General features: G+C 46.1%; 4 protein-coding genes and 2 pseudogenes across 7 annotated transcripts in view; 3 read left to right on the top strand and 3 right to left on the bottom strand.

The window, feature by feature from the left end:
* Positions 1-26291: 26291 nt before the first annotated feature.
* On the top strand, positions 26292-115433 carry RASSF8 (Ras association domain family member 8). 4 transcript variants are annotated; one of them, XM_066634019.1, is made up of 5 exons: positions 26292-26471; positions 89741-89931; positions 105092-105978; positions 107347-107491; positions 109533-115433. In XM_066634019.1, exons 2-5 carry the CDS (start codon positions 89829-89831, stop codon positions 109652-109654), a joined length of 1257 nt encoding a protein of 418 aa, XP_066490116.1. In that variant the 5' UTR covers positions 26292-26471; positions 89741-89828; the 3' UTR covers positions 109655-115433. The 4 variants fall into 4 exon arrangements, with proteins under 4 accessions (XP_066490116.1, XP_066490118.1, XP_066490117.1 ...); XM_066634021.1 differs by lacking the exon at positions 26292-26471 and adding an exon at positions 26498-26516; XM_066634020.1 differs by lacking the exon at positions 26292-26471 and adding an exon at positions 26811-26873.
* Positions 83560-84015, top strand: LOC136657193 (late histone H2A.2.2-like). The gene has a single exon (XM_066633891.1). The coding sequence runs from the start codon at positions 83560-83562 to the stop codon at positions 84013-84015; it is 456 nt and encodes a 151-aa protein (XP_066489988.1).
* Positions 115434-116546: 1113 nt separating the features above from the next.
* On the bottom strand, positions 116547-116666 carry LOC136658248 (5S ribosomal RNA; annotated as a pseudogene).
* An 11981-nt stretch (positions 116667-128647) lies between these two features.
* LOC136658170 (5S ribosomal RNA) lies at positions 128648-128769 on the bottom strand (annotated as a pseudogene).
* A 3408-nt stretch (positions 128770-132177) lies between these two features.
* On the bottom strand, positions 132178-138704 carry BHLHE41 (basic helix-loop-helix family member e41). Its single transcript, XM_066633569.1, has 5 exons — positions 138425-138704; positions 138037-138100; positions 137640-137747; positions 137001-137112; positions 132178-136208 (listed from the first exon to the last, which is right to left on the bottom strand). Exons 1-5 carry the CDS (start codon positions 138484-138486, stop codon positions 135106-135108), a joined length of 1449 nt encoding a protein of 482 aa, XP_066489666.1. The 5' UTR covers positions 138487-138704; the 3' UTR covers positions 132178-135105.
* A 781-nt stretch (positions 138705-139485) lies between these two features.
* SSPN (sarcospan) overlaps positions 139486-143148 on the top strand; it is a 25163-nt gene continuing 21500 nt past the window's right edge. Inside the window, exon 1 of the mRNA XM_066634027.1 lies at positions 139486-139504. The gene's annotated coding sequence lies outside the window, so the exon portion shown is untranslated. The remainder of the gene's footprint in view (positions 139505-143148) is intronic.

The following is a 143148-nucleotide window of genomic DNA, read 5'->3' as shown; positions in this document are numbered from 1 at the left end:
CCCAGGGTGACAGTCTCAGGGGGGTAACACCACTACTAGCCAAAGTTGTTAAATTCTTGGTATTTTTGAACGATAACGTGCTGGAATCCCTAGCATGTATTCACTGCTGAAACAGAGACGCCTGCGTTGGCTTGGTCATGTCGTGAGAATGGATGATGGCCGGATCCCAAAGGATCTCCTCTATGGAGAACTTGTGCAAGGAAAGCGCCCTACAGGTAGACCACAGCTGCGATACGAGGACATCTGCAAGAGGGATCTGAAGGCCTTAGCGATGGACCTCAACAAGTGGGAAACCCTGGCCTCTGAGCGGCCCGCTTGGAGGCAGGCTGTGCAGCATGGCCTTTCCCAGTTTGAAGAGACACTTTGCCAACAGTCTGAGGCTAAGAGGCAAAGAAGGAAGGCCCATAGCCAGGGAGACAGACCAGGGACAGACTGCACTTGCTCCCGGTGTGGAAGGGATTGTCACTCCCGGATTGGCCTTTTCAGCCACACTAGACGCTGTGCCAGAACCACCTTTCAGAGCGCGATACCATAGTCTTTCGAGACTGAAGGTTGCCAATACAAAAAAATTTTGAATGGTTTTTTTTGTTGGTGACTCATTTGTTGGGTGACCTGTACTGTTATATATTAAAATAAATAAATAAAATTAATGGAGGTAGCACCAAACCTAGTGATGCCACTGCATTTCGGCTGTGCAAATGGTATTGTAATTTATTCTGTATTGTCTAGTATGGGAGGAGGTTCGTCATGGGGGCGATGCAATGGGCGATGCGAACTCTAACGAGGCCTCCGCAGAAGCCACCTCCCTAGGGTGCAATTCCATGCCAGCCCATAAGTGGGTGGAATATTCCAACCAAGTGGGCAGGGCTTGTCTCATGGATTTTCCCATCCACTCAGTATCCTACCACAAGAAAGAGTAGAAAGACCCATATGATCAGTCCAAACCACTTGGCTGAAATATTCACACACAGTTTCCAAGGGTTTAGGGTTGAGTGCATGACAGAGGTCCAAACCAATTCTCTAACATAAGAACAGCCCCACTGGATCAGGCCACAGGCCCATCTAGTCCAGCTTCCTGCATCTCACAGCGGCCCACCAAATGCCCCAGGGAGCACACCAGATAACAAGAGACCTCATCCTGGTGCCCTCCCTTGCATCTGACATAGCCCATTTCTAAAATCAGGAGGTTGCACGTACACATCATGGCTTGTACCCCGTCATGGATTTTTCCTCCAGAAACTTGTCCAATCCCCTTTTAAAGGCGTCCAGGCCAGACGCCATCACCACATCCTGTGGCAAGGAGTTCCACAGGCCAACAACACTAGCTTCTCCATGAAGTTTGGAAGGGAAAAAAAAGCCTGCTTCTTACTTCCTCTGAGCCCTCAAGATCTCACTCTTCAGCTCCTCAAGTTTTTTCATGGCAAGGTCCAGCTGGAGAGAGGAAAACGTTTTCTGGCTTCTCAGCTCTCTCAGGTCAGCCTCCTTCTGGGCAACGAAAGCTTTGCACGTCCTTAAGTTCGCGGTTGTCTTCAAGAGTATGGCACTGAGCTTCTCTAATCTAAAGATGAAAAACATGGACAACATCAAAGACATTTCATTCAGTTACCTGGGTAGAATCCAGAATACTCTGAAAAATGTCGCAGGAAATTACCCCGCCACAGCTTCTCCCCTTCCTATTATTGCCATTCGTCTGGATCTAAAGCACTGAAAACAGCCCCCCCCCCCCGAAAAGCCCTCTCAGGCATCACAGATTCTCCAGAGCAGCACCCTATGAGGAGTGAGAGGTTGCTCCTGGAAGGGAAACTGGCCCACACAGGGTCTCTGACTCCTGGCCATTAATTTGTAAAGCATCACCAATGTACATGGTACTTTACAGTGGTGCCTCGCATTACGAATGCCCCGCGCACCAAAAAACTCGCATAACGAAAGAGTTTTTCGATTGAGTTTGGTAACTCGCATAATGAAAGTTTCTGGCCGTGCTTCGCATAACGAAAACTTTTTAGGTCCGTGCTTCGCATAACGAATTTTTTAAAAAATTAAAAATTTCGTGTATGCTTCAAATTTTAGAAATCCTCTGTACAGTATGTATGCCTTTAAAGAGCACTTAATAAACACTTTGTAAACCAAATTTGACTTCGTTTTGACCTTTTTTGCCCATAGGAACGCATTAATTAAATTTCAATGCATTCCTATGGGAAAACGCGCTTCGCAAAACGAAAAATTCGCATAACGAAAGGATTCGCGGAACGGATTAATTTCGTTACGCGAGGCACCACTGTATATGGTAAGACATGGGTTCCCAAAGTGCACATCACAGCACACTCACAGGGGCACTGCAGGATGTCCCCAGTGACCCCTCCTGCCCGTACCTCTAGGCACTGTCATCTTTGATTTCGCAAAATCTTGCAAGATTTGGGCATCATTATCTTTGATCTTGCGAGATCCAAGATGGCAGTGCCTGGCTAAACTGTGAAGAAGAGGCTGCGGGGGGGGGGGGGGGGGAATCAGGTAGGTTTGAGAACCAATGCACTAAGAGAAGCCAAATACAGGTCCAAACCTGCCCCATGAAGCTTACAATCGAAGGCCAGGTGAAAAGAAGGGGGACAAGGTAAGAAGGAATAGGCAAATCCTAACAAAAAAGAGCGGGAGAAGTGGAATGGGAAAGGAAGGAGTGCCAAGGAATCGAAGTGAACGAATGCAGCGTCATGCCCTTAAGCTTTGTTTTCAGCGCACATGAGGGCTGAAATATCAAAGGTAAGTTTTGAGCTGGGGACAGAGTACATTAGTTGATGGAGCGCATCGACACTCAAGAGAGGAGATCTGAGCGCAAGGAGTGGTTAGGGAGAATCATCAGAGTCTTCTAAGAAACCAGGAGCGCGTCAGCTGGCTTAGGGTGCTAGAGTCAGACAAGTGAAGGTCCTAAACAGGGAGATAATGTAATAGTGCAAGGAAAAGAAGGTGAGGGAAAGGCCACAGACAGCCTTCCTTCCTGTCACCATTATCCAGCCTCTTCCCTTGGTTGTTGTAAGAAAAAAATGGCCACCATGAGTTCTGTGTTGCATGTAAACAGAAGTTACACAAACTCTCTTTCAACCCACTTGTTTCCCAGCCAGGGTTCCATTCCATATCTCTGTATAGTGGGCCCCCCTTATATGTGGGCTCAACATCCATGGATTTGAACGTCCATGGATGCTGAGCATGTACCACAGAAGGCCTCAGATGCCTTCCGGTTGTCACCAGAAACACTTCTTGTTCATGCCGGTGACTTCCAGTGGGAGGTTCGTGCGGTCTCCAGGTGAGTAATTGTGGAACACCTCAGAACACCTCTCTGCCGCAACCAGAAGTCGTTGGAGAAAGTGTCTTCCCGTCACTTCTGGGAGGCTTTCTGAGAAGCTGGGAGGCCAGTGCAACCTCTGAAGGGCCGGGCTTGGTCTCCAGGTGAGTAATTGCTATGCTGCGCTGGTCTCCCCCCCCCCCCCCCCAGATTTCAGTATCTGCCAATTTTGGTATCTATGAGGGTTCCTGGAACAGATCCCCCACATATACCAAGGGCTCACTGTATTTATTTGCACATACAATGCTGTCATCCTATGTAGTGATTTAAAGACTAGAATAAGCAAAATTTGCAACCCTGGGGAGCTTACAATCCCCTATGAGGAGAGACAGCAGGAAGAGGGCAAACTGGGAGGAACTGAGGCTACACATTAGGCTTTGCTGCCCTTTCCCTGTTCCCTCACTGCAACCTTACACCAGTCTTAATGCATGTTCACTCTGCGCCTTTACAGTTAACAAACCTCCTTTGGTATCTCGCCTCCATTTCCGATTATGTGCGGTCACCGTCTTCAATTCCCCTGTCACTAGTTGTGATGAACTGTTGCTGCTCAAGAACTGTGTGCCTGTCTCTCCTTTTCGCAGCGTCAGGCAGCAGGTCTACGCCTCTGGGTGATGCTTTCTCAGGTGCAGAGTTAGCCTGCTGGAAGATATCGATCCAGGCACATAAGATTTATCCATTAATTGCTAGTTGGTCCAATGAAATATCGGTTACTAACACAAATATTGGCAGCAGGTTTCACAAGTGGTGCAGGAGATAATGTCTTTGGGATGCCAGCACTTCACATGAAGGCCTCATTGTGCAGAGGCCTGATTGACACTACATCTGGCCCTCAGTATCCACAGGGGATCTGGTCCTGGCCCCCTTCCCCACAGGTGCAGAAATGCGTGGATAATCAAATCCACAGCAGCCATCGGAGGACCTCGAGACACAAACAGAAGTGCCTTCCAGTCATGTCTGGAGATGTTTTGAGGCATGGGGAAAATACGCACAGGCTCCCCACACCTCAGAAGGCCTGCTGGAGCCTTCTAAGGTGCACTTCCTCCCTCTTAACACAACCATAAGACAGTTGCACCTGGGAGACACAGCAGGACCCTCCTGACCCGCACTGGGTCAGATCCCAAATCATCAGTCCTCTCTGCACAATCCCAGCAAAGCCCCTGTTTATTTCTTCACTAGAAACATCATGCGGTGGTTTTTCTTTCTGGCCAGCTGCCTAAATTCAGTCGGGGGCATAAGTTAACTGTGAAATAGTAGCAGTAGTTGCAGCATCATTGATTTTGCTGTTACTCTCTGCAGAGATGAACTGGAGTGGACAGCGGTAAGATTAGTTCTTCCTTTAGCAAGTCCAGCTGTGCCCAGATCCTCTCTATGATTTACACAAAGCACAGAACTCACAAAAATTGTACTGATGATTATGGTCTACTGGGCTTGTTCCTTTTGAATGGTTGGCTTTAATCTCCTGTTTTGTGCAATGCGTTACCCCTTTCATAAGGTCAGTGGTTCCCAAACTTACCTGGGTCACGACGCCCCTGCAGCCTCTTCTTCCTGACTTAGCCAGGCAGTGGTGCCCAAATCTGATAGATTTCATGAGATCCAAGATGGCAGCACCTGGGAAAAGAGGTAGGAGGGGACTTTTGCTAGGAAACAACACATTGTGCAAGGGTTTCCTCACAGGGGAAGGGATGTGGTGGTGAGATGACATGGTCCAATGGTGGGCAACCTTCACTCTCGAAAGACTATGGTATAAGCCTACAGCACCCAGTAGTCCCAGGCAGTCTCCCATCCAAGTACTAACTAGGCCTGACCCTGCTTAGCTTCCGAGATCAGACGAGATCGGGCATGTGCAGGGTAACAGTTGTCCAATCTAAGCTCAAATGACTTAATTCCCGATCCAAGCTTCACTTAGAGAACTTATGCCCACTCTAATTAGTTTCCCTTTGTCCCCCAACAATGGCCCCAGTTCTCCACTCCAGTGCTGCTGGACACCCCACCATGACAGTTCGCCTGTTCAACATGCAGAGGTCCTCCTTCCTCCCCTCTCCTGCCAGCAGCTTCTCCAGCCACTACAGCAACACCTTGGTCCTCAGCAGGTCCTGGGCATGGCAGACACAACAGTCTCTAGCAGTCTCTGTTCCAGGAGTCCATTCATCCATCTGTCCGTTAGTCAGCTAGTCCATTGGTCCATCAACAGGTCCAGTAGTCCATCAGCTAGTCTATTAGCTCCACAGTCCATTAATCCATCTGTTTTGCTTGCTTCTTTCTCCACACTTTCCTCCTCCTACTACCCACATCCCTTTTCCTGCCTGCAGGCGCTGCTTTTAACCCAGAGGGCCTCTTTGCCTCCAAGTGGCTGCAGCTGTGCAGCACACGCACTGTAATCTGAGGCCCTGGTGTTAACCCCATGCTTGCTTGCCAGAGCAAAGGGCCACTGTTGACACTGCACCCTATCTCCTTGAGGGATCATGCGCATTTCCATTACAACCTCTCAGCTGCTGAGCTGCAAAGCGATGCCTCAGCAGAAGTGGCACTGCTGAAAGGGTGACCTGCATGTTAATTGGGCTCTCCCAGTGCTCCCCTTTCAGCAGTGCCACTTCTGCTGAGGCATCATTTTGAAGCTCAGCAGCCGAGAGCAGCTGAAAATGATGCTGGGCGAGACAGTGATCACAAGGGCTGGATAAAGAGCTTCTGGGGGCCATAATCATCCCACAAGCCTTATGTTTGACACCTTATGGTTCAAAGTATAAGCATCATTTCCCTCAAATCACAGAGTACAACGTCCTCCTGCTCTCATTGGGAGAGCCTTGGAGCACCAGGCTTGAGGATGGAAGGCTCTGCGACTTTAATACAAAGGTATTTTAAACGCATTCACTCAATGCTGGCTGTATCGACACTATAACAACTTTGATTTTTCTGCTTCCTTTTCATTATATATTTCCCTGCAGGCATTTACACTGTCAAGTACTCGAACTTGTGCTCTGCCGCAGCGTATGTGCTCCGCCAGCTATTGTTAACAGCTGCCATGATCACAGCAGTTTGCCATTTTTAAGTCTAAGGCCAATTCAGACTATTTCAGAAAGTGCTGCGTCGTGATTATTGGCCAGGGCCAAGTGCTTGTTTAAAAATAATGGTCATGGTATGAAGGCGAGCCGTGGAAGTAAACCACTCAAACGGAAGAAAGGACACGTGTCTTGGCTCCTTTCTCATCTGGTCCTCCCACCCGCAGTGTCCCTAAGGCTGTGTCTGCTTGGTTTCAACCTCCAGAAATAAGGAATGGAGCAGGAACTATCAGGGTGATGATTAAAGGGATGGAGATACCCATTTCAGCAAAAAGATATTTTTGCCAAGCGGTTTGCGTAGCAAAAGCCATAATGCAAGGATTCGCTAGTCTGAAGTCTTGCATCAAAATGAGAGGCAGTGTGGTGCAGTGGTTATAGTGTTAGACTTTTAATTGCTGATTTCCCCCCTCTCTCCCCTTCCCCCGCACTATTCTGCTATGTTAAAAAAATGAAAAGGAAAAAAGAGAGAAAATCGGTCATTAAATGCACCTCCTGCCCTGTGCCAACTCAGGAACAAAAATTGACATTGGGACAATTCAGACAGATAGACTGTGGGATAACAGAGTGTGAAACTAACGTGCTGCATGAAATTCTGCTTCCACCTCACTGCAGGAAAGGAAAGCCTTGGGTGCAATAATGGCCTCTGCTTTAGAATCAACCTCAGTCTGCCAGGGTGGAGCTACATATTCCTAATCGAAGCCATGCACAGCTTCCTTCTCAGCACTCTCATTGAGTCTTGAAAGGAAGAGGAAGGGGGTGGCAGCCAGACTACAAAGATACTGCCCCCTCCTCTTCCAGGAGAACTCAGAAGTGACCTCATGACATCACGTGAAATCCCAACTTCACCGCCCCAGGTTCTGGGGCCCCTAGCAACACTGCTGCATTTTAGTGTCTCTCTGGATCACAGCCTATAATTTGATACCTCTTGTTTCATCTTCTAAACTGATTCAGTTCAATTCCCTTCCCAGGAATTTCCATCCAAATCCAATACAAGACCCTATACAGCAGTTCCCTTTGAGGAGATATGCCACAATCTGAAGTTCTTCCATGGAAAATTTAAAATCTTGAATTAGTGAAGAAGAAGACCAATTTCCAGAATATCCGCAGCAAGATCAATTCTAATTTAATACCAAGAGACCAATAATAAGGACCTACAGATGGAACTCTGCAAAACAGTATCAGAAGTTTGGGCACATCTTGTCAATGCTGGCCATAAATGGGACTAGACAGAAGAACTCTTCACATCCATGCCTACAAAGCAGGAAAATAACCAGCCTTGTGACAGTGCCATTATCTTACATTTACACAGATGATTGATGGCTTGGTTAATACTCATGTGTTTATGAGTTACTGTGATACTAAAATATGCCTGTCTCCCATTTAAATAACATCTGCTGAATCCCTTTCATACAAATTGCTTTTCCAAAATCTTGGCCATGGCGTTCATCAGCAAGGTTGAGAACGAGACAGACTAGAAATATAAGGGATGCATTTTCCATGTGGTTATTTTGTTCTACTGGTGCAAACCATTGTCCCAAACTTTCCTTCCTTACATCCAATTCTATCGGATTAAGGGCCAAACTAGACATGCACACCAAAGGCATGCATTTGACTCTTGAATTGTCTTTGTCTTTTTACAAATAGCATGTGCAAAACAGCCTGAAATCACAGTGGGAGAAGTGTCTACCACAATCCCTAAGCTGCACATGCACCCCCCCCCCCAAACACACTTTATAGTGTTTAATAAAGTGCTTTCATTGAAGCACTATATCAACACATCTTTCTTATGTTCTTAGGGGTAAGTCTCCACAAACCTCTACTCCAGTGGTTCTCGCACATTTAGCACTGGGACCCACCTTTTAGAATGAGAATCTCTTGGGACCCACTGGAAATGATGTCATGACCGGAAGTGACATCATCAAGCAGGAAACATTTTAACAATCCTAGGCTGCAATCCTACCCACACATACCCAGGAGTAAGTCCCACTTGACTACCATTGTTAAAAGCATATACACAGTAGCCTGTTGAAAGTACAGCTCTGTAACATTTCCCCAAATGCAGTCTAATATATTACAAATAAAATATTGAAATGAATGAGAATCCACCTGAAATTGGCTTGCGACCCACCTAGTGGGTCCCGGCCCACAGTTTGAGAAACGCTGCTCTACTCAGACCTGCACAAGCTAAATAACTGGCGCAGGTCCACATGGATCCACACCACAGGATGGGGCAAAAAATATCTGGTGGGCCGATGTGAGATATAGGAAGCTGGACTAGATGGGCCCTGGGCCTGATCCTGCAGAGCTCTTCTTAACATTTAAAAAAAAAACAAAAAAAACCAACACCAAGGGCCAAAGAATGCACTGGCATGCATGTCTACTTTAACCCTTGCTTTTCTTTGCAGGAAAAAAAAAATCAGATGTTGGATGGACAGACACTTGTGTAAATTAGCAGAGAGGAAGATAAACAAATGCTGAATGCAAATCTGCATGTGAATGTCTGTCAAGGCTACATCACCCTAAATTAAATGGAATGAGGGCTCTGATGAGCACAGAATGTGCAATCCCCATCCCCAATTAGTGCCACTAATCACATGCAACTACTTGCTTCTAAAACTGGATTGGGCAAAGTCTAACATGCAGCATAAAGAAGGAAAACATTTTTTTTTTTTGAGCCTACAGCCAGTGGCATAGCTAGAGGGGGTGCAAAGTAATAAGTTTTGCAGGGAGTCTCACCACATTGTGCAAGTGGCCCCTCCCCCTTCCCTATGAAGCCATTCCAGGTCATGAGAGCAAAACAGAGGCATTGCCAAAAGGGAGGGAGGAGATGCTAGCAAGCTGGGGTGAGGCTTCCTGCAAAACCTAGTGCTTTGCACCCCTTAGAGCTATGCCACTGGCTGCAACCAAAGTCCCTAGTTCGAATCATGCTTCAATCATGAATTCAGGCAGCAAGTTCAGGCTGTGTTTCTCAGTTTCAGCAAAATGCTGATGAAAATAATAATTACAGTGCTGTCAAGGCTACTGAGGGAATGCATGCAATGTAATAAGGTCATGAATATAATGGAAATTTTTGAATACCAAGTTTAAACTGCAACATATATGCTAAGTAATTTTATAATTCCTCATGATGACCTTCAAGTAAGATAGAGGTGTTAGTTTCTGGTGAGTAAGATAGGATTACAGACTAAGTTTTGCTGAACACAATGGGTTTACTTCAGAGTAAACAATCATTTTCAAAAACCTCTAGGAATAAACTATCAATTTGCTGCCTCCTACAAACATGTTCAGAAAAAGGGGGAATCAAGCTTAAGAGAGGGCAGGATTGACAGCAGCAGTGTACACCATATCCTATCCCCCTCCCAGGCCATATCCACTGATCTATCTGGACTTGTTCCAGCAATTTAGCAGGCACAGGTCTGAGTAGACCCACTGATGCAGCTGAGGCTTTCCCTGGGGCAAGGGGACAAATGTCTCCTTGAGGAGAACTCCAGACTGCAAAATTCCCCTGTGGGATATAGCACAAGCTGCACTGCCCCACAACTTCAGTGTGGGAGATTGCAATAGGATTGGGCCATAACAGTGCAATTCTATACATGTCCACACACAAGTTCAATGGTAATTAGCCCATAGAGTTCAATGGTAATTATTCCCAGGTAAGTGCATGGAGGATTGCAGCCTTACAGAGCAACCCTATACATATCAGATTCCATGCATTTCAATCATACTACCAGGTAAGTGTGTATAGGATTGCAGCCTTAGTCATGACTAACTTCCTCATGGAAATCATCATGGCTAACTATACTGAGAATGCAATTCATAATATTGCATTTTTAATAAAACCAATTGGAAAGAACTAATTCAAGCCCTTTGATGATCTACCCCTTTGTGGCTGCCGTCTAGCCCAGCAAATGCAGGGCAAGGTGAAGGCTTTTTCTGTCAAGACAGAAATGAAGAAAGTTACAAATTTGAGACGGTCTAGTAGTACTCCAGGCCTCCAGCAATGCTGAATTGTTAATCAGAGGTGTCAAAACCGAGCAGGCAATTGAATCATCTTGTGAGGAAATAGGAAGGCTTTGAAGAGAAAGGCTATTAATCTTTCACATGTCCTGAAGAGGTTTTGCATACGGCATCAGGAAGATTTGGGAGAGCGCACAATGGCTCTCTGCAGGTGTTCTCTGCAGGTGTTCTCTGCAGATGGGTGTCATGCTAAGGCACTCCAGCCCTGGGAATTAATTAATTTGCTTTTTTTGTTTAATCTTTGATGTACCTTTAGAGCTGGGTGAATATTTTACCAAAAGAAACTCCGAAATTAAAGCTCTCAGCAGTTACATGGGCTGTAATCGGTGATAGAAATTATCCAGGCACTGGTGGAAAGAAACAGGGAACCTCACAATCCATTTGAGGCTTATCTTCCAAAGAGTACTCTACATTTGATCAACCCGCGCATGGGTCATGCAAACAGTTGGGATCACCCCCCATGCAGTGGCTGCACCAGCGCTTGCCACGCTGTGGAATCTGCTAAATTGAGTCCAGCCCCTTCCCTTACCCCCAAAGTGGTGAGCACCGTCTTGCAAATTGTTGAAGGGGGAAAAAAATGTGTAGCATGGTTTCTTTTCATCCCTATTCGCAAAAACCATTCTGCCCATAAATTTAATATTGGCTCTAGATGTAAATGTCAAGCAAAACCAGAACTGGCCTTTGACATTACTCTTCGGAGGGGGAAATGCCAAGGTTCACTCAAAAGAGCAAAGGGAGAATGGGAAGAATAGCAAGTGGGTCAGATCATACCCTTGGAGGAAGTCTTGTAGGAAGCTGCTTTGTCACCACAAAAGCACCCCACAGTGTGTAGACGTAAAGGTTCTCAGATTCAGCCAGCAGTCATGTCTGTCTCGTAACGATTGCTCAAACCTACATTCTCAAGCAATATTCAACAGAGGCCCAGCAGAAGTCCAGAGAGAAATCAGGGAGAAGTGTTGCAGTTTCCCAGGTGGCAAATATTGCACTTTCAGAAAATGCATTTATTCCCCCTCCCAAACAAAAACCAGAAGTGCAACCTTGAGGGAAAATATGCAGATTGAATGCAACAAATGGGAAGCAAAAGTATGTTTATTATAGGAAAAAAGAACCTGACTGTGCAGAAAGGTTTTAACAGCCCAGTCCTATCCCTGATGGCTCTGCCGGGTGCAGCAGCGACAAAATGGTGCTGCATCCAGCGGCACCACCAGGACTGCCAGAAGTCTCCTCACGGGAAGTTCCAGGTCCCACAATGGGGCTTCTCAAGTCTGCGTGGCTATTTTGCCGGCGCAAACTTGAAAGCCTCTGTATTGGGCTTTGCAGCCTGACACAGGGGATAGGTGCAGCAGCACCAAAATGGCTACCGCTGCATCCAGCAGCATTCATTACACTGATGAAAATGGACAGGTGACAGATTAGCAAACACTCCACCTTCTCAGCCAATCAGCAGCTGTTGAAAGTTTGGCACAGATGCTCCATCCACCTTCCACCTGTGGGGAAACCACCTTCCATTTCTTGGAAACAGGCATCTCTTATTTTAAACATCAAAATGGTTGGCAACCTTCAGTTTCAAAAGACTATGGTACAAGCCTACAGCACCCAGTATTCCCAGGCAGTCTCCCATCCAAGTACTAACCTGGCCTGACCCTGCTTAGCTTCCGAGATCATGGTCTAAGCCTACAGCGCCCAGTATTCCCAGGCGGTCTCCCATCCAAGTACTAACCAAGCCTGAGCCTGCTTAGCTTCCGAGATCATGGTCTAAGCCTACAGCGCCCGGTATTCCCAGGCGGTCTCCCATCCAAGTACTAACCAGGCCTGACCCTGCTTAGCTTCCGAGATCATGGTCTAAGCCTACAGCGCCCGGTATTCCCAGGCGGTCTCCCATCCAAGTACTAACCAAGCCTGAGCCTGCTTAGCTTCCGAGATCAGACAAGATCAGGCATGTGCAGGGTAACAGTTGCTCAAGCCTACTCAGAATTCTCTCCATCAAACCACCCCAGACACAGTTTACTGATGACTTTTTTTTTAAATAGGAAACTGACACAATAGAATAGATATTTTTTTAAAAAATTAAGACAGCTGCCAAATTTTTGATTGTGCCTTTTTGCTCAGCTTGAACAGCAGTGCTGAAAGACAACAACCAGTTTCCAAGTTTTATTTTCTAGAAAAATTAACTTTTGTCATAAAACTTACTCACAACTATGGTGAACCTGTCTCAGAGGAGAATACATTTAATCTTCTGTTCACTGCATTGAATGCTGGCTCAGGGAAGCTCCTTCCTGTTCTACATCAGCTGGTCAAAATGAAGCAGGCAAGAAACTGACGTTAAATCCAGAATTCATTGCTAGTCTCTTCTAGTTAGCTGGCAAACTCACTTAAAAACAACACTCACTAGCTTTTTGCAAATTGCTGCATGTTCTAATCCTGCACATGCCAGGAATTCTGAGCAGAGTATCAATGAACAGCAACCATGTCTTACATTATGTTTGATCCCTGTGACTAGTTCGGGCAGAGTTGTTGTCCATTGCCATGGGCAACGACTTTTGATTTATTGTCATCACAGTCTTTCCATCCAAGGGGTGCGGCCAGGCCTGGTCTGCTTCCAAGACAGGTGGCTCTGTAAGTCCGAAAAACCAAAAACAGCCCTCTGAGGATTGGGAAACGGTGGTCAGACAATTGTGAAAGCAACAAGCTCTGCAAGCATCTCTCGTTCCTAAAGATAGGATCATGGTTGTGCATGCACCATCACAATACAAAAATAAATGAGATCCAGTGTATAGCAATTCAGATTACCCAGCAAAACATACTGACTTGGCATGATCAAATCCCTTTTTCTCTGTTATACTAAAATCTGTGCGTGTGCGTGTGCGTGTGCGTGTGCGTGTGCGTGTGCGCGCACGCGCGTTTTCTATTGCCCTCTTCCCAATTTACAGTCCAATCCTAACCTGTTCTGGGGCAGCTAGACCAAGCAGTCTGTGCTGTATCCAGTGCAGGTTAGAAGCAGACTGGAGGTCTATATAAGGGGATATTTTCCCCCTTACCCAGTGAAAAGCAATAGAAAGAATCAAACTAGGCTCTCCTTTAAATATTTATCCATGAAGGAAAGCTCTGTGGCACACAAGGGAGTTCTCTGAAGCTTGTTTATCAGTTTTTGAAAATATGACGGTATCAGCTCTTCTCTGCACTGGATGATATGAGTGGATTTCATTCTTCAGCACAAGTGGTTTTTCTCTGGAGTTTTGCTGTGGCAACACTTTGCTGTAACATGGCGTTGTGCATTTTTTCCCCCCGAAAGAGCTGCGTAGTTTTAGAGTGTGTTTCTGTGTGGTTTGCTGGGATGTCCTCGTATTATTTTATCAGTAAGAATACTTTTTGGGGAAGACTGATCTGCCAATGAGCTTTTTTCGGAAGAACATCTGTGGTTGGATTTTCAAAGTCTCTAGACCTGGGATTCTGGAGAAAGCACTTACCAAAAGGCTGAAGTTCCAGAAGAGAGAGGAGACACATGAAAAGCACCCCAAATTACCCATTTCTTTAATTAATTTCTAAAATGTGCTCATAATTTTAAAATTGCGCACATATAAAGAAGCATATAAAAATATAGAAACACAATATTGCCCAAACTATATGAAACATGACTGCAAGCTGCATAACCTATGACCCACCAAGCTGCATTCCACACACCAGTCATATATGCTCGCCAGTCCAATAAGTGCTGGAAACATACACACTTCCACTGAGGCTGCAGTCCTCACTGGGCCCTTGGTATCTGCAGGGGTTCTGTTCCAGGACCCTCCACAAATACCAAATTCCATGGGTAATTAAATCCACAGCTGGAGGACCTCCTGGACGTAACTGGAAGTGTCTTCTGGTTGTGTCTGGGAGGTGTTTTCAGACCCTCCAGCCACAGAATCCACAGATACCGAAATCCGTGACTGCTGCCCATGCATAAGGACGGCCCACTGTATGGAGTACTGTGGAGAGAGTTCCTCCAGCCACAGGCTTGGCTTCTGCAGATACCAAAATCCATGGATGCTGCGCCCACAGATAAGGACAGCCATGGGTGGCTTAGTGCTGGGCTTTTCCCCAGGACCCTGGTGTCAGCGCTGGCTGTTTGGTTTGGTAGGTTGACTTGTAGTATTCTTGTCACTTAGCAACACAGTTTGAAAACTATTTAAGGTTCCTTTGCGGGCACATTCCAAGCCATTGTGTGCATTTGTCCTCCTTTTCATTCCCAACTGTTTTCCTCAGTCATCTCAGACTCCCACTTCTAAAAGCCAGCATGGTTGGTGATTCCTTTCCAACAATGAATTTCAGTTATAATTCTTCAAATTCACCTGATTGTGCCATAAAACTGCATCTAAGGAGTGCAGTAAATTGATTTCCTGAGAGATTCCTCATATTGTTCCGTCTCCTCATATCTGTTTAACAGCTGTCACCTTTCTCCCCTCTGGTTTTTCTTTATGACTCTGCTGCAAAGATTATTTCTCTCGCAACCTTATTAACCATTGATTGCCGTCGTGTATCATTTGTTACGAGAGAACCCGCACTTCGTAAAGCCTGGGCTATTAACTTCCACAGCGGTACAGCAAGTCCTCACTGAAAGTTGTCAAGAGATTCTTGGAAACATTAACTTTAAAGCAAAATGACTGAGAATGAAACTAATTTTACCACAGGCTAATTAATATACCTAAAAATGAGTAATGTCGGTATAGCATATTTCCAGTCACAAAAACATCACCAAACTTCTAAATGAAGACACAAAACACTTCTAATGTTAAACACTGAAATAAATGTGAGCCTTTGGGGGCAGAGAAAACCTGCACAGGCATGGGGAGAACATGCAAACTCTACACAGATGCAGGAATTGATTTTTTTTTCACAACTGCGTTATAACACTGGACCTCCCATGGATATGGAAACCTGCGGATAAGTGAATCCACAGATCAGGTCCAATAGGACCTCCAGTCATGACAGGAGATGTTCTTAAGTCATGTCTGGAGGTGCCCTGAGGCTCAGAGAGGCTCCACATGGCTTCTGTGGTCCTCAGAAAGTCCTCCAGAGGTGCCAGAAAGTAACATCTGTTGTTTTTTTTTAAATGGGAAGTACATTTCCAACACCTTCGGAGGCATTTCTGAGGCTCACAGAGGCTGCATGCAGCCTCTCCAGGCCTCAGAAAGTCTCCCAGACACAAGAGAACACCTTTGGTCATGTCTGGGTGATCAGGCAAGGCCCTCTGTCACAAGTTTGGAACCCATGGTGAGTCAAATCTGTGGGTTCTGAACCCATGGGTAAAGAGGGTGGACCTGTACTTGCTTCTGTAGAAGGTATCGACAACTTGTGGCCCACAAAACCAAATGACGCCCACCGCCAGCTATGGATGTTGGACCACCAGAGAATCACTTGACAAAATGTCCTGTTTTTGCTGCTTAGCTGGGACTACGCACTTGGTAGGCCACCTTTGACTAGGTAATTCACAACAAGTCACGCCAGACCTGTTTTAATCTACACTGTAGGTTCCAGGGGATGGAAGCATCAGCAGTCTCCCTCTCAGGATCTATGCCCCAGGATCCCAAAATGAGTCTCTTACTGGACACAAGGACCATTACTAAGGAAAGTGCAAGCCTCCTCTTGACACATATACACTACTCATGTAAATCAAACATGCACAACTTGCAGTGTCTCAAACCAAATGAAGCTCATCATCAGCCAGATATTATGGCCTGCTAGATCAGGGGTGTCAAAAATGAGACCCGCAGGCCAGATACAGCCCTCAGAAGCTCTTTATCCAGCCTCCATTCGGCAGTGCTGCTTCTGCAGAGCCACAGGAAAGCCGAGACAGAAGCAGGTGAGGAATGGTACAGCGGAAGAGGCAGACAAAGGGGTGAGAACGGGAAAAACTACCAAGGCGAGAGAGAGCCAAGTTGTCATGTGGACCACCCTTTCCGCAGCTCTGCTTCTGCTGAAGCATCACTTTGCACAGCACCTCTCAGTAGCCTAAGTGCAAAGTGACCTCTTGTCAGAAGTGGCACTGCCAACAGAGTGGCCCACATTGGGCTCTCCCATATCTTGAAAATATGAACCAGGTTTGCATATTTTCTCTTTTGTTATTTGCAGCTAAAGCGTTCCTAAGTGACAAAAAAAGTGCTTATTCCTAGTCAGCACCTGCTTAAAGATGTCAATTCCTGCTTAGGCCATTTCTGCCCAATGTTGGATATACGCAACAGGGACCAAATGTGTACACCTGTGGGCCAGGCAAAAATGGGTTAATGACTCCACTTCTGACCCACAGCAGGTGCCATGAATGCTGTTATTCAGTCCACTGTATAAAACAAGTTTGACACCCCTGTGCTAGATGGTCAGTGTTTCCTCAGGGCTGTCCTGCAGTCTCTCCAAGTCATGAAACGAAAGCCCAAACACAGTGAATTCCTTCCCTTCTTCATCCTTCATATTGCTGCAAGTAGCCTGTTGACTTGCATTGCTCCACATACCTTTCAAACCCCTTGTCAGTTTTTGGTTTATCAGCTAATACATCACTCTGCAGGGAAAAATATGCTGAATTGCATTTCCTTGCATAATTTCAAATCTGGACACATTCATCTTTCCAGAAAAATTTACCTTTGAGAACTGCTGTGGGTGACTGATGAAAGAGTCAAGGGGTTTATTAGAAGACTAACAACATCCCAAGGAGAAGGCATAAGCACACAGCAAATTGCTATGGGTCGTTTTTCTTCAAAGAACAGAGAGCAATACATAAAGGTTGGTTGTCTGCATTCTACTTGCTTGTTCTTCCACCAGCCTGTCATTTTCCAGTGAGAAAAGATGAGCCCAAACTAACCACCAGTCAGAGCAACCTTGAACTAGGCTGGTGCCACAACAGAACAATACCAGCCAAATCCCCAACATAACCCCTTGTATGGATTTGCCCTTCCCATGCCTTAAACAGGGAACAACCAACCAAACGCTTTTGTTAGTTGAGGAAATGACTGTTGCTCAGGCCATAACCTAATGATCTAGCTAGCGAATGCCTAGCAAGCCCAACCCTCAGGAACTGCAAGTAAACAAGAGCCCCTCAACTGAAACCCAACCCAAAAAGGCAACAGGAGGTTGGAATGAGTCTCTGGAAAAGCAAAAGACTACGTGCTAGTTGTGGGGGGAAGTCTTAGAAAAGAACTGGCCAGAGAACCTCAATTTGAAATTCCATCTCAAAACTTGTGGCTACAGGACACCACCATGCTATGGTACAAGTCCTCCCTTTCATTCCCGGTGAGCCCCTAGCCCCATTCCACCTCCCCCACCCCATCCTGCCTTTCCCACCATCTTACCTGTATTGGTGGGTGGCTGCTCTGGCGTGCACAGGAAGACTCCAGCATTCTTCCTAGTGCTCTGGCAAAGACCAGGTAGAATTGTTCATCATCTGCCAACTGGCCAGTCCTGGCTTCAAAAAGTCATGTGTCTGCAGTATCGAAAGCTTAGCTTCACCCTCTTAAGTCTTCAGAGTAAGAGTTAGTGTAGTGATTCTATTGGGCAGGGCCCTCTCTGTGATGGCTCCCAGAATGTGCCTAGGGAGACCCACCATATCCAATCTTGTTTTATATTTAAGAAGCTTGCCAAGACATTTCTATTCACCAAGCATTCCCTATAGTAATGATTTAGAGGTTATTTATTCTTCTGCTGCCAATTTAATTTTGTTTTGTTTTGAAACTCTGAACTGCTGAAAACCCTGAGCAGAATGGAAAGAGAGGAAAGAAGTTACAAAATAAAAAATTAATAATAGATGTACTGTAGAGGCAGGATAGATTAACCAGAGGTTCATTTTTTTGGCATGAGTGATTGAAAAGCCATAAAAATGTCCTTTATTTCCAGCCCAAGGGCTGTAATGGAGCCACTGACTCAAGAGCAGGCAAATATATCGCCTGCAATATATATTCACTCTGTTACAAGTTGCAGAAAAACCCTGATGGATTCCGTTTCTTTCTTTCATCTGTAGACAAAGTAATAAAATCTCCAGGTACAGCATTGCGTAGGGGGAAAAAGATCATGCATTTTTTAGGAGAACCTAAGAAATTAGTTTTGCAGGAGCCTGTGAAGAAGTTTAATTTTTCATCCCCCCTCATTGAAAAAGACCACAGGGAGGAACATGTGTGAGCCAGCAAAGCTTTAAATATGTTTCAGATGTGCGCATAGTGAGGTTTGGGGGACCAGAGTCAGCAGTCATTTGGTTGGAGAGCCATCTGCCTCTTGCACTGGTTTCCCATAAAAATCTCTCCCTAACATGAGCGGGTTCTTCTGAACCTGTAGGAAAGGGTTAGGCAGGGTGCATTCATCTGGTGTGCTTGGGAGGGAGCATGATTGCAGAAGACCCGGCAGACCTACTGTAATTGAAAGTGCACATTTCCTCCTAAGCAGTCGCATAACCGTTGGGGGCGGTGCAGTGAATACAGTAGTCGAAGCAATGCACTGTATAAGTGGCCCCTCCCACTCAGTATTGGAGCCATTTGGGGCAGTGACAGCAATGCACTCCGTTGAAAACATTAAAAAAAAAAGACAACTTAAAAAAAAATTGATGTGTTGTTATTACTGCTGTGTGAGAAAGCTACCCATCTGCTTCACTCCTTACTTTTCCCTCCCTCTGGGTTTTTAATGGGCTAAACCCCCTCCCTTTTTTGTCATTTGCATTTTTCAATGGCTTTTAGGAGCAGTTATGGGTGAAATGGGGGCTAGTAACTTAAAAACACTGAACATTTTTGTTTATAAAAACTTAAATGAGTGACAAGGATCATGAACTTTGCATGAAGTTGCACCTGCTCCGCTCCAAGATCAGGGGCCTCTAAACTATGGCCCGGAGGCCACAACCATCCCGCCATAAGATTTTATCCAGATGTTAGCAACTTCAAATATTTTTTGCCCAATCACTCGGTAAGACAGTTAACACTTGCAGTTATGTCTGCCACACTCCTTTCTATATGGCCAGAGTGGCATCAACCTGGCTAACCCTCATTTCCGACACCCGAGCCATGTGCTTTAAGACTGTCAAATCATAATTATTCAATATTAACCTCTCCTCTGCCAATAAAACAAATCAGGATTCCACATGTCTTTTCAACTGTACCATAAAACAATCACAGTGAGGAATTTGCATTGTTTTTGCACATGAGTAAACAAATCGTAACAAACTGGGGTTAGCAATGGACTGGACAGTGTCTTGCAATCCTGCCAACTACACCGATTTGTCCCGTCCAAATATTCCAGCTCCCTTCTAATGCCCACTTTTTGGCTAATTACCACTCTCCTTTTCTAAGAACAGCTGTGGTGTGCAAAGAACTGAACAGAACTCCTTATCAGTTGAGCAGTTAACAAGAATTTATTGCTACAAACACATACACTCCCTGCAAGTCCTCTTGGCCAGAAGCTTTCCTTCCCCAAAACTCCACTTAACTCAGTGGGTAAAGGTCTGAAGCCTCCAGTCCAAGTCCAATCCAGTCCCCAAAGCACAGTCCAGTCTTCTGCAGCAGAGTCCTCTCCTCTGTGTCCTCTCCAGCAGAGTGTCTCTTCAGCAGGGTCCTGGCAGTACTCTCTTCTGTATCCTCCAGCAGAATCCTAGCAGCCCCCTGCTCCCATAGGTCTAGGTCAGGGGTACCTCTGGTCAGGTAGCACAGGCCTGGGTCAGGGTACCTCTGTTAGTCAGGTAGCTCAGTCTGGGTCAAGTAGCTTTGCTCCTTCTGAAGCTGCCTTTTATCCTTGTATGTCCCATGAAGACCAAATTAGGTTCAGGTAGGCCATATCTTCAGTCCATGTCCATTCAAAGTCCCATCAAGGTCAAATGAAGCTCAGGTGTCCATCAGGGTCTCCATTGGCCTTGATTGATTACAGCTGTGGAGCCAGCCCTGCCCTTCCCAGAGCTGTCAAACAGCTGTCAAAACATGGAATCGCTGTCAACACCACAGCATCCACCTGATGATCTTCTGATCTTCCATTACAGAGACAGAGGAGCAGTGGCGCCAAAATGGCAACTGCTGCATCCTAAGAATGTCGGGTAGCTGCCAGCAGCTCCTTGAAGGAAGGGGACATTTGTCCCTTTCCCCTGGGTAAGTGAGCAGGCCCCACAATGGGGCTACTCAAGTCTGCACTGGCTGTTTAGCCAGTGAAGAGTTGAGAGGCCCCATGTCAGGCCAGGAGATCTGATGTGGGGTTCTGAATCGAGCGGAACAGAGCTTTGCCGGTCCTGCACCCTCCCGCTCCACTCCCTCCCCCTGCCCTGCCTTCGTCCTGCCCTCCCCCACCCTGGATGGCCTCCCTTCTTGCTGGCTCAGTGCAGATATACAGCACACTTGCGACATTCAGAACTGGCAGAGGACCGGCACTGAGCATTAAGGATCAGACCCTAAGGCAGTTGTGTTCTGTTTTTCTGGGTAATTGGCCATTACGTTGATAGAATGCAGATAATTCCACACGGTTTCATTACGTTATGCAGAACATCACCTTTCCAGTGATATATAATATGATTGTATTATTCCCAAATACAACTTTTCCAAAAGGTTTCTGAAATTTTGGCCACTACTGGTGTCAACCCCCCAGGGTGTCACCCAGTGTGATCCACGCGCGCACACCCCGCGCCCCATAGTGATGCTACTAACTACAGGTGAAGCAGGAGTAACAGGGGAAATAGTGAGATTTCCCCCCCTTTCAGAGTTGTAATCTTTTCAGGCATCAAGCATCTCAATTATCCTAAAATACCCATCCAGTTTGTTTCACTGCAGGAGAGCAGGGCAGGCTTCAGCCAAAAGGATCAGAGGATTAGCTCTTTGTTGAATATGTGAATCTTGCCGCTTTGTGTTTCCAACTGGCAAGCTACAAATGTCAGGAAGACATGAAAACACCATGGGAGAAGCATTTTAATATAGACACTAAGCAATTCACTGGGCAGTTAAGTGCAGTCCTTTGGGGGAAAAAAATTTTTTTTTTGAAGTGGCAGAGTGAGAATATCCATATGGCTCAGATCAAGCCACAGTGTCAATTATATTAATTGCTACAGGCGTGATGATTTTTAATGAAGAACAAAATCATGATTCCAAAACACTAATTACAAATTCAACATGTTTACACATACAATTGGATCTAAATGGCCTGATTAAATGTGTTGTTGGTAGTCTGCAGTAGGTATATAGCACAGTGTTTCTCAAACTGTGGATCAGGACCCACTAGGTGGGTCATGAGCCTATTTCAGGTGGGTTCCTATTCATGTCAATGTGCATTTTATTTTTAATTAATTAGACTTGTTGCGACAGTGGTATGTGGCTGCATCTGGGAAAATGTTGCAGACCTGTACTTTGAACAGGATACTACATACACACTTTTAACAATGCTAGTCAATGGGGCTTTCTGCGGGGTAAGCGTGGATAGGATTGCAGCCTTTAGGATGTTGGGGAATTCCATCAGCAACTGCTTGGGAAGGTTCTTCTTTCTTTTCAATACGCTTTTAGACTTGTACCTATTGTAAAGTTTTAATTTACTTACTTAATTGATTTGATTTAATTTTGTCATATGGGGGTTGTTAAACATTGTCCTGCTTGATGATGTCATTTCCGGCCATGACATCATTTTCAGGTTAACAACATCACTTCCAGTGGGTCCCAAAAGATTGTCCTTGTGCTAAAAATTTTGAGAAGCACTGATGTTGTGTAAAAATTGCTCATCTGAAGCCTCCAAGGACTAGAAAGATACCTTTGAATAGATACAGGCTTCTTCCTTATCCCCAGTATTGAACTGTAGCTTCATATTCCTGCCATACTTACTCTTCTATTTACTCCCGTGTTTGCAGTGCATTCATGTTATAGGCTAATGCACACGTATATGGACATCACTTGATCACGCACAGCTGACTAACCTTATTAACTGACAGCTCAATCCTATGCATGTCTACTCAGAAGTAAGTCCCATTAGAGTCAATGGGGCTTACTCTCAGGAAAGTGCGGATAGGATTGGGCTGTGACTCCATTTAAAAAGCAGCAGATTTAGGGTGACATCTGCTAATAAGACAGAACTGGTTTTGCAGACGAATCAGTGATGACTCATTTACACGTGTAAGTCATGGCTCAATGCTACTGTCACTAAGGGATGAATAAGCCTGTGTCAAGCAGCCCTGTGGCATCAGATATACAGTCTGACCTTGGCATCAGTGGGGGGTTCTATTCCTGGAACCCCCACAGATGCTGAAATCTGCAGATAATAGGATCCATGAGTGGGCCCATAAAGGACCTCCAGATGTAAACGGAGATATTCTCAGGTCACATCTGGAGGTGTTCTGAGGATCGGAGAGGTTACACACAGACTCTGCCGGCCTCAGAAACACCTCTGGAGGTGCTGGAAACATAGAACACCTCTGGTCACATCCAAGAACACAGTTCTGACCCTCAACCATGGAGCCGGATCCTGTGTTAAGTTAAACCCATGGGTCCCAAATCCATGGATAAGGAGGATGGACCTGTTCTTGTTCTGAGCTCCTTTTTCTTTAACTGACCTGAAAATTGGAGGCCTGCAAATGTTTGGATAACAGAAATGTCTTAGCCATCTTCTTTTACTTGGCTTGTAACCAGTGGCATAGCTAGAGAGGGCACAAAGCACTAAGTCTTGCTCATCGAAGCGCACAAGGAGGCCCCCCTCTCCTTTAGAGCCATTCCAGGTGATGGTAGCAAAATGGGGGCATACATCTGGCTCCAAAGGAGAGGGGCTTGCAGTAAGACTCCCTGCAAGACTTTGCTCCCCCTCTAGCTACGCCACTGCTTGTAACATTTTGTAATAAATGTTGATTTGCCCCCATTTCTGCATATCCCAGATAACAGCAACCCCAATTTTTGCATAGCAATTTTCTTTTCTGTCTCCCACGCACACACTTAAGGTACCCAAACTTTATCCAACAACGGCTGAGATTCGAATTGGGATCTTCCCAGTCTGTACACTGGTGCCCTCTGAGGCAAACCACTGGAGACTGCAGAGTTCAGGAGGACCTGGATATAAATGCCTCCTGGTGAGGTCTGAGACTTTGCCTGGACAGCAGCCAGACTTTGGTCTCATCTGTGCTGCTGGCTGGCCTCGCACCAGGTATTTTTGCTTATTAGTCTGCCTACACCTTGATTGTCTCCCTGTCTATTTCCTCCCCAACCAGTATGTCACTTTACCTGTTTTTCTGTCTGCTACCTGCCTCATCTCAGGTGTCTTGCTGTATTTTTTTTTGCCATACCTTAGACTGTTTCCTTCCTTTGGGAAGCAGTGATGGGAGTCCATGCTGGTTTGGTTGGTCTCTTATTTGACAAACACACATACCAGGTGATGATAACTAAAACTGCACTTTGCTTTTATTCCCAACAGAGAAAGTTAGAGGTAGTTTCTACACAGAGTGGAATGAAGTACTGAGTTCTTGAAGAAATGGGATTGCTTCATGCTGCAGGTTTGAGGGATTGCACCACTGATAGCTCCCCTCAGTTTAAAAACCAGTTCCCCAAAAGTAGAAAGTTAGCACATCAGGCTCTAATTGGATTTCTCCCTGCTGTGCTAGTTTTCTACTTGCAGGGAGAGTGCTTTCTTTAATCATATGAAAATATCCAAAGACATGATTCTGCCCCCCCCCCCAAATACAGTGAATTCTACTGCTTCTGGAACTGTACCATTTCATTCTTTTGCATATGTCAACTCTCTCTTATATCAACTGCACTAGATGTAACCAGGCGACATTAAAAAAAAACAAAAACCCTCTATGTAAAAAAATCAGTTATCCAAGTGGACTTGGAGGGTAAACATTTTTATTTATATTACTTCTTGGTGGTGGGTAAGGGGGGATATTCCCAGCTGTTTTTATCTGGCCATTTTATTGTGTACCCACTGTATAGGTTCACTTAAGTATTTCTAGCCTGCTATGTACAATATTTGACTATGTACCTACCACCACCTATGCTACAGGTGTTTGAAAATGGTGTAATTTACCTTACTCTGAAGTAAGCCCATTGTGTTCATTAAGACTTGGGCTGTAATCCTCTCTTACTTGCCTGAAACCAACACCTCTACCTATGGTTTGTTTTTTTTTTAAGAATTTTTATTACCATTTGCTGTGCTGGTTTTTAAATTAGGATTTAGATTTTAAACGTTTAAATCAATGTTTCTCAAACTGTGGGTTGTAGGTGGGACATGAGCCAATTTCAGGTGGGTCCCCTTCCACTTTAACATGTATTTTATTTTTAATCTATTGAACTTGATGCTCCCATGGTACATGACTGCTTTTGGGAAAGTGTTACAGAACTATACTTTGAACAGGCTACTGTATATATGCTTTTCACAATGATAGACATAAGAACAGCCCCACTGGATCAGGCCAGAGGCCCATCTAGTCCAGCTTCCTGTATCTCACAGCGGCCCACCAAATGCCCCAGGGAGCGCACCAGATAACAAGAGACCTCATCCTGGTGCCCTCCCTTGGATCTGGCATTCTGACATAACCCATTTCTAAAATCAGGAGGTTGCGCAGTGAGTCAGGAGGTAGTCAGTGAGTCTTACTCCCAGGTAGGTATGGACAGGATTGCAGACTTTGGGATGTTTGGGGATTTTTTTAAAGCAGATCAGCAACTGCTTGGGAGGGTTAGGAGGGTTTTTCTTTCTTTTAAAAACTTATTGTAAACTGTTAGTTTACTGAATTTGATTTGATTTTTGTTGTATAGGGGTTAACAATTTTCCTGCTTGATGATGTCATCCCTGGCCATGACATCACTTCCAGGTTAATGACATCACTTCTGGTGGATCCTGACAGACTAAGAAGTTTGAGAGCTGCTGGTTTAAACTATTTGAATGTTGCCTTTTCCCTAGTGCAGTGTTTCCTCAAACTGTGGGTTGGGACCCACTAGGTGGGGTCGCAAGCCTATTTCCATATTTTATTTTTAATCTGTCAGACTTGATGCTCCCATGGGATGTGACTGCATTTGGGGAAATGTTGCAGGTCTGTACTTTTAACAGGCAACTACGTATATTCTTTTAATATACATGGTGATAGTCAATGGGACTTACTCCTGGGTAAGTGTGGGTAGGATTGCAACCTGTTCCTGCTTGATGATGTCACTTCTGGTTATGACATCACTTCTGGTGGATCCTGACAGATTCTCATTCTAAAAAGTGGGTCCTGGTGCTATGTGTGAGAACCACTGCCCTATTGATCCGATCTTGGAAGCAGCTTTGAGTTTTTTGAAAGGGAGGTCTAAGGCTGCAATCCTATGCACACTTTTCTGGGAGTAAGCCCCATTGGATTCAGTGGGGCTTACTTCTGAGTAGACATGTGTAGGATTGGGTTGTGAGGCTGCAATCCTTTGCACACTTTCCTGGGAGTAAGCCCCATCTGAGTAGACATGCATAGGATTGGGCTGTGAGGCTGCAATCCTATGCACACTTTCCTAGGAGTAGGCCCCACTGAAGACAGTGGGGCTTCCTTTGGAGGAGACATGCCTAAGATTGGACTGTGAGGGTGCAATGCTATCCACACTTTCCTGGGAGAAAGCCCCCTTGAATTCAACGGGCCTTACATCTGAGTAGGTTTGGGCCCTCGGTGTGTTGGAAAAGAAAGACTAACTGCCCAAGCCTATGCGTGTCTACTCAGAAGTAAGTCCGATTAGAGTCAATGGGGCTTCCTCCCAGGAAAGTGTGGCTAGGATTGGGCTGTGCGTGGGCGTCCCCGAGCCCGGGAGGCGCTGCGCTGCGCGCTTCACACGTGTCCCCGGACCGCGCGCCGGGGCGGTGCTTGGGTGACGCGAGTCGCGTCCCTGCACGTGTGAACGGGCTGCTCCTCCCCTTTCCTCCCCGGCTGCCCAGTCCCGTTGCCCCGCCAGCAGCAGCAGCAGCAGCAGGGGGAGGAGAGCGCGGCAGCCCGGCCGGGCTCCTGTAACCGGAGAGGCGCAGGGCAGGACCGCGCGGGGAGGAGCTGCCCGGCCAGCGCGGCGTCTCCGGCCGGCCAGCCAGCAGCGGGAGGAGGAGGAGGACGCGGGACCCTCAGGAAGCTGAGCCCCTGCGCGGGAGGAGGGAGCCGCCAGCCGGTGAGTCGCGACCCGGCAGTGCCCCGCTGGCACGTCTCCTCGGGAGTAAGTGCCGGCTGCGCGGGGCTCGCTGCAGGGACAGCCTCGGAGCGTCCCGGAAGGTCTGCCGCGGGGCTCCCCCCAGGCGGTGCGGGCGGGGCGGCCTCCGGGCCAGCAGGACCGGCTCCCGAGGAGCCCTGCAGGGCTGCAGCCTCCGCGCCCCCCGGGAGCGCCCCGCGGACTCTGCTGGGACCGGGCTCCCCGCGCCCCCCGCCCGCCCCTGGCCAGCCTCCTTCCTGCGGCGCCCGCCCCTCTGCCTTCCTCCCCGCTTCTCCCCTCCGCCTCTCCAGTCCCCCCGCAGCCCGATCGCCCTCGGTCTCCTCGGGAGCAGGCTCCGCCGACCTCCAGGGCGCTCCCTCCCAGGTCTGTGGGCAGGGGTGGTCCGCAGGCTGCGTTTCCAGTGCCCTTGACTGCGATGGGGCCCTTCTCCGGGGGGGGGGGGGGATCGGTGGCGTAGCTAGAGGGGGGGCGAAGCACTAAGTTTTGCAGGCACCTCTCTGCTGCAAGCGCCCCCCTTCGGAGCCATTCTGGGAGGGGGGCTGTTCGCCTCCGTCTTGCTCCCCCCGCCCAGAATGACCCCCAAGGGGAGGGACCGCTTGCACCAGTGAGGCTCCCTGCAAAACTTAGTGCTCCACCCCCCTCTAGCTACGCCGCTGGTGGGATTGAGGTTTAATCCCGTTATTTTTGCTTTCTTGTCTGCAAACTGACTGACTCCCCCCCCTGCATGGAGGGCTTGTTGACCCCCCCATTTCTACCACTGATGGTCCATTTAATGGTTAATTCCCCCCCCCCCTTGAAAGGGGTCCAGGTTGTGATCTGGTGCACACCTCTCAGCAAAGCCCCCTTGAACTCGGTGGGACTTCCTTCCCAGTAAACAAGCCAGGGATTGGGCTGCAGGATGAAATCCATCTTGTCAGCCTGGGGGTGGGGGGATTTGGTTGGAGCAGCCCTGAGCCCTGGGCTGAGATCCATCCTGCTGGGGCTGACAATAGGAAGGGCTGAACTTTCAGGCTGCAAGTTCTGTTTGCACAGGTCTGGGGTGGCTGTTTTCAGTGACTCACTGGCAAAGCGGTGGTGGGGGTGTGTGTCTTTCTGAACTCCTGATCCTCGGCTGTTGGCCAAACTATTTTCTCCTCCATGGACTGCCCTTTGGATGTGACCAGCAGAGCCAAGTTGATCTTGCTTGTGGGCTTAAAAAATAATACAACATAGGGTTGCTCAGTTCTGAACGTACCTATAGAACTACACCTGTCACATCCAGGAGAAGATAGCACACCTGGGCAGAACTGAGAGCCGAAGAAGGCAGGATCCTTTCTGGAGAGTAATGGCACCCTAGGCAAAAACATCTGAGCTATGAGGGCTGCCTTGTGCTCTTGCCAGCTCTGCATCATGCGCAGGCAGCATCGCTCCTGGTTAAAATTAAATGTGCACTGGACTGTGAAGAGGCAGTAAGTAAATTACTGTCCATTGATTTTTATAAAGACACCCAGGTTTCCAGCTGATGGTGTTGGAATGCTTTTTTGCTCTTGTTTGGTGTTGGGCTGCAAGACTGAAGTTTCTGAGCTGGTCAAGTTATACTTTGTGCATTGGCGCTGGAGGGAGCACCAGCACATCTGTACACTTCAGTTGGACTGAAATCAGAGCTTGCTGTCTTTGGTGCATAATTTCTTGTGGCATGTTTTGGATAAACATGTTTATCCAAACATGTTCCTGCTGGCATTTTGGATAAATCTGGGCTTACTACCGAGGGGGGTGTGTATCCACAAGGCAAGTGAATATTCAGAAAGAACTTCTTGTGTGACTTGGAAAGTTTGTTTCATGCTCCTGTTTTTTCAGGGAAGTTGTGCCCAATAATACACGCATGGCTTTAGTCTGTGGCTGGGAATGCATGCATTAATTCACACCTTGCAAATGTAGGTGATTGCCTGGATGTGTTGTATTACGATCCCAGTGCGCATGTAATCTGTGATGGGTCAGGAACCACGCACACAGAAATCTGTGCAAGACAGGTGCTCTCGTGCATAGGTTGCCCTTGTTGAGTTTGGGCATTTGACTTAATTTTCCTATGTGAATTATGCACCACGCGGAGCTGTGGGCAACTGTGCCACTGTTACGGGAACTTGCTCTCACTGAGGCTTGCCTGATCCCTTTCTGGAAACAATGCAAGCAGAATGAAGAGCAGCATTAAAAATGATGTATATATATGCAAAGTAATAGAAATGGTGCAAAAAGCAACAAATGTACTTTACCAGTGAGTAATTTGTGTTAAGCTATTGTGCTCTTCAAGGAAATTGTCTTTTGGCAGCTGAGAGACAACTGTCTTTGTAACTTCCAATACACAACGCTTTATCTGAAAATAGATTGTCTTCTAAAGAACACCTTGATAACTGGAAACCTTTTAAGATCTAAAAGTCTTTGTCAATCTTTATACCATTTTGGGATATTTTCATTTTGTGCCCTGGAAGGTCTGTGAGAACAGCTTATTTGGGTCAGGTTTTAGGAAGTGTGCTCAAGGTTTTTGGATATGGATTTTTATTGTCTAATATACAGGTGACTGGGCTGGGATCCAGTGAATGCATTTATTTATTGAGTGACGGTATCCTGCCTTTCCAAAAGTTTAAGTTATCTTGCTTTAAAAAAAACAACAAAAAATCCTGATGGATAGAATATAAATACCTGGATGGTTATAAATACCTGATGGATAGAATATAAATAAATCCTGATGGATAGAATATGGATAGGATAGGATATAAAAAGACTCTAATAGAAACTTTTTACAGTGCTGGCAATAAGTAACAAACTATTAAATACGGAATTAAAATGCCTGGGTGGATAAAAATGTCCTTACCTGACATTGAAAGTACAACAGTGACAGTACCAGGCAAATGAAGCTAGGAAGGGTGTAATACAAATGACATGGTGCCCAGTCACCAGCCTGCCTTTAGCAGGTGGGGGAAACCTGAAGAAAACCCCATCAGGTAACTTAAAGCATATTGGTACCCATCATGGCTTGTAACCTGTGATGGGCTCTTCATCCAGAAATCTGTCCAATCCACTTTTAAAGGCATGTAGCCACTCAGGTGCCATCACCACATCCTGTGGCAAGGAGTTCCACAGATTAATCATACGCTGGGTAAAGAAATATTTCTTCCTGCCTGTTCTGACTCTTCTGCCACTCAGTGTTAGTGGATGTCCCCGGGTTCAAGTGAACCTCCCTCTATCCACTCTTAATGTTGTACCCTCGTCTGGTGCCTTTTTTCTAGACTGAAGAGCCCGAAATGTTGTAGCCTTTCCACGTCAGGGAGGTGCCCCAGCTCAGTAATCATTTTGGTCACTCTCTTCTGCATCTTAATTGCTTTGAGTCCTCTTTTGAAAAGAGAAATGGGATAGAAATAGTTTTGCAAATGGTTTTTGAACCTTGCTTCGGTTCTATTATAAAGGTTATTGTTATATAACACCACATAGCATGGAGGGGAGCCCATTCAAGAAAAACCAATCTAATACCAATTTCTTGGATTTGCAGTTTGTTAATGGCTCCTTAAATCTCTATTTTTAAACATTTGTACTTTTTCTGTTGCAAAATTATGCCCAAGGTGACATTGTAGTAAAAAGTATTGGTCATACAGATGTGGATTATAATTCCTGAGCACCTCTGAGGTTTAGAAAGCCAAAGATCAATGCGCGTGCATAATTGCCTGGAGGGCATTTGCTAGGCTTGCATCATAGCAAGTATTCAGGTTGATTTTGCAAGAAGGGAATAGATGTGTCAATAGCTGTTGGCTATGAAAGTCAGAGCCCAATCCTCTGCATGTCTACACAGAAGAAATCCCATTAGAGTCAGTGGGGCTTACTTCCAGGTAAGTGTGGATAGGATTGCAGCCTTAGGGCCCAATCCTATCCAATTTTCCAGTGCCGGTGCAGCTGTGCCAATGGGGCATGCACTACGTCCTATGATGCGGAGGCAGTCACAGAGGCCTCCTCAAGGTTTGGGAACATTTGTTCTCCTACCTTGGGGCTGCATTGCGGTTGCACCGGTGCTGGAACGTTGGATAGGATTGGGTCCTCAAGCATTCAACCTTCCTGCTCACAGATATTGCGATAAGCAGGGGAAGACTCTTGAATTTGTGCCCTGTCTGGGTGCAAGTGCAGCTTGTCATCTCCCATATGACAAGCTGCACCAGTTGAAATTCCCCCTTCTACCCAATAGTTAAAGGTCCAGGAGCCCTAAAGTTGAAAGACTAGCCATCCATGGCCTAGGTCAGTGTTTCTCAACCAGTGGTACTGGTGGTACTTGAGGTGGTATCTGGTGGTACTCATGGGACCCCCAGACCCCTGCCTCCTGGCAGCAAGACCTGCAGTGCAACAAGCAGCAGGAAGAGGCTTGGCGGGCAGAACTCCAATGTGCACTTTTCACACACTCAAAAATCCCCTCCAGTGTGCTCTGAGACTCTTAACTGGTGTTTGTTGTGTCTACATCATCATCAGCTGATGACATCATCAGTTACTTCCAGTGGTACGTCCGCTAGGAGGACATGCGACGTGGAGGACAGACTTTGAGAAACACCGGCCTAGGTAGAAGAACTTAGTTGGCTCTAGCAAAGCAAGCATTGAAGCCTCTTGAAGTGCTCAGGTGACTTGACACTTGCAAAACAGACTCTGAGATTAGTTGGTTAAAGTAGTGAAATGATCCTGGATGGGTTCAGGGATGTGCAAGAGGGATTCAGTTACCAAGCAAAGTTAAGAGTGCGCCCGATGGCAACTTCATTTGTTGTTCGTCTTGACAAACAAGAGTCATTCTTAGCATTTGCGTAGCTCTTCCTGAAACTGCAAAGTGCTGCTTGTCTGCTATCTTGATGTAGTCATGGCAAAATGAAACCCTCTGAAATTATGGGGGGTGGGCACCACAAATTGGCACGTGATAGTGTGATGACCCCCCCCCCCACTCCTGTTACATGTTGGCAACCTTCAGTCTCGAAAGACTCTGGTATCGCGTTCTGAAAGGTGGTTCTGGAACAGCGTCTAGTGTGGCTGAAAAGGCCAATTTGGGAGTGACAATCCCTTCCACAACGGGAGCAAGTGCCGTCTGTCCCTGGTCTGTCTCCCTGGCTATGGGCCTTCCTTCTTTGCCTCAGACTGTTGGCCAAGTGTCTCTTCAAACTGGGAAAGCTCATGCTGCACAGCCTGCCTCCAAGCGGGCCGCTCAGAGGCCAGGGTTTCCCACCTGTTGAGGTCCACTCCTAAGGCCTTCAGATCCCTCTTGCAGGTGTCCTTGTATCGCAAATTGCAGCAAAATGGTAGAGGGGAAGTGATGTGGACTTGAGAAACATATTTTGCCTCTTTTTTTACATTTAAGCCCCATATCAAAAGCAGGTCTGTGGGACCACAATAAATGTATACAGGTTGCTTTCTGAGAAGGGGTTAGATGCTTTTTGGGGCTGCAAAACTAGAGACAGATGATTCCTACAGACCAAATTGTAGTTGGAAGAACTCTTGACCCATTACTAGGCTTTACTGTTTATTCTTGAAGAAGCTGTAGGTAAAAGCCCTAAATAAAATTAAAAAAAAAAAACTTTTTAGGAGGTTAACACCAACACCTTTCATTTGCTTAAAGACACTTTTTATTAGGTAATCAGCTTTGCAGAGACATCACCAGTCCTCAGAAATATTTATTTGGTCACCTGTGTAGATGAACTCATCTGTAGTCACTTGATAATGATACTGTAGGTTAGGACCATCTCTTTCTAATACAAATGTTTCTTGGCCTGGATTGGACTCTTTCTACGGGAGTGGCTGTTCATAAATCGGAGCTTAGGGCCTTTGATACTTTGAGACCCTTAGAGCGCAATCCTAAGATTGTGCTGGGCCAGTGCAAGTCCCTTGTGCCAGTCCGGGAGGGTCATAAACGTGCTGTAAAGCATGTTTGCACCTTCTCGAGTGTCAGCCAGGCCAGCGCAAGGACATGTGCTGACTCTTGGAGGCTGCCTTTAGCCTCTGTGGGCTGGAAGTATGCACTGGCCAAGTTCAGCTGGCATGGAGGTCTGGGGGGGCATGGGGAGGGCAGGGAAAAGGTGTTTGAGGTTGTGCAGTGGACAGGCCTGTGGGTGGGTGGTGGGAGAGTGGGGGCGCAGCCAGGATCCAGCAGTTACTCTGGATCCTGTCCCTGTACCTGGACAGCCTGGGACAGCTTCATTCTGCTTGGATCTGTACCACCTTTAAAGGTGGCGCAAATCTGAGTAGATTCATTGGGACTGCTGCGGCTCTCCCTGGGGTAAGGGGAAGTTATTTCCCCTTGCCCTGGGTTGAGCTGCTTTCAGCCCCAGACTTCTGCCTGCTGGCCTCCCTGTTCCAGCAAAAGTTAGGATTGTGCTGTAAATGTGATCAGTCTGCTAGAATTCAAGACTTCAGGTTATGAGTAGGCTGAGATGTCATGTTGTTGTGTAATCTGCTACTCTTGATTGTTCTTTAACAATAACTGATTGTTCTTTAATTCATCTCCACACACATTTTTTGGTGTCTCTCTTGCGGGGGTGTGGGCAAAAAGGTTGTGGCACGTTGTATTCTCGGAAAGATGCAGAGAAGGAATATTTTGGAAGGCTAACAGAACATAGTGTCTAAGTGTATGAGCTGAGAGCCAGAAGATCTTCCTTCCCAAATCTCACTGAAGTTATGAGCTCAGGATGTAATCTTGGCACCTGAGAGATGCCAATCTCTCCCCCCCCCCCAAATTGCTTTATAAAGGTAGTCATTTATCCACCTGTATGTGGCAATTTGTAAAGATTGCTGTGCCTGTATCCGATAGGTGAAGTTCTTTGAACACTTGAAAGGTGCTAAAAATGTACATGAAAAACAAAGCCCCTTGCTGTTCAGTATTGCCAGCACTTTACTTGGTCTTGCATTTTAGCTTTGTATGACAACATGTGTTACTCAGCTGTGGTTGATTTCTCCATGGCATAGACTTCAAAAAAGGCTGTAAAATAGAGCTGGGGCAAGAGGAAAAATGATGATAGTTTCGTTGATCTGTGCCATCCAGCTGTTGAAGTGCACCTGATAGTTCAAGCATCTAGATAAGGCTAAGACGTCAAAACATCTGGGCATGAATCTTTATTCTGAGAGACCACCTCGAAAGACTTGGCTCTTAAGTCTTGTTTTCTGGTAATACTTGCTGCAAAGTTAAGAGAGTGTTAAGAGTACCTTTGGGCCGCAGTTTCCAGTTGGCTGTTCTTATGGGTGTGCATATAACTTTTTTGGACATTTCAAAACTGCGCGTTGTTAGAATAATGTGAAAATAAAGAATAGCCTGTGTGTGTGTGTGTGTGTGTGTGTGTGTGTGTGTGTGTTTCTAGCTATAGCCTCTCACTTGGGAAAATTTGTAGCCCATGTTAGAGGGGTATTAGAACTCTCAGCAGTTGACGGTGTAATTCTAGAACAGCACAAATGGCTAGTTAGAACCACAGACAGTTGCTGCAGTTCTTTGCGTGCTTTGATATAAACCTATTATGGTATATAAACCTATTGTATATAAACCTATTAAAAGTAGTTGGGGATCAATGAAATTGGTGTGAGACTGCACTTTAGATTTACAAGAGTCTTGGAGTGTTGCCCCTGACCTCGATGTGGCATATTATGGTAAGCTCAGAAAGCCCTTTGAACTTTCTCTTGGTGACTTTCCATCCTAGTCTTTTTTGGCTTGCTTTGTCATCCTTCATCCTCTGACATTTTTTTTAAAAGTATTTGATGGCTTTCTCCAGTCTGTGTTGTGTAGGTGGCCAACCCGCAGTGTAGATACCCAAAATAAGCACAGGTAGTGGGAGTTTGACCCAGAAATTTGGAGATCCGGTTGTGTCAGAAAGTCGGCCTTTATGGTGCAGTGTCTGATCCATAACTGAAGCTGTAGGTGATGGTGGTGGATTTCTGGATTTAAAACTGGATCTGCCCTATTCACACATCAGCTAGGGTGGGGTCTTGTACAGTGGACCCTCGTTATCTGTGGATGCTGAGCCCATACCTCTGGGCCTCCTGGACACAACAGGAAGTCTTCAACACGAATTGAAAGTGGCTTCTGGTTGTGACCCAGAGGCCTTTTGGGGAGATTAGCACTCATGCGTCTGCTGAGGGCCGAAAGTGACATCATTCAGCAGAAAGTGACATCCGATGACGGCCAGAAATAAGCACTTGGTTCTCACATAAGAAACGCGTTAGCTACAAATGACAGAAGAGACAATTGTGCAAATCTTATTCATATTTTCAAGATATGGGAGAGCCCGATTATAATGGGGGCCAGATAAATTGCTGGGGGGGGGCATTCTGCACATGGGCTTTACATTTGACACCCCTGGCTTATTACTTGCTGTGAGCTTTAAGTTAACCCCCCCACCCGCCACTCACCACAGCATGAAGTGAAGGACATTAGCAGCTTTGGTTCCTGGTTTAAAACTAGAATTTGTTATCACCACCAAACCTGAGAAGATTCCAGCTTGTTTTAAATGCTGCTTGTGAACAAGAAAGGATAGCAAGCCAGTTGCAGAATCTGGGGGATTTCCTCCCCTTGCACACAAAGGGGAAGGGAGGTACATGCGCACCCAAGGGTCCTAACAGTAATGTTAAACCATGGCTTAGTGTGACATCTTAACTTGGCCAGTCATGGACTCAAAGTCACCGAGAAACTGTACAGTGGAGCTGGCATGTCAACCCAGTTGCCCCTGATCCAAATCCAACCCTCGATTGGTCGTCCTCGCATTGTGGGCTTGACCTTTTGTGCCAGAAGGTTGAACCACCAGAACTGTCAGCTACTCAACTGAGATATATTTTTTGCATCACGTCCCATTTTTAATTTGCCTTGGATAATTGAGGCTGGATGCACCCTGATGTAGAAAAGTGACTTGTGATTAGAAGAGTCCTGAATTAAGACGTTGCTATTTGGAAATGAATTACCAAATAGCAACTTTTAGACTGCTGGTTGCTCAGCACCTTTTCTTGTAACTTTTATTTTTCTTCAGTAGTGCTTTAAAAAAAAAATCCTTTTCATGTAACTCATTTTGAACTCCTCAGTGATGTAAAGTTTCTGGCTTTTTGTGTCCCCCCCCCTTTGCAATAATGGAGAGATATATGCTTTCTTTTTTCCACAAGGATTTTCGTTGCCTTTGCCCCAGGGTTTATAGTGGTAGTTTGAATTAATGCAAAAATGTGGAGTTGTACTAGAAATAACCTTGTGTGTTTTGTTTTTGCTCTGGTGTATGTACGCGTGTATTGCTTATGACAGCGCAATCCAGCATTTCAGAGGCATGTTTATTATTGCCTTTTCTACAGCACTGTATAACTATGAAGGTTTTGTTTCAAGAACCAAATGAAAAGGAAATGATAGAGCCATGAGCAGACTGTCCTCTTAGGGCATTGGTTTTCAAATAGTTTTGGATAGTATTGGGTTATAGTACTTTGAAGTTCTAATATTGTGTGTGTGTGTGGGGGGGGGGGTTGTTCCTAATTCCCAAAAGGTGTTTTTTGGGTGGGAACTGTACCTTCCTAAGCAACAGATGCCATAGACAAAGGTTTCTAAAACTATGGGTCAGGACCCGCTAGGTGGGTCATGAGTCACTTTCAGATGGGTCCCCATTCATGAAATGCATTTTATTTTTAATATTAGACTTAATGCTACCATGGCACATAACTGCATTTAGGGAAATGTTACAGATCTGTACTTTGAACAGGCTACTATGTATATGATTTTAACAATGATGGTCAATGGCGCTTACTCCTGGGTAAATGTGGATAGGATTGAAGTTTTGGTGATGATTGGGGAATTTTTTTTAAACAGATCAGTAACCACTAGACAGGCTAGGGGGGTTCTATTTATTTTAAATAAATTTGTAAAGTTACACTTTTAAAATTTACTTAATTTGATTTTGTCATGTGGTGGTGTTATAAACTTCCTACTTGATGGTGTCAGTTTTGGCCGTGACGTCACTTTCAGGTTAATGACATCACTTCCTGTGTGTCCCAACAGATTGTCATTCTAAAAAGTGGGTCCCGATTCTAGAAAGTTTCAGAACCACTGCCATAGGCTAACTGATATAAGTAACAAGAGTTATGTTCCTACAGCATATTTCTGGTCACAAAAACATAATCAAACTTCTAAATAAAGACCCCAGACACGTCTGTTATTAATTGTGGAAATAAATGTGAGCTTTCCAGGCCAGAGTAAACCCATGCAGGCGTGGGGAGAAACTCCACACAGACCGTAGCCCGGACCAGCAATAGGTTTTTCTCTCAACAACTTCATAAAGAAACCACTTTGAGAACTTAATGACTTAATATTTTTGATCTTGTTTTATAAATGATCATAATAGTATCTTGTTCACCACAATTCCTTGTGTTCCCATGCCCTTCTTGCACCTTAGTCTTCACTTAAAACTCACTTTGATGTAAGCACAGGAGAATACGGTCCTTTTGGAAGCATTTTCTTTCTGTTCTCTCCTCCTTGCACCCTTGCTTGTATCTTGTGGGTAAAAAAATGAAAAAGACTGAAGGAGTCTTTTTCATTCCAGGAGCTAAATGACAGGAAAATAACATCTATTTGTTGGTGCAGAGCTTTGGAATTCAGAGTAGAATGTTTTGATATTTGGGGTACTTTTTGCCATTTGGGAGACCCTTGAGAGGCCTAAAAGCTCATGGTGCGAGTTACAGAATCAAAACCCATTCAATTATTTTGGAAGTGCAACATGCTATCTCTGGTTGGCTTTTCCCAGAGCAACAAAGCAGTGATGATCACCTCCCATCGCTGCAGTACATCTATAAAATATTTACTTTAGAAGTGCATGAGGGGATGGCGACTATGACTGGTTTTGTTTTCGTTGCCCATGTTATGAATGCTTAAATACATGTGGTCAGAAAGTTGTCTTCTTTTGGCTTTGATGTGTGTTTTTAAACTTTCTCAAGTGGATTTATCCATGGCAGACTTAAGGTGCATTTCTCTGGCTACTTCCTTTGCCATAGTCATGATGAAACGAGTGAAGAAGATTCATAGCAATAAGTAGTTTTGAGTTTTCATTATATTTGTAATGGGGAATCTTTACCAGGAAATGAGATATTGGTACTTTCTCCAAAGTTTGTGCTTCTAAAAAAAATACGTGCATTGGATAAGCAAGTCCAGAAAAGGCACTGCTGCTCATTAAACCCATTTTTGCATGACCTGCAGATGTACACAATTTGGCCCCTGTTGTTCGTATATAATGTTGGGCAGAAACAGCTTAAGGTGAGGTTTTCTACATGTGTTCATTTATGTGTGTCTTATTTTGTTATAAGCCGTTGCAGGTGCAGCATTAAGCAGTCTCTTAATCGAGGGAGTGCATCCTGAGGTCATGCACCTTAAACCACCATACACATCCTCCTGGCTGCATTAGGCATAATTCACAGTGCAATCATGTGGACATCTACTAAGAAGAGGCAAGTCCCATTGTTTACAGTGGGGCTTTTTCCCGGGAAAGTGTGATGGACAGAGGTGTTCTGAAAACCTTTTTATTTTTTGCAGATTTTCATCCACCACATGTTCTAGACCTGTGGCTGGAGGACCCACAGAGGACCTCCTGGACACAACCAGAAGTGCTTTGCAGTTGCTTGTGGGAGGCTTTCTGAGGCCCAGAGAGGCTGTGTGCCATTATCTGTGGGTTTCGGTATGCGTGGGAGATCCTCTGTGGATACCTAGGTCCAACCTATATTCTTAAATTCAATGACAGACATGTTCTTGCAGGATCTTTGCAGTCTTTGCTCTTGTGTTACTTGTCCCAATCTTGTTTTGCCGCTGGTGGTTAATGATGCTTCTCATTAATGCTTTGGTGGTTCCCATAATTTGTGGGAAAATGTTTGTTTCTGACATTCATGAAATATTGATGAACAGGATGACAGTGGAGGTCTCCAGTCGCTGATCGCATCATTGACATGGTTTTTGTAATGGGCAATAAACGGTGGAGAAAGAATTCATCGCTTTGGGCCCAGTGGGCTTGGCTTTGTTCACTTATTCATGTGTACAAACTGAATTGTACTAATTAGCGGTGGGTGTTGTTGCATCCATTAGGCTGAATTAATGAGGCTATTTGGCATTGTTGGTTTACTGTGTTCCTAGCCGTTGGGGTACATCTGTGAGCCTTTCGGCTCCGTTTAACTTGGTCTCCACCAGTTGTTCTGTGGGGAAAATGCGTCCATCGGCTTAAACCTGCATAGGATTTGATCCCACGTGTTCCGTCCAAATTGGGGTTTTCTTTGTGCCAAAAGCCGCCCAAGTCCCACCTTCGGTGTTGTCAATTGTCTTCAGCAACTTCCTTTGTCTGCACGTATCCCAGCATCACTTGCCTGCCAGAAGGGCTCAGAGTTTCCTCCTGAGGGTTGGTGCTTCTAAGGGTAGTCAAGGTCCCACTCCTGCGAGTGACGGGGGAGGAGGCCACATGCTGTTTCCCGTGCCAGCGTGCTTGGAACTTGCCCGGGTCAGAGCAGGCCGCTGGCTCCTCTATGGGACTGGGTTCCGAGGAGCAGAGTACAGGACCCAAAGCAGCTCACCCAAGCAGCCCCTTTTCAAACCCACCTGCAGAAAAGTGGCAGCGATTTCAACTCCAACTTTCCATAATTTTGTTATGTTTGCATACTTTGCTGGGAATTCAGCTCCATTGAACGCAATGGAACAACTTCTGAGCAGGCATGCGGAGTGTGATATAAATTGGAGCATTCACAGCACCCCCCCTCCCTCCAGCAGGGGTGCTGGTGAGGCGCTTTGTTGGCTGTCCTGTTGGGGGGGGGCTTCCCACTCCCTCCTTTGCATCCAGATTCCAACCAGATGCATAGAGCAAAAGATCAAGCAAAACACACTCCCTTTCTGGTGTCTCCTCCCCTCCCCCACCAGCCAGGAGGTAGAGATGGTTGCCCTTTAAAGCCAAAAACAAGGCAAGGGTATCTCTGAGGAAGGAAGGCTTCACTGAAAGTCTAGGCGGCGCCTCACCTGCTCCAAAGACTCCAAATTCACGGATATTAACCACGTGGTATTTGCAACCATACGTTCAAAACCCACTAGCACCAAGTTTTGCTCTTTCCTTGCCACCGTCACTCCAACCCCCACGAATTATTTGCCTAATACTGCTGACCTTCAAAAAACTTGCTTACAACTTTGTGACTTTTGAACTGGTCCTAAAAAAGGTCCTGTGCTACAGTTGGGCCTTTTTGTGTGGAATGGGGCAGGAATGGGGGATCCATTCCTGCCTCCACCCCCCCCCATGGATATGGGTATCTGCTGATATGCAGATCCTATCCACTCCCAGTTTGATGAGCAAACAGGAAATGCCTTTTTCCCCTGAGTCCAAAGCATCAGCGGAAAATCAAAACCGAAGATGACGGATCTGTGGATACCGGGGTCACACTATATTTCTTATTTTTTTCTAAGCTGGAGTAGAGTGGTGTGTATGTGAAAGGAAAACATTTTGCATGTGAATAAATGCCTGAATAGCTTTGGCTTTCTTGAATCTGAAGTTTCCAAGAAAGCAAGCACACACCTTGTTGAGACACAACTGAACAATTGTTGGAGGACGTTTCAAATTGTGTTGCTTTCTCACTCCAGCTGGATGAATCTACAGACATAAGAGACATAGCCCAGTTACTAGTCTTTATCTTATTCAGATGGTTTTTGAAGACTTCAGTGTTAAAGAAGAACTACTTAGAATGATTTCTTTAAAAGGGAGAACTACCGGTCAGGAAATATTCAGTTCTTCCATTCTTTTGTGACAAAGCGTAATCTTCCATTGCATAGACTTGTTTCCATCCCTACTGATGGAGCAAGAGCAATGACAGGTGAGGTTAACGGTTTCATAGCCTTCTGTAGACAGCATGACGACTTCCCAGATTTCCTTTCTTACCACTGCATCATTCACCAGCAAGTTTTGGCAAGCAAGAAACTCAATACAAAGACTGTCATGGACATCACTTTCAAAATTGTAAATTCAGTTCGTGGAAGATCAAAGACGGCTTTTCAGTCTTACTCTTGATGAAGGGGCAGCAGAAATCATTTTGCACGCAGATGTAAGGTGGCTAAGTAGGCACAAATTTCTGCAAAGGTTTCGTGATTTGCTGAATGAAATAAGAAGTTTTTTGAAGGGAAGGGGAGATGACCAAGCAGAGTTGGAAGATGAGGAGTGGTTATGTGATCTGGCATTTCTCGCTAACTTTACAGGCGAACTAAGTGATATGAACCTTGAACTACAAGGTTAAAAACAAATGCATTGGGGGGATGATGAGTACAGTTTCATCCTTCAAGAGCAAATTTGAGCTAATGATGACTAACCTTGCAAACAACACTTTTGATCATTTTCCTAATACACAGGACCATCAGGGACAATATCCAAATTTTGTTTTTCAGAATGAGAAGTATGGGACAGAAATCTGTTCTGTTGTCCAGGAATTCGAAAATAGATTCTGTGACTTCCAAAAAATTGGAACAGTTGTGGAGTACTTGTCATACCCATTCAAAGTAGATGTGGACATTAAAGAAACTGCAGCTGCTATCAGTAAAAATTACTCATTGAACAAGCCATCTCTTGAAAACGAGATATTAACCGTTAAAAATGACATTTTTCTCAAGACCCGTGCTGAGCAAGAATTGTTTTGGAAGCTAGCACCTAGAGACAAATTTCCCAACTTGAGAAGATGCAGTGAAGCTGTACACTCCTGTTTCGGTTCAACTTATTTGTGTGAATCTGCGTTTTCCCATCTGAAAATGACAAAGAGTACACAACGTCCCAACATGACAGATGAACATCTCCAGGATTCCCTGAGACTGGCCCTCACGCAATATTCACCCAACTTCAAAAAGCTGGTGGATGAAATGCAGGCTCAGACGTCTCACTAATGAGCAAGAGCGAAATAGTAAAGATTGTGCAAGATCAGCCTGGATCAATACTCGACCTAAATTTAACACAAATTACTCAATAAAAGTTAAAGGAAGTTATTAAGACAGTTAAAGAAAGTTATTACTTAATAAAATTTTAAGAAAAAATGTACTTTCCATTTCCCCTCGCAGTTCTTACTGGATCTTTGTCTGTTTTGTTTTTGCTTAATTTGCTTAACAGCTGATCACATCCAAGTAAATGACAGAAGGTTCATTAAAAATGGGGGGGGGGGAATCCTCCAACTTTATTGGGTTAAAATTTAATTTGAAACTAATTTGAAACTTAATTTTCGTGGTGGTAGATCACCGGCACTTTTGACTGGAAAAAGTAGATCACAACCTGTTCAAAGTTGGACATGCCTGTGCTAGATAATCTGTACACAGCAGATACCTGAAGAGGTGGGGGAAATGTAAACAGCTAGTTGGTATGTCTCAGTTGAAGATGGTATCTCTTGTAGATGTGGGACAGAGATTTCCTAACCCTTTTTTTTTTTTTTTTTTGGCACCAGCTATAATTTAAGACTCTTTCCTGCTGTCTGGTTCTTGTGTGGATGCTGTTGGTTGTGTAGCTGGAGACTGTTGCTGTTTATAGCAGGGCTGCTCGAACCAGGCCTGGGGACCAGATTCAGGGTTCAAATGGACCCATCTGCCCAGTGAGCATTCCTCTTCTGGGTAGATGTGGGCACCAGGATGCTCTGGGCGGTCATGTCTGCCCAGATGTCCTGTTGCGCAGCCTTCTGGGATGCTGGGCAAGAGACGTGACTGCCCTGAGCGTCCTGTTGCCCAGATCTACACAGAAGAGGTGGAACAAAAAGCTGTGGTCTGAACAGGGACCGCATTTTCGTTGGACAATGGTTGAAGCTTTGGGTGTTGCTGGTTTAAAGCAGCAAAAACAAGAGCTATGAAACTGTTGGGTTAGAGCAGCCGTCTTTTGAATAGGTCAGGATTGTACATTTCTGCGTAACTTTTCATTTAGCAGTTGGTGTGGATTACGGTTTTGTGTAGCGGTTCGTGCCAATTTTATTTCACCAGTGCACTTTTGATCAAGCTCTCGTTCAGTACGTTCCTGAATGCTTCATAGTAATGGGAAGAAATTGATTAATGCGCAGCTGTGTGTGGTGTTAAGGCTGCTGTCCTTTTGAGTCTAGAATTGTGTGGTTTGTGCGTGTAGACCCACTGTGCCATGGTGCATTGGTGTGCCACGTACAGTCCTCAGGCGGGCCATGTGAGTTTGGGGGAGGGTCATTTATTAGTAGAGCCATTGGGGGATGTGAGCTCCCCACTAGCAGCATGGTGTGCCTTGTCAATTGTCAAAAGACTGATGGTGTGCCTTGCCAATTTTAGAGTGTCATGAGATGAAAAAGGTTGAAAATGGTTGTTGTAGACAACCAGGCTACTTTGCTTCCTCCCTGGGTCTCAGTCCTTTTAAGGACTCTTCTTTGCAGTGTCTCAAATGCATGCCTGCCTTGAGCCCCTGCTGGTTGCCTTGCATTCCTGTTTGTTTCAGGTCAATCTTATTTTATTTATACATATATACCTACATACATACATACTCTGCCCTCCCCAAAGCTCAAGGTGGCTTACAAAACTTATTACATAAAACACAGCATAGAATGATAAAAAACTGTTTCCATGCTTCTTGCGTACTTGCAGGTTTGTCACCATGTTTCTTAGAGATAGGAGTGATCCAAGTGTCCTCCTCAAGTTCTGTCCCTTGTTCTCTGTTGCCACCCCACCCTCCACTTCATCCGCTTGGGTTGTTGCCTCTCAGAACTGTAACTGCTGCATCTTTCTGTGGCAGAGCTAGGAATCCTCAGACTTGCAAATAGGGCTGAGGGGAAGGATTGATGTGTTTGGTGATATCAGAATGATGTCTTGGAGAAAGGCATCCCCTCTTTCTTCCTGGAGCTATTTTGAATCTCCAAATGAAAGATCACCGCCTAGTTTTTCTCTTCCTCCTGGCTTTCTGTTAACACCTCTTCTGCCTGCACCACTGATCCGGTTCAGTGGGAGAAAGAGGACAAACTCACTTTTGGACATGTGAAAGCTTGTCACTAGAAAGAAATCCTAGGACTACTAGGCATTATTGCACCCAAAGTTCAGCGCTCAAAAAGTAGTCCTTTTTAAAGTGTTAAACAAGTGATTGACTTCCCTCCCGCTGAAATCAACAGAACTTCAAACGCTTAACCTTGGCTGGATTAAGGGCAGCAGTTGGAACTGTGGCAAAGGAAGGCTTGCGGGGTGGCCCTCTTGAATCCAAAGTAAGAGGGCAGGAGGCAATGCTGATGACATTGAAAACTGTGGGGCTGACAGCTTGGAAAGTCTTGAGTAGTTAAGTGAAGAAGGGGGTGAAAAATTCCACTATAATTCCATAGAATGGGAAAGAAATTGGCTGACTTTCTTTCTGACACTGCACAGCTATGCAGCTGCAAACAGTAGTGTCTGGGGTGCTTGCATGTCTCTTGCTCCTTGAGATGTATGATGATATAAGTAGAGTGTAGCCCTTAAAGAAGAGAAGCAGGAAATTGGGGGTGGGAGATAGCATGAAAGAAGGCAGCTTGCCCAGTTTTGGCTGCCGCCCCCACCTCCTATACATACACCCTCTTGATTTGTAAGGGTTCACAGCCCTTAATTTGCAAATTCTCTTCAGCTTGTCAGTGACTCTCTATATACATTAATTTTAGCAAAAAAAATGGTATTAATGGCACAGTGTAGTTTTTTTTTTTAAGTTGCTAATTAAAACAGCACTTGGTGGTTCAGGAGCTTTTCATGCAAGGTATGTGCCTACTGTACTAAGAGCCATATAACCAATAGTAGCTACAGGGGTAGCTAGAAGCAAGACCGTTGAATTCTGAAGTAGAGGCCAAACAAGTAGTGGCAGCTTTCAAGTCTCCAGATTTCAGATTGGCGTCTTAAAATAAGTTCTCTAGAAGCAGTTCTTGCATTGCCACAGAATTTACAAGAGCATTTTGCACGAAGCCTTGTGTAGGTTTTCACAGTTTTGTTTACCCCATTTAACCCAAAATATAATGTGTCAGTGGTATATTTGGGTTTTTTAAACATGTGGCCAGGCATAAAATCAAGACTGTTGCAGGAACTTAAAAACAGTCCTAAGCAAACAGGTCGAACTGTTTTTGGCACTCCTATTAACTCAGGCTCATCTGTGAAATAAATGGTATTGATCAGTGATTCCTGGCTAATATATGCTATTGGAAGTCATTATCCAGTGCTCTGAAACCGTTATAGTGACACTTTCCAGCAAGACGGTCAACACCTTTTTTTATTTGCACAGGACTTTTAAGTGACTGCAAAACAATGTTTGGGTAAAGCAGTAACCAAGAGAAAAATGTTTGAATAAGGATTTCCATCCTTCTGCACTGTTTGTAGAGGGGTAATTAGCAGATTGTCTATACCAGGGATCTCCAAACTTTTTGGCCAGAGGGCCGCATGAAATATCTGGCGCAGTGCTGAGGGCCGGAAAAAATTTTAAATATAAAACTTAAATAAACAAATTAGAGATGGAACTTAGATGAATGAGTGGGCTCATTCACTCAGCCTCTCCGGCCCTCAGAACACCCTCCAGATGCAATCAGAGCACAGCTCTGGTCATGTTCAGTCAAGTGGGCCAGAGGCTTTCAGGGACAAGAGGCTGACCACGGGCCGGTTAGAGGCTCACTGCGGGCCGCATCTGGCCCCCGGGTCAGGGTTTGGAGACCCCTGGTCTATACCAGTGATTTTCAACCTTTCTCAACTCGCAGCACGCTGACAAGGTGCTAAAGTTATTAAGGTACACCATCAGTTTTTTGAGAATTAGGGTTCACATCCTCCAATGGTCCTACTAAGAAATGGCTCACCCCCAAACTCCTGGGGCACACCTGCAGACCGTTTGTGACACACCAGTGTGCGGCAGCACAGTGATTGAAAATTTCTGGTCTATACTGAGGGAAAACAGTGTACTCCTATTTCAAAGCAGCTGTGTCAAGACCTTTACATGAGGAATTTTGAAACTCCAAATCCTAGCAATAAAATGCATAAAAGGCAACTTGTCCTGCAACTTCTTACATTGGGGAAATGGTGAGAGTTTTAAATTTGGGGCCATATTAGGGACTAATGTGGTGATACAGTTTCTAAGTTGGTATTTACTGACCTTATGGTTATCTAAACGTTATCTGTATGATGTTATGGTTATCTATATGACATTATCTAAAAGCTGCACAAATGGCTGTTTTGCTGTAGGCACTTATTAACAGATAACCTTTGGAAAGGGTTCTTTAAGGAACATCACAGATTGGAGTAGGGAATGATTCTGACTGTTAAACTTTGGGGGAGATTATAGCAGAACATGATGATGGAGTTGGTTGGTCAAAATGGTTTCTATTTTACATTTGTGCTTCCAAGCAAATCTGGTTTGACTATTGATACTGAAGTTGTTGCTCCTGCCAGTCTGCTACCAGGAAATTTGCATACCAGCCTAATAGCATGTTTCTCTGAAGCAGATTACATGATTAAAAAGTGCCTATTAAAACAGACGATATAATTACTGTTGCTATAAATACTGGCTGATCTTTGATTACCTCTTCTCTTCCCAACCTAAGAAATGTCCATCCTCCCCCCCCCCAAATGGTATTTGAAGCTTGTCATGTATTCCTGATAATCTGCTATATCTTTGTGTAATTTTGCATGATCTAAAACTTGTGCCTCTTTGCAGCAACAGTTAACATTAAGGCATTTGTACAGGTTGTATTATTTTTGGCAATCTTCTTAAAGTGGAACTAGATTAAGAGCCTTAAGTCTTTTCACAGCTGTTCCATTGGCGCTTTTATAGGAGGAGAAAGAGCTCCACCAAGCACATGCAACCAATTGAGCTATGTAGATTTAATTTGGGCTTCTTGGTGTGTCTTTGTTTTGGCCCCACTAGCTAGTTTCTATCCATTTCAATGTATTTATTTTTATTAAGTAATAAGTCTGGGTCACATTTCCCTCCTAGTTTCCTTGCAGTAATCAAATAATAATTGGACTACTGAAACATGTCACTTATTTGCATAAACCCCAGTGTGAAAGCCTTGTATTTTTTAATGTGGTCTTAGGGACAGTTTCATATTTTAAAACCAGCAAAACACTGTGTGTCTGCTGCAGCGGTGGGAGGGGGAGCTTTGTGATTCTTCTTAGTCTGGCTTTCTTACGTTGAACAGATGGCAAATTCATAAAGAAAGGTATTAAAGCCGTGTAACAAAATCTGATCATCTGAAGATGGGGCAATAAGACAACTGTCTGCTTCGCTGGGAAATCCTGCTGAGTTGTCTGTTTATCTAGCATTGTCACCAAGCTTAGGGTAGTAGATAGCTTACGTTTTAGTTCCGCATTCTGCATGCTTTCATGATGATGCCTGCATTAATTTTTTCCTTGATAGCATAACTTGGCATGGCAACTTTCAACTTTGGGGTGTGTCAGTGCTCAGATTTCACTGCTGCTTTGAGTGGTGCCAACACAGGACATAACACTGCCGTGTTTACATTTTCTCCAGGGGGAATTGCTTTGATCGTACTACCTAATACTAGGTCGCACTAGGACGCTGCTTAGTGTCCTGTGTTTATTTTTGTAATGGAGAGCAGTTGAGCAGTGGTTTTGGATACTTGTCCAAGGCACGGAGTGGAGCTTGAGCAATTGTCCTATAGGCCAGTGGTACCTAAACGTACCTGGGTCACAGTGTCCCCACAGCCTCTTTCTAGCTCAGCCTGGGGAGATCTCATGAGATCCAAGCTGGTGGCATTCGAATCTCACAAGAGTTGGACACCTCCATCTTGGATCTCATGAGATCTTGTAGGATCCAAGAAGACCTTTTTCTGTCTTGGATCTCATGAGATCTTGTAGGATCCAAGAGGGTGACCCCTGGGGGAGCAGGTAGGAGGGGCCACTGGGGACATCCCATGATGCCCCTTTGAGTGTGCAGTTCTGCCCTAAGGCGTCATGTTGCACAGTTTGGGCATCCCTGTTATGGGGTTAGTTTTGGCCAAAACAGAGTCAAGTAGCAGCTGTGTCTTAAGTACGGTGGTCAGTAACACATACACGAGGTGCTTGTCAGAAGCAGAACTATCTCAAATGAGGAATGTGTAAGAAGACCTTTCTGGATCTGATATGCCTATGATGAACCTTTTTGAACTTTTATCGCTGAGTTGTTGGGGAAAAATCCCTTTGTCCACAGTTCAGTCACATGGTGGTTGATTTTTCCTTTTTGCAAGCATGTTCAAACCAGGGAAGGGAAGTCCTGTCTGCCTCACAAAGCTGAAATTTGTGTGGTTTTTTTTTTTATGAAGTTCCTATTTGAAACATCTATTTTTTTACTTTGTTTTCAGCATCCCGTTTGAGAGACTTGGATGCTTGTATATGGAGATCTCATGAACCCTTAAGAGACCCGATTAGCTCTTGGGCTGCTGCCAGGAAGGAAGGACCCCTTGTAAAGCATAGGATTGCTCAAGAATTGAGAGCCAGAGCGATGGAGTAGAAAGACTTTAATAAACCAGGGAGACTTATGTTTGGTCTCTGCTCATTCATGAAGCTGCTTTATAAATCTTTTGGCCTGGATTCCAGAATGGGTCACTCCCCAGCTCTGTCTTCAGCCCTTTGGAGAGAAGCAAAGTATAAGTATGATAAAAACAATTGACTGTGCTTAATTGTTCTGTAAATGCATAAACCTGAAGAGATGAAAGTGCCTGTAGATGCATGATATTTAAGTTGCCTAAGCTTGCAGGTGAGCATGTTGTAGTGCTCATTTCTTTCCATCCGAATAACTTGCTGGTGAAATAGGGGAATGGTCTCTCCCTGTGTTCTTCAAACATGAGGTTTGCAGGCAGATTGATGCGAAAGGTAGTCAGTATTTCTGGTGGTGTCTCTGGTTCTGCAGTGTGCTGTCACTCATTATAATGAGAAAACCTTGCAGCATTTGACTGAGTCATAGAATTGCAGCACCAGAAGGTGATAGTTTTTGCACTGGAAGTGTTACATAAAGGTAAGGCAGTGGGGTGTGTGTGTGTGTCTCTTGACTGCACCAGAGAAGCTGTATTTCTGCAAGTTACAAAGTTAGATGCATTGCGATAGAAGCATCTCTCCAGACAGGGTGGCAAAAAACATATCTCTTGAATATGGAATAATAAATAATAACTCAGTATTTATATACCGCCTTTCTGGTCATCGGATTACTCCTCTGACTTTAGAAATGGGCTATGTATCAGAGTGCCAGATGCAAGGGAGGGCACTAGGATGAGGTCTCTTGTTATCAGGTGTGCTCCCTGGGGCATTTGGTGGGCCGCTGTGAGATACAGGAAGCTGGACTAGATGGGCCTATGGCCTGATCCAGTGGGGCTGTTCTTATGTTCTTAAACTACAATTCCCAGGAGGCCTTGCAGGTCTTGTTGTCTGGTGTGCTCCCTGGGCATTTGGTGGGCCGCTGTGAGATACAGGAAGCTGGACTAGATGGGCCGATGGGCTGATCCAGTGGGGCTGTTCTTATGTACTTATGGTCCAAACCGGTGCCGAGCCCATGTACAGAGGATTCCGATATCAAGCCCTTTTCTCCCCCCCTCCTTTTGTTGTTAACATGACCTTTTTATGGGAGGCACATCCACATGTCTGCATAAGATGCTTTTCTGTGCATGTGGAGAAGAAAAATGGCTGCTAGGGAGCCCTTTCAAGATTCATGTTGCGCATGTAGAAAACTAGATTGTGCCCTTGTTAGTACTACCCATGGGAAGGGATGGAAGGAGTCATTGGTAGCTTCTAGTCTTGCAAGGCACTCCTAAAAATTTAAGTAAGCATAGAAGTTCTCCACGGGTATTGGAATCTGCACTGGGGGGGCGTGGCATGGCCTCACAATGACACATCTGCATTCCTGGCGGAAGGGAGCAAACGGCAGGTGGCTGTCTCTCCATATACTTGTCTCTCCATATAACCACCACGTGGTAAATGTTTGGAGTGTCGCTCATGAGGCTAGTGACATTTCTGGGCATATAGGGCAAAGCTGGTGTGTGCACCCTACTGTTTGTGTGTCTGTTCCGTTTGTGTGTCCAGTTTTTTCTCCTTTAGTTTGTTGATTTTCCTGTCTATAGATAATAATAAATAATAATAATAACAACTGTTATTTATATACCGCCTTTCTGGTAATTGGATTGCTGCTTTGACTTTATTCAAGGCGGTTCACGCAGGCAGGCTTTCTCTAAACCCCCAAGGGGTTTTTTACAATAACCAATGAGTTCTGTCTTTCAAGAACAATCAACATTCCTGTTGGATCTTATCACAGTCTGGTTAACATTCTGGATGCATTGTTTAAATTTTGTTAACCACCTTGATTTTGATTAGAAAGGCAGGGTATAAATTTTTAACACCCTCTGCAATTCCCTCTCTCTCTCTGTGTAGTTTTCCTCCTCCTCTCCCTTTTATCACTGTTATGTTGAGAGAACATGGGGAACACACTGAAAAACAGTGACCTCTTCAGTCTTTTTAAAGTAAGCATGCGCTGGATCAAAGTAATAAGCTGCTGGAGCTTGGTGTTCTCCCTTTCTTCCCCTGCCCCACCTATTTGCAGCTTCTTTCCACATGACTCATGGAGTTTACTTCCGAAGAAACATGCCTTGGATCAAGCATTAAGCCACAGAGGCTTGGCTTTGAATGGACGCTCCTTATCCATCCCCAGATTTGAGCATCCTCAGGTGCCAGCTGGAGGGCCTCAACCAGAAGGCCCTGTTCACACAGCGACTCCCAGTTGCATCCAGGAGGCCTTCTGAAAAGGCCAGGAGGCTGTGTGTGACCTCTGGGGGACCAGGCATGGCCCCCATGTAAGTTGGTTGTGGTGCCAAGCCATCCCCCTCCCCATGGATTTAATTATCCACGGATGTTGGTATTTGTGGGGAATCCTGGAACTGATCCTCCGCTGATATAAAGGGCCCATGGTATACATGGGCTCCACTTTCTTTCTCCCCACCACCACTTATTGTCCATGCCATCTTGTGAGTAAGTCCCACCGGATTCTGTGGGACTTTCATTAGAGTAATCCTGCCCTGATCACACTGTAAGGCTGCAGCACTCACTGTCTTATTAGCTCTGCTCTCTTTTCTTTTCTCCCACCCTCCCCTCCTGCACTTCAAATAGATTACTCACCATGAAAATGTCCTCCTGCCCCTGCCCACTCATGGCAGGAAATGATTGCGTGTTAATCTCTCTAGAAGTTCCTCTATCTGAACTCCTGCATGAGTACTAGGGGTGTTGGCTTTTCCACTCCCTCGTAAGGTGATCCTTTGAGAGTTTTGGAACTTTTAATGCCTCTAAGTAAAGATCTGCATTTGGGCATCTCTGTGGGTGGTTTCATTTGAACTACAGACCTACACCTTGCAAATCTAGAGTTCAGCATTATAGGAATAGTACAAGAGGATAGTAAAGTCAATTTGGAAGATTGTGTGGGTGTTTAGCAGCCTTAACCTGATAAATAATAAAATTGTTTCTGTCTTTGTGGTGTTGTTTTTCTTCTCTGGTTCCAAGTTGAAGAGACTTTTCTCCTAGAATAGAATAATTATGTTTATTGTATACTGCTTTTTCAAAGAAAGTTCACAAAGTGGTTTACGTAGGAAAAAGGACTGAAAATGTGATATCCCAGCGTTATCATGTACTGATGTTGGCCCTGAGAGTCTGGGAATGGGGCACAGCAACACAAATCTGTTTTCCTACTGATTTAAGTCAGTTATGGGTCTGATGTTCTGCATGACATGTATCTTACCTGGTTTCAAAATCTGTTCAAAGTGTCCAAACCAGTTATCTGACTGCTTCTCAAAGCTGATGTCTCAACTAGTTGAGTTTAACTACTGATGAACCTGAGCTAAGCTTGCATTTAAGTAGTTCAACTCCTGATTTCAGGAAGCTCTCTGGCAGATAAAATTAACACGCTACTTATAATTAGTTACTACTTTTGGTTCTGTAGCCACCTTGAGTCAGTATAAATAAAATTGGTGATGGTGGTGAGCTGTCTTAGAATTGTTCAGTTGTTATTTGTCATTGTGGACAAAACACTTTTGAACTTATTCAGCACCAAGGAAGTTAAGAACATAAGAAGAGCCCTGCTGGATAAGGCCCATCTAGTCCAGTTTCCTGTGTCTCACAGTGGCCCACCAGATGCCCCAGGGAGCACACAAGACAAGAGGAGACCTGAATCCTGGTGTCCTCCCCTGCATCTGGCAGGGCAGAAGGCAGCTTGCATTTCTTTTATTGTCTTTACCCTTTCCTGAGATAGATCAGAGTGGTGATGGGATGTTGGTACAGGGTTCAGTTCATCCTGTAAGGGATGCTCTATTACACAGCTGTGATGCTGTATTACAGGGTGGGCAAACCATGGCTTGCGAGCCACGCATGGCTCTTTGACATATAATGTGTGGCCCGCCAAGGTATGTTGGCCGAGCTCCTTTTTGCATCACAATTGGTATGAAAGGTAAATAAGAAATTTTCAAGCTTTGTAAATTACCGGGTATAAACTGAGAGTCCACTGGACTGAAAAATAAGTTTAATGTTCATGGTGAGTGAATATATTTAAGAATTTAATATTCTTAAATGTTGTGGCTCTCAAACATCTGAAGTGTATCATATGTGGCTCTCGTAGAAAGATGGTGAAATTTCATCACTTAAAAAAATGACGTTTCATCTTACAGTGTGTATGTATCAGTCTTCTAAAATAACATCTTATCAACATTACAGTCCCACTTACTAGTTCCAGTCACGTGAATGTTTAGGACTGAGGTTTTTAACTGTGAACCAGAATTTATTGGCAGAAACTGCTTTTCTAGTAAATAACAGTGCCAGGAGGTGACAGCGAAGAATCTTGTGAAGGGAAGCAGCCCGGGGGAGTGGTCATGTAGGTCACAGTGGCCAGGAGAGGTGGGTCAACAACATGTTCCTGAGTATGCCCGGAGAATGTTGTTCTGACCTTAATGTTAATGATAAAACTTGCTGTGCACAGGAGGAATTAGTTGTTGAAACTCTGCAGGCTCTGTTCTGTGCATGAAAGAATCTGTGCTCCTTTTGTTAGGTAGCCATTATAATCTCTCTTAAAGGCTTAGGGTGGTCATATGACATGTTGCAACAGGTCAGCAGGGGAGAAGAGAAGGGATTTGTTCCGATTTTTGCCCCCTTTCCTTTTCATAGTGGTTAGTTGGATGCAAAATTCTCAGGCATGCCTTCTCTGAGCTCTGCTTTCGCTTTGAGATGAATCGCCAAACTTTCAGACTTGCTGTGCTTCTCCTGCCTGTATTCTTGCCTAGACATGGTTGGTGTTAACCATATAGGTAAAAAAGACTTAGTATTATGCTCCATGCAAAATTTTGGATTACGGATTTTGGATGACTTTAAAAGTGGGAGATTTGACTGGTGAGGACTGGTCTGCTCAGAAGTTCCTCCTGAACAAACTTTATTGAAATGAATAAGAGAGATTGCTAAAATCTGTAGGCACAAAATACTCTTTGGATTGATTTTTGTCCTGGGTATGAAGGTGGTGATTTGGGTAGGATAAATGAAGTTAGTACTGGTAGAAGCTTCTGATATTGACAGTCAGTTGCTGGAAAAACATTCTAAATAAGTAAATTCCATTGATTCTATATCTGTGTTTTAGGACTGTAGTGACGGAGGGGTGGGCTTTTCACCTCTGCCCCAGCCTAGGACTAATAAGGAAGTCTGTTGCTATTGCCCCAAAGACCAAAAAAAAAAAAAAAGACAGACAGACAGAAAAGCTCCAAGTCTTTCTCCTCCTTTTTTGGAAAATTCCCTCAAAGTACAGTAGCATGTAACTAGTTCAGGAGGATCAGGGCAAAGCTGTGATTTTAGTTTGTTTATATATGGGAGTAGCGCAAGGGGGGGGAGATAGAAAACAAGCAGGCTTTCAAAAGATCTTAAGTATTGGATGTGTCCAGGTATGGTTCTTGGCAAAAGTATAGCAGAAAATTAGACAGACCTTTTAAAACAAACCCTTAGAGGTTGGTGAACTAGATGTGTCAATGTGTGTCTTTTTGGACTATCCACCTCCAGAAGGTTAGTGACCGTAACCATGCACAGATTCTCTCCAACGGTCAGAGCAGATGTGAGCACTTGTCCCTTCCAACTCTAGTATTCTGTGATTCTAGAGGATTGGTTGCTTTATGACCACTGGGCGCTAACCAGGTGGATGCCCACTTGGCTGGCTCATGCTTGCCCGAGTAAGTGGACTGACTAGGATGGGTTCTAGTGGACTGACTAGGATGGGTGTCAAACTTATTTCACAGAATGGGCCTAATAGCATCCTTGGCACCTGCTGAGGGCCGGAAGTGACATCATTAAGAAGATGATGGCCAGAAATGTAGAAACTCAGCTACAAATGACAGAAGAGGAAAATTTGCAAACCATTTTTCATATTTTCAAGATATGAGAGAGCCCAATTATAACGGGGAGCGGATAAATTGCTTCCAGGGGGCCCATCCTGCCCACAGATCTTGACACCCCTGGGCTAGGAACTACTACTTAGTTGCTGACCAAAGAAGGTGAGCACACATACATGAAAGACCCTATTGCAGTGGTTCCCTAGAGCAGGGGTCTCCAAACTTTTTGACCAGAGGGCTGCATCAAATGTCAGGCATGGTTTTGAGGGCCGGAAGAAAAATTTAAATATAAAATTTGTATAAATAAATTAGAGATGGAACTTAGATGTGTGAATAAATGAATGAATGGGCTCATTCGTTCAACCTCTCTGGCCCTTAGAACACCCTCCAGATGCAACCAGAGCATAGTTCCAGTCGTATTCAGCAAAGAGGGCCAGGCCAGGAGCTTTCAGGGGATAAGAGGCTGGCCGCGGGCCGCATCTGGCCCCTGGGCCGGGTTTTGGAGACCCCTGCCCTAGAGGCTTCTGCTTGATTTATAAATGCCAAGGGATGTGGCTTTAATGGTCATCACCAGTCTTTTCCGGAAGCTGCATTTGCAACATGGGGTTGGGGGGGGGGAGAGGATGTCGCAGGTCCCAGAAGATTGGAAAGTGCTATGTAATGCATAGTTTGAGATGGAACTTGAGTTTCTAGGCTAACTTGGTTTAAGATATTTCAGATAGCAGAACTAAAACACTTCTGTAATAAAAGACGTCAGTAACATTTCTCCACCTACTCCTTTTACGTCTTGGAAGAGATGCCTCATGATGATCTGCTGTTATCTGGGTTTTAAAACTTTTACAAGAACTCTGCAGAGTGTTGCCTGGTAGCATGACAATTTCTGATGTGTGGCAAATTTTGTCTATACTCATAATTTTGAAGTTGGCTTCTGGTCATAAATGTTTCTTATTCCAAACCGCTTGCTTTAAAAAAAATAGCAGTTTAGTGGCTGCACATGTTTTTCCCAGGAGGCTGACTGCTGGCTTTGATGTATTGTTGCTGTAGAAAGTCTTTTCCTGTGAGGAAACCTGTAAGTAACTCATGTAACTTGTAAAACTGAAATGCTGATGGACTGTTCTTGAAGGAGAGCATTGCAGGTTTTTTCCCCCAGAACTGCTTGCAGTTTATGCCTCCGTGTCTGACTGCGCAGTCCTGTCGGCTGTGACTTCTGTAGGGCTGAAATGTGATGGGTTTTGTTCTTTTACTATCTTTTGTTTGCCAGCATCTTCCTTTAAAATTGACATGTGTGTTATGGACTGTTTACTAGTTAAAAGAACCAAATATAGGATGAAATTACCATATTTCACAAGGGGGGAAAATCAGGCAGCAGCTACCCCAAGCATCTGAATTGAGACAGATGCTTTTGAACTGAATTGGGTGATCTGAAATTGGGGTGAATAGTTAGGTGGGTCAGGCTGAGATGCCTTATTTATTTATTTGTTTGTTTATTAATTGCGGTATTTATATACCACCTTTCTCAGGCTCAAGGTGATTTATGTAGGCAGGCTGAACAAAATCCCGTTTCTCAATGAGGTTTTTACAAGTATTATTCCATGAGACAATCCCATGGAGTCTCCATTTTCCTTGGGTGGTTTGCTTCATAGAGCAGTTGTCATCCAGGTTGCCAGCTCTTGCATCCTCCAAGCCTCCTCCGTGACTGCTCAGCCACATAGCAGGATGCAGCGCATTCCCTACTGGCACAATTGCATCATCAATGCTGGAAAGTTGGGTAGGATTGGGCCCTTACTCTCCCTGAGTTGGTCTAATCCTATCATGACTTATGATAACTAAATGGAATAGTTCTGGGTATATGCAGGGTGAGTCATAATGGTCTCCAGGATTGTAGTGTAGCATTACATCGTAACAGAAAGGGTTAAGGTACCATAGTTAATAGTAATGGAAAGAAACGTTCAGAGTTCTTCGCAGACCTAACAAATGCAGGTTGTGTCCGTCCTTCATGATACGGCAAATGTCTGTCCTGTGATCCAATTTGGCTCATACTTGCACTAGTGTTGCCTGGTGCGCCTGAGTGATAGACATAGTGATACACCTTGTCCCCCACATAGCCCCAGATGAAATTGAGCGTGAAAGGGCCGTTGAACTGCAATAATGGACTCTGTTTTAGTGTACGCCAAAATGCAGTAAGCCTTCTCTGCACCTGGCACTATCCTGATGGGAACTCGCCCTACTAGCCAAGGACATGCCAGTTCCTGAGTGCACACATGCACAAAACTTGGAGACTTCCTCTTTCTATCACTGTGTGCTGTGTTTCAGTATCCCTTACCATTACAGTGTTCTGGCTCGCCAAAATCCCATAGACCATTATGACTCGTCCTATACAGAGGGTGAGGGTTGTTGCCACTATAGAGTAAAATTGTTTCAATAACTATTAATTACTGGGTTGGCAAACAGTATGATCCAGAGGTCAGACTCAAAAAAAAAAAGGTTTTGAAATGCAGTACTTTTGCTCTTGATTTTGCTCTGGATTGCTCTTGTTTTATTTTCCAGCCACTTTATACTGAATAATGATAATACTGTTTGTAGAGTTTGCATTGAGTCGTTGTCAAGTTGAGCTACTGCCGAATAAGAGTAACAAAAACAGATCTGAAAGTAGTTTGTATAGTATAGGCATTCAGGTAGACACTGCATGCTTTGTAAGGAATTGTTGGTGCAAATAGTTCTGACTTAAATGCTTATTCAGTAGGGCTTGTTGCCATGATAAGATGCTGGGCTTTGTGCATGTGAGCTACTGAGTAACAAATAGTTCACAATATAGCTGAACACTGATTCCTTTGGTTAATAGTTATGCCTTAGCTGAGGTATTGGGGCCTCCAAATACAAGCTCGCCTCCCTTTCTTAAAGGCTCTCCAGTTTTGGATGAGACTTATTTTTGAAGTTATTTTTGCGTATACAGAGCTGTGTGAGCACACTTAATAAAAAGCTCAGGTCAGTTTACTGTCAGCGTATGTGTCACTTTATGAAAACAATAAAATACTGGTGTGTGAAGTAGGAACGGGCATGATGCAGTTGCTAGGAGACTGAGTTGCAGATCAAGACTTGCCTGGTTCCCATGAAATTAACTAGGATCAGGGGTGTCAAACTCATAAGAACATAAGAACAGCCCCACTGGATCAGGCCATAGGCCCATCTAGTCCAGCTTCCTGTATCACACAGCGGCCCACCAAATGCCCCAGGGAGCACACCAGATAACAAGAGACCTCATCCTGGTGCCCTCCCCTGCATCTGGCATTCTGACATAACCCATTTCTAAAATCAGGAGGTTGCGCATACACATCATGGCTTGTACCCCATAATGGATTTTTCCTCCAGAAACTAGTCCAATTCCCTTTTAAAGGCGTCTAGGCTAGACGCCAGCACCACATCCTGTGGCAAGGAGTTCCACAGACCGACCACACGCTGAGTAAAGAAATATTTTCTTTTGTCTGTCCTAACCCGCCCAACACTCAATTTTAGTGGACGTCCCCTGGTTCTGGTATTATGTGAGAGTGTAAAGAGCATCTCCCTATCCACTCTGTCCATTCCCTGCATAATTTTGTATGTCTCAATCATGTCCCCCCTCAAGCGTCTTTTCTAGGCTGAAGAGGCCCAAACGCTGTAGCCTTTCCTCATAAGGAAGGTGCCACAGCCCCGTAATCATCTTAGTCGCTCTCTTTTGCACCTTTTCCATTTCCACTATGTCTTTTTTGAGATGCGGCGACCAGAACTGGACACAATACTCCAGGTGTGGCCTTACCATAGATTTGTACAACGGCATTATAATACTAGCCGTTTTGTTCTCAATACCCTTCCTAATGATCCCAAGCATAGAATTGGCCTTCTTCACTGCCGCCGCACATTGGGTCAACACTTTCATCGACCTGTCCACCACCACCCCAAGATCTCTCTCCTGATCTGTCACAGACAGCTCAGAACCCATCAGCCTATATCTAAAGTTTTGATTTTTTGCCCCAATGTGCATGACTTTACACTTACTGACACTGAAGCGCATCTGCCATTTTGCTGCCCATTCTGCCAGTCTGGAGAGATCCTTCTGGAGCTCCTCACAATCACTTCTGGTCTTCACCACTCGAAAAAGTTTGGTGTCGTCTGCAAACTTAGCCGCTTCACTGCTCAACCCTGTCTCCAGGTCATTTATGAAGAGGTTGAAAAGCACCGGTCCCAGGACAGATCCTTGGGGCACACTGCTTTTCACCTCTCTCCATTGTGAAAATTGCCCATTGACACCCACTCTCTGCTTCCTGGCCTCCAACCAGTTCTCAATCCATGAGAGGACCTGTCCTTTAATTCCCTGACTGTGGAGTTTTTTCAGTAGCCTTTGGTGAGGGACCATGTCAAACGCCTTCTAAAGTCCAGATATATAATGTCCATGGGTTGTCCCGCATCCACATGCCTGTTGACCTTTTCAAAGAATTCTAAAAGGTTTGTGAGGCAAGACTTACCCTTACAGAAGCCATGCTGACTCTCCCTCAGCAAGGCCTGTTCGTCTATGTGTTTTGAGATCCTATCTTTGATGAGGCATTCCACCATCTTACCCGGTATGGATGTTAGGCTGACCGGCCTATAGTTTCCCGGGTCCCCCCTCTTTCCCTTTTTAAAAATAGGCGTGACATTTGCTATCCTCCAATCTTCTGGCACCATGGCCGTTTTGAGGGACAAGTTGCATACCTTAGTCAAGAGATCTGCAACTTCATTCTTCGTTTCATATAGCAGGCCAAATGGCATCCTTGGCTCTTGCTAAGGTCCGGAAGTGATGTCATTAAGCAGGAAGTTATGTCATTAAGCTGATGATGGCCAGAAATAAGCACTTTGTTCTTGCATAGAAACTCATCAGCTGCAAATGAAAGAAAAGACAATGTGCAAATCTTGATTCTGTTTTCAGGGCATGGGAGCCCAATTACTATGCTGGGAGAGCCTAATTGTCATGCAGGCCACCCTTTCAGCAGCATCACTTCTGCCACAGCAAAGTGAGGCCTTGGTAGAAGTGGCACTGCTGAAAGGGCAGCCTGCATGATAATTGGGCTCTCTGTGCCTTGGCAGCCACAGGAATCAGGTGATGGCATCTGGCCTAGATGCCTTTTAAAAGGGGATTGGACAAATTTCTGGAGGAAAAATCCATCACAGGTTACAAGCCACGGTGGGTATATGCAACATTCTGGTTTTAGAAGTAGGCTACCTGAGAATGCCAGGTGCACAGGAGTGGCCACAGGATGCAAGTCTCTTGTTGCCTTGTGTGCTCCCTGAGACATCTGGTGGGCCACTGTGAAACACAGGAAGCGGGGCTAGATGGGCCTTTGGCCTGATCCAGCAGGGCTCTTCTTATGTTCTTCTGGGTGAGCGCAAAAGTGTCTACAGCACAGCAGCAAATAACATTTAGAACCATGAATGGGACTCTGCCAAAGGCTGGGTTTCTTGACCTATATTCAGAATTACATTAAAATCCCTGGGAGGAGAGTGTCCTTATGAACTAGTTCTTTCCTTTTCTGATTCCTGCAGCTTGAACAGTGGAGTTTAAATTACATGCTGAATTTATTTCAGGTTTCGGTTAGCACTCCAGCTTCCAGTGCACATTTTTGAAGAATGTTTAGGTAACGGGGCACCTCAATCCAAATATCGGTCCAACCAAATGGACCCACCAGCCTGTGAGGCTCGGCAGGCCTCTTGTGTTTTTTTTGTTGCCTTTCTGTGCTAGCAAACACTGCAGGGGGTAGGGAGTAATGATGGCAAGACACATGGTAGCACTATTTATATAGTGCTTTGAGTGTGCAAAGTGCTTCATGTGTATTATCATGGTGGAATCCTTACAGCAGTGCTGTAAGGTGAATAAGTACAGTTGATCCTTGCTACCCACAGATTTGTTTATCTGCAGAGAACAGGAGTGCCACTCGCCTTGCTCCATTCGCAGTCTGTTCTCGCCTATCCAGGTTCTCCCTGCAGAATCCCTGAAGATACTGTACTGTATTCACAGGTGCCATTTTGAAGGTCTCCATGCTGTTTATTGGGGCCATTTTAAATCTATCTGTGCCATTTTAATGGTCTCTGCTGTATTCAGAATGCCAGCGGATACCTTCAAAATGGTGCCCACAGGTAGCTTTGAAAAGGCCGTGGCAAGCTTCAGAATGCCAGCAGAGACCTTCAGAAGCAATCCGCTGGCATTTTGAAGCTTCCCGCGTCATTTTAAAGCTATTCTTGGGCACCATTTTGAAGATCTTTGCTGGCATTCAGAACGTCTCCACTGCTGAGCAGGTGAGCTAACCGACCCCTAACCTCATTGATCCCTATCCATGGATTTGGTATTCTCTGGGGTTTCTTGGAATCCAATCCCAGCAGATAATGGCTGTCTTGACCTCATTTTGCAGCTGGGGAGCAGAGCCTGGGAGAGAATGACTTGCCCAAGATTGCTTAGTGAGTTCATGGCCGAGGCAACCATCGGATTGGGGATGGTCTGCTGCTCAGTCTTTTGACCATTATGTTACCTCAGCTCTTGCTGGTTTTTGTGCTGCAAGTTGTGCTGCATGTTGTGCTGCAACCTGCAAGTTGTGCAGGCCTGCTTAAGAGCAGCACAGGTGGCTTTGTTTTACCTGCTGTGTTCCTGTCTGTATAAGAAGGAGATGTGGATTCAGGCAACCAACCGTGGGTGTTTTTGGTGCAAGCAAGCGCTAAACATGCCTGAGATGATTTGTAGCTTGAATTTTTGATCCCATTGGACTGTTTGATGGTAATATTTCAACAAATGTCAGTTAAAACAACGAGGGTGCGTATAAAGGTGTGTTCCCACAATTAACTCGCAGATGGACTCTGGCAGACCAGAAAGAGAGCTGATAGAATGGAAAGTGGCAGTGCACCCTGTTTCGGGGTGGGGGAGGCAGCTATTGCTTTCTGTGCTGGCCCTCTGTATACATGGGGATCCATTCCAGGACCCCTGTGAATACCAAATTCTGTAAATAATTGAAACTGCGGGATTGGGGGATCCAGCTGGAAAATCTGAAAGTGCCTTTCAGAAGGTCCCCTGGGTGTGACTGGAATGCACTTCTGGTCCTGTCCAGGGGAGATCCTTTGGATCCCAAAGTACCGAGTTCATTGGCTTGCCACCCGTGTAGAGTCAAATCCATGAACGCAGAGCCTGTGAATAGGCAGGGTTCACTGTAATGTTCTGTGTATGTAGAGTGTAAATGAATGTGAGGGTCCTGGCTGTGCTGGTCTGGGTTTTGGACAATGTCCTCTCTCAGTTTATCCAGCGACCCCTGATGCTTGCAGTATATGAGAGGTTGCTCTTTCGTGTAAACAGAGCCAGACTCCAGGATGATTGGGCAGTCTGAATCCCTTTGTTGGCAATGTCTGATTTGAAACTGGGACGAGGCATCTGGCCTGGGCCCAGACTTTGATCTCTGGAAAAACCCGGAGATCCTTCCTTCCTCCCTCCTTCCCCCTCGCCCTACTTCACATCGTCTGGCATCTTCAAGATGCGCAAGTGTTTAACCTCTCCCTCCTGGGTCAGTAAAGGATAAAACGATTATCTCTCCACTACTGCTCTTGTTGGTTCATTCAATAGGATTCTGAATTCTGTGTATTTATAGTCCCTTCCAAATCGCCTTCTACGCTCACCTCTTTGGCCCTTTTTATAATCCCTCTGGTAACTTTTTTTCTCTTGTATTTCTCCAATAAAAGAAGTCTGAATAATCTTTGCAAGCTGGACATCTTTGTGATCATTTCTAATAGTAAGAAAAACTAGGATGAATGCCATTTCAGATCTCATTTTCCCTTTCCCCTGGAGTGTGTGTAGTCTGGCTTGCTCCAATCATTTTTTCCCCCTCTGCTTTGTGGTATGTTATCTGTTTGTAGGTTGATCTTTTTAGGGTTGGTGGACAGATGGAACTACTTTTTGGTGTCCTCAGTCTGTTTTTCCATGAAATCTTTCCAACATTAAAAACATCCTCGTTTAACACACAATTGTTGCTGCTCTTATCTTTGGAAAGAACATTTTGTATTTTCTGGTAGTCGTTCATTTATTCATGTGATGATCCCCCAACTGTGGGATTTCTGCCGCATGGCCCAATTTGCCATTCTTAGCCTAGATTTCAAACATGAAAATAGGTTGCCAGATTGATCTGCAAGTTTCTGATGTCACATTGGACTTTAGCTGTCCATGGAGAATCTCTTTCCTTACTCTTGTGTTTCCTAGTGGTGGCCATTTGACGGTTTTGTTCCCAGGTGGCAGGCTATCTTTGGAAAACCAAGTCCCTTTATGTTCCTCTCAGCTATCTGACGGCACGTTGCCCATGCTGGTCTAGAGATGGACAGAGAGCTTTTGTTCACAAAGTTCTGGAATATTCTTACACTGGCACTGATATTGTACAAACCTGGGTGCTTGGTTAAGTGCACTTCTAACACGAGTTTTAGAAGTGCACCAGTTTTAGAAGTGCACTTTTAATCTCTCAGGAGACAACTTTATAAAGATTTCTGTAATAACTGTGTGAGTAGATTTATTTTTTTTTTAGGAATGTGGAGTGTCTGCAGTAGCAGGTCCTTTGATTTGTGTAGCCTTTGTTCTAAAAGAGTGGAATATTATCATTCTTCTCAGGTGAGGACAGCTTTAGACCTTAGCTGCATTACAGCACCTCCAAGGAGTCTGTGATGGGTCTCTGAAAATTGGTTTTTGGGAGATACCCTAGAAGGGGATGGCAGTACTTCTAAATTCCTCCTGAGAGTTTGAAGAATTACCTTGAGTGTGTTCCTTGCATCAGTTGTAAAAAAAATGATACTCTGGATCTTTTTAGAAGCGCTCTTATCAGGCACGGGCCATTTTAACAACTCCAAATAACCCTGTCTGGACAGAAGTATGATTTAGCCTTGTCGGAGCAGGGTACAGATGGGAAAATAGTGTTCCCTTCTGCAGATATGCCTTTCCTGGAGCAGCAATTTCCAGAGGGCTTTGTCTATAGATATCTTCTGTAATAGGGAGGAGATTGTCTTATGTGGAGAGCCCCGTAAGAGAGGCAAAAAGTAGTTTACTTTTCTGTGTATGTGCATTTCAGGAAGCCTTGTGAAAAACTTGATGCATAAATGCAGACATGCTCCTTGACCAAAGAAGAATTGCGGATTATTTTTATTTTTGTGTTTTATCTACTGCTGTGGAAGGAGCAATACTCCATCACTGAAATTTCTGGCTATATTCTTAACTTGCTGCTAATATCCCCTCAAAGTTATAGGCTGATTAAGAATATTTATGTATTACTTTGCAGCAAAAATAGTTTACATAGTTAATAGTTCTTCTGAATAAAATGTCCCCTGCTGTTGACACTTAAAACTTCATTTTATGCAGACGATTGACAATTTCCCATGACCATACTAGCTACAGATAATAAACGCTTCCATGCCTTTCACGCTCAACTTCTAGTAATTAATACAATGTTTGTTTGGAGCAGGGCATAGTTTTTTTTTGTTTTTTTTTTAAATTGGACAGTATGCACTTATTTCTCCATTTGGATAGTACCTAACAAATTAGGTTTTGTCCACTAAACCAGCAGTTCCCAAACTTACCATGGTCACAACATCTTCTTTTACGGCGGACTTTTCTGGGTGCTGCCATCTTGGATTGATGAGACTTTGCGCAATCCAAGATGGTGACACCCAAGAGAGTTGGGAAGATGGCCATCTTCGATCATGGAAGTTCATCATCATCAACTGTTGGCATCCTTCAGTCTCGAAAAACTATGGTGTCACGCTCTGAATGGTGGTTCTGGAACAGAGTGTCCTCTCCAGTGCGCGAAGCCTGGGTAAAGTAGGTATGGAGGATAGACTGTTACCCATGCAGCAAATCCCCCTCTCCACGTCGCTGAAATGGTCCAATGGAAAGGCAGAAGCCAATACGGTTGGTTCCAGCAGCGTCACAGGAGTTGCCAGAACGTGACTGTGTTCAGCCATGAACTGCCTCAGGGACTCCGGCTCCAGATTTTGCCTCGAGGTTGACTCCTGAAGCCTTTTCCGTAACTGGATGTAGCCACAAGGCAGTGGAGGTTTGGGATCAGAGTTTTCCTTCTATCAGATGAGCTGCCTTCCCAGGCTAGCGAGTCCCATCTGCCCGGTGGCTGTTTAGTCACCTCTTAGGACAAGTACAGCCAAACTGAGGGCCTATTCTTATCCCCAGCCCCCAGGGGAGACATCATCATCATAATCATCATACCAGTATTTATATACCGCTATTCTTGTCATTGGATTTCTCCTCCAGCTTTAATCCAAGGCGGTTTACAGATCTTGCAAGAATATAGCGCAATCCAAGATCGCAGTGCACAGGAGAACCAGGAAGAAGAGGCTGTTTGGGGCATCCTGTGGCGTCCCTGAAGGTTCAGCTTTCCATCCTTGGTATCTCCAAGCGGAGCCGGGGAAGGCACTTGTCCAAAACCCTGGAGAACCATTGCCAGGCAGCCTAGACCATAATGAGCCAGATGGACCAATAGAATGATTTCCAAGGCCACCTCCTGTGTTCTCTGCCAGTCAGATCCAGATGTAAACTTTTTTAGTAGTTTGAGAGTATTGTATGTATGTATTCTGTTAAATTGCTTGTGAAAGATATGTTTTATCTTTCTGCGCTGTTCATGTGAATTTGTTTTTGAGACTCGCTGTACATTTTGAAATGGCTATATAAATGAATGGTGGTTCCATTTTTCAAAGGAGAATTTAATGAAAAACTATATGAGTAAAAGCTTACGCACTTTTAAAAAACTCTTTTTGCATACTCAGAATGAGTTTGCACTTAAAATTAGATAGAATAAATTTTTTCATTACTGACACATCTATTTGAAATAGCAAATGCAGAGTGGCAGTTTGGCTTCACATTCTGCTGTTAATAGGTTCATGAAAACTGTTTTAGACCAAGCAAAATGGGGAAAAAAATGCTGTACAAAGAATGGAGTGTGGGAGTGGAATAGGACTGCTATCACAGAGTGTTTGAAGACCTTGAATGACACTAAAGTCTGGGAAAGGTAGTTCAGTTGGATTTTTACACAAGAAATGTTTTTAACTATGAAAACAAAAATGTGCATATGGTTTTTTCAGTGAAGATCTAAAGAATGGGTCATTAGATTAGAAGTTTTAAATACAGTATTTACATTCATTCTGGGACCAGTTTCAATGGTTGGCAACCTTCAGTCTCGAAAGACTATGGTATAAGCCTACAGCACCCGGTATTCTCAAGCGGTCTCCCATCCAAGTACTAACCAGGCCTGACCCTGCTTAGCTTCCGAGATCAGGCAAGTGCAGGGTAACAGTTGACCAGTTTCAATGTATGTACAGGTTCACCCTTTTTATCTGGAGGGGATCAGTTCTAGGACCCTCAAACACCCCCCCCTCAACTATGCAAATTTGCAGCCTCTGTTTGCTCGACAAACCGGGAAGTAGCTTTACCATGTAGCTTTACAGCATCCGTGGTGAGTTATCCATGGATTCTAGATCTGTTATTGTGATGGTGGAAGTACTTAATTCTCCAGGTATGCCACCTAAAGCTTCTGTTGAGGACTCAGTGGTCTGAGAGTCTCTCAGAATCTTGGTGCTTGTAAAGGCTATATTCACAATTCTTGATTGGGGCAACTTAGAGGCAACTTTGAGTGGCCCAGTATTTGACATCAGAGCTCTGCACCCATTCTGAGCCACCCAGTAACTTTGCATTTGTATGATGATTTAAATTGCTCTCTTGCCTTCCTCATTGGAGCCGGAATCCCCTGCCCTCTGATTGCATCTGGCAGCAAGGGTGCTGTGAGGGGTTGACTGCCAAGCTGAGCCTTCTGCTGGTATTTGTAGGGTCGTGATGCCTCTCTCATGATGCCACACTGAGTGCCTTGTGATGCCCCTGGGCATTGTGATACACGCTTTAGAACATCCACTTTAGAAGGTGAACCCAACAGTCTGCCTATATATAACAGTCAGTGGTCAAAGCTTCTTTTCTTTTAGGTTTCATCTGATAGTAACTCTTTAACCACTGCATTTTGGTGGGCTTAAAAAGAATGCAGGACTCTGCACAGAATCTTTAATCCTAGGCAGGATGGCCAGGCTGACAGCTGCCCTGTCAACTTGGATGATCTAACTGTTAGGTTCTTTTATAACTGTCACTGAACTGATTTAACAGCACAGCTACCTGACATTTGTACAGATGAAAATAAGTGAATATGCAGGTATTAATAAACACTGTCAAGGGATAGTTTATCTTAAGGAAAGGTTTATATGAACTTGTTTTCAAAAAACGTTACTAATATATATAGTTCTGTTTTTTCCCACCAGCAAGTGCTTTGCTTGTATTAAAACTCAATTAGTTTTGGTAGGAACAGGTTTAGGTGTTTGTGGAAGACCAAACAGGAGCCAATAGAAGGCAGAAGGACTCAATTCTTTGGCTCATTAAACAGATGGGAACTGAGCAGGGGGCTGGTTTATAGGACCAATAATGATGGAAGTGATGACTAAAAATGCCTGTCAGCATATTGGACTAGGAAATAGATTATCGTTCAAAAATACTGTTGCTAGCTGTACTTGCAGTGTCCTCTCCAGTGTGTTTTGCATTGTCCTTTACGAATTACTGCATCGCACCAAAAAGTCAGTTACAATAAATGTGAAATCTACTTTATTCAGTGGTACTCTAATGCAGTGGTTCCCAAACTCTGTGTTGGGACCCACCAGTGGGCCACGACCTGATTTTTTTTGGTGGATCGCAGTACAGACAACCTGACAACTAACAAGGAAAATGTATTGAACACTATGGAAAGTTAAACTGAGCCACATGTGTGTGTTTACTTGTGAGTAGGTGAATATGCCTCAGTCCACTTTGAAGAGCAGGCCAAGAAGAACACAACAGCACAAGAATGGACCCAGTCTGATGAATGCAGGCCCCAACAAATTCTTGAGAAAGAAGTCCCTCCTCCAAACTGACAAGGAAAATGTATTGAGCAATATGGAAAACAAAACTGAGCTGTGTGCGATTTTACTCATGAGTAGGCAAACAGGCTCCAGTCCACTGCAAAGGGGAATGCAAAGCCACCGGAATGGTCCCAGTCCAATGAGCATGGAGTTCAACAAATGTTCCAGCAAGTGGTCCCCCAATAAAACAGAGACTTGAGCAGCTGTTACAGTGAAACTTTTTTCCAGGCTTGTGAAACTAGGTGGCTCCCCAGTAGAGTTTCATTTTTAATAAGTGGGTCCCAGTGCTAAGAATTTTGGGAACCAGTGTTCTAATGATGTGAGAAATGCAAAAGTCTGACTTGGTCGTGGGTGCCTAGGTTCTGCTGACTTCAGTCACTTTCCCTGTGAAAATTTATTTTGACTTTTCAATTGGTTGTAAATCATTGCTCCAACTTTTCAGATTCTGCTCTTAGGAGGTGCTGTGTACTTGCAGCATACTTGCATGAGAAAGTTTTTCCTGCTGCATTGGACAACATTGGATGGCAAGCAGGGGGATTGTACGTGTGAATGCTTCCTCGAAGGAATGCATTGCCAGACTGCTCTGCAAAGGAAAAAGAATCCAGACCGGTTTTTCCCTGACACGTTAGTTCAAAGTGCAGAGGATGGATGGAGCATTCAACCTACTCTATTGGATGTCCTGCAATCCAGGAGAAACTATTGTGATATGCAGGTATAGGTAGGCTATTACCAACAGAGGAAGTAGTGCATCACATTCTTGCAGAGCCTTGAACTAGTATCATTCAGGACCAGGGGTGTCCAAACTTTTTGGCAGGAGGGCCGCATCCTCTCTCTCACACTGTGTTGGGGGCTGGGGAAAAATTAATGTACATTTCAAATTTGAATAAATTTACATAAGTGAAAATATTAGAGAGGGTACTTATGTGAATGAATGAAGGTCTTGCAATAGCTCAAGGCCTATAAAAGGCCTTGTGCAAAGCAAGGCTGGCCTTTCCTTTGCTGCCGCTACTGCATTACAGACGTGAAACAGCAAGCAGTGGAAGGAACCCACAGCTTAAGAGGTCAAAAAATCGCTCTCACGTTCAGAGCAGTTGTATTGGGCCAGCGCAGGCTCCAGCAAGTCTTAGGAGAACCAAAGGCTCATTGGAGACTGGGGGCTCCCCACGGACTAGACTGAGAGTCCCCAGGGGCCGCAAGTGGCCCCCGGGCCGGATTTTGGGCGCCCCTGTTCTAGACACATAAACAGGGACAAATTCAAATAAAAGTTCACCCTGTGAAAGTAATGGACCTTGGGCTCATGTTAGACAGAAGGGGGTGCTATACCATCCAGTATGCACTTTGAAAAGCTATGGAGTGCAACTGCTTAGTGTCGTGGTTTCAATTGTGCAGAGTGTTGGGGGGGGGTTGGGTTCCACTGGTCTTTAAATAAAATCAGATGTTTCCAGTGGATCTCTGGCCATGCAGATTCTGAAGCTTCAACAGCTTCTTGCATTTCAGGAGTCATACATGTTGCAGTGAAGGAAAAGAAAAGTCTTCTTGCAGAGGCTGTTTTTCTTTTTCAAACTGTGCTACTTGCTTCCCCAGAATTTTATGCACAACAGCAATGTAAACTGCAGAAGTTTGACAGCTCTTGGAAGTAGACGCCCTCCCACTGATTCTTCCGGTGCCGAATGTTTTTCATACAATTCTGGGTTTGGGAATGCCCAAAGTGTGTACATCGGGGATGAGATGTACTGATTAATAATAAAGTCTAAATTTTTTGTTATGTATGCGACAGGATATGATGCTGCCCTGTCTCCTGTAAACTTGGTGTTTGTGTGGAAGTGGGGGAGAGATGGGTGGTTGGATGTAATTTCAAAATGCTGCTTGATTCTTGGAGAAGGGACAGAATCTGCCTGCCTGCCCTGAAAAGGCTGGAATGAATGCCTTTGAACTCCAGAAGTGGAATATTTGAGCAGTGATTGTTTTCCATAAATGACTGACCACATTGTGCTGCAAGAACAGAAAGTACTGGAGTCCAAATTACATCTTTCAACTTTCATTTGGCAGCAGGCGAAGCTCTAAAGTGTTTTCTAATTTAAAAAAAAATGTTGACAAAAATATCTTCTGAAATGAAAGAAGTGGGATGGGGGGGAGGGTGAAAAGAAACTTGTTCTTCCTGGTCCTAGTTATCATGATATTGGAAGGAGTTGCCTCTAAATGTGGGTAGTGGAGCAAAGATCTTATCTCCAGTCAACTTTTGTTGGTGATCCACCTTTCCATTGTTATAAAGTGTTTGGGTTCTGTGAAATAATTGTTTTCTAAAATCTGTGCTGGTCTATAATGCTTGTCTGGGACTGAGAGTTGAATGGCGAGTACACCATAGCTCTAGTGCAGTGATTTCAACCATTTTCATCTCACAGCACACTAACAGGATGCTAACTTGTCAAGGCACACCATCATTTTTTTGACAATTGCCAAGGCGCACCGCAGTGCAGGTTGGGGGTCCCATCCCCCAATAGCCCTACTAATAAATGACCCTCCCCCCAAATCCCGTGGCACACCAGTGTGCCATGGCACAGTGGTTGAAAATCACTGCTCTAGTCTGTACATACTGACAGCCCAATCCTATCCACACTTTCCTGGGAGTAAGCCCCACTGACTCTGATGGGACTTACGTCTGAGTGGACATGCATAGGATTGGGCAGTTAATGTTTAACTTTACTTTAACATTCATTTCCAGTAGCTAAGAACCAACCATTTTAACAAGTACCATTCTAAAGAATATTATCATTTAAGAACATTTAGTAATAGGAGAGCTGAATTACCACAGTCACGTCAAGGAGGTCCTGTGAGGGCCAACTGCGAATTTGATTACCCGCAGCAATCATCTCTACAGGGATGGAATGGATGCCCTGTGAATACGCAGGACCCACTGTGCTTGGGGAGGGGCCAAAGATATGTAAATCTAAAGGTCTTGTATGCAAAATTTTGGTATATAAGCTGCTGCTTGGAAGATCTGCCACTTTCCTTCAGACACCCTTCTGAATATCTTAAAATATTTTGGAATTAATTGGGGGATCCAACTGTCTCTCTTGGAGGATCCCTTCAGAGATTCAAATCATAAACAACATGAACATTGTATTCCAGAGCCCATTATCTTTCAGGGACTGGAAATCTGATGATCCAGCTGAGAAAGTCCTGTTCTGTAGTGATATCTTCCCCTTCTTTCCCCAACTGACAACTTTATATACTTTAGTTGTGGTGGTACAATAGAACGCTCCTTTTTCTATTTTCTGAATTTTAACTGCGAGTTGCTATATTTAAACTGCTGTTGATCCTAATTGTCGTGCTGGTGTATAATTGTACCTTGTGATATTAGCAATAATATCACAATTTAGATTAGATTTTTTTTTTTTTTTAGAAGAATGTATGTAATATCCCTGGTAACAATGGAAAAAATAGCTTGGAAAAGTAAAAATATTCATACCCCTCCCTTTTCTTTGCTACAATTTAAACTTACCAGATCATTGGCTAATTCTAACAGAACTTGTACTTGAGGTCTTCTATCATCTTCTATACTTTTCCTTTTGAGCCCCTTTCAGTTTTCTTGAACACTGGTGGTTCCTGCTGCCACTACACTCCCTTCAACAGGTCCTCGCATGCTAGTCTTGTTCCCCCCCTTTCTGCATTCATCCGGTCTTTGATGCATGGCGACCTTCACAGCCCCTTCTTCTCTCCTGTGGCTGCTCTCACTGTTGAGCTGTCCTGTCTGGAGTGAAGCAGATTTTTGCAGGACCTGAATCACCTGCAGTGCTTTTCAGCAAGTGACTCCCATGAATTGCTGAGTGCCACAGTTTCTAGAGGGAGAAAAAAAAAGCACCAGTAAAATTGGTGGTGCATGAGGTCTTTCAGATTTCTGCTAGACCAGTTTGTGTGTAATGGGCCAGCATTCCTTCATGAGGGCTTGCTTGGGTCCAGTGGTGTAGCTAGAGGGGGTGCAAAGCATGAAGTTTTGCAGGGAGCCCATCTGCAGCATGCAAGCACCCCCTCCCTTTCAGAGCCATTCCAGGCAGGGGGAGCAAAACAGAGGTGCATGCCTCGCTCCGGGGGGCAGGGGGCACTCACACACTGCAGGGGGGGCTCCCTGCAAAACTTCATGCTTTGCACCCCCTCTAGCTACACCACTGCCTGGGACTGTTCTGGCTGCTGTGGTTCAGAAATTATACTTAATCAGGTAAGGTACTAGTTGCACATCATGAAAATTAATATACCTAGACATGCATCTGAATGCCTGGGCCAGTGTGTGCTATTGCCCCTTGCAGTGTGTAGACCACTGAGCATTTTTATTGTTAATTGTAAACCTAATGGCATGTTGAGAGTAAAGGCGCCGCTTCCTTATTGGGGATGACTGGCCATTAAGTGCTGGAACAAGAAAACGTGGTAGATGTAGCCCTGTGTCCATGGCAACGTAGTCCGACTCTGGAGCATATCAGAATGTAAATAGTTTGACCCTTCTAAATAAATGCCAGAGATTTATAATAGCAATAACATAACACATTGGACCCTTTTCTGTCAGTCGGTGATGAGTTGGACCTCGGCCCCTGCAGGTTCTCATTTTACTGCCAGGAAATGTTGAAATCCGAGGTCTCCGTGGCTTAAACTCCTCCAGCAACAGCCCAGCTATTTAACTCTGCTGTGTTTTAGCTACAGTACAAAGGAACAAGACTTTTTTTCCTGCAAATTATCAGTATCAGCTTATTTGCAAAACTAATACTGTTAATTGGAAAGTTCCAATTGCTTTTTGACTCTTTGCTTTCCCCTGAAAAAAACAACGTATGTTTATGTGATACGGTATAAATATTTGTAATAAGGCATCTTGAGCTTTCACCAAAGTATAGAACAAATAATAAAGTCAATTATAGGAAAGTACAGTAGTATCAAGAGGGGGCAGGGGTGTTAAAGCACTGTGTATCTTCCCAAATTTTGCAGTCTTGCTTTTAAAGGAAAATTGCTGTCCTGCCTAGTGCGGAGTCATAGTCATCTGCTTCCACGTTATTGAGGCCAGCAACCAACCTCATTTCTCTGATAGTTTCCATTCTTCAGTTTCTGTATAACCCAGTGGCCTGTTTAAAGGGGCAGGGATCCATCTTTCTATATAAAATTGTAGCTGCCTTTCCTGATCCCTTAAGTATCCGCTGACTATATTCAAAGTAAACACATGCAGTGTAGGAACTAGTATTTCTTTGGAGTAAAATCCTTTGCTTTTTTGTCTACTGCTTCTCCCACTGTAAAAGAATAACAAGCCTGTCCTTGAACAATTCCACTGTGCTGCACTAAGTTTTCCGTTGTCACATTTTTGTATGCACTCCTCATCAAAGGAACTGAGTGGTATATGTGGCAGAATGCATTCTTGGGCACCACAGGATGCTCCTCTTTTCCTGCTCTGCTGGGCACTGCATCTTTGATCTTGTAAGATTTTGGGCACAATCCTAACCCCTTATGTCAGTGTTTTCCAGCACTGGCATAGTGTTACCACTGGGACATGTGCTGCAACCTGCAGTTGGGTGTCACTCACGGAGGCCTCCTCAAAGTAAGGGAATGTTTCCTTACCTTACCTCAGAGCTTCATTGCCCTTATGTCAGTGCTGGAAAGCACTGACATAAGGGGTTAGGATTGTGCCCTTTGTGAGATCCAAGATGGCAGTGCCTGGCTGAGCCAGGAAGAAAAGACTGTGTGGGTGTTGTGACCCAGGTAAGTTTGGGAACCACTGTCCTAATGTTTAGATCAGTGGTTTTCTAGTTGGAAACTGTAAGGTTCCCCAGTGAGAAATATACAGGCACACACTACGGGAGGGTGTTGCACTGGATTGTGAAGCCTAGTAAGAATTTGAGACTTGCCCTCACATTGTCAGAGAGGCCCTGTGCATTGCAGGCAGACAAGAGGAGTTCACATGGAAAGGTGAAGAACACTGTTTTAAATGATCAAGCAAAAATAAGGGAGTCTTCATGCTTGGAGGTCCTGCGTGAAGACCCCGCAATGAAAAGGACAATAGCGCGTTTGTGACCTTGGGCCTATAGGCTTTATCCAAGGGAACCAAAGAACTGCAGTAGCCACAGATTGTGAGCCAAAAGTGTGGCTAAAACACCTTGGTATTGGTATAAACAGCCTCCCTATATTTATAAAAAGGGGGTTGGAGTAGCAATGCTGAATCAGCAACCTCTGGAATTCATTGGAAGCTCTGAAAATCTGATACCCAACTTATTCATGGAAGAAGTCCCAGTTGTACATGAAGTGGGTGCGTTCTTACTGACCCAGAACAGCTTAGAGAATTTTGACAGCCTTTGCTGACGCCACCTGTTTTCTATAGCGTAATGTGCAGTTTTTCCAAGGATGAAATGCCATTTTGCAGTGTCATGTTCACTTTCAGGCTCTTGTCTGCATGTTTAAATTTAGGATTGTGTAAACCAGTAGTTCAGTAGTTCCCAAACTGTGAGCTGTGGTTTCCAAGGAGCCATGGAACTGTCGCGAAAAATTCGCCACCATATACAATGTATAGTATTATAGCCCTCGTGGTGAGGCCTGGTCAGTGACCCAGGAGGTCAAGGGAGCCACCAGCCTTTTAATTAGGCTCTTCTAACATATGTCTGTCTAACTCCAGACAGACATCTAACTGTCTAACGTTTCATACCAAGAAAGTCTTTCCCAAAGGGATCATTGGAATTGATGCAGGGAAATCCAATTAAAGGCCTTGTTTTATCCTGTTTATATATTGTATGTTTTCTGATAACCTTTCAATGATGTGGATTTTCAGGATAATTTTGATTTGGAAAATTCAAAAGTGACTTAAATAGACTGGGATCTGATTTAGCCTGTTTGACTTATGTTTAGAAAGCAGAACTAAAGAGTTTGCAACACACCTTTCCCCTTGCATTTGAAGGAAAACAAACCCAAAGGCGCTCAAAACTGTTACCCATACAAATGTTAGTATGCCCAAACAGTTGTGCATTGGCTGTTTTGCTTGCTATAGTCTATATACAATATACTTGTGTATTTCTGCTACAGTGTAATGTTCTACCCCAGCGTTACTCAACCAGTGCTACGTGTACCACCAGTGTACTTCAGGTGATGTCCAGTGGTACATGCAGGACCCCCAGACTTCCGTCGCCTGGCAACGAGACCAGCAATACAGTGTGACAAGTGGCAGTCGGAGGCTCGGCTTGGCAAACAGAGCTCTAGCATGTGCTTTTCACATGCCTGGAAAAGCCCTCCCATCCACCCTGAGCCTCTTACCAGTGTTTGCTGCATTATATCTGGCCTCCGAATCTGGAAGTAACTGGTGATGATGACATTGCCAGTTACTTTGGTGGTGCTTCCAATAGGTGGACCATGTGAAGTGTTACGGTGGGGGACAAACATTGAAAAACACTAATCGACTTTGGGTGGAAAACCCATATTTTTGGTTTTTAATGGTACTGTGCAAAGCAGTTTGCCTTTTGGATACCTGTTGGCAACCTTCAGTCTCGAAAGACTCTGGTATCGCGCTCTGAAAGGTGGTTTTGGAACATTGTCTAGTGTGGCTGAAAAGGCCGATTTGGGAGTGACAATCCCTTCCACACCTGGAGCAAGTGCAGCCTGTCCCTGGTCTGTCTCCCTGGCTACGGGCCTTCCTTCTTTGCCTCTTAGCCTCGGTCTGTTGGCCAAGTGTCTCTTCAAACTGGGAAAGGCCATGCTGCACAGCCTGCCTCCAAGCGGGCCGCTCAGAGGCCAGGGTTTCCCACTTGTTGAGGTCCACTCCTAAGGCCTTCAGATCCCTCTTGCAGATGTCCTTGTATCACAACTGTGGTCTACCTGTAGGGCGCTTTCCTTGCACGAGTTCTCCATAGAGGAGATCCTTTGGGATCCGGCCATCATCCATTCTCACGACATGACCGAGCCAACGCAGGCGTCTCTGTTTCAGCAGTGAATACATGCTAGGGATTCCAGCACGTTCCAGGACTGTGTTGTTTGGAACTTTGTCCTGCCAGGTGATGCCGAGGATGCGCCGGAGGCAGCGCATGTGGAAAGCGTTCAGTTTCCTCTCCTGTTGTGAGTGAAGAGTCCATGACTCGCTGCAGTACAGAAGTGTACTCAGGACGCAAGCTCTGTAGACCTGGATCTTGGTATGTTCCGTCAGCTTCTTGTTGGATTCTTATTCTTATCAGCTTCTTATTGGGTTATGTTGCCATTATTTGCAAGATAAATGTTTCCCTGTTGCTTGGTGCTGCATTGCTTTCAGCCCTCCAAGTTGCTTCCTGTTAGCATTTTCAGGCAGCACAGAGACAGAGAGCATCAGGAGGGCTGTAATCGAAGATAAATAATTTGCACGATGGGAGTTTGTGAACCGCAGATATGGGCCTGTAGTAGGAAAGGGGTTCAGAAACCTTATTCACCATTGATCTTCTCACTGAGAAACCCCAGGTCGGCTTGTGAACAACCCCAGGTTTCTTCAGAAGGCAGCTGAAAAGTCCCTGGCTTACTGTACTGACTTGCTCCCTGGTGTCATGAAGTCGAATTAGGATCCTGACTCAGCAGGATGGCAGCTTGCTGTTGAGTCACCACTTCCCTGCTTCCTGCAGAACCCTCATTGAGTATGGATGTGTTTGGATGGAGGAACTGCTATTATTCACTAGGTTCTGCCCTACTTTAAAATGTTGTAAAGCTGACAAGACCACCACCCAGGAAATTAGATATTAACTTTCAGGTGCTAAAGAAAAAAAGGGGAATTGGGATGATGGGATTAATGATGCATTTTCTGTATTCTGGCATTCAGCAGTTAAAATTCACCCTTTAGCAGCAGTAAACAGAGATGATGTCTTGCTTTTCTCCCCCTCTGGTCCAACTCGACTATTGCAGTAACAAGATGTTGCAGCAAATCTTAGATGTGCTCTTTCTTTATACCATAAGGATTGTTTGGTTTTCTAATTGTAGTTTTGAAAATAGGTGTATGCATAAGTCACTTGTACGCCCTTTGAGTCTATTATCTCTCTGGTTTGGCCTGATGCTCATCATGAGTTGCTTTGTATAGAGCCAGACTTATTGATCTGTACTCTCATTGGCTGGCAGGCTTTCCCTGATTTGCTATTCTTGAATTCCCTCCTGGATTGAATTTGGAATGTTGTGCATGCACAGTGGACCCTTGATATCCTTGTGGGTTCTGTTCCACAATTCCTTATCTGAGTGCCTCATTTGATGCTCCAGAGGTCATGCATGGCCTCCTCAGAAGGCCTCTCAGCTGCGACTAGAAGGCACTTCTGGTTGCAACTGGGAGGTACACTGAGGCCCTCCAACCGTGGGCTCTGCATTCTCAGATATTCAAATCAGTGGATTATGCTCTGCCGTTGAGCCTTAATGAGGTTTATTTACTGACCTGTGCTACTTCAGAAGGCAGGTGGGAGTTAATAATATTTAAAAAGAACTCCTTGGTGTGGAAAAAAAATTTGCAGCCTGCTGTGTGGGGGTGTGAGAAATATGGAACATGAATATAGTTTTTTTTAAAATCACTTAATGCTTCAGGCATTTTCTTTACATATAAAATCCATAACTTCCCAAGTGCACTTTTTCTTCACCTTGTAGCAGGAAAATGGATGCTATCTTGGGAAGTGAACTCTTGACTGCATTCTTTGGGAATGCGAGCTTGCCTCATCTCACTCCCTTCCCCCTTCTCAGCAAACCTATCGCTAAACAATATGCTGCTTGTTCCAGCTTAGCTTCTGAACTGACCTTCTTTGTGTTCAGCTTGTGGTGTCTGTGTGACCATTCTGGCTGTACTTGGTTTTCCAGGCTGATGGAAATTAGTTGACACCTAAAAAGGTGGCATCTTCTGTCCTGTTTTTTCTCTTCCCTGTCCTTTAATAAAACACTCAAATAAAACTGCCTTTTTGTGTGCAAATGAAGTTTTGGAGTTGCACACCACGTACAGCTGTTAAGGATTCACCCATGGTAACTTGGGTCAGGGGGAGAAGGTCGGGGAAAGGGCATTTGCGACAGGGACGTGCAGTGGGTAGGGAGGCAGAGTCTCCCCACCGGAGTCCTTCGGAAAGCTCCGCCACTGTGTGGGGTGTGCAAGCACTCACAACCCATGTGCTTTTGCACATGGGTTGCGTGTGCTTGCATGCCTCACACGGCAGCGCAGTGTACTTTGCATAGCATAGCTGGTAAGCACCTTCCATAAATATTAGGTGGTGCCAATACAACCAACAAGCTGGCAAGTTGAAATAATTTGCACTGTTCGAGACAGTGGCACACGTGTGTGCTGTGGAAAGGTATGTCAGATTATTTCAACACCAGGTTGGAAAAGTCAAACCAACACTAAAGCAGGGGTGTCCAAAGTTTTTGGCAGGAGGGCCACATCATCTCTCTGACACTGTGTTGGGGGCCGGGGGAAAAAAGGATTAATTTACATTTAAAATTTGAATAAATTTACTTAAGTTTACATAAATGAATATATTAAAGATGAACTTATATCAATACATGAAGGTCTTGCAATAGCTCAAGGCCTATAAAAGGCCTTGCGCAAAGCAAGGCTGGCCTTTCCTTTGCTGCCGCTGCTGCATCACAGACGTGAAACAACAAGCAGTGGAGGGAGCCCTCATCCCACAGCTCACGCAAGAGGTCAAACAGTTGCCCTCACGTTGAAAGCAGTTGCATCGGGCCAGTGAGGGCTCCAGCAAGTCTCTAGAGGGCCAGAGGCTCATTGGAGACGGGGGGCTCCCTGAGGGTCAAATTGGGAGTCCTTGAGGGCCGTAAGTGGCCCCAGGGCCGGGGTTTGGGCACCCCTGCACTAAAGGTTCAGGGTGTATAGGTGTGAAAAAATATTTGACCCCCTTCTGTGATGAAGTTGTAAAATTGTGCTTTATGAGACTCCGCCTTGGAGCACTCAGCAATCCATCTTGGCAGAGAAGCTGTGTCTCTTGGTACTGTGGAAATAGCTGCTGACTGGATTGACTCTCACAGGCACACCTGTCTTATCAGCACTGGGCTATCCGACTGTACTGAGCCTTCAAGGCCAGAGAGTTGGAGTTGCTAAGTGCAAAATGGCCACAGCTGTGTGTTTCGGGGAGGGAGGGGGCAGTTGCTCCTGGGTACACCAGATGTAACTTTCTCAAATGTTCAGTGGCCTTTGATTGCCCAGACCCATCTTAGTTTCTGTCTGGTGTAACACTCAGGGCAGATTGCATCATGCTAACCTTTTTGAAGGTCTAGAACCTGATTGGCTAGAGGTTTTCTAAAGGTAGCATCTTGGGCAGTGCAACTGAGATGGTTGTCCTGCCTCCCCATGCTTTATGACCAATATATGACCATAATGGGGGAGGTTGCACTGATTGAGTGCAGGCCCGCACACTTCCAGGGTCTCGGATATAAAAACCCTTCCTAGGGTATGTCTTGTTGCCTGCCATGGCCAGACAATCAGGGTAGCCAGCCATGCTGCTGAATGGTTGCTTTCAGCTTTCTACAAATGCTCAGCAGTTGTGCTTCTAAGGCCACAATCCTAACCAACTTTCCAGCAATGACATAAGGGCAATGCAACTCCAAGGTAAGGAAACAAACATTGCCTTACCTTGAGGAGGCCTCCATGACTGCCCCCAACTGTAGGATGCAGCACATGCCCCACTGGCACAGCTATGCCAGTGCTGGAAAGTTGGTTAGGATTGCACCCTAAGTCAGGTTAAGCCTGAATGGGTTAGGACTGCGGTTTTCAAACTCGCAGGGAGTTTGAATCCCACAGTAAGTCTTTGCGGGGGTGGGGGGAAGGCAGCGGTGCAATCCCCAGGATTGCGCAGCTCAGGGGGGCTGCAGAGGCTTGGTGCACTTGCCCAAGCCCCCTGCAGCCCCCCAGGGGTGCGGGGAGCCCTGCGCGACCTTCGGCAGGGCTCCCCGGGTCAGGGAAGGTGACAGCGCAGCAACCTTGCCCCGCTCCACTAAACCGGAAGCGGTACACGATCGCTCCTCTTCCCCTTCTGACCGGGCTGCAGGGACTAGGGTGCACCTGGCTGCGGGGAGCGGGGCATGAGCGCCTGCAGGGCTCCTCGGGTCAGGGAAAGGGAGAGTGGGGCAATCACGCTCCGCTTCCCGTTTTGCGGAGCGGGGCGCGATCACGCCACTGTCACCTTCCCTGACCCAGGGAGCCCTGCAGCAAGCCCCTGCAGCCCCCCTGAGCGGCGCGATCCTGGGGATTGCGCCACTGCCTCCTTCCTGCCTCTTGGCTGCCCCCGCCCCTTAAGGGGAAAAGGACCAGGACCCTCAGTCTGGGGCGTCGTGACGCCCTAGTTTGAATACCACTGGGTTAGGAGCTTAGCTTTGTTTTCTCTTCAGCATTTCTGTATAATTTCCGTCTGAACGTTTCAAGAATCTTAATGTTGTCTAAGGCATTCCTATACTTGGAAACCCTGGGTTCTAGCTGTTGACTGACTTCCTGGCTGGAGATTATGGCTCCCCCCTCCCCAAAGAATCTTTGTAATTGGAGCACAGTGAGGATACTAAAAACTTTCATAGAGATCCTTTTTCTAAACTACAAGCACCATCTCTGTACCCTCTTCTTGAGATAGGACTGGAACTAGCACGGCACCACCTCTCAATTATGAGGGAACTTGGGGAAACATCTCATGATTAGTAGTTTTGAATGCTGTTGAAAGATCCAATAGATAACCACCACCACCACCACCACCGCCAGTTCCTGGCATATCCCATATAGTGTATCTTCTGTCCAAATCCAAGTTCAGAATACATTGCGACACACTTGTCTGGGACCAGCCATCTCAGAACTGGAGAGAACGATATTGCTTTAATGATGCTGACCAGAGCTGGGTCTGATGTCATATGTTTTCATGTGCAAACACCATGCGGTATATCCTGTCCTTTGCTGACAACCAATAATCTAATACCAGGCTCCTTGCTCCTAAACAAACAGTATTGTAATCCACTGTCAGCCAGACAATAACAGCCGTTCTCTGTCAAAACATACTTTCAGAGATTAACATTCAAAAGGAAACCTGCCGTACCAAAGATCAGATTGTCATCTAGCCCATGTCCTAATTTTCTTCCTCCTTTGGTGTGTTTGAATACTGATACTGACTCACAGGGATGTGAAGGATTTTCGGCTTGAGGCCACTCACGCAAATTCCAATTCCAAATTGAGTCCCTTCGGGGAGAAAGGCGGGGTAAAAATAAAGTTGTTGTTGTTGTTATTATTATTATTCCAATGTAACAGAAGATTCTACCATGAAGCCACCTGTGTTTCACGTGGACAGAATTTTTAATTAATAAAAGCATGTTCAGGCCCCATAAATATGGAACAAGTCACAATAAATTATACAGAATTTACTGTTTCCAGAATATGTCACCTTTAACAGTTGAGGTGAATGATACAACTCTAATGTATATTCCATCATGGCAGCCATAGTTAAGAGAATTTGTATTGCAATGCAGTCCAATATCTCATTGAAAAACCTTGGTTTGCCATGAGCTGACAAACCAGGATCAGAGACCAAGGGTTGAAGTGGGTTTGCAAACCACAGACATCATTCTTCCTCCAGTAGCAGCTGTAGTATGGAGGCTTGCTTGCTGGCTCACTCACTCACTCACTCACTCACTCACTCACACACACACACACACACACACACAGAGAGAGAGAGAGAGAGAGAGAGAGAGAGTTTTAAAATTGTATTTTGTATTATATGCCTTGGATATTTTTGCCTTAGTGTTCACATGCTTCTAATGTTCCATGTTAAATCGACTTTTAAATTTTGCAGTCACCTCCCTTCTCCTTATGCATTGTTTTTTACTAGTTTTTTATTACCTTTTCCGGTATTTTTTAAACCAGGACACTGTGACTTTTAAACGTCTGCTCTATTCATTCCATATCCAACTTCTCTTCTCCCCCATAACATTTGAATACGTTTGTTGTAGTCTATATTTAGAATTAGTGTGGGTGGAGTATCCCCTGTTTGTTTTAAAAACTTGATTTTTAAAAAAGCACAATTGTCTATGCATTTCTCTGTAGATAGGAACAGTGCTTCCAAGCTGGATATCTTTTCAAGAGCTCCCCCCCCCCCCCATTTCAGCATTTGGACTCAAAATGGAAATACAGCAAACTAAACTTTTGGCAGGCATCCTCAGCCAAAATTTAAAAAAAAAGACTGATACATTTTGGCTTCAGAGAAAGAAGAGTTTTAAATTACCCACTGCTGAAGCAATGCAGATCCTTCCATTAGTCTGTGTTGGAGTGAAATCAGTCCAAGCTCAAATGTCTTCAGTCAAGTTCCTGTATAAAAGTTTTTACATTGTTTGTGTCTGCTAGGGGTGTAACCCTCTCTGAATAAAGTAATATGAGCCGACTGACTCTTCAGCATAATTTGCAAAGCCAACAAATGCTTTGTTTTGCATGAAGTTCTTGGTGAGCTACAGCATTTTGTTATTGGAAAATTATTGGCAAGGTAATGACCAAACTCTTATTGTGAATCTTTTTTTTAAAAGCAGACAAATAACTGTCTCAGAGTTGTGTTACATTTTGCGTGCGTGTGAACTTTCGCTCTGCTGGTGAATATTTGCATACAGAAAGTGCGTGGATCATGGTTTGTAACTTGCTGCCATTTTTGACCTGCTAAAGAAAAATGTTGACTATCAGCCATTCCTTTTGCCAAACTAGCTGTTAGCAATGATTGATGGATGGGCCATCCCTACCTTGCAAACCTGCTTCCCACCACAGCTGATCATTCTGTGGTCTCAAGTGCACAGAATGCCAGTATTTTGGCCACCTCCACCCCCTCCTTAAAAAATGACATGCCCCCAAGGTCAGTTGGGATGCCTTCCTACATGTTCCTCCACCATTGGCGGTCCAAATGACAGCAATATGCTTGGTTATAGTAAAACATTTCATTCTTTAGCTGGCTCACAGGCTCATGATGCATTTAAAATGTTTCCTGCTTTGGCTGCCTCTTCCTGGGAGGGAAAAGGCAGGATAAAATACTGTATAATTGAAGTAAATCTTACACTGAACTGTGGTTGTGCTTCTCTGAGAACTGTTTGGCCAGTGAGTATCTGGCTGCAGTTGTGCTTAAAGCTGGGCATACGGGTGGTCCCTTAAGGCAGTGGTTCCCAAACTTACCTGGGCCATGGCGCCCTTCCTTTGCAGTGGTCTTTTCTTCCCAGCTCTCCCAGGCACTGCCATCTTGGATCCTCTTGAGACCTTGCACAATCCTTGTGAGATTTCACAAAATGATAGTTTAAACTTCAGTTGAATTGAATTTTATCGTGTATTTATCCCACCAGAAGGTTGGCGATCTTAAATGAGTTAAGGGGTCGGGTGTTGGACAGCAGGATCTTTTTTTCAGTTGTCGGTGAACTTAGGGGCTGACCTGAGGATATTGATGTTGGCTTATTGGTGCCAGCCCTCCTGTTGATTTGGAGACTCTCTGACAGTTGATGGTGCAAATCCAGGTTCCAGGTTTCTCCTTGAAACCAGGAGGAACAGGAGCAGCCCTTCCATGCTCCACCATGTCAGGTGGAACAGGAGCAGCCCTTCCATGGATCAGAAAAGCTTTGTGCTGGTGCACAATGGAAAAGGTGCAAAAGAGAGCAACTAAGATGATTACGGGGCTGGGGCACCTTCCTTATGAGGAAAGGCTACGGCATTTGGGCCTCTTCAGCCTAGAAAAGAGGCGCCTGCGGGGGGACATGATTGAGACATACAAAATTATGCAGGGGATGGACAGAGTGGATAGGGAGATGCTCTTTACACTCTCACATAACACCAGAACCAGGGGACATCCACTAAAATTGAGTGTTGGGAGAGTTAGAACAGACAAAAAAAATATTTCTTTACTCAGCGTGTGGTTGGTCTGTGGAACTCCTTGCCACAGGATGTGGTGATGTCGTCTGGCCTGGACGCCTTTAAAAGGGGATTGGACAAGTTTCTGGAGGAAAAATCCATTACAGGGTACAAGCCATGATGTGTATGCGCAACCTCCAGATTTTAGAAATGGGCTCTGTCAGAATGCCAGATGCAAGGGAGGGCGCCAAAATGAGGTCTCTTGTTATCTGGTGTGCTCCCGGGGGCATTTGGTGGGCCGCTGTGAGATACAGGAAGCTGGACTAGATGGGCCTGTGGCCTGATCCAGTGGGGCGGTTCTTATGGTGTGATACAGATAACACTTGCAATGTACTGCGTTAAGATGAGGGTTGAGCATTTCAACTTTTGAAGGGAGTATAAAACTGTGGCCAATTTGGGAGGTGCTTCTGCATCTACAAAGTATAGTGTGCTTGGCCTCTTAACTAGGGTGTTGCCTATGGCTTATCTCACCATTTCAAGCATTTTACAGCCTTGATAGTATAGGAAACATGATAGCTTTGCAGTGCAGTGTCTTCAGAGAGACCAGTCACCAATAAGGTGACAGTTCAGCTCAAATGCAAAGAATAATGGAAATGACCCGTCTGCTTTCTGGCTTGGGTAACAATGCAGAAGGCTTCCCATTGGCTGGCCCTCCCCAACCTATCAGGAGCCATACTGTCCTTTGCAAGCAAAAAGGCTCTGGAAAGCTCAGTGCAGCCCTTCAAATGGTTGTTTAAAACCTGGAAGAAATGCAGGAAGAGCGGAAAACGAAAGGCGCGAGGAAGTGAAGCCTGGAAGCAGATCGGCAAAGGCAAGCCGTAGCGGGAAAAATCCAGACGAACCCTTTCTAGTGGGCTAAAGATTTCACAAGGCAAGAGGAGTAACCAAGCGGACTAGATCAGGCAGCGGTGGTGTTGTTGGCTGAGCAGCCAGCCAGACTGTGACATGGCGAACAGTTCGTGTGATGACGCTGAAGACTATGAAGACATGGAGCCTTCTTCCCGATCAAAGCGACCTAAAACATCGCGCTCTTACCGGGCTGGGCTGATTTTCCCCGTGGGCCGTATCGATCGCTTCCTCCGGAGAGGAGAATATGCCGAGCGCATTGGATCAGGAGCTTCGGTTTACATGGCAGCCGTGCTTCAGTACCTGATTTACGACATTGTGGATATGAGTGGGACGATGGCCGCGCGTGACAAGAAGCGCCGCATCTCCCCGAAGCACCTGCAGTGGACCATCAAGAACGATGTTGAACTCCATAGCCTGTTGGGAGACGTTGTCCTCCCGCAAGGGAAAGCCACGCGAAAGGCGCGCAAGAGCCAGGCTGCCTCGTCATCCAAGAAGGGGAAGGGCAAGAAATCCTGCAAGTCCACAAAAGCCCCAAAGGCTGTTGCTGCATAAACAGAAATGACACCATCTCTCCAGGTTTGGGATAGAATCTTAATATCCAGCAGCCGGTATTAATAAAAGCTGCTCTGCTGATGAGATCTCCGTTTTGTGTATGTGCTTCTTTCCATATGAGCAAACAGAGCTGGCTGTCGTTCTGTTAGAGAAGGGAAGGGCTTCACATTTAGTTTCACAGCAAAAGCACACAGTGTTATGTATGTTCTGTTGGCACTTTCAGGTGTTGTGCCTTCCCTGTCACAGAACAAGAATCCAGCATCTGGCTGCCTTTCAGTGCTGACATCCATCTATCCGTTCATCACACATTTGGATTCCTTTCTTAGATCTCCAACTTGGGACTTGTAGCTTTGAGGCCTGAAGGATGTTGAGGTTTCTCAGCAGTCTTAACCATTTGCCCAGTCACTGGTTGGGGGAGGGGGTATATTTCAAACTTGACACGCATTTGTGTGCAGTGACAACTTCAGCAGCTTATGTTGTAGGGCAGTGTTTCCCAAATTGTGTGTTGCAACCTGATGTGTGGTAGGCACAACCCCATGTTCACTGAGCCTCAGTGCCCACAAGAAGTGCACACTGGAAGCCCCGGGAGACTGCTTCCAGGTCACCGTAGGCCAGCGACCCACTCCATTGGCCGCCTCAGGCCCCAGAATACCCCACAGAAGCAGTCTCCAGGGGCTCACAGTTTAGCACTGCTATGCTGCAGGGAGCATTGTGTTGCAACCCGTTATGGAGAACAAGGTTGTGCTAAAAGGTTGAGGAACTGCTGTTGTAGGGTCACTTCCTTGTGTGTTCTAGAGGAGAAGGACTGGAGTCTGGCAGGAACTGATTTCTGGGGGCCCCTATTGTAGAGGTGTTTGAAAATGGTGTTATTTATGTTACTCAAAAGTAAGCCCATTGTGTTCATTAGGCTAAATCAGCTGACTCCCTGGAAACAAATATCTCTACCTATTGGTTCTTCAAGCATTGCTAAAGCTGCCACTGTGGAGAGGTGTACAGTGAAAAATTTTTTAAAAAGGAAAAAAGCTGCATTGCCACCAGTTTTCAAAGCATGCAATTTTTTTCCCTGGTGGGTTCTTCTTGTGGGCTTAATTATGGCTGTTTACCAGGTTGTGATTTTTCCAAATATAAGTCTCACATCTTGGATGAAAGAAAAATATCTCTGATCCAGGTTGTAGCCAATGTGGTACATGCCTGATGCCCCAATTGGGGGGGGGGGAACCCTAATTTAAAAGAAAAATGGGTCACAGGGGTCAGGCAGATGTGCTCAAATTGAATAGGCAGGGTCGTGTGTTACATTTGCCCCCCCTCCTTTCATAGTGAGCTGACTAGGTAGACAAGACTTTGAATGTCAGGTGTTCTTTGCTGTAGATCAGGGGTGCCCAAACCCCGGCCCGGGGGCCACTTGCGGCCCTCAAGGCCTCTCAATGCGGCCCTCAGGGAGCCCCCAGTCTCCAATGAGCCTCTGGCCCTCCGGAGATTTGTTGAAGCCCACACTGGCCCAACGCAACTTCTCTCAGTGTGAGGGTGACTGTTTGACCTCTCGTGTGAGCTGTGGGATGAGAGCTCCCTCCACTGCTTGCTCTTTCACATCTGTGATGCAGCAGCGGCAGCTAAGGAAAGGTCAGCCTTGCTTTTTGCAAGGCCTCTTATAGGCATTGAGCTATTGCAAGACCTTGATTCATTTATATAAGTTCATCTTCAATATATTCATTTATGTAAACTTATGTAAATTTATTCAAATTTTAAATGTAGATTAATTATTTATTTCCCCAGCCCCCAACACAGTGTCAGAGAGATGATGTGGCCCTCCTGCCAAAAACTTTGGACACCCCTGCTGTAGATAAAGCAGGAACAAGCACTCTGTGATGCAAGTAGAACACCAAAGTTTCATCTAGATCAGTGGTTCCCAACCTAAAGGAGCCCATGGACCACTGAGGCAAAAATTGGAATCGTCGTGGACCACATGCAACCTCACACCCTCCTGCACACAAAAATACAATTAAATGTGTAATAATTAGAGATGATTTATTAGTGATTGACTTATTAGATTTACTACTTATCGAGAAGATTTGTGGGTTGCTGCTTTTGTTGCCGGCTACTGGCTGTCCGTTCTCTGCCCTCTCTGGTGGTTTGTGGGGAAGCATCTCCCGAGTGAGCACTCTCTCGTGGACTACCAGAGAGGGTGGAGAACAGACCACCCACAGCCGCAGCTGACACTTGCAAGACCCTGGCCAGTAGAGGCTGCAGCTGTGGGCGGTCCATTCTCCACCCTCTCTGGTGCTCCATGGAGGAGCACCTGTTCAGCGAGATGCTTGGGAGTCCTTGAAAGGGATCTTTTTCTGAGACCATGTGGGCCACTTCTGAGGGTCACTGGAGACCATGGGTTTGGAACCAGTGGCGACTCCAGATCAACTGCCACTGAGAGAAAAGTTCCATTATGCTTGAAACGTTCTCCTCTTGGTGCTAGTTCTACAGAGTGACGTCTGTCACTGGTGCTGCTTCTGTTGCGTTTGGGTTGGAGGGAATGGAGACCATTCGAGCCTAAATTTCTTGTTCTTCTTGGCTAAAGTTGGTAGGCGTTGGACACACTCTACTAATGCTAAGACTTTAAGCCTAAGAGTGGCATTTTAAAAAATTGAATTAAATGGGGCCATCTGTTCCATTAGTTTGCCGTCTGTGTGTATTCTTTTAGAATTAATTGTGATAGTACAAGGGTACTCTGAGGTGACAACCAGTGTGGTGAGCCACACTATTTTTGAAGTGTGCTAGGATGGGCTGAAAGAAATACGCATTCTTGAACATATTGGAAGTTGTAGGGATGCCAAGTGATCTTGGCAGCAGCCTAGACTTTTTGATGCCGTAGCTTTTAACATTCTGCCTGCCTCTATACCATCACTCTGTACCATCACCAAGCTGCTGTGCTATGTCTTGAAATGATATCCGATGAGTTCTTTGTCCTGCTGTTTTAAGTACTCTAGTCAGTTATCCACACAATAAAAAAATTGATCAGTTGACTCCAGGTGCTTGCTTAGAAGGTGCCCAGGTGACAGCTGAGGCCCAGCTTCAGCTTGTGCGCTGCCAGCAGCCATACCTGTCTCAGTGGGAACTAGCTGCAGTGGTCCAGGCCTTGATGACACCCCATTGAACACACCCTACGTGGGGCTGCCTCTAAAGACGGTCCAGAAATTGCAGTTATGTGGCGGCCTGTGAGGTCGCAGAGGCTTGGTTCGGGGTGTAGCAGCAAGGAACAGGGCCTTCTCAGTCGTGGCACCACTTTTATGCATCAAATTTCCAGAAAATCTAAAATCTGTCCCTTCAGTGGAGAGCTTCTGGTGCAGTCTAAAACCATTTCTGTGTACTTTAGCGTTTAGGGGTAGGTAAGCAGGGGATAGTCCTGGTTGTTTTTATCTATTGCTTTTGAGTGTAGTATTGCATGTCTGTTTAGCTTGTTTATTGCTTTTTTTCTTGCCATTGTGCATGGATTTGTAGAATTGTAATACTGTTTGCTGTGCTGGCCAAGCCAACCACTGTTTCTCACATCTCTGGTCTCACTGGCCAGGGTCTTGCATGTACCACTGGGCATCACCTCAAGTACCATTGGTGGTAGGTGTACCGTCAGTTGAGAAACTTTCTTTCTTTCGCCCGCCCGCCCGCCCACCCGCCCAATGAAGGGCACTCAAGACGGCCGATTTAGGTCATCTGACACTCTGTCCACTGAAGTCCCAACAATGTTAACAAGAGAGAGAGACTCCTGAAATGAAAAAATACTCTCTTTAAAGCCGGTGGACAGAGCCATGGAAAAATGGTTCTTTACTCAAGTCTGAGCATGTGATACCTTGTGCCAGCAATATGATGATAATGGTGAATTGTAAAACTTTGAATTCTTCTCAGCTGCCAACGTCCAGGGGTGGGGATTACATATTGATTGCAACATTTTCCACTCTATTACCTTGTCGATCACTCTTCCTGTATCCTTTAGTTTTGTTGCTGGTAGGAATTGATCAATCTCCTGCCCACCTGTCCTCTTTCAAAAGTCCCTTTGTCTCTCTAACTGAGTGCAAAATTGCACTGTTATCACACTGCTTATCCCCTCCACCGCACATCCCAGATCAATGGAATGATTAGCCAAAACATGATGCAACTGGAAGGCCCTTGCAGTTGTGTCAGAGATCCTCTGAGCCCGCCCCCCCCCAAGCACAGGCTCAGGATCTGTGTTAATTCGCAAATTCTGAACCTGTGGATAAGGAGGGCCTACTGGCTCTGTCTCTTTTGTCATGAGTCACCTGATTTTTTGTTTCATATACTCTTTTTTTGTCCAGTTCATCTTGACATTCGTAATCATTATTTAAATTCTTGGATTTCTCCTGACCTAACCCCTTCTGATATTACCCTCTCTAGGTTCATGAGTGATGTTTGTGACTCTTTAACTGCAGCTGTTGCTGGTTATTTATCTGAGATTCTTAAAATAACGTTGTCAGAATTTAAATAATTCTGGTATCTTGTTTTTAAGTTGTTGGGTCGGTATGCAAGTTGTTGCGACAATTGTAAAATATGTCTTAATTGTGTTGTGTTGATATGCCAATAAAGGTTTCAGACAGACAGACAGGAGGGCCTACTGTGCTGTATTTTCTTAGGTTTGTGTCACATGGTGAAATTTTACAGACAACTCCGTTGTCTATTAACCTCAGTTAACAGCGAATGAACCTAAGAGCTGTGCCTATCTAAATATTAAGTTTGTATCTGTGACAGTAAACACACTTGGTACTGGAATGAGATGTATTTAAATCTTTGAACAATGGTGACCAGTGACTTCTAGTGAGTCTTACTAATAAAGGAAGTGGTTTTCAACCAGTTTAGTTGAGGGGGGAAAAAAGAAACTTGAGCCTCATTTTTTAAAAAATTCTGTACACAGAGACAAGGGAAAAAAGTGTGTAAATAATTACAAAGAAAGTTACTTTATGTGATACTCGTGTAACTGTTTCTGTTCTTTGTGTGTTTAAAAAATAATCTCATTTGTTTCTTCTCTTGGTAGGAATGCGCTCAACCAAGTTTCAATAGGAACTAAATGACATGATAGTCATTGATAAATGACATGTCTCTGAAGAGGATCTAAGGGCTTTTAAAAACAGCGTTGCAGAAAAGTGAAACGTTGTTTCCTGAGTTGCTTTTAATTATGGGCATTCAAGGTTTTGCACAGAGGAAAATTCTGTGTTCCTCTACTCCACTATGAGATTTATTTGGGATACCACAAAAAGAAGGGTTATTTTCATAGTTTGGGTCCAGGTTATTTGAGGGAGCACCTTCTCCCATGCCCTCTTAGGTCATCTGAGAGGGATCTCCTACAAGTGCCACCTTTATCCCAAGTTAGAGGGATGGCGTTGCGAGGGTGAACCTTCTCTGCAGTGGCACCAAAACTATGAATTTCCTTCTGGGAGAATTAAGAACAACCCTCTCCCTCATGTCCTTTCAGCAAGGGCTCAAAACATTTGTTTCATTGGGCATTTCAGTGATGCTTTGTTGTCCGACCTCTGGCGTCTGTGTCTCTAGTAATACCCTGGTCTAAATTGTTGCCCCTCCAATGGTTTTATTGTTCTTATTATGACTTTATATTGTTACACATTGTACCTGTTAGTGTGGTATTCCTAAGGTGCCTTGGATTTGCTTCGGCATGGGAACGGCAGGATATAAATCTTTTAAATAAATAAATGTTTTGGTTTTATTTCAGGTAGCGATTGCTAGCAAGATGCCTGCCGTCTCTGGCCTAGCAGTAAATGTGACTTGACATTCATGGCCGTTGAGTGATCTGGTACATCATGGAGCTCAAAGTATGGGTGGATGGAGTCCAGAGGATTGTGTGCGGTGTCACCGAAGTCACGACTTGCCAGGAAGTTGTTATCGCACTTGCTCAGGCCATTGGTAAGTGAAATAATGTGATGTCGTGTAGACGTAGCTCTTCACCATCTTTTGTTCCAGTGAAGGCCAGTATTTGGATTTGCTTGATCTTTAAGGGCCCCCTTATTTTCTTACCAAAAGACACCATGTGGGAGACAAAGGTCCCCTGTTCAAATGCTTCCCACTCTGGAACCTGCTTCTCTCCACTTGATGCCATTGTTCACCCTTGGACGTTTCCAGAACGGTTGCTTGTATTTCTGGGAAAGCAGGTAGCTTCTGACTTTGAGTAGCTTGCCTCACCTTCTCTATCCCTTCTCTTCTCGTGCTCCAGTCTCTGCCTTAAGGCTGGAATATGCTGCAACCTCAGGCAAAGTAGAAACTGGGAGATTCAAAGGTTTGCCCACTTGCTCTCTGCTTCGTTCCCAGCAGAACAGCCAGTGGAGATTTGCTGATGTCTGGCACAAAATGGAGGCTGTTCAGTCATGGTCAGCAGTGGGTCCTCCAGAGGCTGGCAGAGAGCACCATCATCTGTCCTGAGGGTGCTTGCTGTCCTGCCTTTCCCAAAGAGAGCTTTGTTCCCCTACGAGGGCTTTCTCTGTGGACCTTCTTGCTTGATTGCGATAAGTAAGAGGCACCAGCTGTTGGACTCTGTATATTCCAGTTTCTTTCCCAAGATTTGTCTGCTCTGTGCAGTAGGAAGGAGAGGCTGTGAGCCAACCATTGCTAGCCTAATATGGCCTTAATGGGTTCTTTCATGGTCAGGCTGGAGTCAGTCATGGTTGGATGAACAGTCCTAGAGTGGGTCTGTCTTCCAGCCCAAGGCTACCAAGATAAATTGGTGGGTGCTTAGAGTAGAGGCGGAACAAGAACTTCATGTGGAGTGGCTCAGGCAGAATGCACTGATCTCCATACTAAGAGAGAGCAATAGGCCAAGCTTGCTAATATCAATATTGGTTCTAGCAAATATTGGTTCTAGAGGCTTCACACTGTTGGTCAGTCCCAGGGACTGATGTAGCACATTCTCTCTTAGCCAAAAGGGAGGACTGTGCTGTGTCGTGAGTAGGCTGGTTCCCAACCAGTGACTTTGAAGTGCCTTAATTAGAACCTGAAGTCCCTGACTCTTGAGAGCCTGCACTCCTGTATGCCAGTCAAGCCCCTTGAAATTGAAGACGATAAAGTTTCTTGAACTGTTGCAGCGACGTTGGGCTTCCCAGGCTTCTGCCTCGATATCTCCATTTCCTTTGTTCCCACTGCTGCTTTTAAGCTGGTCAGGCGGGAGGATACAGGTAGGACAATCTCCCCAGCCCCAGTTTCTTCCCAGCTAGCCAGAGGAAGTGGAGGGAAGGAAGTGGAGCTGTGGCTCTAACCATGAGAGCAGTTGGGAGCAGGATGGTAATAGTGGATACTTCCTCTTCCAGGTTCACCACCGTGATCCAGGATGGTGTAGTGGTTTGGGAATTAGACTTAGACCTGGACGATCCAGGTTCAGAACACCCTCCGGTTGGTCCAGAGGATACAGGTCCACCCTCAACACGGCCCGGGGGTCCCTTGTTGTGTTGAATCTGCGGATTCAGAATCCGCAGATGCAGAGCTCGAACCTGTATTTATGTTTGCTGTAGATGTTCCTTCCACTGTGGAGAGCTGGGAACGTTCCATTCGTATTGTGAATTATGAATTGGCAGCTGTTTTGGTTTTGGCTTGGAGCAGACTGTCTGGTTGCATGCTAAAAGCTACTTAAATCTTAAGATTTTAAGATTAATATTTCTGATTTCGTGACTAAAGGGGCACAACCAGATAATGCATCCTGAGTGACTTCGTTCTCACTCTGACATAAGAAAGCAAAATGTATTTTGAATTTTTGTTTTTACCCACAGAAACCCTTGCAGGGTTTGACGTGCTATAATCTTACATCTTGTTCACAGTGTGCATCTTTTTATGTGGAGTTCAGAGTCTTCTCGGGTTATTTTCATGGTAAATAGACTGAAACAGGATTTTAAGCAATGTGCAAATTTTAAATGAAATTCAAATAGCTTTGCAGATAAGTCTTCAGATATTTGAGTGTGCTATAGACTTTGGCTGTTTTCACTTTCAAATGCGTAGATAATGCTTTGTAATGCTTCGTGATGTAATACTTGCTGTGTGTCAAGAAGCCTTTTAAATCTTTTTTATTTTAACAAAGAAGTAGAAATTGAGGGACAAAACTGTCTGAACCTGGGGTACGTTGTATGCCCTTCAACTGTTGGAATATCCTGTACTGTGTTCTGCTTTAACCTTTAATGTAGACTTATTCTGAACTTTAAATTCATTGAGATTTCCTTTCTTTCTGTGCTGTATTATTAGACAGTTCTCCCCTTTTCATAGTACAGTCATAAACATGTTCACTCGAAAGCAAGTCCCACTCAGTTTGGTAGAACCCTCCCAGGTCAGTGTGCACAGGATGGCAGCCTTAGAAAAGCATTTTTTGATATTGTGAAGAGACAAGCTGGAGCACCCAGCCGTGAGTAAATCTACTTGTGCAGAAGCACCATAGCTTGCGCTTTTAGGCCTCATATTTTTGTCCCTTATGCTGACAGCGTAGCAGACCAGAGGTACAAACATTAATGTATTGGTCATGATAGGCTTGACCAACCATGACCAATTAAAGCCTGAATCCAGAGGCCTCTAAGAAAATATCTCTCCATTTTAGTGGTTCCTCAGTATCTGCAGGGGATCTGATCCAGGACCTCTCGCACATACTGAAATCTGCCGGGAGCTGCAGCGCAGTGCTGCAGTAACTTATCTGGGGGCCGCATCTGGCCTTCCAGAGGACGCACAAGATCCCTTGACCTCCTCACAAGGCCTCCCAGACATAACTGGAAGTTGCTTCCGGTTCATGTTGGCAACTTCCAGTTACGTTTGGGAGGTGTTCTGACCTTCATGCGCCTTAGAACACCTCCAGACGCAACCAGAAGTCACCGGCGCAAACTGGAAACCACTTCTGGTCACATCTGGGAGGTCCTCTAAGGCCCTCTTATCCACAGATGCTCAAATCCACAAATGCCAAACCACTGGTGTGGAGGTCCCATTGTATGTCCATGTAACTCTAGTATTTTGCTTGCTTTATCGTATGATCTGCAAAGTGACTATGTCCTATCACTGCAGACTTTTGATATGTGCTTCAGCTGAAGAGGAGCTGCATTATGTTGCAGTTTGACTTTGATGAATGCTTAATGCATATCTATCAAGAAATGTCTTTTAGAGAACTGGCCATATCTGCCTTGCCTTGGATCTCTTGCATGATCTGTGTTCCCATCTGGTAAATCGGACTAATAGTTTTTGTCGGTGTGATGTTGGCAATATGCTGCCCCATTCAGTGTGCACAGATTCTCTGTGCAAGAGTCTTAATTGGAGTCGTGCTTTACATTCCAGTCTAAAAATCTGTGGTTTAATCATATGCCTGCTTGATATATAGAACTCTACTGTGGATGTGGAATGTGTGTCTGTGAGCTGTAAGGTGACATGCTCTTCATAAAGAAGGCGTCAACTGAACCCAAATAGTGAGTGTGCACATTTTAAAATCCTAGTGTTTCAGATCTTGATGAGGCGTCTTTAAAACTCACAAATTTTGAGCCAAAACTACTTGTGTGGCTATTAATTCAAATATAGTCAGTGTTTGTTTTAACACCATCCTTTAGGTAGCAAGGTAACAAATTAAGAGGTTTCAGGGACAAGTTAATTCAAGCAGATTATACTTTGATGGTTTAGAAATATTTTAAAAAGACACAAGATAGTGGTTGTTCATAAGACTCAATGTAATGTATTAGATCACACAGCCAACAGTTTCATAAATCGTCTGCAGTTTATATTGGATCAAGTGCCCATTAGCACAGAAATTATATAAAAATTGTCTTTTCAAGTGGAAACGTGGAAGAAAAGACAGGTCCTTCAAAGCTCCATTTTACAAACAGGTTCTGTTATCACCCCCTGGAAATCTAAGTATGATTTTGAAGGCGGAAATAGAGAGTTGCGATATAATGGGAGAGAATAATGGACACCTAGGAAAGAACAATTGAAAGGGAAATGAGGCATCAAGTGCAGATGATCACTGAAAGCAGCTTCTCAGGACTGGAGTACATCACAGGGAAATACTTATATTCAAGCCTGTTCATAGCCTGGGGAAGGGGCTCTGTCAATATCCTTTGTTTTCCCTGTAGAAACAAGATGCTTGCCATATTTTGCTTCAGATGCTTATTTTGAACTTGTATTTAAAGAAGTGGAAAACTGCAGGAGGCCCTCCTTATCTGAGGGCTTTTGGCACCCTCAGTTTTGAATATCCACGGATGCCTAACCTGCAGCTAGAGGGCCTCAGAAGCTCTCCTGGAAGCAGCTTCCAGTTGCGTTCAGGAGATGTTCTGAGGCCGCATGTGACCTCCTTGTGCCTCAGCAGGCCTCCCCAGGCACAACCGTAAGCTCTTCCGGTTTGCTAACACAAGCCCCCCCCCCCCCCCGATTTCATTATCCACAGGATCTAGAATCTGCTGTGGTCATGGAACAGATTCCCAACAATCTTACTGTATTGAGTTTCTGAATATTCAGTATAGCAACTAGGTGTGCTGTGAGCGCGTGCATGTGAATTCCTTTGCATTTTTATAGTCCACGTGGTGATTTCTAAGGGGGCACCTCACATTTTTGGTCAGCTTGCACTTAGCGTGAAGACATTTCCCCATGCATGCTGGCCTGTAAATTATTTACCTTGCAAACAGCATTCACAGGAGGACTGATCTAGATTTTTGGAATATGGGGGGGATAAAAGGGAACTTTAACTGATTAGGGCTTCCACAGTTTTCATTGGAACTCTCCTCTTACTGAAATGCTGCATGCACCCCCCATTGAGGCCACGAGGGGGGGGTTAAACCGTCTAGCCCCCCTCAGTCCATATCTTCCCATCTTACGCATTCTACTTACACAGAAGCAAGTAGGCTAGGTCTGATCATATGACTATCATATCAAACTGTCTAGTTTGACTCCAAATGAATATTTGTAAAGACAGCTACATGGGCTTGTATGTGCATGGAAAGGTGTAAAAAATGCCTTGGCTTCACTAAAGGGGGGAGCGTTTCTTGATAACCTCAGTATGGGGTAAAAAAAACACACTGCTTTTTGTATTTTGTTCTTGCATAGACCCAAGAAGTAGGATCTGTGAAAGCAGGCTGTGAATTGTCTTCTCTCGTTCCTGAAGTCTTTCTTTTCTTCCATCACATCCATTCACTATTTTAAATCCATTGGACATGGTTACAGACCCTATTCTACATGTTTGAATTCCATAGGATTTGTATTTTTTTGGGAGGGGGGATTTATTTTGAAGCTTTTATGCATCAGGTTTTGATACCTTAGACCAGGGGCGTCAAGCATAAGGCCCACGGGCCAAATGCGGCCCCTGGAAGCAATTTATCTGCCTCCTGTTATAATTGGGCTCACCCAGCCTATTAATTGAGTTCTCTCACTCTTGGAAATATGAACAAGATTTGTACATTTCCTCATCAGACATTTGCAGCTACTGAGTCTCTATGTGAGAACAAAGTGCTTATCTCTGGCCACCATCTGCATAATGATGTCACTTCCTACTTAATGGTGTCATTTCCAGCCCTCCTCAGGCATCATGAATGCAAACTTTGGCCCTCTTTATGAAACAAGTTTGCCTTAGACAAAGCTGTGTACAGTACCATTTCTTCTTCCTCAGTCATGTCCCAGCCATGGATCTCTTGCTTTGGAAACTGCCTGCATCTGCTGCGACTTGTGAAGTGCTGCCCAGGAATGCCAGATTAAAACATTTGGCCTGTCTCAGATATTGCTGGTTAAAGATGAACTGATGCAAATGTCTCTCTTCCAGCTAGTGCCTGAGTACTGAATAGTTGATGTTTGCCCTTCAATATCAAGTTGGCAGGCATCTCATTTCCTGCTGGGACACTGTAAACTGTAACTTCTCATGGAAGTTGTGGTCAAACGATTTCACCTGGCGCTCTGAGGTGGATCTGAGCCAACCTCTATTAGCCTTTAGCTTGCTTGGCGCTACTCTTACTGGTGCAACCCCCAGGAGGCTGTGTTCCAGATAAATCATCTTGGCTCATAACAAGCTAATAATTTTCTACCTCATTGGTTGCTGTGAGCCTTTTTTGCAAAGCTTTGCACTTTTTAAAAAAATCCACCTGTGGGTGAAACAAGATTCTTGTGTTCTGAGTCGAAAGATGCTAATGTAGTTTGGACTCATCCTGCTCTGGTCCTATGCAGCTGAAGGAAAAGCCAATATATCGTCAGTGCTGTACTCAAGCACTTGGGATTTTTTTCCCCTTCTCTCAGAAGCAACCAGGCTGATGTGTTTACACCTTAAACAGAATTGCCTGTTTTAACACTGCTGTGAATTCCTGGCCAGCACCTTGCTTCATCAGGGGGATTGAATGTGGTGAGCCAAGACTGCCCTCTGCTGTGTTTTGTTGTCACCCTTGCCTTGCACTCTCTTTTTGACTCTGGGTTGGCAGCTGGGATGCTAGCTGGTGATCCTCAAGTTTCTACTGCCATTCCTCCAAGGAACTCAGGGTGGTTTACATAATTCTTCCCCCTCCTTTTATCCTCACAACAACCTTGTAAGGTGGGTGAGGCTGAGAGGAAGCAACTGGCCCAAAGTCACCCAGGAAACTTCATGGTTGAGTGGGGATTTGAACTTGGATTTTCCAACTCCTGAACCACTGCGCCAACCTGGCTCTCAGGTGGTGTACACCATCTCAGCATGGTGTCGTGGTTCGGGAATTGGACAGACCTGGAAGATTCAGGAGGTTTCAGGCCACACAACCACAAAACATCCTGGGTGACCTTGGGCCAGTCACCATCTCTCTTGTCTACCTCACAGGGTTGTTGTGAAGACAAAAAGAGGGGAGGAGCTACGTGCACAGCCGTGAGCTCCTTGGAGGAATGAAGGACAGTATAAAAAATAAAAAATAAAGATACTTGAGATATGCAGCAAACACTGGGAAGAGAATCAGCGCAAGCAGGAGGGCTTTTTCAAGTGCACGAAAATCGCATGCTGGAGCTCTGCCCCCTGAACCTACTTTTTCATGTAACATTGAGGTCTTGCAGCCAGACAGCAGGTGCCTGGAGTTGCTTGTGTACCAACTGACACCATCTCGTGCACTACTGGATGAAAAACGCTGGGCTAGAGCATCAGAGGAGTAGAGGCTTGGAATATCACTAGCTGTGGAGGGAGGCAATATACGACCCACCACCTACCTTGGGTACCACAGGTCTTGGATCTGTCATTGAAAGGACATTGTACATAGTCAGGTGTGTGCTTTTTGCAGCAGGTTCTATTTTGACTTTGAAACTCTTTAAAGCCACTCTCATTGTTGTGTTTTGTTCCAATTTCTTTTTCCCTTTAGGGAATAAATCCATTTGCAGTTCAGAAAACCCCTCTGTGTTAAATGAGAATAGAACACTCTTGGTCTCAAGAAGATTGAGTTGGTATTTGTTCTCAGATATCCTCTGTTTTGGGGTCTTGTCTTAGCCACAGCTTCCTCATGAAAAAATAATCTAAAATGGCAGAATTGCTTTGCAATAATGCCGTGTCAGCAAAATGAGCCAAAGAGTGGGAGTTTGTCACTTTCCCAAAATAAAATGTGGCAGCGTGTTTTGTGAGAAGTGCATGCTGTTTTCCAGGGGTTGCCAAGGCCGTTCCAAATGTTGTCATAAGTCACATTCTAGTTTAACTGGCCAGTATATCAGTGCTGTTTTTTGTTTTTTTGTTTTGGCTAGAGCAGGTAGCAGCTTTTATTGGGCAAAAGAGATTCAGTCCAGTTTTTAGACGGGACTTTGGTACTGACATTGAAGAGCAATTTTAAAAGCAGCACTATCTACTGCATACAGAACTATAGCTAGTTGTATATGTGTGCTGGTATCTCCCTTTCTAACATTCTTATTAATTTCATCTCTTTGTCGTTGCATAGCCAAGTGAATCTTTTTCCGTATGCTTCGTGGTCTCGGGTCACTCTGCAGTGGTTCCCAAACTTACCTGGGTCACGATGCCCCCGCAGCCTCTTCTTCCAGGCACTGCCAGGTTTCACCATCTTGGATCTTGCAAAATCTCGTGAAGTCCAAGATGGCAATGCCCAAACATCATGAGATTTTGCAAGATCCAAGATGACAGAACTAGAATCTTGTGTGATCCAAGATGGCAGTGCCCGGGAAACAAGTAGGAGTGGCCACCAGGGACATCATGATGCACACTTGGGAACTCTTGCCCTCTGTGTCTTGCACAGATTCCCCTTTTGTCTACAGACTCCCCCCCCCCCAAGTAGGAAATAGGAAGTTGAAGGGTTACTTGAGAAGCATGGGACAGATTTGCAGGTGAATCCTTTGATTCTCATGTGAATGGGCCATTACAGATGACATTCTCCACTGTAAACCATTATTCTGGATGGAGTCTTTATAGCTCCTTGCATCATCACAGTATGTAGCACTTTTCAGTGAGGTTTCCACATTCAATGACGTGCAAGTTCTCAAAGTGGTGGTAGATCCAGTGATGTGCATGCAGTGCGAGTATATCCTACAGTACACATTTATTGCCTCTCATAGGCATCTGTGCCCGAAGCTACGCCTTGTGAGAATCTTTATGGTTCTCTCAGTGCCTTGCTCTCTTGCCGATTCAGTACGGTGCGCTAACTCTTAGCTTTAGTTTTTACATGTAGGTGTTTGTCTTTGACCCTTGCCTTCCCTTCCTGCAAGGGAAGTGATTGGGGCATCTCTCAGTATAAAAAAGACAAAATGCAACAATAGGCAAATGCAGTGGGCACTCCTTACCCACAGGCTCAGCACCCACAGACTTAATTATCTGCCAGTGCCAAGTCTGCACCTCAGAGGGCATCCCAGATGTGACTGGAAGCACTTCCAGTTCATGGACACAACTTATGGTAGCGCCCGGAAGGTATTCTGAGGTGGCCAGAGGCCAGGACAATATCCCGAGGGCCGGTGTGACATTCAGGTAGGTCAGGGGTGTCCAAACATTTTGGCAGGAGGGCCACATCATCTCTCTGACACTGTGTCGTGGACCAGGAAAAAAATGCTTTAATTTACGTTTAAAATTTGAATAAATTTACATAAATGAATTTATCAGAGATGCAACTTAATGAATGAAGGTCTTGCAGTAGCTCACGGCCTATAAAAGGCCTTGCACAAAGCAAGGCCAGCCTTTCCTTTGCTGCAGCAAGCAGTGGAGAAAGCCCTCATCCCACAGCTCAGGTGAGAGGTTGAACAGTCATCATCATGCTGAGAAAAGTTGCTTCGGGCCAGCATGGGCTCCAGCAAGTCTCCAGAGGGCCAGAGTCTCATGGGAAACTGGGAGCTCCCCAAGGGCCAGATTGGGAGCCCCCGAGGGCCGCAAGTGGTCCCCGGGTTGAGGTTTGGGCACCCCTGAGGTAGGTGATCATTGAATCACTGTGACCTTGGCCCCTAGCAGATTTAAGCATCAGCAGATTTCTGTATCCATGGGAGCTCTGGAACAGATCCAGCATGGACATTGAGGGCTCACTGTATTCTGTTTAGATTTAGGATTTTGTTTCTCTCCTGGTTCTGGAAGTGTAGGAGAGGCTGGTCTAGATGGTGCACTTGCCACAGTGATTAATATTTCCATGGCAATTGCCCGTCTCCTTTAGCACAATCCGTGGCATGAGTCGAGGGCCATGCATAGTGCATTTTTCTGCCTACTATCCACCTTGATGGGAAGCTTGCTACACCATGTCCCTGACTCATGTATTTTGTACGGAAAGAGATGACTAGAGGATGAGAATCTCTTCCTGTAACTGTGGATCCATGGCAAGAGTACAGAAAATCCCCAACTTTTACAGACTGTCAAGTTACAATTAGGTCTTGACTTCAGAACCTGCGTCATCAGGGCCTTGAAGCAGGCACAGCTGTGCAGACATCAGCAAAGCAAAGCCAGGGAAGCTGTTTGGAGCAGCCACACAGTTCCATGACTTTGAAAATAGCAACCCCTTGCTGTGGCCACAGGGAAAAGCAGTTCAGTAACATTGAAAATCTGGGGATTCCCAAGAGCATTTGAGTTGGAGGGTGAAGGAAGCAGTTAGCATGGCCGAGGCTGGTGGGGCACAGGGAGAGATGAGAGACTGAGAGGCTCAGGGGAGCATTAGTCCTGTAAGAGGAAAACATGGGGCCCTGAATGGAGGTGAGCAGGAGAAGGAGGGAAGGGAGGATTAAAATGGAGTTTGATATAGGCCTCCTACAACTGCCACCCGCTCTTTAAAAAGCAGACACAGAGGAAAATCTTGCACATCACCAGTGCAAATGTGCCCTAAAGCATATTTGCAACAATAATAATGATAATAATAATAACAGGTATTTATATACCACCTTTCTTGGTCTTTATTCAAGACTTTATTCAAGGCGGTTTACATAGGCAGGCTTATTTAAATCCCTTATTAAATAGGGATTTTTACAATTGAAAGAAGGTTCTTTCTTTCAAGAACCACTACGTTCAGGTGTTTCAATCCGATCTGGCTTCACATTCTGGCCTCCATCCTCCCACGCTCAGAGCAGATGGAATAGCTCGGCTTCAGCTTGTCAGCTGCTTCAAGGTCGCACGGTGCCGGTGGCCTCGAACTGGCGACCTTGTGGGTGTTATCTTCAGGCAGACGGAGGCTCTACCCTCTAGACCAGACCTCCTGCCCTCAGGAGGCAACTCAGGAATAGGCTGCGCTGGTGGGAAGGGGACTGAATCCACCCTGACAGCTGATGTCAGTAGAGAGTTCAGCACCAAGCGGTGCCAGGGAATTATGGAATGGAGGAAGGGAGGGGGTGTCTCTTGGCAGGGGAGGGCAAACCGGGGGTGCATCAGGCCCAGGAGAGTGGCAGGGTTGTTGCAGAAGCCCCCCCTATATCCAAACCCTCTTCCCAGGCCTGAAAGCCCTGTACAGGGACACAGCCAGGAGGCCCTTCAACTGTGGGCCAGTGCACGCAGTGAGTCAGATCTGTGGGTGCTGAAACCACAAATCAGGAGGGCCAACCTGTACTATTAAATTTTTAACGAACCAATCTGAAATTGCGTCCTGTGCAAAGCTAAGAGTGCCAGGCTACATGCAGCCTTCACTCTGAACACCGGGAAAGCTCAATTGCTTTGCTGTTTCCCCTGGAATGTTATGAGATACTTAGATTGCCAGGATGGTTGTATTTAAGTTTGGGTCTTACCACTAGTTCCAAGGATGTGCCGGGCAACCTGCAAGTACAGTAAATGGCTGATTTGTTGATTCCGTGTCTGCTCTTGGCTGTGTATGATTGAAAGTTTGCCGGGGCTGAAATTGCTGCCTCTGTTTGACAGCTTGCGTCACTGTAGGCATGTTGCGCAGTATCAAGTTAAGGACCAGAAAAGGAGAATACAGTGCGCCCTCCTTACCCGTGAGCTCGAGATAACAACCTGTGGCTGGAGGGTCTCGAGGACCACCCAGGTGTGAGCAGAAGAGGCTTCCAGTTGTGTCTGGACGGTGTTCTTAGGTGAAGGGGGGCTGCACTCACCCCCCCCCCCCCGGTAAGTAATTGTGGTGCCACATAGGCCCGTCATGGATTTCATTATCCACAGAATGCGGTATCCACAGGGGGTACTTGAATAGAACCCCGCAGGCACAGAGGGCCCATTGTAATCTTACTCATTCAGCATCCTTGTTGGCAAACTTCAGTCTCGAAAGACTCTGGTATCGCGCTCTGAATGGTGGTTCTGGAACAGCGTCTAGTGTGGCTGAAAAGGCCAATTCGGGAGTGACAATCCCTTCCACACCGGGAGCAAGTGCAGTCTGTCCCTGGCCTGTCTCCCTGGCTATGGGCCTTCCTTCTTTGCCTCTTAGCCTCAGACTGTTGGCCAAGTGTCTCTTCAAACTGGGAAAGGCCATGCTGCACAGCCTGCCTCCAAGCGGGCCGCTCAGAGGCCAGGGTTTCCCACCTGTTGAGGTCCACTCCTAAGGCCTTCAGATCCCTCTTGCAGATGTCCTTGTATCGCAGCTGTGGTCTACCTGTAGGGCGCTTTCCTTGCACGAGTTCTCCATAGAGGAGATCCTTTGGGATCCGGCCATCATCCATTCTCATAAATTTCACTGAAGTCAAATCACAGCCAGTTTTTCTTGTCCGGTATTCAGGTGATATTACCCTATTCCATTAACAAATGCACAGGCTTTATGAAGCTTTTTCAAGTCTGCTTTCTCTTTGTGCAGGTGTTTCCAGTCACTTGGTTTATGCATTGACGTGAGCATTGTTGGGCAATGTGCTGCAAATGTCCTTGGTCACAGTCCCAATGGGAGTGTGCCAATAATCCCCAGCACTGACACACTCTGTTGCTTCATATCCCAACAGATGGCAATTTTGCCTACAGAGAGTTTCTCCTCATGATTCAGGACGTTGGGTGTCCAGTATTCTAAATCATGGACAGGGAAACTCTCCCCAGATACAAAGTGTGCTTCTGTGCATGCTGTGCCGGGGAGCGCAGAAGCCCAAGCTGAGAGTACGTTGGCGCCATGGGGAGCAGAGCTTGTTGCCACGCCTCTTTCCAGGCTGTAATGCTGGCGTAGTGGCGTAATGTAACTTGCAACATGTCTGCCCAAGTCTGTGGTCTTCCAGTTCTTGCATTCCCAGAGTTCTTCAGAGGTGACTTGGCTGCTTCTAAAACTTTTCCAGCAGAATTTTTTTCCCAAAAGTTAACCAATTCTTGGTTGTTGCTTTCGGTAGGTCGTCTCATAAGGACGCAATCGTTGAGTTCAATAGAAACGTGTATCGGTGTGAAATAGGAATTTTTCCTAAGAGGACTTTTCAATAACTCGAAGCACAGATTCCTGCAAGCAGAACTTTTATTATGGCCAGGTGAAAGGAGCTCAAACCACAGTAGATGGTGTCACTTGAACATCAGGAGGCAACCTGTTCCACTACAGTATACATCCATGTACCTCCTCCAGTTTCTACATTCTGAAGTAGTGCTAGCTCTGAGTTCTAATCTCTGTTTTTACTTGCTTCAGTTCAGCCTGCCGTTTGACAAGGGAGAAGAAATAGAAGTTTCTTGTATTCTTTATGAAGACTTCCTAAATTAGAGCGGGCCCTCTTTATCTGTGGATTTGAGCATCTGAGGATGCCAGGCCAGAGGACCTCAGAAGACCTCCTGGACGCAACCGGAAGTCACTTCCAGTTCACGCCAGTGACTTCCGGACATGTCGAGAGGTGTTCTGATGCGCAAGGAGACCATACACAGCTCTCTGTGCCTCAGACCGCCTCCCGGACACGACTGGAAGTCTCCTGCGCAAACTGGAAGTGACTTCTGATTGCATCCAGAAGGAGCCCAGGAGGCCATGTGCAACCTCCAGAGGTCTGCACACAGCCCCCAGGTAAGTTATTGTGGTAGCTTGCTGGAGGCCCCCCCCTGCGAATTTAATTATCCATGGATTTCAGTATCCACAGGGAATCCTGGAACAGATCACCCACGGATACCAAGGGCCTACAGTATAAAGAAATAGCATTTGGTGTAAAAAGCAGCAAGAACATAAGAACAGCCCCACTGGATCAGGCCATAGGCCCATCTAGTCCAGCTTCCTGTATCTCACAGCGGCCCACCAAATGCCCCAGGGAGCACACCAGATAACAAGAGACCTCATCCTGGTGCCCTCCCCTACATCTGGCATTCTGACTTAACCCATTTCTAAAATCAGGAGGTTGCGCATACACATCATGGCTTGTACCCCATAATGGATTTTTCCTCCAGAAACTCGTCCAATCCCCTTTTAAAGGCGTCTAGGCTAGACGCCAGCACCACATCCTGTGGCAAGGAGTTCCACAGACCGACCACACGCTGAATAAAGAAATATTTTCTTTTGTCTGTCCTAACCCGCCCAACACTCAATTTTAGTGGATGTCCCCTGGTTCTGGTATTATGTGAGAGTGTAAAGAGCATCTCCCTATCCACTCTGTCCATTCCCTGCATAATTTTGTATGTCTCAATCATGTCGCCCCTCAAGCGTCTCTTTTCTAGGCTGAAGAGGCCCAAACGCCATAGCCTTTCCTCGTAAGGAAGGTGCCCCAGCCCCGTAATCATCTTAGTCGCTCTCTTTTGCACCTTTTCCATTTCCACTATGTCTTTTTTGAGATGCGGCGACCAGAACTGGACACACTACTCCAGGTGTGGCCTTACCATAGATTTGTACAACGGCATTATAATACTAGCCGTTTTGTTCTCAATACCCTTCCTAATGATCCCAAGCATAGAATTGGCCTTCTTCACTGCCGCCGCACATTGGGTCGACACTTTCATCGACCTGTCCACCACCACCCCAAGATCTCTCTCCTGATCTGTCACAGACAGCTCAGAACCCATCAGCCTATATCTAAAATTTTGATTTTTTGCCCCAGTGTGCATGACTTTACACTTACTGACATTGAAGCGCATCTGCCATTTTGCTGCCCATTCTGCCAGTCTGGAGAGATCCTTCTGGAGCTCCTCACAATCACTTCTGGTCTTTACCACTTGGAAAAGTTTGGTGTCGTCTGCAAACTTAGCCACTTCACTGCCCAACCCTGTCTCCAGGTCATTTATGAAGAGGTTGAAAAGCACCGGTCCCAGGACAGATCCTTGGGGCACACCACTTTTCACCTCTCTCCATTGTGAAAATTGCCCATTGACACCCACTCTCTGCTTCCTGGCCTCCAACCAGTTCTCAATCCACGAGAGGACCTGTCCTCTAATTCCTTGATTGTGGAGTTTTTTCAGTAGCCTTTGGTGAGGGACCGTGTCAAACGCCTTCTGAAAGTCCAGATATATAATGTCCAAGGGAACAACCTTTTACAGGTTTGCATCACTTGTGACTACAAAGCTGAATGTAGCGCATCATATTTGCTGCCACCCATGTCTCAGACTTTTTTGTTATAAGCTCAAGAGTGCCAAAAGCAGGGAAGTTGCCAACACCTGGAGGCCTGAACTCTGTTAGGATTAATATGCCAAATAATAATAATAATAAAAGATTCTGAGTATATTTTTAAATGCATTGCCCATCTTGGTTGATCGGTCAAATCACAAATTAACTTCTGGGCTCTTGTTAGGCTTTCTTGTGGTCCTATTTCGCCCTCTGCTGGGCGGTGGTGGATATTTCACACATTCACAATTCTTATTTTTCTCTCTTAGGTCGTACAGGACGGTACACTTTGATCGAAAAATGGAGAGATACGGAAAGGCACTTGGCTCCTCACGAAAACCCAATCATCTCCTTGAACAAATGGGGGCAATACGCAAGCGATGTTCAGTTGGTATTGCGCCGCACTGGGCCATCTCTCAGCGAGAGGCCAACCTCAGACAGCGTCGCTCGGATACCTGAAAGAACTTTGTACCGGCAGAGTTTGCCCCCTTTGGCCAAGCTAAGACCTCCGAATGACAAGTCAATAAAAAGGAGGGAACCAAAAAGGAAATCGTTGACTTTTACAGGCGGAGCGAAAGGTTTGATGGACATTTTTGGCAAAGGCAAAGAGTCCGAGTTTAAGCAGAAGGTTCTGAACTGCAAGACAACTGTGGATGAGTTGAAGAAACTGATCCACCTCCAGACTGAGAAGCTGCAGTCGATCGAGAAGCAGCTGGATTCAAGCGATGCAGAAATCAAGTACTGGGAGCAGAGGTTCAGTTACAGCCTGGAAGACGAAATTGTCAAGCTGGAGCAGAAGATCAAAAGGAATGAGGTGGAGATCGAGGAGGAGGAATTCTGGGAGAACGAGCTTCAGATCGAGCAAGAGAATGAGAAGCAGCTGAAGGAGCAGCTCCAGGAGATTCAGCAACGGATCTTGGACTGTGAGAGCCAGCTGAAGGAGTACGTTGCCCAAATCCACGGCATGGAGAGCGGCCTGGAGGCAGAGAAGCTGCACCGGGAAGTGCAGGAGTCGAAAGTGAACGAGGAAGAGGTCAAGAAGAAGATTGAAAAAGTGAAAGGGGAAATCGATCTGCAGGGACAGCAGAGCCTCCGGCTGGAAAACGGCATTAAAGCATTGGAAAGGTCATTAGGCCAAGCCACCAGGCGGCTGCAGGTGAGAACCTGGCCTTGCATAGGCCACCACAGCATCAGTATCTTTGAATAAGTCTAGTTGGAATGAGGTGGGAATGTGCCCAGCTTTCCATGTTCTCGCCATCCCCAGTAGCGCCATGGCGCTCCACATAGCAACAGGCGCCTGTCCCAAAGGCTTGGTCGAGATACTGATGCAGCAGAGGGTAATAATGCAATTACCCTCTGCCCCCCCCCCCAGAGGAAGGGGGTTGAAAGCAGGGATAGTGAGGGGTGGAGAAAGAGCATGTATATGTAACAGCACAATCCTCTGTGTTGACTCAGAAGTCTCATTGTGTTCAGTGGTAAGTGTGTTTGGCTACTGCAGCCTTACAGTCCAATCCTATCTTGGCCAGCCGTCATCGAGTGCCTCGTCCACTGGTGCTGGCTGCTGTAAAGCAGTCAGCACTAGTCGTGAAAGGCACCCCTGCAGCGTGCTGGTGGGAAGGCCGGAGCCTTCCTGTGTATGTTGCCTGCTCACCTGCTGGAGCAGGTAAGTGAGCAGGAGAGGTAGGGTGGAGGAGGGCGGAACAGGGGCGGGTAGGGGGCTAAACTGGGCAGGGAGGGGCCTTATTGAACTTGAGGTTTCTTCCAGCCAAGCAAGTCTTTTCATTCTTGTTCTGCAGTTGTCTGTCTTAACAGAGAGGGAAGCCTTTGTCCTGAGTACAAGGTAAAAACTGCAATATTTCTGGAAGTCTCCAGCTGTGGATGTATTTATGCGTCAACGTCAAGAGGAAATGGGGAGTTTTCAGGAAGGTGTTCGTAATTCTTTGAAGAACTTATAGCATAACTCAGAATAGACCTAAGAAGAGAAATGAGAATGCCGTTCTTCCTTTCCTTGTGACACATAATGTGCTCCTCCGTTTTCCAAATGAGCCACCAGCATCCTCGTCCAGTCTAGCCTCTCTCCGCTTGCTGGTTAGTGAAGGATGCCTTGATTGATGTAGGAACTGAGAGGCATTTTTTATGGAGCTTGCAGAATGAGAATGAAAAAACAATGGGGGGAAATGGCAGTTTGGAATCCTGGCTGTTCAAACTTCTGACACTCTTCAAATAGGTTCTCTTTTAGACAAACGCTTCTTAAAGAAAAGTGCAGTGGGCCATCCTTATCCACAGATTTGGCATCCATTTCATTCAGTGCAGATGCCAAGCCTCAAAAACCTCCCTGACATGACAGGAATTGTCTTCTGGATGTGTCTGGGAGATCCTTGAGGCCCTCCCCACAGATTTGTTTATCTACAGAAATTGGTATGTACGAGGGGGAGTCTGGGAACAGGCCCCCCGCAGATACCAAGCTCCCACAGTAACTTTGGGCACATATGAATAGACTTGTCTTATTCTTTTATCTTGGCAGGACAGAGAACAAGAGCTAGAGCAGCTGACAAAAGAGCTCCGGCAAGTCAACCTCCAGCAATTTATCCAGCAAACTGGGACCAAAGTCACTGTGCTGCCTGCAGAACCTACTGAAATGGAGGCCTCCCACCCAGAACTGGAGAGGGGTATGTAGCATATAGGCCAGGCCTTGCCTCTGTCTTCTTGAGATGCACAGCCATTCCCCACCCCCCACCTGCCCTGCCCTGCCCCTTGCAAGTGTCCAGACTTTTCAGTTGTTTCTGTCGTACCTGAAAAACCTCAAGGACTTTTTGAGTAGTTAAGAAACCCTGGAAAAGCTCAAGTTTCCGAATCACAACTCCCAAAGTGAGAACATAAGAACAGCCCCACTGGATCAGGCCACAGGCCCATCTAGTCCAACTTCCACAGCGGCCCACCAAATGCCCCAGGGAGCACACCAGATAACAAGAGACCTCATCCCGGTGCCCTCCCTTGCATCTGGCATTCTGAAATAGCCCATTTCTAAAATCAGGAGGTTGCACATACACATCATGTCTTGTAACCCGTAATGGATTTTTCCTCCAGAAACTTGTCCAATCCCTGTTTAAAGGCATCCAGGCCAGATGCCGTCACCACATCCTGTGGCAAGGAGTTCCACAGACCGACCACACGCTGAGTAAAGAAATATTTTCTTTTGTCTGTCCTAACCCACCCAACACTCAATTTTAGTGGATGTCCCCTGGTTCTGGTGTTACGTGAGAATGTAAAGAGCATCTCCCTATCCACTCTGTCCACCCCCTGCATAATTTCTTATGTCTCAATCATGTTCCCCCTGAGGCGCCTCTTTTCTAGGCTGAAGAGGCCCAAACGCCGTAGCCTTTCCTCATAAGGAAGGTGCCCCAGCCCAGTAATCATCTTAGTCGCTCTCTTTTGCACCTTTTCCATTTCCACTATGTCCTTTTTGAGATGTGTCGACCAGAACTGGACGCAATACTCCAGGTGTGGCCTTACCATAGATTTGTATAAGAAGGGGTGAGTAGTGGCAGGGAGGACCCGCTGGGCACAGAGGAGGCCTTGTGGAAGGTGTCTTGAGCTGAAAATGATGCCCCTGAACATGATTTGAGGCAGAAAACTACAGAGCCTGTGAGAGCCTGGATGGTGGAGTGGTTGTGGTGTTGGACTTAGACCTGGTGGATCCAGGTTCGAATCTCTGCTCAGCCACGAAGCTTCCTGGGTGACCTTAGGCCAGTCACTCTCTCTGCTTCACCTACCTCACAGGGTTGTGGTGAGGACAAAAGGAGGGAAGGAACCCTTGTACACAGCCCCTTGGAGGAAAGGTGGTAGAAAAAGAAGAAAAATAAAATTGGGGGGACCTTCTCAGGAATGCCACTTCCAGCTAAGAACAGGCCCTGCAAGGCTGCTTTTGTGTCTTGAGTCCTCGCCCTCTACAAAAAGAAGGGTTTTCCTGGCTTTGGAAAGAAGGACTGAGGGGGGAGAGAGTGAGTTGTTCCGTTTGGGAGCAAATGGTAATTCGAATTGTAAGGGATCTGGATCCAGCTTGAAAGGGAAGTAGGGTTTGCACTTCAGCCCTCCAACTTAAGTTCTCCCATCACCACTTCTAGCCCAAGATTGGCCATCCATTTAGAAATGTAGCTTGATAAAACCAACGAGATAGACTCAGAACTGTTAAGAGAAAAGAGCCTACAAAAGACTGTACACCACCTGAAATGCCTGAGCCAACCACTAGGCTTCAGTGCTTTCCTCAGGCCCCTGGACTTCAGTCTCATAATTCTTACATTACCATTGCGGCTTGATGACCACTTCCACTGATTAACCAGACCATTAAACTACTCCCTGCTGTACAGTCATGCAACCCTACAGAATCCTATATGGTGGACCTTCGGTATCTCAGGGGATCAGTTCTATGACACCCCCCCCCCCCATGGATACTGAAATCAGCAGATACTGAAATTCATGAGGGGCAGGGCGCAGGTGCCACTTCCCTGGCATAACTTCCCTGGCATAACTGGAAGTGACTTCTGTTTGCATACAGAGGCCTTGTGCTACATGGGCTCAGCATCCACAGATCCTCTGATCCATGGATGCCAAGCTCTTGGATTAGTGGAGCCCACTGTAATGTGCTTGAGGCAATAAAGCAGAAGCGGTGAAGATAAACCCAAGTATAACAAGCCTGTTCTCCTCCCACAGAAACCACCTTTCAGACGGGGTCCCTGAAGCGCCCTGGCTCGTCTCGGCAGCTGCCCAGCAACCTGCGAATCCTCCAGAATCCACTGTCATCTGGTTTTAATCCAGAGGGCATTTATGTATAACAGTATATACCTCTTCGGAGAGGACCTATGAAGGGTACCAAGGACAGTATGCACTTCTGTTCCCCTGCTTCTGTTCTCTCTGTGATGTGAGAGGGGAGAGGGAAAAAAATCTTCCTTTCAGAAAACCACCAAGTGTTTGGCGTGTGTGTGTGTGTGTGTGTGTGTGTGTTTTAAAATAGGATCCACCACAGACTTGGAATCCTGCCCCATACACAGATGATAAAGACCTGCAGGAGCACCAGTGGGCAGTGTTGCAATTGGTGCCGGTAACAGTGAAAACCACCTCCATTATTATTCTTGCCATTTCTGAAGCATTTAAAGAAGTATTATTCCTTAGCGGGCATAAATGGCGGACTGGAGTGCAAGAAGCTGTGTGCGCGCAACTGAGCTGGGGTTTAATTTATTTCATTGAAGCCGTGAATGTTTTTCCGTACATCTTTTTATCAAAGAGTTGAACTGGATGTAACCTGTCTCAGGGCTGCTATTGATCACAGCACCACGTGTTAAATTCTCCACCCTCTACTCACACTCGTAGAATCACTTAAGCTATGCCGTGATGGTCCCACGTTGTGAGTTTCTCCACTCCTCTTCCAAGTCCTTGGCTACTACTGGCAAAGGCAGGGAAAGGCTTAAGTCATTGTGTGGCACTGCCAGGCAAGTGCACAGGCACATTGGGGGGAGGATTCAGTGCATGTATGCTAGTGATTCCCAGTCTTTGGGGTTCTGCGATGTCCACGTGTGCTGCAGACATGGCACATGGCTCCCAGAAGTGACTGGTGATAATGACATCACCAGTTACTTCCAGGTTCAGAGACTGCATGAGATGTGAAAAACAGAGGTAAGAGGCTCAGGACACATAGGAGGGCCTTCCCCAGCATGTGAAAACTGTTGCACAGGACCTCAGCCTCCTACTGTCATTTGTAGTGTCCCATGTTGTTTTAATGCCAGCCAGCTGGTGTCCCACGAAGCACCAGGGAGTGCCTTGTGATACCCCAGGACTTCGGGGCACACAGTTTGGGAATCCCTTCACATATGCTATTTTCAATGGCAGCCCTGTGTTGGGTGTAACATACCATTTTACCCTAACACAGTCCCGTTTCCAGTCTGAAGTTTGTGTGGTGGGTGAGAATTTTGCACGTGCATGAGCGAAAGTGAGCACGAGCAGCTTGGTAGTTTGATCACTAGTTCACAGTGACAAAGCGGCGTCGAGAGGGAGCGATGCAGAGTCTTTAAAAGAATGAGATATTTTTATTTTGTTGCAGCTCACATGGTCATGAAGCCATTGCAGGATTCCTACAATGAATGGCTTATCCGGTCGTTAAAGGATCCGCAGGTCTTAAGCCTCATTTGATAAGGATACATTCAGTATTTGACTGAGGATCTTCTAGTTAGACAATATTTTATTACATGGAATTTATATTTGAGATATTTTGCCACAAATATACTTATTGAGGAACAAAGCACTATGAGATATCGTCAATCAAATGTCTTGCCAAAAGAGTTTGTCACTGGTTATGCGTTGTCCTGCATTATTATTATTGTTTTGTACCATTATGGCATTCTTGTGTTGTAGTCATCTTTGCTCTGCCACTAAAGAGACACTTCACTCTAATACCAGCCTGTGTGGCTTATGATTCACCAGGCTGGGCATAGCCCACTCAGTCCTCTTTAAAGGGTCTACCGGGGGCTTGGTAATTTTGTTGGATTTTTGCAAGGAACATAAAGACAGGAAGTCAGGGGGTTTAGCAAACCCTGTGGTGGTCTTCTGTACAAGTTTATAACAAAGGGAAAACGCCTCCTGGAGCCATAAGTATACAGAAACACAAACGAGTTCCAAGTAGCACTGGAGTAGCTAGCCTCTCTGGCACCTGGGGGCCATGACTCCCGATGTCAGCCCCACAGAAGTCCCTGACCTGGAAGTAATTGCAGTGATGTGATGACATCACTGCCAATTATTTCAGGGTTATGGCCAACTGCCTTTTTTTTTTTTTTTTTTGCCTTTTTTCCCTTGAAAAGAAGGGGGCAGCAAAAAAGTGGTTGCCCACTCAGAGCAGTGCACAACTGCTCTGAGTGCCTATGGGGGTGGCTTGACACCCCCTCAGGTGTGGTGCCCAGGGCGCTGTACCCCTGGCCCACCTTAGCTACACCACTGCCACATAGAATATATAATAAAAGATAAGAACTTATTAACACTGAATCAATAAAAATCTTTACTGTTACAGACAAGATGCTTTTTGTACATGAAAGAAGCTAATGCCATACGTGAATGTTTTAATAATATCAACAGACACAACTTAAATACAGATCGTACATTATCTAAGTTGTAGGTAAACTTTGGATGAAGAGGCAGAAAACTATTGAAAGCTTCGTATTGTTTCCGTTTTGTTGTACTGACAGCTGGATATATGACTGAGATATGCCTATAGCCTGTAAATGGACCCATATAGAATGCATCTTCGTATACTGAGGAAAGGGTAACTTCAGGGGTTATATGGTTCATGGTGTGAATTATCCAGCATGTATGCAGAAGGAAGTGTTTATCCCACAAAACAGATGTCCCACACATGCAATATGTTGTCTAAGCCACTGATGAAGACTGTGAGTCAAAACACACCTGATACAGGTTAATATTTAACTCCATCAGTAATCCATAGGGAACAGCCCATTTAGATAACATACAGTCTGTATATCTAGAATGAGCATTTTGTCTGTGAACGCGAAGGTCTTCATTGTTTGAATTCTTAATGGTTGCGGTTTCAAACTGGTTCTTGTTTGTTTTTCAGTCTTCCATACAGGCTGATGGGAGTGTGTCCTGCTTTGAGAGTTCAGAAATGATGCAGGCCTGGGTCTATTTAATGACTTGCTTACAGAACAATATTGAACCTTTTTTTTAAGTTCTGTAAAAGTATGCAAGAGTATTTCTGATCAGTGTTTTTATAATGCAAAAGGCTTGAAAGAAATTAACCTTTTAAAAAATAGAGCTCATTCATTTATAAAATACTTTTGATTGCCAAATGCAACCCAAAATAATACAGTAGGTCTAGAGAATGAGATTGCATGCCTAGCAGAAATACAAGCACATACAAATCATTCTCCATGGCAGGTTTTGTTTTGATAATTAGATCTCTGATGGTCTGGCTCACATGTCCAAACAGAACAGCAAGATCAGAAGTGATTTCCGTGTTCAGTAATCAAGATATTACAAGCTGTGTTTCAGACTCCAGCCCTTGCCTGTAAGGTGTAATTTTTCTGAGCAGCACCAGTCAATATGTGGAGGCTTTTTGAGGACAGGATTTAAAGTCTCCTCCTGCCAATAGCTTAATACTTGATTATTGAACTTGCGAATGGTCATTTAAGGCAAGGCTCGGTCCTTCTGTAACTACCCACAATACAGTTGATTAATGACCAGTGACCAATAAGTGATAATGGAATAATCTTCAGCTATCATGACCAGCGAGTTGGGTAAGCTCTTTCAGAACAGACTGCATGGATATATCCCATTCCGGAACGTAGATGTTGCCTTAAATTTAGGAAAATTGGTGAGCAGCCTGAAGTGGTCTGGGGCTGGTTGGGGGAGGGGAGAAGCTCTTGCGCATCAGAATTTGATTGCATTTAATATTTACCAATTCTGTGGGCCATAGGTAAAGCCGCTACCCTCTAAGTAATTTTGCAGGATTTAATTTTAGGCCAGAGTCTCCAAATGCTAGCATCTGTTGAGCACTTGTTTATTTACAAAGCAGAAAACATAGGGAGTATCTCGCTTCTTTCTAAAAAGAAAAACAAGTACATATGGAACCGTTGTTTGGATTAATGTTGTGTGCAAATAAAAATTAAAGCTCTTGTTAAAAGTGTAAGAACGTTCCCCATTGGTAGCTGGAATCTAAAGAATATATGCAAGATGTAGTTCGAATAGAATCTGCAAAATTCATGGAAGTCTGTCAGTTGTGTCCTCAGTATAACCAGTCAAAACTTTCTTAGTTACAACTGACTAAACATAAGAACAGCCCCACTGGATCAGGCCACAGGCCCATCTAGTCCAGCTTCCTGTATCTCACAGCAGCCCACCAAATGCCCCAGGGAGCACACCAGATAACAAGAGACCTCATCCTGGTGCCCTCCCTTGCACTGGCATTCTGACATAGCCCATTTCTAAAATCTGGAGGTTGCACATACACATCATGGCTTGTACCCCATAATGGATTTTTCCTCCAGAAACTTGTTCAATCCCTTTTAAAGGCATCCAGGCCAGATGCCGTCACCACATCCTGCGGCAAGGAGTTCCACAGACCAACCACACGCTGAGTAAAGAAATATTTTCTTTTGTCTCTTCTAACTCTTCCAACACTCAATTTTAGTGGGTGTCCCCTGGTTCTGGTGTTATGTGAGAGTGAAAGAGCATCTCCCTATCCACTCTGTCCATTCCCTGCATAATTTTGTATGTCTCAATCATGTCCCCCCTCAAGCGTCTCTTTTCTAGGCTGAAGAGGCCCAAATGCCTTAGCCTTTCCTCATAAGGAAGATGCCCCAGCCCAGTAATCAGTCGCTCTCCTTTGCACCTTTTCCATTTCCACTATGTCCTTTTTGAGATGTGGCGACCAGAACTGGACACAATACTCAGGTGTGGCCTTACGATCGATTTCTAAAATGGTATTATAATATTAGCCTTTTTGTTCTCAATACCTTTTCTAATGAACCCAAGCATAGAACTGGCCTTCTTTACTGCCGCCGCACATTGGGTCAACACTTTCATCGAACTGTCCACCACCACCCCAAGATCTCTCTCCTGATCTGTCACAGACGGATCAGAACCCATTAGCCTATATGTGAAGTTTTGATTTTTTGCCCCAATGTGCATGACTTTACACTTCCTTACATTGAAACATATCTGCCATTTTGCTGCCCATTCTGCCAGTTTGGAGAGATCCTTCTGGAGCTCCTCACAATCACGTCTGGTCTTCACCACTAGGAAAAGTTTGGTGTCATCTGCACTTTGCCACCTCATTGCTCAACCCTGTCTCCACGTCATTTATGAAGAGGTTGAAGAGCACCGGTCCCAGGACAAATCCTTGGGATTGAAAATTGCCCATTGACACCCACTCTCTGTTTGCTGGTCTTCAACCAGTTCTCAATCCAGGAGAGGACCTGCCCTCTAATTCCCTGACTGGAGTTTTTTCATTAGCCTTTGGTGAGGGACCGTGTTGAACTCGTTAAATGCTTTCTGTCCATCACTTCCCTGGTTCAGGCAGTTCGATATCTTGTCTTTTTATCACTTGCATGTATTTTAAGCACAGCAGCATCTTGCAAGAGGAGGTTGTTGTCTTCAACTTGTAACGTGAGAAGGTTTGGTTAAATGGTTTGTTGCTTTCAGCCACAACGTTGCACATGTGCACGGAGGTAGAAGGAATAATCTTCTCTCTCTCTCTCTCCCCAAACTCTCTTGAAGTACACAAATTCCCAATGTGCTTTACCTGTTGTGAATTGGGCCTTAATGATCCATGTAAATAGCAAAAACTGGATTCAGATTTATTTTCCATTATTGAATAGCTCTGTGCTGTATCTTTTTAAACTGTCAAAAGTGTTACTTTTATATTCTAGCTTTTTTTTTTTTTAAGACCATTGTTTTCATGCACATGTTATTCTCTTTGTTACAGTATTTTAATGTTTTGGATGAAGGCCATCAGCTGTATGGAGAGGACAAAACAAACCATTTGGTCAATTTATTTATTCAGTATTTTTGCTGCTTTACTTTTCTGAATTAAAAGTTTTCATTGCCAATACAGTAACTGGTTAAAAACCAAGTCTATCTCTCTCTTTGTGTGTGAATGAATATATTTTACAGGTAACAGAGAGGTTGCATGCTGGAATGTAAACACTGCAAAATACTGTATGTGTATATATGGTGATTTTCCTCTAAAGTCTAATTCAAAGTCAGGTTACTTTCTTCAGCAGGGCATCCTGAAGGATTTTGCCAGGTGGGTTATCTATTTTAAGGTTGCTCAGATAACCCCAGTCAAATGGCATGACTGTTGGCAGCTGCCACTTTCTTCAGCCTGTGGCAGTATGTTGTGTGTGTATGTGTGTGTGTGTATGTATGTATGTATGTATGTATGTAATATAATTCTGCCTTTTTTCTTTTGCATAAAAGGCTCCAAAGTGGCTTAGCAGTATAAAATACAAGGAAATTCATAACATTCAGTGTAATCAACACAAATCAACACAGCAACCAAAAATCAACACTCCCAACAGAGAGAGAAGGAAGCCCGGAATAAACACCATTTTGAGTCCCTGCCGGAAGGCCACCAGGGCACGTCATGACTGTGGACACTGCTATAGAGAAGACCCCTTTGTCACTGCCATCTGAACCTCTGATACGCAGGAGGATCCCCTGATGACTTCAGGGAGCAAGTTTTCTAGTGTAGGAGGAGATGGTTCTTCACATACCCTGGACCCAAGTTGTAAAGGGCTCCCCCAATTGTTGTGAATAGGTCATAGACAGTCACACATACTTGGTTGGCAACCTTCAGTCTCGAAAGACTATGGTATAAGCCCACAGCACCCAGTATTCCCGGGAGGTCTCCCATCCAAGTACTAACCAGGCCTGACCCTGCTTAGCTTCTGAGATCATGGTATAAGCCTATAGCACCTGGTATTCCCAGGCGGTCTCCCATCCAAGTACTAACCAGGCCTGACCCTGCTTAGCTTCTGAGATCATGGTATAAGCCTACAGCACCCGGTATTCCCAGGCGGTCTCCCATCCAAGTACTAACCAGACCTGGCCCTGCTTAACTTCTGAGATCATGGTATAAGCCTACAGCACCCGGTATTCCCAGGCGGTCTCCCATCCAAGTACTAACCAGGCCTGACCCTGCTTAGCTTCTGAGATCATGGTATAAGCCTACAGCACCCGGTATTCCCAGGCGGTCTCCCATCCAAGTACTAACCAGGCCTGACCCTGCTTAGCTTCTGAGATCAGACAAGATCCAGCATGTGCAGGGTAACAGTTGCTGTTGCTGGAAGATTCTGCAAGGAGACAGAAGCTGACCCATTCCCTCTTGGGAGGGAGCATCTAGGGGTGTTAAAAGGATGACTTGGATCTAAGTACCCCCCACCACATCTGAAAGGGGAAACTAGCTAGAGGGAGAAAATGCAGTGAATTGGGAAGGGGTGTAGGAGGCAACGGGAGAAGCCAGGGGTCAAAAGGCAACAAAATTGAAGAAAGTCTTATTATGGGAAAGCAAAGTAGGACACCACAGACATCTTTTGACACCTAAATCAGGAAGTTGTGCTTTGTGGTTGCTTGGCTGACTTATTTAAGGGAGTGTACAATCCTTTTCAAGAGGGAGGAAAGTGCATGTCTCCATCTGTCCCCACAACAGTAATTGAAGTATTACTGTATAAGTAAGTATTGGCAACCTTCAGTCTCGAAAGACTATGGTATCGCGCTCTGAAAGGTGGTTCTGGCACAGCGTCTAGTGTGGCTGAAAAGGCCAATCCGGGAGTGACAATCCCTTCCACACCGGGAGCAAGTGCAGTCTGTCCCTGGTCTGTCTCCCTGGCTATGGGCCTTCCTTCTTTGCCTCTTAGCCTCAGACTGTTGGCAAAGTGTCTCTTCAAACTGGGAAAGGCCATGCTGCACAGCCTGCCTCCAAGCGGGCCGCTCAGAGGCCAGGGTTTCCCACTTGTTGAGGTCCATCCCTAAGGCCTTCAGATCCCTCTTGCAGATGTCCTTGTATCGCAGCTGTGGTCTACCTGTAGGGCGCTTTCCTTGCACGAGTTCTCCATAGAGGAGATCCTTTGGGATCCGGCCATCATCCATTCTCACGACATGACCAAGCCAACGCAGGCGTCTCTGTTTTAGCAGTGAATACATGCTAGGGATTCCAGCACGTTCCAGGACTGTGTTGTTTGGAACTTTGTCCTGCCAGGTGATGCCGAGGATGCGTCGGAGGCAGCGCATGTGGAAAGCGCTCAGTTTCCTCTCCTGTTGTGAGCGAAGAGTCCATGACTCGCTGCAGTACAGAAGTGTACTCAGGACGCAAGCTCTGTAGACCTGGATCTTGGTATGTTCCGTCAGCTTCTTGTTGGACCAGACTCTCTTTGTGAGTCTGGAAAACGTGGTAGCTGCTTTACCGATGCGCTTGTTTAGCTCGGTATCGAGAGAATGTGTGTCGGAGATCGTTGAGCCAAGGTACACAAAGTCATGGACAACCTCCAGTTCATGTTCAGAGATTGTAATGCAGGGAGGTGAGGCCACATCCTGAACCATGACCTGTGTTTTCTTCAGGCTGATTGTCAGTCCAAAATCTTGGCAGGCCTTGCTAAAACGATCCATGAGCTGCTGGAGATCTTTGGCAGAGTGGGTAGTGACAGCTGCATCGTCGGCAAAGAGGAAGTCACGCAGACATTTCAGCTGGACTTTGGATTTTGCTCTCAGTCTGGAGAGGTTGAAGAGCTTTCCGTCTGATCTGGTCCGGAGATAGATGCCTTCTGTTGCAGTTCCAAAGGCCTGCTTCAGCAGGACAGCGAAGAAAATCCCAAACAAGGTTGGTGCAAGAACACAGCCCTGCTTCACTCCGCTTTGGATGTCAAAAGGGTCTGATGTGGAGCCATCGAAGACAACAGTGCCCTTCATGTCCTTGTGGAAAGATCTGATGATGCTGAGGAGCCTGGGTGGACATCCAATCTTGGGGAGAATCTTGAAGAGGCCGTCTCTGCTGACCAGGTCGAAAGCCTTTGTGAGATCTATGAAGGCTATAAAGAGTGGCTGTCGTTGTTCCCTGCATTTCTCCTGCAGTTGTCTAAGGGAGAATACCATATCAGTGGTGGACCTGTTGGCTCGGAATCCACACTGCGATTCTGGATAGACGCTCTCTGCAAGTACCTGGAGCCTCTTTAGTACAACTCGGGCAAACAGCTTTCCTACAACGCTAAGGAGAGAGATGCCGCGGTAGTTGTTGCAGTCACCCCTGTCACCTTTGTTCTTGTACAGCGTGATGATGTTTGCATCCCTCATGTCTTGAGGTACTCCACCTTCTCTCCAGCAGAGACAGAGGATTTCATGCAGCTCAGTGACGATGATCTCTTTGCAGCATTTTAGGACTTCAGCAGGGATGCTGTCTTTTCCAGGTGCCTTGCCAAAGGCAAGGGAGTCCAGGGCCACGTGAAGTTCTTCTAGGGTTGGTTCACTGTCAAGCTCTTCCAGCACAGGCAGGCACTCAATGTTGTTCAGTGCTTCTTCGGTGACTACATTTTCTCTGGAATATAGCTCAGAGTAGTGCTGCACCCAGCGTTCCATCTGCTGCGCCCGATCCTGGATGACCTCGCCTGTGGCAGACTTCAGAGGGGCAATTTTCTTCTGTGTTGGACCTAGGGCCTGCTTGATACCATCATACATCCCCTTGATGTTGCCCGTGTCAGCTGCTATCTGTATTTCGGAACAGAGCTGGAGCCAGTAGTCGTTAGCACATCTCCTGGCAGTCTGTTGGACTTTGCTGCGAGCAGTTCGGAGGACCTGCAGGTTGCGCTCACTGGGACAGGCCTTGTATGCTGCTTGAGCTCTCCTCTTTTCCTCAATGACTAGTGTCAACTCCTCAGAGTGGGCTTCAAACCAGTCTGCCGCCTTGTTGGTCTTCTTGCCGAATATGGACAAGGCGGTGTTGTAAACGGTATTCTTGAAATGTTCCCATCTGTTGGATGCGTTTGCGTCGGCCGGGCCTGGAAGAGATTCCTCAAGCGCTTGTGCAAATTCCTCCACTTTTCTCTGATCCCCGGTCTTGCTGGTATCAATGCGAGGTCTTCCTTCCTTTTTCGTGTGATACAGTCGCTTTGTTTGCAGTTTCACTCTGCTGCACACCAGGGAGTGGTCAGTGTCGCAGGCAGCACCATGATAACTGCGTGTGATCTTGATGCTGGGAAGGCTGGAGCGTCTGGTGAGGATCAGGTCGAGCTGGTGCCAGTGCTTTGATCTTGGATGTCTCCAAGAGACTCTATGTTGGGGCTTTGTGTTGAAGAATGTGTTGCTGACACAGAGACCGTGATGACAGCAAAACTCTAGCAGGCGTTGGCCATTTTCGTTCATCCTCCCAGTGCCAAACTGACCTAAGCAAGTGGGCCATGAACTGTTATCAGCACCAACTCTAGCATTGAAATCGCCGAGGATGAACAATGGCTCTTTTACAGGGATTTTCTTGACAGTGGTGGCCAGGTCATCATAGAATTTGTCTTTGGCTTCTGCTGGAGACGACAGAGTCGGTGCATAAGCACTGATGAGAGTGATAGGTCCTGCTGATGACTGGAGCTGCAGGGACAAAATTCTTTCACTTCCCACAGTAGGTGGGATGATGGATTTCAGCAGGGTATTTCTGACCGCAAAGCCAACGCCATGTTCCCTGGTTTCGTTTGGTGGTTTTCCCTGCCAGAAAAATGAGAAATTTCTCTCCTTGACAGATCCGGAATCTGGCAGCCTAGTCTCTTGAAGGGCGACGATGTCCATCTGCAGTCTGCTCAGCTCCATGTCGATGACAGCTGTTTTGCGTGCGTCATCTATTTCTTGCAGGTCATCAGAGAAGCCAGGTGTCATTGTCCTAACGTTCCAGGTGCCCAGCTTTAGGGCAGTAGTTTTCTGTTTTCTGTTGCATGGTGCAGAGTTGTCGATCTGTATTACCACAAGTATTAATTGAAGACTGATGAGAGGTGACCACATATTTTCAAAAGATATTTGACCCTGGCCAAGTGCTATATAATGCTATATATGTGCAACCAACACAAAAAGCTAATGTGACTTTTCTAGTACAGCAATGGCCCTCTGAACTAGTTTCCGGGGGTTGACAAGAAGTGTGTGTTTATTGGAAATCTCTTCTGTGTGGTGTTGACACGCAACTTGCAATGTGTGTGTGTCTCTTTACTTTTCAATATATTGGAATTCAAAAGGCCACCTTAGATTAATATATATGTTTACAGGTGTGCCCCAATATACACAGGGGTTCCATTTCAGAAACACCCTATGCCAAGGAGGAGGACGGACAGCCAGCCAGCCAGGGAGATGGGCTGCGGCACCCACGGAACACCCAGGTACTGGCTTGGTGGAGGAGGAGGGGAAGGAAGCTGGCTGGTGCAGCCCCGTGCCAATCTGCAGCACGAGCCTAGGCATATCTACTCAGAAGTATGTCTCATTGTGTTCAATGGGGCTTACTCCTGGAAAGTGTCATAGCCTTGCAGCCTGAGTAGACAGGCAGAGGAAGGGCTCTGTAGCTGCAGTCCTCTCCACACTTTCCTGGGAGGAAGCCCCACTGCCTCTAATGGGACTGACTTCTGAGTAGATAGGCACAGGATTGGGCCCTGAGGCTGCCATCCTATCCACAGTAAGCCCCATCTTAGGCTGCAATCCTAGGCACTTTCCTGGGAGGAAGCTCCATTGACTAAAACAAGACTTATTTCAGAGTAGACATACCTAGGATTGGGCTTTTAATCCTGGCAGAGAGATATATCTGCACCCGTTTTCACATGCTAAGGGCAGGTGAAAAGGGATTCTACGTGTGTGCTGTCCAGCCTTGCCAGAGATCCTCCTCATCCTTCCCCCACAAGCATGCCCTCCGACAGCCAGCGTTTGCAGCTCCTCTCCAGCAATGCACAGCAGCTGCTCAGGGCAACAGAGAACATACAATTGCATGCCAAGCGCCTTCCCAAAGACACAGAGTATTCTGATACCTGAATTAAACCATATTTAATCGCTTGTTTGCAAACGTAGCTGTTTCTATGTGCACCTAAGGACCCCTCTCGTGTAAGAATTCTTTTTTTGTTCTTACTCCCACAGTTGCTTCGAGTAATTTTACTACATGGAACTCATATAAGCCATTTTTCAGAATCCATTCACTGCTTCCTCTCCTCGAAGTAGTGCCACACCACATACTACACGCTGCAAGTGCACCTGTACAGTATTTTTCCCCATGTGTAGAAAAAATAGCTAGGGATTTTAGCTATTTGACAGCTATTTGACAGATATTTAGCTGGAGATTGATAGCCCAATCCTATGCATGTCTACTCAGAAGTAAGTTCATCTTTAGGGGGGAAGCACATAAAAAATATTTTTTTTCTCCAATAAATAAATAAATAAATAAATGATTGACAAGTTGTGAGTTCCTGCACCTTTTTATTTACAAAAAAAGCACTGCCCGTATGTCTTGGGGCAAAAGAGAGTCATGCTCAGGAGTTGGCAGCACTCCTTTGGAGCAGAAGAGTTGAAAATTTGAGCAGTGGCCATCATGAATGCCCCTTGGCACCAATACTAATGCTACAGTAGTACCAAGTAGCTGGTTCTAATGGGGCAAGCTGTTTTGACATGCTCTCAAAATCATTTGTTTTTTATAGTGTCAGGCCTGCTCCAGATGCCCTGACCCCCGACTTACCCTGGAGCAGGCACCCAATGCCCAGGGTGGGGAGGCTTCCCTGCCCTTGAGGGGGGCAAAGGAGGGGGGCTCACCCCAACCAGACAGGGGACGCTGGCGAGGCAAACAGGTAACACTGAAGGAAACAAGCCAGGAACAGGAAAAGCCTTTTCTGCCCCACCTGGAGGCAGGGGACGGGCCAAAGGGGACCGTCTTGCTCCGTAAAACAGGGAAGCCAGAGGTGAGAGGCCGTCAGTGCAAAGCAGGGAGCTGCGAGGTGAGCAGCTTCTGCTCCTAAGCCAGGCTTGGCAGTTCTGCTAAGGAGGAGGTCACGGGTGCTGGAACCCCCTCCCCCTCTGAGGCTTCCCTGGGGCTGGAACAAGCCTGCTGCAGGCCCCTCCAGGGGTGGGACCCTACATATAGGTATAAAATATTATCTTGGCTGGTTGGTCGGAGAGCTGAGGGAGAGAAAAGGACCACAATCCAGGCCCTGAGGGATTGTTTCATTGATTCCTCGGTGCAAACAGAATTCAGTTGCACTGCGGGTAGTCTGAAACTTCCTGTGCCAACAATGCTGTGTAGTAGAACACACGGCAACTCTTTGCCAAGCTGACGTGGAGCACAGTTGACACCAGAGGGCAGCAGGACATTCTAGTATTCAGGAGGCAGAACTGCAGCAAAAATGGGATGTATAGCCTGCTACCATAATTCCCCCAAAGAGACTAAAGTGCTTTGAGGTGCAAAAAGTTGCAAGCTTTCTGAAGTTGAACCTTTAGCTAATTGTTCAAGTAGTAAAACTCTTTCTATGCAAACTTGAACTCAAAGAAGGGCATGTGTCCTTTTCATTTTGTTTGGTGCCCTTAACTCTGTATAGGATACAGGATCACAGCTGAACCTATGTAAACATAAGAACAGCCCTGCTGGATCAGGCCACAGGCCCATCTAGTCCAGCTTCCTGTATCTCACAGCGGCCCACCAAATGCCCCAGGGAGCACACCAGATACCTCATCCTGGTGCCCTCCCTTGCATCTGGCATTCTGACATAACCCATTTCTAAAATCAGGAGGTTACGCATACACATCATGGCTTGTACCCCGTAATGGATTTTTCCTCCAGAAACTTGTCCAATCCCCTTTTAAAGGCGTCCAGGCTAGATGCCATCACCACATCCTGTGGCAAGGAGTTTCACAGACCAACCACACGCTGAGTAAAGAAGTGTACCCTTTATCACTGTGTGCCTCTATTATGAATGTCATGTGATTGTATGTATGAGGGAGAAGGACAGGGACAAGGTTTTCAGAGGGATATGGCCCCTCTACCTCATGATCTTAACAACCAAGTGCATCTTTCTCACTTATAGTGAACATGGCTGGCTGTTTGCAACACTTAATTCAACTTAATGAATGCCCCTATACCTCTTCTACAGCCCAGATATCTTGCGGGTTCCCTCCTGGCCCTTCTATGTACTGAAGGCTGGAAACCATGGCTCTGTGAGAGCTAAGCCTGTGGACAGATGTTATGATCACTAAGAAGGCCCTCCTTGGGAGGGTGGATAACCACAAAAAGCAAGGGAAACGAACCTTAACCTGCAAGCTTTTGAGAGAGAGCTGTATTTATTTTTATTTTTCACATTTTCGTGCTCCCCTTCTTCCAAGGACCTCGGGGTGGTTTGCATGGTTCCTCCTCTCCTTTTGTCCTCACAGGAGGTAGTTGAGGCTGAGAGAGAGTGACTGGCCCAGGGTCACCCAGAAAGCTTTGCGGCTGAGCAGGGATTTGAACCAGGATCTTCCAGATCGAAGTCCAACACCCCAACCACAACACCATCCTGGCCTTTCCTGGTAAGTACCCAATAAACAGGGAGGGAGACATCAGTTCATTCCAGCCGTTACCTCTGAGTGATGGGGTAAAAACTTCTTTTAAGCACGGTCTTTTAAGCTTCTCCCCTTTACAATGCATCATTTTGGCAATCGACTTGCATGTTGAGACCATCTTGCCAGGTCTCCACAAGAGCCAGGCTTGATGGATTGTGCATCTGAGCTTGAAAGGGACACCCCTTTCCTCTGTGTTTCAGGTGAGCAGCAAAGGTCCAGCTTTCTTGCTTTAGGAACGGTTTCAGAGAGGAAGGCACTGCAGATTCACTCTCTGCATGTGGCTTGAGGAAAACCTCTTGAGACAGCAGTCAGCAAGCCCTTTTAGGGTTTATATTTTCCTTGTGGGAGGTACACCGATACCGTGGCTGCTAAGGGCACAAAAAGGCACTGCTGGAAAATGATGCACGTGAAAAGACCCACTAACTCTACCCAGTGGCGTCACGAGGGTTTGTGTCACCTGGTGTGGGAGGCCAGTGTGTCACCCCCATGATGGACCTCCTCCCATGCAGTTGGTGGAGCAACATCCTGGGCAGTGGGCGTGGTGATGCACCATTGCCCCACCCCACTGGTGTTTTTGGCTATAACTTTTGATAGAATAGAGATATTTCACTGTGATTGGTTTCATTGCAATCTTCATGAAATTACGCATCAAACATGCGTATATAACATGATGGTACTATTCAAAAATAGCAAGATTTTAAAAACTTTGGTCAGTAGTGGTGTCACCCCCCCGGGTGTGTCACCTGGTGCAATCTGCACCCACCTCACCCCTCTAGCAACACCACTGGCTCTACCTCCAAAATAAAAGCGAGGATAACAGTGTTAACCTGCTAAAATGGGCTCAGGGGCCGATGAGACGTGACAGTGGCTCAGTGCTTACAACTACAAAATTCAGTGGATACCATTTGCTCCATTACTGCATCTCTAGGCCGGGAACAAACTTCACCTGTGGATTTGGTCTGTGTAGCTGCTGGAGACACAAGGCCAGTGCCTGTGAAAAATCTCCATGGAGAAGGCTCCATGCGTCGTTCTCTCTCTCTCTCTCTCTCTCTCTCTCTCTCTCCTGTTCCCAGTAGTTTGCTGCTGCTGAGCAGCCAGGCAGCCCATCACATGCCTCCAATCGTGCGCCTGGGCATGTGTGCGCCCATGTGACAAGCCCAACAGCGTAGCCGCAGCAGCGTGTGCTGTGGTTCCCTCCTGCCTCTGCTACCAGCACTGTACTTTGAACTCTGTTGGGAGGAGAGAGAGAACTGAGTCAGATGATGTCAAGGCGGATTTGTTGCCAGGCAACGGAATAATGCTGGTCTCTGCCAAACCTTGGCACTCAGCAAGACTCGGTGGCTTATTCCATCCCCACCCAGAGCTTCGTGAGATCCAGTTCAGCAGTGTGCACCTCATCCAGTCCTCGTGGTCTCCAGCACCGTGTCCCCTGGAGAAAGATAAATCTAAGCTGCTCAAGCAGCACACTCCAGTGCATGCTTTCAGAGCCCATGTGCAGAACTTTGCACAACAATGCGCCCAGGACATTTGGCAAAGCCACTTCCTTGCCCAGTGTCCTGCTGCCTGGGTTTCATCCTGGGGGAACCACTTCTTAACTAAGTGTGGGGCAGAGAAAGAGGCAGAGCAACCTGAGAGATACAGACTCAGAAGGGGGAATGGCCACAGCTGCCAACCTTAGCATTTATTTCTGTTGGCGAAAGGAACCTTTGTGGTCAGAGATGAGAAATATCACTCAGGGCTTTCTAGAGGCAAGGATTTATTATTCCGAAGCGAATTGTTAGTGTATTTCTGTTGCTTATATGAAAGAACAACCATCTAGTGGTGGGGAGAAATGTAAGCCTGTGTTCTTCAATGTATGGGTTGGGGCGGCATTGGGGTCACAGAGCCTCATTTGGGAGGGGTGTTGCAGCGACCTTTCAAGGCCTGTGCAAGAAAGGGTTCTGATCCAGTTCAACACTGGGACTGCCTTATCAAAACTGAGTTCTTTATGTACATAGCCTCTTTTTCACCATCCACTGGTTTGAGTAATGCTGCTTTAAGCTATTAACTATGCTAATTTTTTTCTCCCTGATCTGCTAGTTCAGACATGTAGAGATGCTTTAACATGGGAGTGCATTCTCTACCCCCTCACCCACAGGTGAAATTTTACCAAATCTCATTCACTTTGCTTAAGGCGTAGATCCTCAGAGCTCTTAAAGTGTGTGTGTGGGGGGGGGCTGCTCCTTTTGCAACATTTCATTGCACTATTGCTACCTTGTTCTCTTTACAGATATTTTATGCCTTGAAAAGCATGACACAGTGCCCAGCTCAGCAGGCAGAGCTTCTCCTATCCTGGAGAGGCAGCAATGACTTCACCTATTGAAATTCTGCCTGTCATGTAGCTATTAAAGGCCCTGAGCTTCTGTCAGAAAAAAACAGACCCAACTGTATAAATGGCTACATTACATGCTTGGAGTAAGTTGGCTGTATTAGCCAACTGTATTAGCCAACTAACTACCCCCACAATATGCAACTCTTAAATAATGTAGTGCAAGTGCTCTGTTGAGAGTTTATCTCTCTCGTGCTCTCCTTGATATACAAAGATCATGTAAGATATTTAAAAATGAACATATAGTTCTTCTAAATGTCTCAGTTATTTCCAGAATTAATCTGCTCAGTATAAAAGTGTGAAGTGGGAGCTCAGTAGAAAGTAGGGAGAAAGAGGGAGGGAAGGTTACCCCATCTTCGATCTTGAAACTGACACTAGTTCTTGAAAACAAAGCTCTGTATTCCTTGTCATATACTGTGTTGGCATCCTTCAGTCTTGGAAGACTATGGTGTCACACTCTGAATGGTGGTTCTGGAACAGAGTGTCCTCTCCAGTGCGTGATGCCTGGGTAAAGCAGGTATGGAGGATAGGCTGTTACCCATGCAGCAAATCCCCCCTCTCCACGTCGCTGAAATGGTCCAATGGAAAGGCAGAGGCCAATACGATTGGTTCCAGCAGCGTCGCAGGAGTTGCCAGAACTTGACTGTGTTCAGCCATGAACTGCCTCAGGGACTCCGGCTCCGGATTTTGCCTCCAGGTTGACTCCTGAAGCCTTTTCCATAACTGGATGTAGCCACAAGGCAGTGGAGGTTTGGGATCAGAGTTTTCCTTCTCTCAGATGAGCTGCCTTCCCAGGCTGACGAGTCCCATCTACCCGGGACCCATAAACTGTACCCATATACTGTACGCCTTCGTTATCCTCTGGCTCCGCATCTGCGGAATTTGGGCAGGAAAGTTGAGCAAGAGTGTGAAGCCATCCCTGCACCAGACACCCAATCTGAATGGACTCCCCCATCTGTGACTCCTCTTGTGGCTACTTTTGGGGGAGTGTTTAAAGTCATGCTTAAGTTTAAATGTTGATCCTTCTTAAAATGCCACCAGATCTGACCTAGTGCACAATCTCGCATACATGTGAAACTTCCTACTCTGTTCAAGAAGAATTTGAAGGGGACCTAAAAGGTCTTCAATACATTTTGATGCAAATGGGAACTAAGGACCCAACCCTAGGAGATAAACTAACTATGTATTAATGTTTCCATCATGACCTTGCTGGTTTGGTCACCTGATGTGAGATTTTTTTAAGCCACATTAAGTAGATTTTAAAAATATAGTTCCAACATAACTGTAATGAATAAGAACTAGAATGTTATTGCTGCACTGTGGTGGGTCCTCTTCAAGGTAAAATTGTGGTGATCTTTCCCCCCAACAGTCTCCATTACATAGTTATGTAACTGTAGGGGGTACCCTTTCCATTTTGGGGGGGTGTTTACCGGTAGTGTTTATAAACTGCACTTGTTTTTGATATGTTCAAGGGTGCATTATGACACCAAACCAGGGTATTTTAAGAGCAATAGTAATTCTTTCTTATAATAACTATAGCAATATTGTCAGGACAAGCACCACCAACCTTTATTTTTAAAGCCAATGTACCCCTCTTATATGTATATCTGGTACACATTCACACACCATTTAATTTTTTTGTAACCATAGTTACTTACTTAGCATGCAAAACCTGTAGGTTGTCCAGAGTAGTGTTGAGAGCTGCTCTGAGCATGTAAAGGGGCTTAAGTAATATTGTATGTTTAAAAACAGCAAAATATTTTCTGTCAGTACTGCATACAATATAATATAATATGACTAGAGAAATATAATAGGAATTCTTCATGGTGTGGTCTCACTGAAGCCAATGAACTACTGACTGCTCTAACTACTGAATTCATTAGCGATAATCAGGATGGTGTTCTTTTTAATTATCCTGTTAAGCAGCTTCAGCACCTCTGAACCAAAAGGCAGCACAATGATTTTGAAAAATGCAGCAACTACAAATGGAATTGTGCCCTATGTCTTTCTGCAAATCTCCACAAAGGAGTGCTTAAGTATTATTGTTTAGATGCCAATATCTGATGTCCTGTGGATAAAGCATTGACTGTCTGACAGAGAGCATCACCTCGCAATGCAGCCCCATGGAATATACCCAGAAGCGTAGGGATGCACTCTGCTTAAGAAATGCCATTTTCCAGAGTTGTTGGGCATGATTTAATGTGACATTTCTGCAATGGCTCTTGAAACAGAAGTTTCTCAGACTCTACCACAGTAATTTACAAACACGATGGCAACCTTTGAGACTCGTACTGCAATGGGATATAAAGGTGCAAGATGACTTTGTTCTGTAGCTGGTTGGCAACCTTCAGTCTCGAAAGACTATGGTATAAGCCTACAGCATCTGGTATTCCCAAGCAGTCTCCCATCCAAGTACTAACCAGGCCTGACCCTGCTTAGCTTCTGAGATCAGATGAGATCAGGCATGTGCAGGGTAACAGTTGTTCTGTAGCTAATTAATACAGATAGAGGAATTCTTTTTAAGAGCAAAAAAAAAAAAAATCATGATGGAAGGAGGCTGGGCAAGATGTTGGTTTGTTCACAGCACTTTAATAATTCTACATGCCACCCTATTAAATGAGTTATTAAAGGATGCAAAATACTTTTAACAGACCAGCCATATTGTTGGGGAGTGGAACAGTTATTGCTGCAGCCCATGGACTGATGAGAGGCACCTCCCTCCACAGCTCCTTCTCCTTTCTTGACATCTTCAGCAGGACCTTCAGAGGAATAGGCAGCCAGTGGCTGCAGAATGTGTCCTTGGCTGATGACACCAACCAGACCATTCCTGGAAAACCCTTTCAGCTCATTCTAGTCAGTACTGCTGTTGCTGCCCCACCTTCACTCATTGGAATAAGGCCAAACTCCATCCAACTAAATGGCTGTGATTTTATTTTAGGAAATTTGACCTCAGCTTTCCGTGCCAGCATGCCCTCCAGGCCAGCTTCTATAAAAACATTTCGTAATGAGCCAGCATGCCAAATGCCCCACACTTATCTACCAGTGTGCCAGCTACCACTTCCACTGAAGTATGTCTCCTCCTGCCACCCTTGGATCCAAAAAGGAAAGGGGGTGAACAGAGAGGAAGTGTGGAAGAGAGAATTTCTGATGCAGGGGTGGCCATCTTTCAACTTGAGGGCTCCTGGACCTTTAACAATGGTATATAGAGGAGGGAATTTCAGCAGATCCAACTTCTCATCTGCAAGAGGACAAGCTGCACCTGCTGGAATTCCCTTCCACTAAACTCTTCATAAAGGTCCAACAGCCCACAAGTTGGAAAGGTTGGCACCCCTGCTCCTGAGTCTAGACTACCTTTCTCCTCCACAAGTCCTTTTCTGCTGGGCTTGCTTCAGGGAGCCAGAAGAGGCGTGGTAGAGGCGATCAGTTATTTAGTGGTTGGTGCCTCCCATTTGCTGTGTGATTAGTTGGCCTCATGAATGGGCTGGCCCAGCCACTATTATGTCATCTCAAGGAAAAGGTACATGCCGCTCAACATTCTGTTCCTGATTGGGGCAGTATCTTAGCTAGAGAGGATCAAAGCACTAAGTTTTGCAGGCGCCTGAACATGCCATGCAAGTGGTCCTTCCCCATTCCCTTAGAGCCATTCTGGACAGTGGGAGCAAAATGGAGGCATTTGCCTGGCTCCAGAGGGAAGGGGTTCCTTGCACGACACGTGCACCCCCTCTAGCTACACCACTGGATTGGGGTTCTCTCTTGAGTACCAACTAGCCATGGGGCAAACATCTAAGGGTCAGAGGAAAGCTTTCCTTAGCTGTGTGGGCCAAAACTAAAGCTCAGTGTAAATGAGATGGGAGCCCAGGCAAACCACTTAGGGCCCAATCCTTTCCAATTTTCCAGTGCCGGTGCAGCAGTGCCAATGGGGCATGTGCTCCACCCTGCAGCAGGGAGGCAGTCACAGAGGCCTCCTCAAGCTACGGGAACATGCAGCAGACACCCTGTTTCACAGGTGCCATAACTCATGTGCCTCAATTGCTCACACTCAGCAGCCTGTGTCCCCTGCATTCACACATGCGCAGAAGGAAAGCCTTGGAACACCCAAGGCTGGTTATGAGCTAGGCTCAGGCAGCTGCACAGAAACTGCAAGATGCTTCTTTGTTTAGTTTATATGTGGCTGGTCTTATGACCGCAATAAAGATTTACTACTACTTCTTTGTTTAGTCTATTCCCCCCCCCCCAAATGATGTGTCTCATGTCAGTGTTAGTACAAAATTAGGCAACTGAAACCTACAAGCCAGCAGAGGGAGCACAAAACTGTGTTTTTATGTGCCTCTTACGTAAACGCAGGTCACAAGGCTTCGTGTGCGTCTAACACACAATGGTTTCTTTGCAATTTTTCTCCGCATTTCCACTAGGGCATGTGCAGTACAGCACATACAAACCAATCTGCAAGGAGTTGGGCTTAGTAGGGGGCCAGTCCCAAATGAGCGTCTATAACATTTGCTGGTATATGGCCTAAAATACTGGAGGGACTGGCGATAACATTGACATCAACCTGACATGTTAGAAGGTATGTGTGGTAGAATACAGTTCTCTTTATCCACTAAGGGTAGGTTCCTCAAAACCCTAGCAGCTAGTGAAGTCACAGATGACAAAAATCTTTGTGGTTAGGTGCAAGGGGTACCCTGGGGGGGGGAGAGTGTACCTTACCTGCCACCAAGAGAATCCAGCCAAGATCCTCAGGAAGCCAGCAGCAGGAAGTGTCAAAAGATCTCTAAATGCTGCCGGGACCTTCCAGAGGTTGAAGGAACCTTCAGAATGGTGGCCGCATGGACTCCTTTAAAATGGCCAGCAGAAGCTTCTGCCAGTCATTTTTAAGGGGTCCACGCTGGTCGTGGGTACCATTCTGAAGGTCCCTGCAGCCTCCGGAAGGTCTCTGTGTAGTGGATCATGGGAACAGAGGCACGGATGACAACAGGTAGGTAGCGCTTCTGCAAATTCACAAATAGCAAGACTGCCTGTAAAGGGAACTGACTGTATTGACAAACTAGGTTACGGAGTGCAATTCAGCATTGAGATAAAGACTGAGAGCCTCAAGCAGCACATTCTCCTTCCAGAGAAGGGGGCTCTCCCAAAGGACGCAACACAAAAGCTAGAAAGGCATGATGGGGCACACTGGGCCGCCTCACGCAGGGACAGCCAGGCTCTTGCCAAGGACCCCAACCCCCCAGAGGGTCCACCTTTTATATGTGGGTCGTGGTGTTGGCTGAAGGACTTGTGCTATAGCTGTCCCTGCCCACCTGTGAACAGAGCATCGGCTGGGGCCCCAGGACCATTGTGGGACCTTGAGGAGATGCTCCATTGGCTGGCAGGGGACAGCAGCACCTGTTCACACATCACTAGTAAGCTTAGGAGAGGGAGGGGCCGTGAGGCAGCACACCCTGGTGGACTTGCCCCAGGGCCTCCAGCAAACCGGTGCCCTCACATTTCCTGGGTTTACACACAGAGAGGTGCCCATGACGACAAATATTTTGTGAAGCAACTGTTATGATTATAGTGCCCCCCCCAGCACTGCTGTGGTCACACCTACACCAGCACAGTGCACGTATTTTTGCTCTTACACAAAAGACCCACATTTGTTGGCCTGAAAAAGCGCTGTTCGGCCACTGCTTCTGAGGATTCTTGTACGTACAACCCCATCATTGCAAACCAGACCATAATTATGTGTTTTATGCAGTGGATACATGCTGCCAAAAGGCAACTTAGTCACACTCCAAGGTCCTCAACCAATTGTGCCCCATCCTACAGACCTCCAGTGACATCACCATGACATCATACTCCTCCAATGACATCACTATTTCCACAGCCACTTTTATTTTAAGGTCAGTTGCTTAGTGGTGTTTAAGCGTTTTAATTACAGACAACCCATATTGTGTATTAAAGGTATTTTTTTATTCCTTAGTAAGAATTTTTTTTTTGGTTTGTTTTAAATCACAAAAATATTGTGGAAATATTTAGATAGCAGAATTCATGGAGTGCTGGAAAATACTGAATATAAAGACTGATTCCAAATATCTCACATACTAAACTGTTCTTAAAACAGCTGGTTTCTTGCAGACAGTATTTATTTATTTATTTTAAAATAATTTAAGACGGCATAAGTTTGTATCAAGCATAAGCATTGTAACAAAAGTGCAACTGGTTGTTGTTGTTGTGTGTGTGTGTGTGTATCAGCAATTCCTTCTCAAAAGAGATATTTTAACTCAAAATATCATTATCACGTCTTCTCCCTACAAAAATAGCATGACAGACATCATTAATTGGATCTATTAACAACTATTTACAGACAGCCGCTCTGTAGGCTAGTAATTTTTTTAAAAGGAAAAATAAATCCCAACGTTGTTTAAACACAGCGTTTGAGGCAAACAGTAGCAACAGCAGTAGCAGCGAAATATGCGCCACAAGTGACTAACAGAACCCAGGCATAATCAGACTGTTGTGTCTCACCTCTTACATAACATTCAAGTGAGAGTTCTCACAGTGCTACCTTGGCAACAAAACTAAAAATATCTAGGCAAGGTTCTTGGCTTAAGCCTTATTAACAAAGCTTTAGCTGTGTGATTATCTGGTGTGTGGCAACAGTCCCCCAGAAGGGAAATGGGGATATTTGGAGACAGAGAGACCTTGCGATGAATCTTTATCCCACCTTTTCCCAATTAGCAACCCTCATTTTTAAACTGCTCTCTCATCTAAGGTTTGCAACTTGTTTACCACCTGTGCCTTTAACAGGAGACTGGACCAAAGATCATCAGGGACCCCTCGCTCTGTCGCCATGCCAAGAAAAGCTGCACTTTCTCTTATTCCAATCCAGCAAAGGAGATCTACAAACAGAACTGGCTGGATAAGTCATGATGCAGAGAGAGGACATGTATTCCTCTCTATGGACCATTAGCTGTGACCCACCATGACAAGGGTTCTGTACGTAGCCTGCTGTTAAAGGCACAGGAGCTGGGCCAGTTAAAAAAAAAAAGTTGGCAATCCATTTCTTTCTTTGGGATATAGTTTAGATCAGTGGGGGAAATTATATATATATATTTGATTCAGTAAAGCATCGTTCCTTTCCATACCACAAGGTAATTTAAAATGAGGAACACAGCAAAACTAAGCAATAAGATGTGGGCGTGTGCATTTGTTTTAGTAAAAATAATAATAATAATAATCTTATAATGCGAACAGTTCTTGCACTCTCTGAGCACTCCAAATCCCTAAGCCAAGGGCTGCTCTAAGTATGCAAGACAACAAAAAAGACTGGAACAAGGTCATTCATTCATGGCCCATTTCTCAATAAAGTGCTAGCATAAAACATAAAGGCTTTTCTGACTGTAGCTCCCCCCCCATTTCCCCACAAGTGTACTAATGCAGTTCTTCAAACAAGTACAAAGTTACTAAACAGAATTTTGGAGATGCTTTCATGTGAAAAGCCCCTCCAAGATAAAGTGAACATCTATTCTTTTGTCTCTAGAGAAAAGTGTGCCTTTGTTTCCTTTTTTTCATGTAACCTTTCAGCTAGCATCCAAAAACATGGTTGCAATCCTGGGTACACTTTTTGGGAAGCAAGTCCCACTAAATTCAGCGAGACACTTCTGAGCAAACATTTATAGGACTGAACTGTGCACAGCGCACTGTTGTGCATTTGAGAAGACTGCAGTCATAGACATGCAATCAGTCTCACTGCAAAACATGGCTCCTAACCTCTGGATAAAAACACACAATTTGAATCAGACACTTGGCACTTGCCAAGACCAGACTGTCTTGCTGATTTAAGTGCAGTTTTGATGCATCTAACTTCCACTGAACTGTGCCCAACAGCTCCTGTGTGCAGCCAGACATGAAGAACAGAGTAGCAAAGTCACTGGGCTTCCCAGGCTACCATTCTCGAAACATTTTCCTCCAGAGTTGACAGGCTTCCTAAGTAAATGGGTCTGGATTGCAGCCTGTCCTTATGTGGCTTGGGGAGGATGTCAGTGGAACCAGCCTCCACGCACAATTCCAATCGTTCATGCGCATGGAGTAGGAGGCACGTGATACTATAACTTTCTCTAAAATGGGCACAATCCATCAGGCAATTCTTCTGAAGCGCAAACCCCTCCAAGTTTAGCTAAATAATTATCTTACTATTTTGTAATAATAAAACACATTACTATGATTACACATGTATTTCAATGGGGTTTGCACAGGGGAACTGCCTGCTGGATTAAACCCTTCTGAAACTGTTCCATTAGGGCTACCTCTATTCATAATAATAATAATAATAGATAATATACTTTCCTAAAGTACCTGTCATTATTGTACCAGTGAGGTATTCTGCACATTGCCCATCCTGCACAATTTTGCACAATGCTCTACTAGCCTTCTCCTTGGATCTGCTAAAATTTAAAAAAACCCTACTTTCCTAAAGAAAGATCAACATTTTCCTCTAAAGAGACCCTTCCATTTGCTTCTTTTCCAGTTTTGGGGCGGGGGGGGGGGATCCATCAGGTTACAAAACACATGAATGCAAAATTTCTTACAAAGCATTAAAAAATGCAAGGGGGGGAGATGAAAAAGGCGCCCTCCAAAAATATATATGGGGTGAATGGGAGGGGGGAAATCTATTTTTAAAAAATAAAGGAAACAGCCAATAAATGGTCCATGTCTTGTAAGTTTTCCCTGCAACCCTGAGCAGAGAGCGAAAGGTTTTGCTGATCATCCTTGCAAGCGATGAGTCAAGTCAGAATCACGGATCTGGTGTTGCAGATCCTAAACGCTGCACGTACGGCGAAGAGAGTATTCTCAGGGGGTTTCCTGTCCTGACTGCAAAGGCTGTTCTTGGGAAAGCAGATCCGTGTCCACGTGGAGCCCAGCTGGGTTGCAGGTGAAGGGGTGGGGGACATGCTGGGACCGAGAAGCCACATCAGGAGGGAGGAGGGGGGAGGAAGTCACGGAGGCTGAGCCAGCTTTCTCCCCGGGTGCCAGCACTGCTGAGAGGCAGGGGAAAGCAGCTGCGGCGGCGGCTGCAGCGGCGGCAGCTGCAGCCTGAGCTGAAATTCCTGGGTAGATCAAGGGAATGGGGGCAGTGGCGGCCGCAGTGGCAGGGTACAGGTATTTCTCCAGGGTGCTCTTGTCCAGGAAGGGCTGCATGTAGGCAGCGGCTGTGGAGGGGGAGATGAAGTAGAAAGGCAGGCAGAAGGGAGCGGCCGGCTGCTGGCCAAAGGGGGACCCCACTCCGCCGGCCCCTGCTCCCCCCAAGCCTCCCAGAGCCATCAGGGAGCTGAGCAGGGCCGGGTCGGGTCTCACAAGGGCAGCGGCAGCAGCTGGGTCTGGGCTCAGCACTGCAGAGGGGCTGTTGCTGCTGCTGCTGCAGTCCAGCTTCAGCCTTTTGGCCAGTGGGGGGGCCTCGTCCCCAGAGGGCTCCTGCTTGATCACCATCGCACCACCTTGGCTCTTCTCGCCATCGGGCCTCCCCTCGCTCTCCCCACCGTAGCCGCTGTCTGTGTCGGTGTCGTTCTCCCCGCCAAGCTCCAGGCTACTGCTAGCAGGCTGGAGACCCTGGGGGTGGCCGCCACGGCTATTCTGAGTCCTCTGGATGACGGGCACGCAGTTGGGCTGGCTCTCCAGTTTGGGGCCAGCGTGGTGGTCCTGCTGCACACAGGGAGCCGAAGCGGTGGGGCCTGGGCCTTTGCCCCCACACACCTTTGGAGTCAACAGCTGGGTACTGGGGAGGAACCGCGTGCAGACCGTGTGCAGGTGGCTGAGGAGCTGGGCACATCGCTGCTCCCGGGGAGTCCAGCTCTCGAACCTGGAGAGGTACTGCAAGACTTCTTTGGTGCAGGTCTGGAATCCTGAATGGAAAGCGTCCAGGTCGGACTGCAGAGGAGACTTCAGAGATCCCTCCCCTGCAAGCGGAGGTGGGAGAGGAAGAGTCGGGTCAGGAAATAACAATGCAAATATCAGCATTAAAACACCTAAAATCATTGGCATTATATTTCTCGGTCTGGCCTGTGTGCCAATGAAAACCCTCAATAACTTGAGAGTTTATGTTAAACTACTAACAGCACAAGCCTACAGATGCCTACTCAGAAGTAAGTGCCATTGATTTCATTGGGACTTACCCCCAAGAAAGTAAGCATAGGATGGCAGCCTAGACTGAAATCTAGGCTGCCATCCTATGCTCACTTCCTTGGGAGTAAGTCGTCAGAAGTTAATCTTGAGCTGTGATAGATAAGATGTCGGTGGGAAGGGAAGAGAATATATTACTCTATACCCACTTACATTTAATATAGAGTATATTGCTCTATACTCACTGACATGAGCGTAATCCTCACTGAAAACCAGACTTACTTATAAGTAAATATAAACAGGATCAAGCTGCACAGCTGTAATTGCATGCATTTACTTTGGAGTAAGCAGCACTGAAATCAGTGGAGCTACCTTCCGCATACAGGATCAGGCTGCAAAATTCAAACCACTTTGGAATAATTCTATAGATTTCAGTGTGACAACAATGAGAAAATCCTGGAGTTCATTTCTGAAACACAGCCTCCAGCTCTCCAGGACAGCTTGCTTTTCCTTACTTGTTCTTTTCCAAGAATGCCCTCTTTAATTCCCCCCCCCCCCAATTTGGTTTTGCTTTGTCTCACACAAACCCATGTCTGCTGTGCTGTGTTCAAGCGCTGCCATCCACTTACCATTCTGTAAAGCAATTATCTTCTGGTGCTGCTGCTCCGTTAAGGCTGTTAATGCTTTTAAGTGTTTCAAAGTTAATTCCAAAACTACGGCTTTCTCCAGATGCCCCAGTGTCTGTGATAGAAAAAGAGATACTTGATTACGTGGGAGTTGATCTTCTGTTTTCCAGAACTTCACCAAACTCACGTGGAAAGCAACTTTGTTTTATCAATGCAGTTGCATGCACCAGCAGTGCTGCACATGGCACCCACTTTGAAACTTCCCACAACAAGGGCACCAGGGAATTGGCATGGTTCTATTATATTCTATGGGAGCACAATGCGTTATGGACAAAGGCTAAAAAACACAGAACAAGTTGTAAGTTCCAAACGTGACGCAAGTAAAAGTGCTTCGAACTCAACACACTTTCAAGGCTGCAACTCTGTTCCTATTTACTTGAGAGTGAGCCCCACTGAAGGCAAGAGGATTTATTCCTGCACTGAATGGCATGCCGTTGAGACCCTGGTTCTTTTAAGGGTTAAAACTTCATCAACAGCCTTGACCACTGTGTGATTTCCAGATAATTGCTCTAGAGAGAGATATTTATTTCTAGACAGACACACATACAACTGTGTGTGGTAAACACACACAGAGAAACTTACTGTCAATTTGAGATGTTCAGGTAACAGATCCTTCAGCTGAGCTATGCACTCATTAATCCGGTCTCGCCTCTTCTTCTCTATTAATCTGTGTGGCAGCTTGTAGGCTTCCTAATCAGAAAAATTGAAGGGGGGGGGGGAAGGAGAGCAAATATTAGATGTACTATTTTGCCAGGCCTTATCTAGACAGTTGTCCTGCCAGCTACTTGTTCCTCATTTTAAGGTACATTCACACACATGGGGTGACACACACTGCACAACTGTAAGCAAGCAAAACACACACACAGAGAGAGAGTTGATACTGCTAAGGAAACAACAAGCTGGAACAGGGCAGGTCTGACTCAGTTCGACACAGGACTGCCCGTCAATGGCTTGGAGAGCATCAGGAACTTCTGCTTACCTTGCTGTCGTCCCTCTTCATGCCCCTCTTGGGCTTGCACATGTACAGAGACGGGTAGTCCAGCCTGCAACAAGAGAGGAAGGGAAGAGATTGAGAGAAGTGCCATCTCCAGTTAGAAGTGCCAGCGGTGGCTCTGGTCTCCTGCGCATGCAAGCGCACTACCAAAGGGAGAGCGAAGGAAGGACACGTGTGTGTGCATGGGAAGTGTGTGGCGCCAGTGAGTTGCACAGGGAGCCCCCCTGCTGTGCGGAAAGGACCCAGGAGCATTTTTTTTTTTAAAGTCCACCTGCCTGATCAATGCTCAGATCCGTTCGAGGGGGTGGGGGTGGGAAGCAGGAGAAGAGCACCGAGGCTGGCAGGCAGCACCAGTGCGCAGAGGCCCCCTTACCCGATGAAGTCCCGCTGCTCCAGCAGCTGCCGGTCTTGCAAGTGGGGGATCCCTTCATCCATGGCTGGCACCAGCTGCTGCTGCTGCTGCTGCTGCTGCGGGTGGATCTGTGGGGTGATGCAGAGCCAGGGCACATACAGTCCTCCTGGGGGGGGGGGGTGGAGGGCGCCCGGCCACAGCAGCCCTGCCTCTGCTGCCTCCGCCTCTCGCCCACTGGCTGCTGCAGCTCGCCGCCGCGCGGTGCTTTGGCCACAGGGCACGCGCCTCGCCAGCCAGCCCCGCGCCCGGCTCACGTGCGGAACGTACCAGGCAACCTCCGGGCTCGGGGAGGGGAGGGCGGGAGGCGGGAACAGCGCGGAGGCGGGGGGGGGACCGGCGACTTCGGCCAAGTCGGCGCTGCTTGTGCAGTGGCGTAGCCGGAGGGGGGCGAAGCGGCAAGGCTGACGGGGAGCCCGACTTCCCCGCCAGACTGGCTGCCTCACCCCCCCTCTGGCTACGCCACTGCAGAGCACGCCCCGAGGGGATTCCAAAGGTAACCCGCTGTCACGCGGAGAGGGATCCGGATCCCCAAGCTCTGAGGATGGGGTGCAAAGGGGGGGCACCCGCGTGTTGCTCTCCAGCCCCCCCCCCCAGCAGCTAATGGAAGTCGGTTCCGCTGAAGACCACGGGGCGGAGTGTAGGTCCCACTAACTAAGGCTGCAATCCTATCCACGCTTTGACCTGGGAGTAAGCCCCATTGACTAGAATGGGACTTACTTCTGAGTAGACACGCACAGGATTGGGCTCTCTGGTTGCAAATCACTGCCGGATTCAATGACATTCACATCAATGACCGGATTTACTCCCAAGTAGTAGCAGGATTTACTCCTACGGCGCGGGAGGTTGCGAGGGGGTGTGAGCCCCATCCTATGCGTGCCAGCTGAGAAGCAAGTCCCATTATAGTGAAGGGAGCTTCCTCCCACCCAGGTCAGTGCGGAGAGGATCGCAGCCCCGGATGGCACTGCCGGCCCCGATCCAGCGCGCGTTTACTCGGAAGTAAGTGCCGCTGGACAAAGGGAGGCTGATTTCTGCGCAAACCAGGTGAGGGAGTTGGTGAAGGTGGTCTCGCCCTCACTCCAGCACACACTGAGTGGCGGGGAGGACGAATCAATACACTTTTTAAAGAGTTAGCTGACCCCCCCGACCAGTGGCGTAGCCAGAGGGGGGGCGACGGCGTGACTTTAGCACAGAGGAGAAAAAGATCTCCGGGGGTAATGACCAGTGGCGTAGCTAGAGGGGGGTCAAAGCACAAGGATTTGCAGGGAGCCTCGGCTTGGTGTGCAGGCGGCCCTCCCCCTTCGGACGCCGCGGTGAGGCCCCCCTCTGGCTACGCCCCTGATCGTGCCCGACCGGAGAGGGCGCTGCCTGCCCGGGGAGGCGCGGCCGGGACGCGCGCAGCCCACGTTGGCCTGCGCGGTGTCCCCTTCCCAGCAGCAGCCGCTGCCACTCGGGCTCGCCAATCGCGTCTCCGGCTGCTGCGAGCACAAGGCGAGCCGCGTGAGCCGAGCTGCAGAGGGAGGTCCGCCCTTCGCCCTGGAGGCTGGGAAGGGGGGTCGGGGCGAGGAGCGCCCCCAGCGCTGCTGCCAGCGGGCGCCAGAGAGCCGCTTCTGGAAGCACCAGGGGGCGGCAGGGGCGTCGCCCGCGGAACTCCTGGCCACGAGATGTGGGGAGGCGCTCGGGCCGGAGAGATTTCTGGAGGAAAGGCGGCGCAGCCTCCCGGTTCGAGCAGGGGGCGGCCTCCGGGGCGGGGCGGGGGGCACCAGCAGGCAGGTCTCTCGTGCAGGCCCCGAAGCGCCTGGTGGGCGGCTGGTCTGGCGGGCCTGCTCCGGCACGCGTGCAGGGCAAACACCGTGCGGGCCCCGGGCACGCGCCCCGCCGCACGTGGGCAGCCTGGCCGTCTGGGGGGAGGGGAGACCCGCTCCCTCTGCCGGTGGCGTAGCCAGAGGGGGGCGAGCCCCCAGGCCTGCGTGGTGCCTTCCCTTCGGAGCCAGCGCGCGCCCGCATGTGCCCCCCACTGGGAAGGGCTCCGAGGGGAGGGGCCAGGCTCCGGCCCCTGCCCGGCGTGCCGGGACCGCGGCCCCGCCTCCGGGCCGGGGAAGCCGCAAGGAGCGCCCCGGGGAGGAGCACGTTCCCTCCGAGGCCGCCTCGCCCAGCCTGCGGAGCCGCAGTGCGCGCACGTGCCGCTGCCGTCCTCGGTGCTAGTTCGCCAGGTGCGCCAGTGCAGCCGGTGGCGTAGCCAGAGGGGTGCAAAGCACTTAGGGCCCAATCCCATCCAGTTTTCCCGTGCAGTTGTGCTAGTGGGGTATGTGGTGGTATGCCCCAAGATGGCATATGGGTATGCTCCACCCATCTTGTGGTGGGGCAGCAGTCACAGAGGCCTCCTTGAGGTATGGGAACATTTGTTCCCTTGCCATGGGGCTGCATTGTAGTTGCACGGGCCTGGAAAATTGGATAGGATTGGGCCCTAAGTCATTGGTGCCCAAACTTCTTAGCACCAGGACCCACTTTGTAAAATTACACCCTATCAGGACCCACTGAGCTTGACCAGACCTTTTAAAAAAAGGAGATCTAAAAAGAATATTTTATTATTCATAATAGCCAGAAAAAAGACCCTCAAAAGATTTATCTCCCTATATTGACACCTGCTTGCAGACTGCAGGAGCTGAGCTCATTAGCAGCTACAGGATCTGGTTTTTGGACAGCTTTGGGGCTTGAGACACTTAGGGAAAGTCCAAACTTTCCAGCACTGGTGCAGCTGCAATGCAGCCCCGAGTCAAGGAAACAAATATTCCCTTACCTTGTGGAGGCCTCCATGACTACCGTCTCTCCACAGGATGCAGCATATGTCCCATGGGCACAGCTATACCAGGGCTGGAAAGCTGGATAGGATTTGGCCCTTAGTTATCTGAATCTTTCCATCACCCTTTGGGGTTCCACCAAAAATCAGGTTGCAAACCACCAGTGGGTCCCAACCCACAGTTTGGGAACCACTGCACTAAGTTTTGCAGGGCGCCTCCCAGGGGCCTGCAAGCAGCCCCTCCCGTTTGGATCCATTCCAGCAGTGGGAGCAAAATGGAGGTCAATGCAGGATGGAGCACGTGGGCAGTCAAGGCAAATGCCTCCATATTGATCCACTGCCCCAATGGCTTCAAAGGGGGAGGGGCTGTTTGTAGGGTGAACGGGGTGAGGCTCCCTCCAAAGCTCAGCACATTGCACTCCCTGTAGCTATGCCACTGGATGCAACTATACCAAGTTCAGAGGCCCCTCTTAAAGGGCTCTTTGCAGCATTTGCTTTGGGAGGTGGGGAAGAGTTCTGGTCACTCCATACTTAAAAAAAAAAAAAAAAAGGCAGGGAATGAGACAAGAAAAAGCAACACTGAATTCTGAACACTGAAATTTAGTTGCCCAGTGAAATTTATTGGTTGTTGCTTTCAGGGGAACAAAAGAAAAGACTTGATGCAGCTCATAGTTATTGTACTGTTGCAGGGTGAGGTCATGGACATCTCCTCCTTGGGAAGCTTTTAAAAGGGCACACTAAAGGTCTATCAAAAAGCCATAGTAGTTGCAGTACATGCAACTGGAGGTTCCATTTCCCAGTATACCAGTATATCATTTTAGATTGTGAGCCCGTTTGGGATAGGGAGCCATTCAGTGTATTTGATTTTGTCTGTAAACTGCGTTGTGAACTTTTTTGTTCATTGTGAAGAAATACTGTGAAGAAGAAAAAGAAGAAAATACCTAGAAATATATGCAAAGATTCACGAGAACCCTTTCTGCACAAAGTCAGTCTTTAAAAAATTGCCCAAACTGATGAAGAACGGAGCCCTAAGAACATCCAAAAGTGATGGATATTAAACCACATAAGAGGCCAATTAAACACAAAAGTAATAAGAAGCCTTTGGGCCCAGACCTATCCAACTTTCTGGCACTGATGCAGCCATGCGAATGGGGTGTGTGCTGCATCCTGCAGAGAGGCCTCCTCAAGGTAAGAGAACATTGGGCTGGAAAGTTGGACAGGATTTGGCTCTTAGAGTTTGCCCTTTGCCTCCAGCACCAAACAAAACCATCAGATGGGTTAAGAGGGGACGCTTGTTACTAATCCAAATAGGCACAGGAATTATGTATTTATATCCTACATCAGGAGGTGCCCAAGGCAGCTTACAGAATTTGATCCCTCCATATCTGTAGAATGCAAGAATAAAGGCAGGGGGGGAGTGCCTCTCATAGGGCAGTTGCTGCTTCTCTGCTCAGCTCAAAGAGGCACCTGTGGGCCCAAGTCCTCCTGAGGTGGCCTGCCAAATGCTTCCTCCTTTACCCAGTGAAGTGCTGACACTCCCGCTATCCACTGTTCTAGTTCAGCACTCTTCTCCCTTCTACATGTCCTCTTCCCCTCTGTTCTTCTCTTCCAACCCAGGAAGTGAAAGGAGGAGGAGCAGTGGAGGTAAGTAGGTGGACAGAGATGGGTGACTCCCCCTCCAGTGTTGGAGCCAGTCCCCATCTGCCCCTGCAGATCTAGTGGAGGCAGGCAAGGGTCAGGACTGCAAGTGGCAGGTTTCTCCTCACCAAGCATTCTGTTCATGTGGTCAGGCTGCAGAAATGGGAAATATCCATATAAACCTGAGAAGCAGATGCTATGAAAATATCCGGGACAAGGTCTGTCACAGTGAATAGGGAGTCCAGGTTGG

This window comes from Tiliqua scincoides, chromosome 7 (genome assembly GCF_035046505.1).
Source record: "Tiliqua scincoides isolate rTilSci1 chromosome 7, rTilSci1.hap2, whole genome shotgun sequence".
Taxonomy (NCBI): domain Eukaryota; kingdom Metazoa; phylum Chordata; class Lepidosauria; order Squamata; family Scincidae; genus Tiliqua; species Tiliqua scincoides.
The sequence above is the reverse complement of the archived record's forward strand: the minus strand, read 5'-3'. Positions and strand labels throughout refer to the sequence as shown.

Bases quoted from the DNA above. Each gene is read 5' to 3' on its own strand.
- LOC136657193 (XM_066633891.1), top strand. From the start codon at position 83,560: ATGGCGAACAGTTCGTGTGATGACGCTGAAGACTATGAAGACATGGAG.
- RASSF8 (XM_066634019.1), top strand. From the start codon at position 89,829: ATGGAGCTCAAAGTATGGGTGGATGGAGTCCAGAGGATTGTGTGCGGT. The intron at 89,932-105,091 runs GTAAGTGAAATA...TTTCTCTCTTAG, and splicing joins CGCACTTGCTCAGGCCATTG to GTCGTACAGGACGGTACACT. The intron at 107,492-109,532 runs GTATGTAGCATA...CTCCTCCCACAG, and splicing joins CCACCCAGAACTGGAGAGGG to AAACCACCTTTCAGACGGGG.
- BHLHE41 (XM_066633569.1), bottom strand. From the start codon at position 138,486: ATGGATGAAGGGATCCCCCACTTGCAAGACCGGCAGCTGCTGGAGCAG. The intron at 138,101-138,424 runs GTAAGGGGGCCT...CTCTTGTTGCAG, and splicing joins GAGCAGCGGGACTTCATCGG to GCTGGACTACCCGTCTCTGT. The intron at 137,113-137,639 runs GTAAGTTTCTCT...TTTCTATCACAG, and splicing joins CTGAACATCTCAAATTGACA to ACACTGGGGCATCTGGAGAA.